At 55.7% G+C, this 120089-nt stretch overlaps 3 protein-coding genes and 1 long non-coding RNA gene across 11 annotated transcripts; 2 read left to right on the top strand and 2 right to left on the bottom strand.

The window, feature by feature from the left end:
* The first annotated feature begins 1252 nt into the window (after nucleotides 1-1252).
* Nucleotides 1253-14964, top strand: LOC109265244 (uncharacterized). Its single transcript, XM_053894754.1, has 4 exons — nucleotides 1253-1370; nucleotides 1530-1762; nucleotides 2161-2308; nucleotides 14391-14964. Exons 1-4 carry the CDS (start codon nucleotides 1253-1255, stop codon nucleotides 14708-14710), a joined length of 819 nt encoding a protein of 272 aa, XP_053750729.1. The 3' UTR covers nucleotides 14711-14964.
* Nucleotides 14965-16387: 1423 nt separating this feature from the next.
* MGAT3 (beta-1,4-mannosyl-glycoprotein 4-beta-N-acetylglucosaminyltransferase) lies at nucleotides 16388-72848 on the bottom strand. 5 transcript variants are annotated; one of them, XM_019446933.2, is made up of 3 exons: nucleotides 72730-72848; nucleotides 72229-72415; nucleotides 16388-21239 (listed from the first exon to the last, which is right to left on the bottom strand). In XM_019446933.2, exon 3 carries the CDS (start codon nucleotides 21236-21238, stop codon nucleotides 19637-19639), a length of 1602 nt encoding a protein of 533 aa, XP_019302478.1. In that variant the 5' UTR covers nucleotide 21239; nucleotides 72229-72415; nucleotides 72730-72848; the 3' UTR covers nucleotides 16388-19636. The 5 variants fall into 5 exon arrangements, with proteins under 5 accessions (XP_019302478.1, XP_053750707.1, XP_053750706.1 ...); XM_053894732.1 differs by lacking the exons at nucleotides 72229-72415; nucleotides 72730-72848 and adding an exon at nucleotides 49416-49582; XM_053894731.1 differs by lacking the exons at nucleotides 72229-72415; nucleotides 72730-72848 and adding an exon at nucleotides 39227-39423.
* A 7299-nt stretch (nucleotides 72849-80147) lies between these two features.
* On the bottom strand, nucleotides 80148-113172 carry TAB1 (TGF-beta activated kinase 1 (MAP3K7) binding protein 1). 4 transcript variants are annotated; one of them, XM_019446925.2, is made up of 11 exons: nucleotides 113050-113172; nucleotides 98396-98532; nucleotides 97896-98049; nucleotides 91605-91691; nucleotides 90936-91074; nucleotides 90017-90230; nucleotides 89311-89454; nucleotides 87020-87164; nucleotides 85232-85454; nucleotides 84034-84196; nucleotides 80148-81947 (listed from the first exon to the last, which is right to left on the bottom strand). In XM_019446925.2, the coding sequence occupies exons 1-11, from the start codon at nucleotides 113080-113082 to the stop codon at nucleotides 81740-81742; spliced, it is 1647 nt and encodes a 548-aa protein (XP_019302470.1). In that variant the 5' UTR covers nucleotides 113083-113172; the 3' UTR covers nucleotides 80148-81739. The 4 variants fall into 4 exon arrangements, with proteins under 4 accessions (XP_019302470.1, XP_019302471.1, XP_019302473.1 ...); XM_019446926.2 differs by having other exon boundaries at nucleotides 84034-84190; XM_019446928.2 differs by having other exon boundaries at nucleotides 89311-89422; nucleotides 90017-90130; nucleotides 113050-113171.
* Nucleotides 113159-116696, top strand: LOC109265589 (uncharacterized). Its single transcript, XR_002079266.2, has 3 exons — nucleotides 113159-113314; nucleotides 114887-115064; nucleotides 116002-116696. It is a non-coding gene; the product is annotated as an uncharacterized LOC109265589 (long non-coding RNA).
* The last annotated feature ends 3393 nt before the right edge of the window (nucleotides 116697-120089 follow it).

The following is a 120089-nucleotide window of genomic DNA, read 5'->3' as shown; positions in this document are numbered from 1 at the left end:
CTCTCAGCCACACTTGAATCCTGGCACCACCGCTTCTGCAGTGATTACCCTGGCAAGTTTCTTAACCTCTCTGCGCTAACCTCAGTTCTCCATTTGTACAATGAGGAGCAAGACTATATTCTGCCCATTCGGTTGGTACGAGGATTAAATGACTTAATGTATGTAAATGGGTCTAGAATAGTGCTTGGCACCTACAAAGAAGCACGCTATCACGGCCGGCTATGACTAGTGGCCCCCAGCCCAATAAATAGTAGATTTAGTTTTGCGTGAACCGCCACCATCTGCCTTCAGTAACAATGAACCTTTACACAAATACTGAGTGGCATAAAATGCTTTGTCATCCATTACATTTAAATGAAGAAACCTAGGAGGTGGTCAGGGGTCCTAACGTTGACAGTGAACACTTACGGAGGGTTTACTATGTATCAGGCATGTTTCAGGCACATTCCACAGAATAACGCGTCTCATTCTGTCAACAACCCCAGCGTCCTCATCCCCATTTTAAGTGGGGGAAACTGAAGCTCCCACAGGGAAGTAACTTGCCCACAGGCACATAGCTGGAAAGGGGGGCTGCATTCCTGCCCCCAACTCTGCCTGCCTCTGTAAGGACAATTACCATTCGCTGGGGCCTTACCACGTAGGACAGGGGTGCTCTACAAACTTTCCCAGCACAGCGCTTGGCACATATAAGGGCCTCAAAAAATAAGTTGGATGAAAGAAGCAAAGTCCTTATGTGGGAGAAATGATCACCCCTATTTCAAAAATAAAGAAATGAGATCGAATGGGGGAGGTACTTGGTAAAAAGATCTGAACTTTGGGCCCGAAGTCAGTTAGCCATCAGCGTCCGGCCTCACCAACTTTCTGCGCGAGCTCGAGCAAAGCCACTGTCCCTGTCCTTTTTTCAACTGTAGAAGAGCTCCCCTCGGCCCCAAGGGCCTCCCGGAATGGGAGAGATGAATCCAGAAAATCAACAGGAAAAGTGCTCTATGAGGTTGAAGGCGATTGTCACGCGAGGGCTGTTACTACAAGGTCGATCGGCGATTGGGCGACTGAGCCCTGGTCGGTCCCCAGTTCCTGCCTCGACCCTAGGGGCCGGGCCGAGGCGGGATGGGGAGGGCCCGGGCTGGGGCAGGCCGGCTCGGGGGGGGGGGGGGTCCCAGGGAGGCCTCCGGAGGCTAGGGCGCGGCCACCGAGCGGCCTCCCGGGAAGAAACTAGAGCGGTCTGGGCGAGACCCCCGCTGGCCGGGTTGGGATGGGGGGCGCCAGCGCGGCCCTGAGCAGAGGCTCGGCGAGCCCCGGGCCCCGGCTCCTCCCCGCACTCACCCGCGGACTGCGCGCGCTACCACTCCTCGCGATTCGCCTCTCGCCCGGTACCTTTCCCGGGGTCACCCACCAACATGGCCCCTTCACTTCCGGGACACGACCTTGCGCACGGAGCTGAGGGGAGGGACTGAAGGGAGCGTGGGGGCGGGCGGAGGCGGAAGGACTTCCGTTCTTCGCGGCCGAGGCCTCTCTCGGGGCGGGGCCAGGAGCCTCGTCGGGCCACGCCCCCTCAGGCGGTCTCGGTCCCGCCTCCGTGCGTGACGTCCCCCAGGGACCGGTCCGCCGAGGCCGTTCGGGCCCCGCCCACCCGGAGAGCGACCGCGCCGTGGGCGGGAGTGGGGCGGCGGACTGGCACCCGGGTGGCCTCGCCGTCCAGCGACCGGGCTGCGTCGGGCCGACCCCCACCCGCTGCCAGCCTCGTAACCTGTCAGGCGGTCAGGTCAGACCCCAGCACCGACTGCCGATCTCGGGCTGGGCCGTGGGGACACCTGGGGAAGTCTGACACTACTACTATTCTCTGTCATGGCTTTCAAAGCTCCTCAAGTCCCATTTTTCTCAGATCGCTTTCTTTTCACCCCTCGGGGCTCTTCCTGCTCCCCGGGCCCTTCGGCTCGCGGCAAACTCCTACCCTTGAAGGTCCACCTCACTTGTTCCCTCCGGACGTCTTTTCCAGCACCTTCCTCCTCGGGCGTCCAGCACAGGCGCCTCCTTTGGGCCGCACAGAAATGTCTGCACACTGCTGTTGGGGCTCCTAACAACAAATCGTATTTACTGGCACCAGTTATTTGCCGGGCACTGCTGTTTAATGTACCCGTTTGCTTCTCTGTCTCTCACCAGATCCGGGGGCGCGACCCACACCTTCTGGAATCCGTGAGGCCCCTGCCCGCAGCGTGTCCAGGTGCCAAGCGAAGCCAAGGAGCGTTGGGAGTCAGGCCCCTGGGGACCCCCAGTTCCAGTTGCACCACTGAAGGACTTCTGCCCTCTGGCAAGTTTCCTAACCTCCGCCTGGGGCTGTTGTGGGGACTAACGGGCATCCAGCAGGAGGGGGTGGGCGTTTAGGAGCAGGTACCATCCACTCGTTGATTCACGCATCCAGTCCTCCTCAGGGGTCTCTAACGTGCAGGGCACTGCCACCGGTGTTGCAGGGAACAGAAGGATCAAGTTGTGTCATCTAGTGGGGGCTGACGCAGGTGGTGAGGTGAGCTGGGAGCCCTCCTGCAGGTGCGAGGATGGAGGGAAGGGAGTGTGGTGGGAGGGAGGGCGTTGCTCTTTTACACGGGAGTGGGCGACATGCGGATCTTCTCCTTTTTTGGTGGCTGTGGACACCATTCCGTGCCACCTTCTCGCCTTCAACGCCTTTGCTTCGGCTTCGGCTTTGGGAGGAGCCGGGGTTTTCCTCTTCCCGTTCTGCTCCGTCTTCGTGAAAAGGGTCCCTCCCTGAATCCCATTGTCGCAGGGTCAGTCTGGCTTGAGCAGAACCGAATGCACCAAGCGCTAAAGCAGGGAGGTTGGTTGGGAAGCTGTGGCAGGACCCCAGGGGAGACAGGGGCTCAAACCAGGGGAGGCGGCAGTGGAGGGAGGAAGTGGTCAGATCCTGGAAGTCTGTGGAGCTAGAGCCACTGCTCACGTAGGGTGTGAGAGAGAAGGGCCACCGTGGCTTCCGGCTTCTGCCTGAGCAACTACCCTGCTGCCTCCCTGCTTCAGCTCAGTTAGGAGCATGTTCCGCGTGTTCCAGAAGAAGGCTGTTTTCCAGAGGCCTAAGGTCTCCACTCAGATGAGGGAAGACTTCCCTGTGACATGGGGAGCCCCGCAGCACTGAGGGACGGTGAGCCCTAGGGCTTCCGGGAAAGGGAGGGCCCAGTTGGGGGCCTCAAGGAGGGAGGCTTAAGACTTAGGACCAATGGTGGTGTGGAGCCTGGGCTCTTAGGCTGGGGCTGGATCCCCCAGGGCTGGAGGAAGAAACTCAGCAATTCTCTCCCTCACGCTCCAGTGCAGTGGCCCCAGCACTTACAGCCGCCTTTATGAAGCACCTCTGGTGTGCCAGCCATTTGGACTGACTACAAACCTTGTATTATGTCCAGGCCCAGCGGCCCTGCTTGGTAGGCATCGTTATCCCCATCTTACAGATGAGAAATCCAAGACTGAGAGAGGTTTGCTAATTTCTCTGATACTGAGCCAGGCAGCTGGGAAGCTCGCGGTGGAACTCGTCTGTCTTACACCAAAACGTGTGTTCTTTCCACTCTTCCAGGCTGCCCTACTTTGCTCGATAAAGAAATAATTTTGTGACCCAAATAAATCTAATTGGTGACATTTCCAGCTGGAAGACTAGGTGACCTTTCGTATCCCTCCTGACCCTCCTGCTCTATAGAATATTATTTTTAGGAGGGAAGGGGGGAGGCCCCGGGCGGCCTGCCTTTCAGATCAGCTTCCCCAGACTTCTTCTGGGTCTTTTCTTTACTTCCAGACTCAGAGCACTCATTCCTGTTCCCAGTGCTCCCGTGACAATGGCGGGGGGAGGGGGGGTTGGAGAAGCGAGGCAGGCACACATCCATGGTGCCTTTGTAGGTCTGAGACCCCCGGCAAGGAGCACTGACCCAAATGTCAGGGCTCTGCCGGGTGGATGGGACAAAGGGTCCTCTGGGATCTCTAAGATATTGCAGCTTTGACCTAACTCCCAGTCGCACATCTGGATGTTGGCAGATGGTGTGTTATGGGGTCACGGATGGAGGGCAAGAGGGAAGCCCTTGTTCATCAGAGCCGTGACTCACACCATTTCATTGCGGAGTGAATGGATGAAGGGATATTTTCCAGAAAGGTAGAGGGACTGGGAGAGAGAGACCATTTCCCCAAGTCAGGTCAGTCAAGTCTAGTTGCATTTGAAAGGGGCAGTGGGGCGGCGACGGGCATGGGGCAAGTGATTGAAGCTGTGCGTGTCTTGCTTTCCCCATCTGTGAGCTGGAGATAGAGATAAAGAGCTGCCTCCTTGGGCTGTTGAGGGTTAAATGTGAGAGGGCATGCAAGGTGTCATTGGGAACCTGACACCCCATGAGCATACACTCAGTGGTGGCTTGTATTATCATGAGGTGTCGGTGTCTCTCTCTCTCTCTCTCTCTCTCTCTCTCTCTCTCTCTCTCTCTCGTGAGCGGACAGGGACGTGGGAATATCACAAACAGGCTTTGGAAACCCAGGACACCAGTTCCAGGGCAGGAATTCCGGGAGTCTCAAGCTAGGGCCTTCCAGCCCTGGAAAGCCTCCGTGGCCAAGGGTCCGGGCCCCAGAGGGCTAAGGCAGGATACAGGAACAAAATGAACAAAACGTTTTTGCTGAGTGACCGTGAGAATCAACACTGTTGTTCCCAAGCAGTCTATTGTTCGGCGTTTAGTGAGCACCTAGTGTGAGCCAGGGTTAGAGGTGGGGATGCGGATGTGAAACACGCAGTTCCTGTCCTCAAGAAGGCTGGGGGGGGGGCGGGGGGTGGAGACAGACAGGTACGCAGGTGCTAGGAGAGAAGCCTTCACAGGTGCTCTGGGAACCAGAAGATGCTGTGACCCAGTGAAGAAGCAGGGTTGGGTGAGCACCCACTGGCTCCGGAAGCGAAGGGTTGAGACCCAAAGCTGGACCGTGAGCATGCTCAGGTTTCTCGGAAAGGAAGTGACAGCCGGTGAGGCGTGCTTCAGGCACTGGCACCGTTAGTCTGGAGTCGGTCACGGGTTCAAGTCCCAGCTCTGCTACCTGACCGCTGGGCGTCCTTCAGCAACGTGCTCAACCTCTCTGAGTCTTGGTTTCTACACTCAAAAATGGGGATTCATTAAAGTACCTAAGCAATCAGACCTTGAAACTGACTCATGCCAACTAAGATGGAAGAGAGAAGCAGTGGCTATCTGTGTATATATTAAGTGTGTATCTGCAATGAGAATTAAAACTATGGCTAAGGCCTTAGGGAGTCCAGGTGATGCTGGGGGGCAGGAGTGGTCCGGGCAGAGGATGGAGTCTCGGCCCATTGCAGAGTTCAAAGGACTAGAGCCAGAGAACTCAGGAGAGGCCCGAGATGAGGCTGGGGAGGAAGGCAGCAGGCCACAGCCAGGAGTTTGACCCTGAGCCAACAGCAGGGGAAAGTCCCAGCCACGATCAGACTTCCATCTTAGAAAGAGCTGCCTGGCCCTTTTACGGGGACTAGATTGACAGGCTGAGACCTGCAGGAGCTGGGCCCCAGGCCACTTCGGCGCCCCTTGAGAGAGCCATCAGCGGACGGTAGGAGTGAGCCCAACGCTTCCTGTGTGCCGACATCTCTTGCACACACAACCCCCTAACCCTCATCACAGCCGTGTGAGGATGAGAATGTCCCTGTGCCAGGGACATCCAAGGAGGCAGGACCTTAAAGAGCCATAAGCAGCAGGATTAGGATCTGAACTCCGCTCTGGGGCTTGAACCGTCCCGGGATAGATGAAGTGACTAGAGGCAAGGGTGGAGGAAGAAGACAAGGACAAGGAGCCCCTGGGGACACTGACAGCTAAGGCCCAGGAAGCAAAGGACACTGCAGAAGACAGGGGTGTCATGGAGGCCTGGGGAGAGGAGAGGGTGGCCACGGAGGCCAGGGCCCCAGGCAGTTTGCCCAGTTAGGTGCTGGTCTCAGACTGGTTCACTGAGAACCCAGGGGCTGTAGAGAGTAATTGGGGAGGTGGAAAGGGAGACCGTGACTTTGCTGGCAGGAGAAAGGGTGAGATGAGAGGACGGTTGAAGAAAAAGCGGTTGGGTTGGGCTGGGGGTGTGCTGGTACCGTTCCAGCCTGGGGAGGGGAAGAGAGGAGCCAGTTGAGGCAGAGGAGTTGGAAGTGCCAGAGGGAGTGAGCCCTCAAAGGAGTGAATTCCCCGATGCTGCTTACTGAGGGGGGTGGGGAGGGGAGGGGGCACGCAGGGCAGCTCCAGGCTCCCCTGCTGGAGGCAGAGAGGGTGAGTGCCTGCAGCCTGGGTCTTTCCAGCCTCCAGCCCTTTGCTTTGCCCAGCAATGTTGTAAGGCACACAACACTGAGACCCTCTTTAAATGCTGGGTGCTTTGAATGGGAGGGAAATGGCTGCTGAATGACAAGACGGAAAGCTCACCCCGGCCCACCCCCCCCTCCACCTCCCAACCTTGCCAGGGGAGGACCCAGGGTGGAGTAAGGGTGCAGACACTCCTTTTACCCGCCCTGCTGGAGTAATGGAGGAGTTGGCAGTAACCGTAACGGATCAGCGAAGCTCCGGATGTGAGCCTGCCAGGGACCTGGAAATCTCTCAGAGAGCGCCGCTTCCCTCCCAACGGAGTTTGCTGTCATCAGATGTCATCGATCCTGTATTCACCAGACCAAAACCTGATATCCCTGGCCAGGAGTGAGATTCCCCCATTAGCCTGTGAAATCTTTGCTGCCCACATAGTGCCAGGTGGTGTTGAGAAGGGCACAGAGACTGTAAGCTCATTCACGGAATCCCCTCCCCTTGGCAGGCAGCAGGAGTGGGGGCCAGGACTGGCAGATGGGCAGGCTTAGAGCCCAGCTCCCAGCTCCCCCACTTGCCACGTGTACCACCTCTGTGAGGTTCAGAACGTAGGAGAAGGGTGGGGAGGCTGAGTACAGTGTCCAGCCCAGGGCAGTCGCTCAGTGAATCTCAGCCAGTGTCCCTTTACATCCTTTCTACCCATTGACCCACTGGATACCAGTGACCCACTTTACAGATGAGGCAGCACCACTCAAGCTGATTACAGCCTCCGTCTCCTCCAGGGGCAAACAGGTGTACGTGCGGGACTGTTCTCGCCCCGCAAAGAGCTTTGTAAGACCCAGAAAATTATAAGAGCTTTCCGCGTTTGCTTAAATGCTTAAGACATCTGGCAGCGTTGGGCTCCCCAGCCCCCTCTTCTGCTAAGGAGCAGCTAATCCCTTTGGACAGTTTGCACAGCAGCCTGTGTGGGCTGGCAGTGCAGTGGCCCTGCCCGGAGGGTGGATTGGCGGGGGAGACTGGAAGAGGGAGAAGGGAGAGCAAGGTATGATTTCCAGGTCAGAGTCTGGGACGTACGGCAACACAGTAATTAAGACAAGATATACTCCAGAGGTTGTGCAGAGCTTGGGATGACCCTGCGTGTGGTTTGGAGGAGTCGTGACGTTCGCACATGCTCTGGGTCCTTTGAGTCTTCGAACTTGACCCACCGATGTCCTTGGGCTGGGCTGATTGGCAGAACAGCCTTTCCTCCCCCAGGTGTCTCGGCAATTCCACAGCTGGCACGGGCTGGAGAATGGGAGGACCCTCTCTAAATACGGCGCCATGATGGGAAAGCCATTCTCACATCCGAGGATGGTCAGAGGAGGAAACCGGCCAGGAGAGCAGGCAGAAACGGGCAGGCCTGAGGCCCCTCTTCTCAGATCAGTGAGGTGAAACCCAGGACCAGCCTGGTCTGCGTTCAGTTAACTTCTTTTTCTTTAACACTGTTTTTTAATGTCTATTTTTCAGAGAGAGAGAAAGAGTGCGAGCAGGGGAGGGGCAGAGAGAGACACAGGATCTGAAGCAGGCTCCAGGCTCCGAGCTGTCAGCACAAAGCGCAACACGAGGCTCGAACCCACGAACCGTGAGATCGTGACCAAAGCTGAAATTGGATGCTTAACTGACTGAGCCACCTCGGCACCCCCCCCCCTTTTTTTATGTTTTCTTATTATTTTGAGAGAGAGAGAGAGAGTGCATGGGGGAGTGGGGAAGGGGCAGAGAGAGGGAGACAGAGAATCCCAAGCAGGCTCCCTGCTGTCAGCGCAGAGCCCGACACGGGGCTCGATCCCACGAACCTGTGAGATCCTGACATGAGCTGAAACCAAGAACATGCTCAGGAACTTCCAAGAGTGTTGACGACGCCACCCGGCAAAGCCTCCCACTGACGCAAGCGGCGGGCCTCTGCCCTCAGTGACTCCGAGGGGGACGAATGGACCCTAAGGAAGGTGGTGGCCCTGGTCTGCCAGAGTGCGGGGGTCTCTGGGGCCTGACTGGGGACGTGCCGGTGGGTGGATATCACCGTCAGCCACCACTACTGACGCAAGTGGGGCTGGGAGCCCGCCGCCCGAGGAGGGATGAGCTGTTACGCGCCCACCGTGTCAGTACAGCTCAGCAGGATCCGGTGAGCGCCACGGGGCCCTGGCGGAAGTCACACCCAGCCCCGCCGGGTAGGGAACAGACGCTCCAGAGGTGTTCACCTTCCGGGCTCCGCCACGTCCTGTGCAGGTTCTGGAACCTTCCTTTCCTCGTCTGCCGAAGGGGGAGAAGAGCACGTCGCCCTTTGCGCCACATGCCTTCACCACACGGATGTCCCCCTCGCGTGGCCTTCATCATTCTGTGTATTTCCTGGTCTCGGTTTTCCTTTCTCTTCATGATGTTCTGTGATTCTGTTATATACACACACACATATATGTGTATATACATCCTTCCATTCTGCGGCGTCTGCTTTATACGCCCTGTCAAATCCCACCTGGCGTCCAGTTGGGGAAAAGAAAGGAAGGAAAGGAGGGAAGGCCGGCCCGCACCGCCGGTTGTGGACATGCCTGGCTCTCCCACTAGGAGGCAGCACAGCACCGTGCGAAGGGTGGTGGAGGCCCTGGTCCTCTAAGTCCCATGGGGAGCTGTGCTTTCAGCAATTTATACCCTTAATCTCCCCGGATCCTAGCCTCCCCACCCCTACAACCTTGCAGGCTGGTAAGGCATAACCCCCTCCCAGATACCACGTAGATTACATGAAGTAACGTATGGAAAGTGCCTGATTGCGCTTCCAGGGGACATTTAACGATGTCTGGAGACACCCGTGGTTGTCACACTCGGGGGAGCGGATTCATCCGGTAAGTAGGGGCCAGGGATGTTGCTAACACCCTGCAATGCATCGGGACAGGCCCCCCCAACACAGAATCATCTGGCCACGAGGTCACTAGCGCCGAGGCCGAGAAACCGTGGCCTTACTTGAAAGTCGATTTGGAGCTCCTAGAGGGCAGCAAGTGTGTCTTCTCCGTTTCTGTATCTTCCTTGGGGCCTGTCATACGGCGTGCAGTCAGTGAGCGAGTGCAGGGTTGAGCTGAAAGGTTAAGTACTGGCAGAAGAGGTGGCATGGGTACAGTGGGTGGGAAGAGGGGTGACCGACTAGAAAAACTCACTGTCATGGAGCGGGGTTGCACACCTAACTGCGTTAGCATGGCGGCTTCCTGAGAGATGAGTCCGATTTGCAAAAATCAGATTGGTTCTAAGCATCCTAATCAGATTGTTTTATTTATTTATTTAAAAAAAAATTTTTTTTTTTTAACGTTTATTTATTTTTGAGACAGAGAGAGACAGAGCATGAACGGGGGAGGGTCAGACAGAGAGGGAGACACAGAATCCGAAACAGGCTCCAGGCTCTGAGCTGTCAGCACAGAGCCCGACGCGGGGCTCGAACTCACGGACCGCGAGATCATGACCTGAGCCGAAGTCGGACGCTTAACCGACTGAGCCACCCAGGCGCCCCCTAATCAGATTGTTTTAAATGCTGGCGATCGAGGGGACCCTTCGAGAACTTTCTAATTTTTTTTTAATGTTTGTTTATTTTTGAGAGAGCGAGAGAGAAGGGGAGGGGTGGAGAGAGGGGGAGACACGGAATCTGAAACAGGCTCCAGGCTCTGAGCTGCCGGCACAGGGCTCGCACTCACGAACTGCGAGATCACAACGTGAGCCGAAGTTGGATGCTTAACCGACTGAGCCACCCAGGTGTCCCTCAAGAGCGTTCTAGAACTGAGCGACCCCCCTTGGAGCCTCTGCCCCAGGACCCTGTCACAATGGGCTGGAATGACAGAGTCAGGTTTTCTGCCTCCTACAAATCTCAAGAATGTTGTTTCTTTTTCCCACCACCAACCCGCACCCCAGACCCTGGCCAATATTTACAGAGCCAAATGGCAAAGAGTCTAAAAGTCTCATTACTGGACAGCGGTGGACTGGCTGGCAGAGCAGATCAGGGAGCGGAGACAGCTATTTTTGACTAGTTGATGGGCGGTCACGTGGATAAGGGCCTGGCCGTGTCCCATGTGAACTTCTAGAAGGCAGAGCAATCCAAACTGGGGCCTGGCATGAGGCATCCTGGGTCTTCGGAAAGGTCGCTGCGTGGGACATGCTGAATGTTCTCATTGTGGCATGGGGACTGATCCAGTGTGATATCAAAGGAAGTGGCAAATCTCGGCCAAGAGGCGTGGCCACGGCTAATCCTGTGGGCAAGGCCCTTCAGGGGAGGAAGCTTGGGCCATAGAACACCTACTGCCCTCAGATGGGCAGGCAGGTTGTATGTGACGGGACCCCAGTGCTTGGGCAGGCAGAGTGGGGTGTTCAGGGAGCAGGGCCTCTGGTGGGTGTTGGACCGCGTAGGAGACAGTCCTGGGTTCAAATCCCAGTGCCTCCACTTATCAGTGGCATTTGCCTGTGAGTTGCTCATTCCCCAAATAGATGTTGAGGCGTGCTAGGAACTGTTTGCTCCCAAGCGTGGGAGACCACACCCAAAAGCACGCAACCCTAAGACCACGTGGAAAGGGCAGCACTGGAGACGTCTGAGGCATAATGGGAGCCCAGAGGATCAGCACCTAATCTGGGTGTGGGGAGGTAGAGGTGGGGCCGTCCTAGCAAGGCCTCCTGGAGAACCTGACACCGGAGCCTGAAAGAGTGAGCAAGCGTTAGAAACAAAATGGCGGCAGAAGGTTCTGGGCTAAGAGAACAGTGTGCCCGAACTCAGAGAAGAAGGTTTTCTTGAGAGGAGTTAGAATGTTTTCCGCTGTAAATAGCAGAAAGCCCAGCTCAAAGTGTTTTTTGCAAAGGGAATGTATTGGCTCGTGTAATTGAAAAGTCCTAACAGTGTGGCTTTTAGGGAAGGTTCCACACACCCAGCCAGTGCTATCAGCTGTAAGCTCCTCCCTCTCCTTTTATTTCTGGTGGTGAGGGCTCTTTCCCCTTTCCTCATCAAATTTTTAAAAAAATATTTATTTATTTGGGGGAGAGCGCAAGCGGGGGACGGGCGGAGAGAGGGGGACAGGCAGAGGGACAGGGGGACAGAGGATCCGAAGCGGGCTCTGTGCCGACAGCGGCCAGCCCGATGCAGGGCTCGAACTCACGAACCATGAGAACATGACCTGAGCCGAAGTCGGACGCTTAACCGACGGAGCCACGCAGGCGCCCCTCCCCATCATTCTTGAAGAAAAGAACTTCTTTTCCGGAAGCTTCCAGCAGTTTTTTTTCTTCTGTATCACTAGTCTGGATTGGGCCACTCGTCCATCCCTAAAGTAATCGCCCTGACCAGGTAGTGGGTTGTACAAACTGGCGGAGCCTTTCAGGGCTACCTTAGGAGCTGGGTGTGTGCATGTGTGAGTGTGCACGTGTGTCCGTGTCAATCCCCACCAAAGCACACGATCAAGAAATTCTGGTAGGAAGAGATGCCGAGAAGAGGAACCGTAAATGTCCACTGCAGCCAGCATTTACTGAGTGCCTACTGTGTGCCCAGCTCTCTGGAGCTGCTTTTCGTTTGAGGTGACCTTGACACCTTGGGGACTCATCTAACGAGCAGTCGGATCCATGGGCTGGATGCTCACTGGGGAGGACTCTGGAGAGGCTGGGCCAGCCCTACCTCTGCAGGAGTCCAGAACAGTAGGCAGAGCAGTGGGCCCAGGAGGAGGCCCTGGGGAGCCCCCTTATTGAAGGGGCGCATGGGGTAAAAGGATGCCAGGAAGGCACCCGAGAAGGAACATCAAGAAGGAGGTAGAGGAAGTCACAGCGGCTGAGGAAGGGGGTGTGGAGAAGGGATGCGTGACCCGTGCGTCAGGTGCACCACGTGAGGAAATGGGGGGTGCGGCCAGAGTCATGATGATGACCGCTCCCACTTTTGAAGCTCTCCCGATTCTCCAGGCTCTGTTCCAAGTTCTGAGTGCCCTCACAACCGCTCTAGAGTCTGTCCCATGGAGGTCTTTATTTCACAGACGAGGATGCGGGAGACCGACTTGGCCAGGGGCCGGTGAAAGACCTGATGGAGGCAACTAAGGTTGTGCCAGTGGTGACCTTGATGCCCCCCATTTCTTCTGGGCATCCTCCTTCCTCTGGTCGAAGAAGGCTAATGAGCATAGTCCGCCCAGCCCCTCTCCAGTCTCGCCGATTGGCTCAGGGATGATCACGTGACTTTATCCAAGTCAATGGCCTGCAGGCCCGGGACTTTTAGGGGAGAGGAGCTCTATTTCTTCTGTGCTAAGTACCCAAGATGGGATGCCGCGAGGCCTGGAGCTGCTGCAGCCATCTTGCAGGCATGAGGGTTTTAAGGCTGTCGGAGAATAGGGACAACACAGGATAGGAAGTGGAGCTGAGCCGAGCCACAGAGAGAGCTGGACGACACTGTGGGAGTGAGCTCCACCTCCAGCTGTAGCTGAAGCCTTTCTTGTTACTAAACTAACATGTCAGCGAGCCAATAAACTCTGCTGCTTGCCTCGTTTGGGTCGAGCTTTCTGTCATTAACTGAAAGCCAACTGCGTCAGTCACCTATGGCCACAATCAGGCTGCGTAACAAACCACCCCCGGTGGCTAAAGCAATTGAGCTCACGAGACTGGATTTATGTTTAGGTTGAACTGGGCTGGGAAGCTCTTCTGGTCTTGGCTGGGCTCACACAACACGTTGGGCGGCCGGGATGACGGGAACAATGAGGCCACACGCCAAGGCCCCCGTGGAAGGACTTGTGCCACTGTTGATGGTTTGTCGCAGTAGCTTTCAGCAGTCTAGGATAGGTGTCTGAGAGGTGGTTTGTGGTACCGATGTAGGGTCGGACTTTTCCTACAAACGCAGGAAATGAGGAGCATACGAGAGGTCAGGTTTGCGGGCGGATTGTCCCTCCACTTGAATTTGTGTGACGCTTCCTTGAGGTGAGATTCAAACAATGTTTTTATGGCAGGAGGCAGGGGGCCTGTTTGTGTTAAGCCCTGTGTGTCTCCTGCATAAGCACTGACTGGCTGACAGGCTCATTCTTTTGTGAATTATCCCTTCCTCTGTCACCAATAATCCAGGTCAGGCCTGAGCAGGTGGGCACATCCTTGAAGCAGCTGCCCACGCGCTGCCAGGCAGAAGAACCGTTCAGTTGAGCCTAGATCGAATTGTGGAACCGTCAGCAAATCAATTGTTGTGTTAGATTTCAGGGTGGTTTGTGTTGAAGCAATAAATATTTGATGGAGTAAACTACAAAATGAAACTTAAAAAAATTATTGTAATTTAAAAGCATTAGTTTCCTGCTATAACTGAGTGTCTGGGAATTCACTAGAACAGCACAGGAGGGGTCGAGGATGCTGGCCAGAGAGCTGGCCCCAGGGGAAGGCTTTTCACTGCTTTGAATGGTAACCACAGATGCGTGGATGTTCCATGATGTGGGGTGCCCAGGTGGGGACTCCCAGTGGGCTCCAGGATGTCAGGCCTTCAGGGTTTGTTTTTGTTTTTTAATGTTTATTTATTTGAGAGAGAGAGAGAGAGAGAGGCAGATTGTGAGTAGGGGAGGGGCAGAGAGTGAGGGAGACACAGAACCCGAAGCAGGCTCCAGGCTCCGAGCTGTCAGCCCCGAGCCCGACGCGGGGCTCGAACTCACAAACCACAAGATCATGTCCGGAGCCAGAGTCAGACACTTAACCAACTGAGCCACCCAGGCGCCCCTGTTTTTGTTTTTGTTTTTTTTAAGTTTATTTACTTATTTTGATGGGGGGGGGGGGAGCGGGAAGGGAAGAGAGAAGGAGGGAGAGAGAATCCCAAGCAGGCTCCACACTGTCAGCACAGAGCCCCACGTAGGGCTCAAACCCACAAACCATGAGATCATGACCTGAGTCGAAGTCAAGTTGGACGCTCAACCGACTGAACCACCCAGGCGCCCCAGGGCTTGGGCGTTTCAACTGCCCACAGCTCAAGCCCCGAGCTGGAGGGCATCTCTAGAAGCACTTCAGTGGTTGCTGTTACCCAGTCACCGGGCTTGCCCTGGTCTCCCCCATCCTGATGGAGCTTTATGGGTTGTAAACCATTTCCCTGTCTTTTATGTCGTCCTCTAGATGCAGTAAAGCTCTCCATGGACCATTTTTATAGGCAGATTGCGTCTGGAGAGAATAGGCGTCCCCCCAAAGGCCGCGGAGCCCGCCAGTACGGTACATCCAGCTCCCTGGATGGCCAGTGGAGGAAGACAGTCGTAGCTGATGTTCACAGCCGCTCACAGCCGGCTTCCTCGGCTCGACTTCACGCCAGCCCTCACCTCACCGCACTGACGTGGCGCTTACCTGTCGGTGGGCTGGTGTTTCCCACTGTCGTTAATCCTCCTGACAGCAGGGACTGCCTTCACTCGGTGTCCCCTCAGCCGGCACCACGCCTGGCTTGATTGGGAGCTCAGATGGTGTTTGAACATCAGTGTGGAACATCATTACCATCCTCACGCCTCCTGTCTTCATCTTCCTCCCCCCCCCCGCCCCCCGCCACGGACGCTGACACAGGGAGGGGCGCGTGGCATTCACTGCCTCAATGTACCCAAGCCTCCCTCCCCACAGCTGTAAAATGGGAATGATGGGGAGGGAGATCTCTTAGCCCAGAGCCTGGCACAGAAGAGGCACTTAATAAATAACGTCTGTAAAAGTCTATGATGAGGACGATTCATTCCGGGACATGATTTAAGGGTTATACACTTGATCTCAAGTGGCGAGGGGTTACCGTCACCCCCTTTTGGCTAGGTGGGATGTCTGTATCTCCTCCACTCTCCCCCAAGCCTGTGGAATTACACTCCCTACCCCCCCCCCCAAACCCCCCAAGCACCTGCAGCAGGTGCCTTCCTGGGCATTGGCAGCACGGCCGGAGGCCACGTATCTGAGTTATGCGTGTGACACCCTGCGCACCTTGTGGCTGCTCAGGGGACATTAGCCCCTGCTGTGGCCACCGACACTTCTGTCTCTCCTCCCTGTCTTCAGCCTCCGTCTCCCCATCTAACAGGGAGGCCACACAGCCACCCCACGGGGGACTGAGGCAGAGTTCAAAGTGTGCCTGCTTTCACCATCTCTGAGACTCTCCTTGGAAAATACCCAGAGGGTTCCTTCCCGAGGACGATACCATCGTCCATGGGCTTGATGGAAGCCTCCAGGAAGGCCCCTGCATTCCCTGGCTCCAGGCACCATCTGAGCACAAGTCCGTGGGAGAGACAGTGCCGTCTTCATGTGCTCCAAAGGGCTGGAGACAGGGACACTGCCGGGAATCCAGGTGCGGTCCCTCTTCTGCCACCAAGTGGCTGTGTGACCTTAGAACCTGTGACAGGAGCACCTGGATGGCTTAGTGGGTGGAACTTGCGAATCTTGATCTTGGGGTGGTAGGTTCGAGCCCCACATTGGGTGTAGATTACTTTTTTAAAAATCCTGAAAGAAAAAGAAGAAAGAAAGAAAGAAAGAAAGAAAGAAAGAAAGAAAGAAAGAAAGAAAGAAAGAAAAGGAAAGGAAGGAAGAAAGAAAAGAAAGAGAAAAAGAAAAAGAAAGGAAGGAAGGAAGAAAAATGAAAGAAAGAAGAAAGAAAGAAAGAAAGAAAGAAAGAAAGAAAGAAAGAACCTGTGACAGGCAAAGAGGGGAAGAACACTGAAGCGGGAGGGTTTGTCCGGACGCCCTGAGGTCAGGACTGAGAACCGCTCTCCTTTGGGGGTAGGCACCAGAACCTTCATCTGGCGCACCGACGAGGTACAGGTCCACCCCGGAGAGGGAGGGGCCGTGGCCAGTCCTGGACCTACCTCGTCTTTCTGCGCCCCTCCTTCCAGCTGGTTCCACCAGGTGGGGTCGGGGAAGGGGAGGATGCGCCCCTGGTTGTGCGTGGGTGCGTGCACGTGTGCGTGCATTCCCCGGTGCGGGGCTCCGCATGCCCCCCTCCTGCCCAGCGTCCGTCCGTCCGTCCGTCCGTCCGTCTGTGGGGAGGCTCACACCCCGCGGGCCCGGCGCTGGCGGCGAGGAGGTTTTGAGGAAGACCTGAGCCACCCCCTAGCACCCCTCCCTGACCCAGAGCACCCCCAAACTGGCCCCGCACGCGCACCTTTCAGACTTTGTAGCTGTTTTTATTATTAATATTATCTTTTCCTTTAAGCATCCCTTTAAGGGTGAAATGAAATCCAACCATTTACAGAGAAAATGATTTCAGAATGTACATATTGATTTTCCCTTACAAAAAAAATAATACTATTATCATTGGTGTCCTTAAATTATACATTTCCCAGGGCCCTGCCTTCTGCTTGGGGAAGTCCTGTATCCCCTCCCCAACCGTCACCTTTGCCCCCAAAGCTCTCCCACACCTGCCCCTGGGAATGGACATGACCTGTGGGCCGGCTGAGCCTCCTGAGTCTAGAGGTCATAGGGCCAGTGGTTCCCAGGGAAAGACACCTGGTTATGGCGACAGGGCCGGCAGTGTGCCCGCCCTCACACATTCACAGTTTGGTTTCCTTTCATACTGGGGGCGTGGCCCGGGGCTCCCCTGCCCGCCTCCCCACCCCCCACCCCCCAGAATTCCCAGTGTATGAATGTGAGTATATGTGAAACTCTCCAACCCCACGCCTTGCCCCCCGCCCCCACCCCCACTCTTCTGATGGCTGCTGTCTCCACCCAATGGCCAGGTCTCCACTCGGCAGTGACCACGAACAGGGTTCTGGGTCTGAGAGGGAAGGTGGGTCCTAGCAGATCTGAGCTCCTCCCCTCTTCCTTCCCCTGCCCCGGAGCTGGTGAACTGGAGGCCAGGGACCCCTGCCAGCCTGGGGAGGGGGCATGCCCATAGCAGCCGAGGGTGCCAGGGGCACGAGGTGAGGAAGCCCTCAGGAGGGAGGCCCTGGGCTGGGACTCAGGCACGATTCAGGAGCCCCCAGAGACTGCCTGCCCCCAGAGACTGCCTGTCCAGGGGGTGAGAGAGGTGGCTGGGAAGGCAGGCCCCGGTCTGGGTTGGCCCAGAGCCACAGGGACATCCTGATTTCTTTTGCCACTTCTCAGATCCAAGAGGGACTAGCGGGACTGCTGTAACTCCAAGGGAGGGGTTCCCTCAGGGCACCCTAAAGACTTGCTTGGGGTGGGAGACTGGAGGCCATAGGGCCCTGCCACCTGATTCATGCCTGCCTGCCTGCCGGCCGGACGCTGCTCTGCGGCCAGCTCCCCAGACCACACCCACGCCAGACAGTTCTCTGGACAGAGCTGAGCCAGAGGAGACCCCCTCCCCTTCTGGTCCGTCAGGAAACCCCAACAAGACCCCCAGAGACAGTCCTGGCTGGAGGCTGGGTGGGATGGGATGGAAGGATATGGTGGGGACCAAAACAGGCTGGGGAGGTAGTGAGCTCTCAGCTGTTCAGCCCTCGGGCCCGGAGGATTCTCATTCCTTGGACTGAAAGACAGACAGACAGACAGACCCCGCATCCCCCTTTACCCTTGCTTGCTAGGCTCCCCGAGGGCTTTGCGCCTCCGTCACTTTGGGGGAGCTGTGAGGGGCTGTGGCCACAGGCTCCAGGTCCCGGGGAAGGGGAGGCCTGGGCCCTGCCCCCACATCCATACAGAAGCATCTATTTACAGGGACACCCCAATACAGACACACACAAGTACACACCAAACATGCACACATGCCCATAAATACACACACGCACACACAAACATGTCCCGCTCCACAGGCAGGCTCTGCATCCTGGCATGGCTGGGTGAACATCTGTGGGGGCCTCAGGAGGGCGGTGTCTCACCCCTCCTTCAACTGCAGGCTCTCACTGCCCCCCCCCCCCCCAGCTCTGGACTGGCAGTGAATGGGGGCAGGAGCAGGTGCGTCTAAGAGCTCTGAACTTGAGAGGAGGATCCTAGGACTGTGTTAGTCATTCTGACGCTCTCTCCCCATGCCCCTCCCTCTGTGCCAAAGATGCTCCTGGTCTCCGTGCTCTCCTCCTTCCTTTACTAAGAAGACTCTCAAAGCTGAGGCTGGGCATGTGGCTGAAGACTCCCTTTCCCAGCTTCCCTTGCAGCTGCTTGTGACCACGTGACTAAGACCCGGCCAGTGAGATGCGATCGGAAGCGACCATGCCATGCTGGCTCATGCCCTTAACGGGAAAGGACATGGGCTTCTCTTGCCCTTCTCTGCTTCTCCCAGGCTGGGATGCACATGTGATGGTGGGAGCTGAAGCCACCGCTCTGTCCAGAACTGGAAGGTGTGTATGTGGGAAAAAGCAGAGCTGCCCTACTGGATCTGGACCATCTCCCTCTGGACAGTTAAGCTAGAAACAAGCTTGTCTTGCTTAAACCATTGTGTTTGGGGGCCTCTTAATGGCAGCAGCTTAGAATCTAACCAATACATCCCCTGCCCCCATGAGATAAACGGAGGGGAATGAGATGACATAACTGACCTCAAAGTCCTTCCTGGTCCCAGGCAGCCTGTGGGCCCTTCCTGGCTCTAGCCAGCCCCGAGCAGGGGCACAAGGGTGACTCTATCAGAGACGGTGGAGGGCTGGGGCTGTGGGTCCCAGTGGGAAGGGGTGATGGGGAACCTCTGCCTCCCCTAGGCCCCCTCCCAGGCCGGCTTGACGGTCCAGCCTCCGGCTCCCATCCCACCCCGAGAACTGGAGTCTTGGCCTTGCGAGGGCTGAGCGGGCAGCCCACAAGACACAGTATAAAAAGAAAGACGGAATGTCAAGGCCAGGTTTGCAACCAAAAGCAAGACTCCCCGGGCTTCGGCAGACTCCAGGCCCTACCCCACGGGTGCTATCCAGCGCAGGGGTGTCCTGCGGGCAGAGCTCTCTGCTCCCTCCAGCTCAGCCCTTCCGAGGACACTGCGCTTCCTCCCAGCTGGATGCTCCTTTACATCCCTCCCACCTTGCTGTCCCCTCTTCCTCCTGCACCCGAATGCACCCATTTACAGAGCCCCGGGACCTCCCGGCCTGCCCACCTTCCCGCTGCAGGTCCAAAGCCCCAGGAGGCCCAACGGCAGGTTTCTCCCCGGCCGGGGCCGCAGCTCCCGCGTGGCTGGCCTGGGGAGCTTCTCCTGCGGGTCCCCTTCCCCGACCCTGCCCGCCCTCCCCGGCTACCCAGTAACCGTCATGCACTCTCCGTTGGCACCTCCTGGCCACAGCACTCTGGGTGGACGGAAGGGCTGGACTCCCCTCTCCTGACGAGGAAGGATGCTTTGTGAGCTCACCGGCCTGGCCCTGGGTTCCCAAGGGCTCGGTCCTCTCGGGAACCAGGCAGCCGGCAGAGGGAGGCAGGGAAACAGCAGGAGGGGCTGCCGCCACCCCCCTCCCCACCCCGCCCGCCGGCTCTTTGCAGATCTCGCAGCCTTAGCCTTCGACCACATCCGATCTGCCCCTGGCGGGCGGCCTTCCCTCGGGCCCCCTGTTCCGCCGCCCACCTTCCGCCGTGCTCTTGGGCTCCCGGTAGGGGTTATCCAGCAGGTAGCGGAACTGGGCGTAGTTGCTGAGCAGGTACTTAGGGGCGTACATGTGTTCGCTGGGGTCGGCCGGCGGGTACTCCTGCCGCGTGCCGTCGAACCAGCCGCCCGTGCGGATCAGGCTCCGGATGTAATTGAGGTCCCGCTTGTCCTCGTAGTCGCCCCAGCGGGGGAAGTCGCCGTTCTGGGCGGACACGAGCTTGAAGTAGATGCCCTCGGGCGTGAAGCACCAGGAGCAGTGCCAGCCGGCGAAGTGCAGGGGGCTGCCCAGCGACCACTGCACCAGGATGTGGCCGGTGCGGTTCTCGTACTGGCGGAAGTTGGGCATGGTGTAGTACTGGCGGCGGCGCAGGCGGATGCCGTCCAGCCCGTACACCGTCTGCAGCATGTCCACGGTGCAGCCCGACACCACCTCCAGGGTGCCCGGCTGCTTCCAGAAGAAGCCGTAGAGCGACTTGCGCATGTGGAAGGCGAAGGGCTCCGTCCAGCCGTCGTACAGCTTGAGGAAGAGCACGCCGTCGCGCGCGGGGATCTCGTCGGCGTCGTCGATGATGAAGACGTCGTCGGGCCGCAGGTTGCGCAGCCGCGACACGCCGTCCTGCGTCAGGAAGGTGCGCAGGTAGTCGTCGGCGATCCAGCCGTCCTGCCGCCCGCCCAGCGGGAAGTGGTCCAGGAAGACGTAGAGCACCTTGTGCCGGATGTACTCGAAGGTGCCGTTGGTCAGCATCTCGCGGAACTTGAGCGGCCGCGGCTCCCCGTACGCCGTGAAGTTGGACTCGCACACCACGAACGCGTCCACCACGTCGCCCAGCTCGTGGAAGCGCACGTCCAGCAGGTCGAACTCGTGGTTGACGTTGATGGCGTTGATGACCCGCCGCGGCACCTCCCGGGGCACCAGGCGCTCCTTGGTGGGCAGGTTGGAGTACTGCACCACGGTGGGCACGCCGCAGCTGGGCCCGTGCCAGCCCGGGAGGCACACGCACTCCACCCACTTGCGCCGCGCGCCGCGGGCCCCCGGGCGCTCGCGGGTGCTCAGCAGGTGCCGCGCGGGGCCCCGGGCCGAGGAGCCGTCGGCGCCCTCGGCCTTCTCGTCGGGCCGCCCCGACGGGGGCTTCTCCAGCATCTTGGTGCCCGGTTTGAAGCAGACGCCGCCGGCCTTGGTGCGGACGAAATACTCGGTGGTGTCCTCGGGCAGCACGAAGTCCACCCGGTGGAGCTCCTCGGTGGCCTTGCTCGGCGACAGGGGCTGGAGCAGGGGCGAGTGGGAATAGAGCGGCGTTCGCAGCAGGTCGGGGCTACCCGGCTCCGGGCTGGCCTGGGGCGTGACGGGGGCATTGTTCCAGAAGAAGCTGGACACGAGGTTCGGGCTGAGGGAGGCCAGTTCCCGGGGGAAGGTGACGTAGGACAGGGTCTTAAAGAAGTGCAGGAAGGAGATGAGGCACAGGCCGGCCATACAGAACATGAGAAAGAGCTTGTAGCGTCTCATCTTCATTCTGCAGTAAAGAGGGAGACAGCAGCCGGGTCAGGGGGTCTGCAGACCCGGGTGACCGGAGCCCGAGGCCCCTCTCCTAAGGAAGGGAGCCTGAGGGAGCCTCTGCCGCCACCGTGTCTGTGAACGTCCTGGCCAGTGCCTGGCGCCCTTGCATGAGGTCACTTCCTGTCCCCCAGAAGTCTAGCCTGGGAATCCCACTCGCTGTACCAAGTACCCCTGGAAGCCCCCCAGCCCCACCCCGTCAAGGAAATTCCCCTCCTGGCCCCGGACCTCCTCCCTGTTGGCTCAGCCCTGCCCCCCCAGACACTGCCAGGTCAAACACCCCCCCTCCTCCCCTGCAGTCTGATCTTCTACCCGGCCTGCCCACCCTGACCCGACCAGCTGCACCGCTAGGCTTTGCTCCAGCAGCAACAACACCCGGCAGGGCTGAACTTGCCCCCGGGGGGGGGGGGGGGGGCTCCCAGGCCCCAAGGGAGGGAGTGCGACCGCCGACTTGCCCCCCACCCCGCCCTGCCCCGGAACCGCCCAGGGTGCTGTTCTTTTTTTCCCCGTTGGTGTGGATATGTTGACACATCAGTTCCTTTTCACTAGAAAATATTCACAGGCCTCAAGGAAACACATTGAACTCTAACACACTTAAGAAGGGTAAGTACAGGTGCCCGTTTCACTCCCCCCTCTCCAGACCGGTCTCCCCACACAGCTTGACCTGTCTGACGTGTGTTGCTGGGTTTTACATGCAACATTTCTGTTCTTGCTTTCCTATTTTTCGTAAATAGCATCATACTGGACACTAAGCGCACTCGAGTTGTTTTCCCCAATCCATGACGGATGAAACAGACTTTCGTATCAGTAGTTAATAAATCTGCCATTTCCTTTTAAATCCCACATAATATTCCACGGTTATTTTGAATGAATCACTGTCTATTCATGAGTGAGTCATGACTACAACCATTCTCTATTCATTTATGCAGTGTGATTTATCGATTCGTTTGCTTTTATTTATTTATTTATTTAGGAGAGAGAGAGAGAGAGAGAGAGCACCAGCAGGGAAGAGGGGCAGAGGGGCAGCGGGGGGAGAAAGAGAGAAAGAGAATCTTAAGCAGGCTCCTCCTTCAGTCGGGGCTCGATCCCATGACCCTGGGATCATGACCTGGGCCTCAATCAAGAGTGGGACGGTCAACGGACTGGGCCACCCGGGTGCCCTAATTTTATCAATTAGTTGATGGCTGGGGAATGGACAGCCTTGTATATTGTCTTTGACAGTTTAAGTAAATGTTCCAGACACTCTTCACTCGGTCTCCCCTAGGGCTAATGTCTTATATATCACCATGGTACATTTGTCATAACTAAAAAATGGAAATGGCCACATTACTATTAACTAAAGTCCACACTTTGTTCAGATGTGCTACTTATCTCGTGAATGAGCCCGTGTAGCGAGACGGCACTTCTGACTGTAAGCGTCCAGCTCACTTTGTCCCGGGGCCCAGGGAGGCGGGCAGGCAGGCTGGAGGCTACACCCATTTGGCCGAGTAGGACCAACGACTTGGTTGGATGACCTACAGGGTCGCTGGAGGGGCTAGGACAGAAACCCGGGCTTTGGCATCTGGTGTTTTCATTTCCCCTTCCGTAGATCCCTATGAGTGAGACACTGCCCTTCCACCTAGAACATTCTTTCCCTTAAAATGTTCCTTTCTGTGGCTTCTCTTCCCTTCTCGGGGTCATTTGGGCGCCTTCCTGCCATACTCTGCCCTCCACTTCCTAACTCTGAAGGCAGCAGGGGAGAAAGAGGCACACTTGTCTTCAAACTTCTGTGACCTCAAGAACAGCTCACCATCCTAAACGTCAGTTTCTACACTTGTGAAATGGGTACAGTGTTCCTGGTGGGCAGCAGGTGCTCAATAAACTTCCATGCTTTCAATGCTGGAAGATTCCAACGTTAATTTTCTCTAAGCTGCGTGGTCATAACGCACAGAATCATGACATGTTTGACCTAGAAAACATTTTAAGAATCACCTCCTTCAATCCTTTAATTTTCTAGAGGAGGAAACCAGGACCTAGGGGGCTTCAGGGACCTGCCTGAGGTTACAAAGCAGGGGCAGGAACCCGGGTGGCTTGACTCCTGTGCTACATCCCCTTCCCGGCCTCACCTTGGTGAGGAGTCCTGAGCAAGCTAGTGAGAACAGTGGGGTCGCCAATCCCACTGGCCAGGGTACTTGTGCTGTCGGGTCCAAGGGGACCCACCTCCTCTAGTTTGAATGCCTGGGCGCTCCTGGAGCCTGCCCAAGGGTGACCTGCACAGCTGACTGCAGACAGGCAGGACAATCGGGGGTGGGGGCCTGACCTCTGCTAAATGTCAGCTTGCCCTAGGGCCAGGGTGGGAGGGGCCGGTCTCCACTGGCTTTTGGGAAGACAGGAGGGAGGGGCTGCCCCTTGGCAACCTTCTGAAGCAGGTCGTCTGGGCTCCTCTCTCTATCAGGGATTCCAGCCCTACTCTGGCAAAGTGAGACCAGATAGACCAGGTCAGCAGGGTGGGTGCAGGGGCAGAGGGGTGAGGCCCGATACAGGCGGGTAGATAGGAGTTCTTGCTGTGGCGGACACCAGGCAGAAGGCAACACTGAAGACTGATGTCAGCACAGCGGAAGCCTCCACGGTGACCCGCCAGAGGGCTTTGAGGACCTACTCAGGCAGCCCTGATCCTTCTGGCAGGCTGTTTCCACCCCCGCCTTGGAACCTGCCTCCGTGGAGCACACCCCGATCCTGGCCCCCGCTGGACTGAGCTGGCCCATGAGCCGTGGAGGGCAGGGTCAGGCTGCCACTCAGACTAATTCCTGTAGCCGAGGTCACACTGACCCAGCTGCCCCTCGGTTCCCGGGCCAGGCTGGCTTTCAGGATCTCGTTACGCCTGGCCAGATGTGCCCTGCGGAAGACAGACTCACCTGTGCCTGGGATCCCCCTTTCACGGGGGCTTTCAGCGGGCGGCCCCCTGATGAGGCCCGGGCCTGGCTTGCTGCTGGGAATGAAGGAGCCAAGTGGGGCTCCCGTGTTGCTCTGGCGGCTGAGGAGACTCAGGTGGTCGGCCTGGAGCAAGCCAGTGCCTCACAGACCAGACTTCCTGGGGCGCCTTCGCTTCTGGCTTCACTCTTACTCTTCTTGTCCTGATCCCTTCTTATCTTATCTTCATGTATTTTGAAAAGTGCTCCAAACACATTTTTTTTTTTTTTGACTGAGTGGCATATAAATAGGAAACTGAATAAATAAAGCATCGGCACCTGTGGTCTCCTGTCTCATCCACCCTGGGAGGCTACTGTAACCACCCATTTCACAGATGGGGAAACAGACTCGGAAAGGTGCCGAGACTTTTCCCAAAGGACGTTAAGCAGGTGGCGACGTCAGGACCCGAACCCACTTCCGCTCTCATGCCAGCACCTCTCTCCCTCCTTACGGCCAAGGCTAGATCCCTCCAGGTGGCCCAGCTGTGAGCGAAATCCATGGAACCAAACTAGGCCCCAGCTGACAGCATTTCTACCTCTGTCCGAACGCCTCTTCGAGAAACACCCAGCGGTAACAATAAAGCTGATGGCCACTGACGCTTACAAGCCAGCGATTGTCCCGAGCACATTACACACTTGACCTCACTGGATCCTCTCAACAGGAAGCAGGTGCTATGCTATTGCCATCCCCATTTTACAGATGAAGAGACTGGGGACAGAGAGATGGTATAATTTGCCCGCTGTCACACAATTAGGGAGGGTCAGGCTCTGTGGGATCAGCTATGGTAAACCTGTCCCGAGCCCCCTCCATCTGCCACACTCAACCCAAGTAGGTTGACACTCATGAAGAGTCTACTGGTGACCCAGTGGATGGAACAGGCACCGTCGCATCTGACCCACACGCTACCCCACAGGCTGCTCACCCAACCCATATCTTCCATTCACTCAGCGACTGCTTATCAAGAGCCCGCTATGTCCCAGGCACTGTGCAAGGCCCTGGGAACACAGGGGACAAGGCAGACGAGGACCCCCACCTCCATGCAGCACACATGGGGGTGAGTAAGGCAAGGGACTGCAATAAACTAGAAATCAACGAGTCAGGTAATAACTTGAGCAAGAGTAGTGCTCCGGAGAAAAAGCAGGGTAAAGGACTGGGAGGTCACATGGCTTCACTGACAAACGGGGGCCAGTGCAGGCCTCACTGAGAAGAGGAGACTTAAGGAAGAGAAAGACTTGAAGACGACAAGAGAGCAGGGGATGAAGGTTCTGGGCAGAAGGAACAGCCGGTGCTCAGGAGGGAGGGATGCGCCCAGATCACACATAGCCTGGGGCCACAGCAGGAAATGTCGCTTTCACGGAAGGATTCTGATCAGAGGAGGAACATGACCCGACTTGGGTCTGGGGAGGCTCACTCGGGCTGCTCTTTTGAGAACACACTGTTGCCTGAAGAATGGAGCGGGGAGAACAATGAAGAGGCCCCAGCACTGTCCAGGCAAGACAAGAGTGGCTTTCACCAGGGTGGGGGAGAGGGCTGCAGAAAGTGCTCCGATTCTGCTGGATTTGCCAAAGACCTGGATGTGAAGTGCGAGCAAGGGGTCAGGACCTAGAAGGATGCGGTAGTCTTTGACTGGGGTGGGGGCCACCCCTCAACAGCCTTCATGGAGATGGTAAACGGCAGAGCTGGGCTTTGAGACTGGCTGTCTCCGCAGGGTCCTCGCTCTAACCCTCACCTCGGCATCCTGCCCAGCAGATGCAAACATGGAGGCTGAGTGAGGGGCGTGGCCAGCCACACAGCTGGCTAATGGCAGAGTCTGGCTGTTGACCTTGGTTCTCTGGACCCAAATCTCATGTCCTTTCCATAGTATGCTTGGTCTAGAAGCTTCACAGTTTGGATGGGAGTGGAGGTGAGCAATACGTTGGATCTGGGAGTAGGAGCTGGGCTGGGGGGCACTGTCCAGCTCACCGCTCTCCAACCTCTACTCCTGCCTCCTGGCATGTTTGAGTCCCTCTAAGAACTCAGGACTCCAAGAGGGGTGTGGTGGTCAGGACCTGTCTGGAGAAACAAGTTTAACTGAGGAAGGACTTGGGGTCTCTAATGGGCTCGCCCATGGCCCTCCAAGGCCCTGGGCACGCAGCTCCCTGAGGACAAAACCCTTGTCTGAGTCCCTCCTCCTACAGAGAATGATCTTAGGCAACTCAGAGGCCACAACTTAGGCCCTTACTCATCTCAGTGAAATTCACCCCATACTTCTCAGGTGCTTGCTGTGTGTCAGGGCTGGCCTCCCTTGAGACCAAGTGCCTCCTGTCCCAGGTCACAACCTGGAGGAACCATCCCGAGCTCTCCCAACCCTCTTCCCGACTCCCTGCATCAGCCTCTGGGCTCATAAAGCCACTGTGAACCCGAGCCTCAACTCCCTGATCTACGAAATGGATATAAGCATTCCTGTCCTGCCCACTTTTCTGTTTGTTTGCGGCTTCAGCAACAGAAATTTATTTTCAGTTCTGGAGGCCAGAAGTCTGAGACCAAAGTGTCCGCAGACTTGATTCCTTCTGAAGAGGGAGAATCTGCTTCATGCCTCTCCTCTAGCGTCTGGTGGTTTTGCTGGCCATCTCTGGCATCCTCAGCTTGTAGAAGCAGCACCCCATCTCTGCCTTCACCGTCCCATGGTACCCTCCCTGTGTGCACGTCTATGTGCACAAATTTCTCCTATCAGGACACTAGTCATATTGGATTAGGGGCCCACTCCACTCTAACATGACCTCATCTTAATTTGACTAATTACAGCTGTACTGAACCCATTTCTGTCCTGCCCCCTTCAAATGAGACACCAAATCGGGGAGACCAATCCATAGCCCTGTCCTGTTCGCAACGCTCACCACGCTGGGCTCACCTCCCCTGACATCTGTCTCCCCAGCGGGACTACCAGCTCCCTGGGGCAGGGAGCTGTACAAAAAGCTCAAACAAAAAGCACCCTGCATTGAGGTCTCCTCAGTGCGTTCACCATCACTTCCGTGCACACAGACTCTGGAACCAGACTGCCTGGTCCAAATCTTGGCTCTGCCATCTCCTATCTGTGCGGCCTTGGGCAAGTTCACAACTTTCCTCCTTTTTCATCTATAAAGTGAGGGTTCAGTAATACCCCATGTAAAGCACTTGGCACATAGTGAGTGCTAAATAAACTTTAACTCTTCTTACTCCCATTGCTATGCCCCAGCCTGGCAGAGAGCAGAGAGAACCTTCGGGTAAGGGCATGGCTGGAGCAAAGGCTTGGAGGTGAGCCTCTGGCAAAGCCTGGGCCCTGGTGGGTGCTGTCCTGTCCCAGAGGGGAACGGAGCAGAGCAGGGGCTCAGTAAGTGAAGCCTAGGCTGAACCTGAGCCTGACAGTGGAGGGGCTGAGAAGCAGCTCCCCACTTCCCGGGATGCTGGGGAAAGGAGGAAGAAAGAACTGTCAGGCTCTCTAGGAGCTTCCCCAGGCCCCCCCCCACCCCCAACCCCATACACACATACTCCATGAGTTGTACCCAGCCCCAGGAGCCTGGGTCTCCTGCATGAAGTTGGCAGGGGATGGGCTGGATGCTTCCTGGTAGCCAGATAATCAGGGACAGGGGAGGCTAAGGCTGATCCTGACCCAGGACGGTGACAGGATCAGCCCAACCTGGGCCTCCTCTTCTTGTGCTGACTTGTGGCTGTAGCCATGCCCCAGAAGTTACCCCTGGGCAGGTTTTCTTCTTTCCCTCCCTCTTCCCACGTCTTCCTTCTCCTCCTTGTGCCCTCTTTCTTTGGGCTCTGCTTAGAAGGTTGATTGGGTGAGGGAGGGAATCAGATGAACTCAAACCCCACAAGCCAGCAACGACCTCAGGGTCAGGGCTCAGGCTGAGTCCAGTGGGGGCTCTTGGCCAGAGAGAAGACAGGTGCTCCCTGGAGACCACAAGCTACATCTGTGGGCCTTATCAGGCTGGCAGCAGCCTCCTGGGTGCAGACACACCCTGACAACTGTCATCGGGCGATGAGAGGTTCCCATGGAGCTCTCCATGGTCCTGAGCTTGCCTGCGCTGACCAGGGTCCTAGCTCAGCCCTGGGAATGCCCTCTGCCAGCCTCTCACTGGCCCCTGCCAGCCTCCTCTGTGGTTCAGTGGCTCATGTCCTAATGGCCACTTCCCTTGCCCACCACCCTCTGACCCCCTTCCCTGCCTGCCTCATGACACCTGATCCCTGGTGTCCTCAGTTCTGGAACAACCATGGGGCACTCAACTCCTACAACTGGAAGAAGGGACCAGCTGCACTCTATGTCCAGCAGCAGAGAGATCTGACACCTAGTAGGTGTTCAGGACGCTCTGAGAAATGTCCACTGGGGAAACCTTGGAGGTTGCACAGCCCACCTTGTCTCCACTCTTGGGCAAGAACTGGCCCATCTAAAACCCCCGGCCTGGGAGCACCTTTGAATGCAACCTCACGGCCTCTCCAGGAATTAGTCCATCTGCTTGAAAGGGCATCTTGATTTTGCGCTGAAGTCCGCCTCCCTGTGCTCACCTCTACCCTACATTCTAGTCCTACCCCATGTGACCCAAGGGCTCCGCCCATCTCCATGGGGGAGGCAGGAGGTGTATCTTTGCATCAAAGTGCCTAAGACACAGAGTAGGCACGACGGTTGTGATGTCAGATCTGAACACTGCCTATGATTTTGACAAGTTATCTTACCTCTCCCTGCCTCAGTTCCCCTTCTCTGTAAAACGGAGGTGTAATACTCCCTACCTCATAAGGTTGTTTTGAGAATCAAATGAGTTAATCCATGCAAAGGACTAGTAACTGTGCCGAAGCATACAGTTAGTGCTCAGTGAGCAGTGGCCTCCATTGTTACTGGAAGTCAGAAAGATTTCATTTGAACCCCAAAGCTGTAATTTCCTGTGTGCTCTTAAGCAAGTTACTTAGGTTCTCCGAGCCTCAGTCTTAGATGAAGAAGGAAGATATCCTCTCCCATGCAGTCCTGTGGGAGATCTGGATGAGCCATGGTGCCCAAGCATCCTGCAAGGAGCCTAGCAACTGGTAGATGCTCTAAAAATGCCTGTCTCTTTTCTTCAGTTTGGCTTTCCTGCCAGACACCCAAATGTAGATGATACAACTGAACATGCCAGGCCTTGCTCCTGGCCAGCTTTGTTAAAGGACTGGGCCAATTGGAAGGCTGCTTACTACTGACTGGCACCCAACACCCTACAAGGCATTCTCAGTGACTCATCTGGCTTTCAGCACCCAGGGAATGTGGAGCCCACAGAGGTCCAGACTCCTCTCCCAGGGTCGGAAGGGTCCTGGTGTAAGAATATTGGCCACACCCTCACCCGAGGCCCATGCCAAGTGCCCATCTGGCCTCTGCTTGTCCAATTCTTAGCACCACCCATTCCAAGCACGTTGGGCTGCTAGAAATCTTCCTTCTGTTGACCTAAATCAGCTTCCCTGGAGCTGCTGCTACTGCTTCCGGTCCTTCCTTGGGGTTAAGCAGAGCAAGTCAGCGCCGCAGGGATCAGAAGACTCCGGGACTAAATAAGGGTCCTTCCAATATGAGGTTCCATGATCCCACATAGGGAGACGGGCAGAGGAGGCAGCTATGGAGTACGACAACTTCCGGAGTCCTGGCAAGATGTGAGAATGGCTGACGCTGTATCTATTTCTTTACCCCTCATTTTATCCATTCTTCGGCTCGAGTCCATCAGGCAAAGCTCCATAAGGTCAAGCCAACACGCGAGGGTCACCCTACAGCCAGCACATCATCCAGGCCACTGGTGAGCATTTACCAAGAACTTGTAGTGTGCCGGGCACTGCCACCGCAATGGCTGGAGAAACTGGGGCCCGATTCCTGGGGCCAACCCTGGAGGAAGGTACGTGAGTCTCCACTTTATAAATGAGGAAATGGATGCTTCAGGAGGTTAAGCTACTCACTCAGGTACACAAGGCTGGTGGGAATGAAGCAGATGGAAACCAAGATTCCCCAAGCCTCCTGCACCTGCTGACAGGCAGACCTGGGAGCCAGTGGGGCTGCAGATTTGGGGATTCTGCCCCAGGCTAAACACAAGTGGCTTGGCTGAGGGAGGGTCTGGTTTATCATGACGCCCAGTCCCCAGGACTTCTACTCCCCGGTCTCTCCAGAGAGAAGTCAGCTTAAAGGGCCAGCCCTGGCCAAGGACCCCATCTGCCCAGCAACTAGAAAGTCCTGGCAAACCTTGTTCACCATGGGGCAGGTGGGAGAGCTGCTGCTCCTATCCTAGATAAGGAAACCAAGGCCCGAAGGAGATGCACAGCTACAATGGGAGCCAGTTCTTGACCAGCCAGATGGGGCACCCAGGCCACTCCCCTGGGCACAAAGATCCGGGCCCTACTCTTTCTGCTGGTACAGCTCCAGGGCAGGGGCCCGGCTGAAGGCTCAGCCAATGCCCATGCCCAGGAGCTCTTTCCGTGATGAACCCTCCCCCTCCCCATACTCCACAATGAGCCAGCATGCCCTGGGCCTCTCTCCTTCCTCCAAACCCCTCCCCTCCAGAACTCCGCCTGGTCCCAGCCCCCTGCCAGCTGCTGGAGAACTTTCCCACAGTGTGGTTAGCATGTGCCTGAGAAAGTTAGTTCCCAAGGCTGGGACCTGCCCTCAGCGACCTGGGGCCTCCTCTTTCCCCACTGGTCGTTGGCCCACCGAGGATATCAGTGTCTGCTCCCCAGAGGCCCATGGGTAGTGAAGATATAGAACATTTCCACCATCCCGGAATGTTCTATTGGATAGCACCGAGGCTAAACAGATCAGTCATCCTCAGGCATCAGTCAATGGGGTGGCTTTGCTCAGAAGCCTGCAGTGGTTCCCAGCCTCCAGCACTGAGGCTCATGGCTGTTGTGACCCCTGCCTCTTGAGATCTGCCCCTACCTTCCCTCATTCATGTTAACATGGCGGTCACCACTTATCACGTGCTTAAATGATGTGCCAGCTGTCAGCTGGGGGTTTTACACATACTTGACCCTCCCAGCCATCATGGGGGTAGGACTTATTATCCCCGCTTTACCCAGGAAGAAACTGGAGCTCAGAGGGCAAAGCCACCTGCAGAACATTCCTCTGCCCACCTATACACATCCACTGCTCTGTAGGGCCTGAGAGCCACACAGCCTTCCACTTACAGTGGGGGGGGGGGGGGGGTGGAGATGTTGGCCTCATCCCCAGGCCACTGAAGGCTCTGAGTGGGGCGACTCCCTAAGCCTGTGCCTGAGGGTGGCCTATGTCAGCTTCCAGAGCCATCCAAGAGCACACTCTGCGCTGTCCAACACACCCACCATTAGCCCCATGTGGCTGCCGAGCACTTGAAATTGACTGGGAGTCTGAGGAGCTAATTTACAACGTAACTTAATTTGAATTTTAGTTTAATAGCCGCGTGTGCTAACAGCTACTGCATTGGAGCCCACAGGTTTGGACCAGACTGGGGAGAACAGGGCAGGGAGATGGGATGACAGCACCAGCCCTGTGGGAATGGGGGGCTGGCCACGGGAGGGGGCGGCGTGATCGGAGGAGAGGATGCTCATCGGGACAGCTGCGGTGCAGGAGGCGAGGACGCAGCCTGTGGCCTCCGGCCTGGGACACAGGACCAGGGTGGGGAGGGGTAGCGAGCTGCCGTGACAAAGTGACAGAGGGAGTGAGCAGCAGGAGGGTCACGGCCTCACGGGCAAGAGGTGGGCTGGAGGTAGGACCTGGGGAAAGTCTGGGAAGGAGGAAAGGGAGGAAGAGAGCCCCAGTGCCTGGGGGTGGAGGGATGGGAGGGAGGGGGCTGGGCCTCATTCTGCCGAGGCGGCTGGAGGCACTGCGACGGAGCTGTGGTGTTCAGGTCACAAGGCTGTGGTGAAGATTTCACTTTATTTTTTAAAGCTTATTTATTTTGAGAGAGAGAGAGGGAGACAGAGAGACAGAGAGAGCCTGCATATGTGAGTGGGGGAGGGGCAGAGAGCGAGAATCCCGAGCAGGCTCCATGCTGTCCGTGCAGAGCCTGACGTGGGGCTCGAACACACGAACTGATCATGACCTGGGCCAAAATCAAGAGTGGGACGCTTAAATGACTGCACCACCCAGGCGCCCCAGGATTTTAAATACAAGTGCCTGCAGCCCTGCCTGGAAGAGAGACCACCAGGTAGGTGCTTGTGAAACATCTGGTGAGGGGCATGTGATGAACGTCACAGGAGGGAGACTGAGGCATCTGTCTCTGGGAAGCAGACTCTTGGTGGGTGGCTTTGGGGAGGAGAAGATGGGACTAGACACAGACATACACAAACATCGCACGTAAAGGGCGATGTGGGCACTGAGAACAGGTATTCCCAAATCAGGTTCCATGGAACCTCACGGGGTCCTCCTGGGACCAGAGAATGAGGTGGGGCGGGGGGGGGGGAGAGGAGAGAGGTAACAAAGCCAGGGACGACCCCCCCCCAAAAAAAAAACCATCAAAAAGATGCTCTCTCAACTTCTCAATTTCATACATTGGCGTTCCTCGTAAGATTTTGTTTGCGGAAAACTTTTCTACACCAAAAACCGGTCTGAAAACCCCAGCCAGGCAGAGAAGGAACCGTGTGAACCTCAAAGGGCAGAGCACTGATGAATGCCCGCCCATGGTGGTGGTGGGCGTGCATTTCAGAAGCCCCACCCACCCTGCCCCGGGGGTGGGGTGGGGGGGCTCTGATGGCCTCACACACACAGCCTGGAAAGGAAAGTCACCAATTGGGCCTGGAGGAACAGCCATCCCAGGAGTGGGGAGTGGTCTTGCCCGAGCCCCCTTAGAGGTCCAGGGAGGGAAGGTGGACGGGTCCCAGCAGGAGTGCAGGCACTGTCAGGCCGGGGTAGGAGGAGCAGGTGGCGGCCACCCAAGTATGACCGCCAGCCACTGAGCCAGGGGCCATGTCTCCGCCAACCCCTGCTTCTGCCCCGTCACAGCAAACCTCAGCAGTGATCGGTCTTGTCCCCTGCCCTGTTCATTCCATTCCCACACTGTGCGTGCTCCAAGTCAAGCTGACCCTGTGTTCCCGGCGCCCAGCACGGGGCCCAGCCCAGACATTCGGTGGATGTTTGGGACAAGCCAGAGGGGTGAGCACTAAGGTAGAACAGGGATCGGGCTGTGTCCCCGTCAGCAGGGCCACATCCAGTCACGGGCTTGCCCGGTGAAGAATCAAGGGGCATAGCTACCCTGGTGGGGGCTGGGCCGGGGTGGAGGGAAGGCGCCCAGGGGCTGGGAGGACCACAGTCAGTCACGGCGCTTCTGTCCTTCCCTAGGGTCGGTGGAGAGAGCAGATCGGTCCTCGCTTTTGGAGCTGGGGTTGCAGCGGGGCCCAGGACACACAGATGAAGTCCCGCCCCTAGAGCTCAGTCCGGTGGCGGGACAGAGGACGAATGACGAAAACGAACGACAGATGCCAGGTGTCAGGGGGGACCTCCCGAAGACAGGACGTTTCAGCTGAGACCCAAGAAGGAGCCACCTCACAGAGTGGGAACAGCATGTCAGGCAGAAGACTGACAAAGGCCTGTGGGTTGGAAACTCCCAGTGCAGTGACAGCAAAGGGGGGGGGGGTTGAGTCCTTGAAGAGCATGTGGAGCCCAAGGGGGTGACAAGGACCCCCCGCGCTTCGGGGACTGCTTGGACAGAAGCCTGGGCACCCCTTCTCACCCCTCTTGAGTCAGTAATCTGGATGCAGCTAAACCCTCTAACTGGGCAGGGCTGGACAGGTCTGGGGAGCAGTTGGCCCGGAACATTCCTTCCAGAAGATGGCGCCTCCATCATCATCACCTTCATGGCAGCTGGCACGTTCTGAGTGGCCTAGGTGCCTTCCTCCATTGGTCCTCACAGCCACCGGGTGGTGAGGAGACAGGCACAGGGGTTGAGGGACCTGCCTGAGACTCACAACCGGGACCAGCAGGACTCACGCCCACTCACCACCTCTGGGGGTCCTCACTCAGGAGGCAAGGTCTAGGCCGCTGCCTTCAGCCTTGCCCAGAGCAAGGAGCCCTCTCACCTCCACCTTAGCCCCCCGCGGGAGCCCGCAGGCCTGCCATTTGTGAGTCCCCAGCCTCCCTGGTTCCAGCAGGTGACTGGATCTGTTACGAGAGCGCTGGGCCCAGGAGAGCCGCATCGCCAAAATCCTTTCTGTCTGAGGCTCCCCTCCACCTGGGGCCCCCCCAGGGCAGCGCTCTGGCTGCAGAACAGTGACGTAAAACCACAAAGCCCAGGGGTTCACAAAGCCCAGAGTTTCCTGAAAGGCCGCAGGAGCCCCAGGGCCCCTTCCCTCTCCCCACCTGGTGACAGCAGAAACAGATCACCCTGGACAGGGTCCGGTGTAGGGATCTCCAGTACCCTTCTGGTGCTGTAAACAGTCAGGAGACCTCCTTGGTGAGGCGTGGACTTCAGAAGGTTCTAGGGGGCCTGAAGTCCCTCAGGGAACCCGGCTCATGCCTGTACAGCAGACCCCCCGCCCATGAGTACTGTCCTCCTAAGACTCACTATGTTTTCCCTAGTCCTGCTGGCCTGGAACTTCTGGAATTCTCAATCATCTTGGGAGGGTCCCATACCAGCCGCACCCATACTCCGGGGGGTTTCTGTCTACTTGCTGTTTGCCCGACCCCTCAGCGGCCTGTCACCACACAGGGGGAAAGAGAGGGCATGCCTGAGGCCCGTCCCCGCGCTGCTCTCTGGCAGAATGCTAACTGCTTCAGCTCCCTTCTCGAATTCCATCCCTATATCAGCCCCTTGGCTGTTACAGACAGGAAACAGGTTCAGAGGGTCTGAGTGACCAGCCTGGCTGGCCCTGTGAGTGGCAGCAGTGTGTCTGACCCAACCCTAGGGCCTCCTGCTCCCCACCATGCCACCCTGCCTCGGTACCCGCCTGGCCTCTCCCTGCCGGGGCCCATCTTGCCCTCCCCTGACCCGGTACCTGCCTCGGGTCCCCGAGGTGGCACACCACACGTGAGGCACAGTGTCCCGCTCCAGCTGCCACAACCCGTGCCGGGCCACTGTGGCTCGATGACAGCGGTTTCCTCGCTGGAGGCTGTCTCCTGCCCCCAGGCTGAGCACAAGCGGCATTTAGGTGGCCATGTCCCGGGGACAGCCAAACTTGGCCTGGCCTCAGCTCTGGCCTTCACCTGGGCAGGTTTCCCGGCCCCACCTCTCCCCAGCTGGGTCACCTCGCTCAGGGCTCCAGTCCCCTCATCTGTACCAGGTAGAAACAGGTGGCCCAGTGGCAGTGAGGGCAGCCCCACCCCGCTGGAGCTGCTCTAAAGTGCCGGGTGCCGGGGCACATGGGTGCCGGGACGTGGGCGCGCTCTCAGTTTCCACCTTACTTACAGGGTGAGGGGCCTGGTAAACCACGTGTCTGTCTCCTCTTGGAGCCTCGCCTGCTCCCTCTGGGTGGCAGGTCACCCTGAACGGTTCCCGTACTCCCAAGGCACTGCTGGGCATTTTTGGTAGGGCACTGACGGGCAGTGGAGGAGTGGGGTACAGGTGGAAAAGGCTGGAAGTGCTCTCTACCGGGGGGGATCCCGGTGTCTCAAACCCAGTGTGGGCGTCGGAGGCCCAGAAGCGGAGCCTGAATCCTGACTGTCCCCCAGAAACCCTGCACCGTTCACCTGCGAGTGGGCTCAGTACTCAACAGCCCGTGGCCCGGATGAGACACTGGGGGCCCAGAGGAGACCAACTGTCCAGCCTGGCCCCGGGCCCACGTCCAGCGTTGCAAGGCGTTCATTCCTGGCGGTGGGGATGACCCTCTCCGGGCTCCTTCTGAAGAGGGTGAAGACAGAAATCAGAGCCTGGCCGAGAAGAGCTCTGGGGGACTCCTCCTCCTTCACACCCAGCTTAGCCCTTGCCTCCCCTGGGGAGCTGCCCTCAAGCCCAGCAAACTCAGAAGCCCGCCATCAGCCTGCAGAGAAACATCCCGTCGGCCGGCCATGCGGGCTGAGAGGGCCTGAGTCCCGCTCTCGGTGCCTGACAGTGAACGTCAGCTGAGAGGGTGCCAGTGTGGGAGGACCGCCCTGTCATCTCCGTGGTGCGGGCCGGCTGGGTGGGGCAGGGGTGGGTCCTGGGTGCCAGGAGGGGGAAGGAATGAGAAAAAGAGAAGCGCAGGGTCCAGCCAGGGTGAGGCCAAGGAAGCGGGGCGCGGGGGAGGGGGCACGAGCCTGTAACGACTCATTGGGCAGATCATTAACACGCACGGAGCAGCCAATTAGAGGAAAGTCAAAAACCCAGCTTCTTCTAATCCATGAACAGAATATGGTGCCATCCTTCCACAAAGTTCACTGACCCAGACCCCACGCAGGCTCATTGCTCACACCCCTGTGGGGCCTGCTGAGGCTCCTATACTTCTGCCTTGCGGCTCCCTGCCCAGCCCCTGGCCTCTCAGCCCCCGAGACCCAAATAACCCACCCACTGGGGGAGAGCAGACAAGCCCGGGAGGCAGGGGCGGTGAGCGGCTCTGCCCGCCTCCTCCCCTGCCACGTCTGTGGATTGGCGATCACCATGAGAAAAGCGAGGCCCGCGAGGCTGGGGCTGAGCTGCCGGCCTCCCCGAGAAAGGAAACTCCTTCGAGGGCCCGGAGATGCTGTTCAAGAGTCCCCAGCCCCACCTCTCAGGGCACCACAATGGGCAGCAACTCCCTGGAATCTGGACTCAAATCCTGCCTGTGCCCCCGCCCCATGTGATCTTGGGCAGGTGGCTTAATATCCCTAGGCCTCCGAGTCCCCATCTGCACTGTGGGACCATCCCAGCCCCTCACCCGATGATGAATGACTTAACAGGGTCACATCCAAAGAGCCTCAGCACCGACCAGTCCTCTGAGCTCCTCCTGAGCTGAAAGGTTCACCCTGTGCCACCCAACCATGGCCTCACCATGTGCCTGGTGTCATGGGCAAGGCCCACTGGAGTGTCCTTCCAAAATGCACCCGGAACCCAGCCCCACTCCTCCTCCTCACTGGCCTCCCTCCTGCCCCCTTTTTTCTCCGTCTTGAAATTATTTTTGAACAAGGGGCCCTACATTTTCATTTCATTATTTTCTTTTATTTTTTTTAATGTTTATTTTTGAGAGAGAGACCGAGTGTGAGCAGGGGAGGGGCAGAGAGAGAGAGGGAAACGCGGAATCCGAAGCAGGCTCCAGGCTCTGAGCTGTCAGCACAGAGCCTGACGCGGGGCTCGAACTCATGAACTTGGAGATCATGACCTGAGCCGAAGTGGTCAACCAAGTGAGCCACCCAGTGCCCCTATTTGATTTTATTTGAGAGAGAGAGAGAGAGAGAGCATGCAAGAGTGGGGGAGGGGGCAGAGGGAGAGAGAGAAGAGAATCTTAAGCAAGCTTCGGGCTCGATGCGGAGCCAGACGCAAGGCTCAATCCCGTAACCTTGGACTCCCGACCTGAGCAGAAATCAAGAGTCGCAGGCTTAACTCACTGAGCCACCCAGGCGCCCCTCGGGGCCCCACATTTTCATTTGGCACTGGGCCCCACAAATTCTGTCACTGCAAAGTCCCCACCAGGCCATGTCCCCCCTCCCCGCACCCCACTCAACCTCCTCCCACAAGACCCTCCCCCCCGACCCCACCCGCACACCGGTCTCGCTCAGAATGAAATCCAAACTCCTCTCTGGGCCCACAGGCCCCGCCAATCTGGTCCCCGAATCTTTGCTGCCCTCGCCTCCCTCCCTCGTCCACTCGGCTCCAGTCAGTCCCCACCTTTCCGTCTCAGGGTCTTCCCACTGGCTGCTCCTCGGCCTGGAATGTGGCTGCCTGCTCAGAGGGGCCCTCCTGGCCCTCCAGCTAGAGCGGCTGTCCCCTGCCCAGGTCGTCTGCTCCCCGGCACTCACAGCGGAAGCTAGCTGTCTCCTTGTTTACGTGTTCGTGGCCTGTCTCCCCCACCCACACCCCGGGGCTCAGAATGTCAACAGGAGAGCAGGGTCATCGTAAGCCTGTAAGCCTCAGTCACCGGTCACGGCTGCTCCCCACCCCCTAGGACAAAGCCTGGCCCCGGAGCAGACGCTCCATAAACAACTGGTGCGCGACGACGGACCTTGCCTGGGAAGTGATGACAGACTCTGAGTGACAAGTACCGTCTAGTGTGGGGCTGCAGGCCCGGCCAGTGCGAGCCCATACCCGGCAGGGTGTTCTCCCCTGATCCCAGGCCCAGAGAACACCCCCCCCGCCCCCCCCCCCCCCCACCTGGATCCTCAGTGCCGCTGAGATCAGCACAGGGTGTCGGGCAGTGCCAGCCCCTCCCACCAGGCTCCCCCCTCCCCCAGGGGGACAATGTACAAAGGGCCACTTCAGCACGGAGCTGCGTCTCTAGCCCACAGGCCTGAGGTGGGGGAGGGGAGGGGAGGGCGTGCCCCAGCCCTCGGCTGTCCTCATGGAGCCTGCTCTAGCACAGGGCCAGGAGGGGGACAGATTCAAGCTGTAGCGCGGAGAGGCTTTGTTCCAAGAGCTGCGCCTTGAGGCGTGAGGGAGATGCCCTTGCACAGCGCGGGGATGAGACACATCAATGCACGGGGTCGGCGTGCCCGGGCAGAGGGCGGTCCCCGTGGACCCAGGCAGCAGGAGTGGAGTGGCGCTCCCCCCACGTGGACAGGGCACAGTTGCGAGGTGCAGCCGGGCACATCAAGAGGCTAAAGTGCCCGCGGGGTTAAGTGAGAGAGAGGAGCAGACCCGGCGGCGGCGTCTGGGCCAGGCTGGAGGGCAGAGGCCTGGGCCAGAGTCGGCTCCCATCCTGCCTGGGACCCTCCGCCGCAAAACCAGGCACAAAGAACTCGCTCAAATAGTGGTTCCGGAAACCTGAGCTGATAACCCGAGATGTGACCATCCACCCAGTCTCCCAGGCCAGGAGCCGGCAGTCATCCTGAATCTGGCTTCTCGCTGACCTCGCGCTTTCCATCGCCAGGCCCGTCTCTTCCACGCCCCCGGTACTTGTCGTCCCGCCCGGCCCCCTGTGCCACTGTCCCACGCTACCTGTGCCACCATCCACGCTCACCTGGACAACAGCAGCAGCCTTGCCAGGGAAGGGGCTCCTGGCTTGCGCCCCACGAGCCAAGCAAAAGCCCACATCCGATGCTTGGAACACCTGCCCCCGGGATAAAGTCCAAATCCTCTAGGAGGCTCCAAGTTTCTGTGTAATCTTTCACTCCCTGCCCAGGTAGGCTCAGCTGAACTGCACTTCCCCCCAGGCTGAGGAAGGACTGAGCTGCCTCACCCGTGGCCTGCCCCCCAGGGCTCCTCACTCGACCCTGGGTGGTGCTGCCCAACTCTCCTGGGGCCCCAGCACAGAGCCTGATGCAAAGGAGGTGCTGACCTTGGCCTGTTGAATGAATAAACGACAGCCGCCCCCCTCCGCCCCCAAATCACCACACCCGCACCTTCAGTCAGTGCTGCTGGGCTCTCAGAACTGGTCTGGGGTTTGGAAAAGTCTAGTCCTGCCTGGGCAAGGCACACCCCAACAAGGTGGCTTATGTACATGAACTCGACGGGTCCCCTGCAATGGGAGGGGAGCGGTGGAGAGCGGAGACACGGGGAAGGACTCCGGCCTTCCAAGCGCTCTGAGCAGGATGGCTGATGGTCCGGAGGAGACGCGGCAAGGAAGAAGGGGAAACAGGAAGTGATCTCGGTTCACCCCTGGGTGCTCAGTGCCTGGCACCATGCCCGGCTGCTGCTGGCTCAAAGGATGGGCTGGAACCCTGGCTCTGCCCCCCGCCCCCCAACTCTGGAATCCTACTCTCTCGGAGGCAGAAAAGCGGGGGCTGGTAACGCAGCCTCACAGGGATCTGGGGAAGCGACGAGGCTGCTCCTGGCCCAGAACCTACAGCTCCAGCTCTCTGGGAGCCCGAGCAAGGTCGTCCCACCTCCTTCAGGAGAGGTGCCCTGGAGCAGGTGCACCTGGGGAGCCTCCGTGGAGCTGGAACAATGAGCCCTTTTCTTTTTCCTTCCCAATCCACCTCTGCCCACCCCTGCCTTCAAGGGGCCGCAGCACCCTCGGCTCAGGACCCGACCGTCTCCACCGGGGGACACTCAAGAAGCCCTCACCAAATGGCACAGGGCACCATGCAGGGCTTTAGGCAGCGGGCCCCTGCTCCTTCATATGGAGCCGCCAGTCTGTTCTCGCTCCTCTGATTAGTCAGTCTTTTCCCCCTGCTAGATCCCGAGAGCATTCCGGAAAAGGGGCCTCAAGTGTCCAAACGTCTCTCTGAGGATGAGAAAGAAGAGAAAGCAACAGCAGTGACCAGACCATCACCACAAGGGGCCAGAGTCATTCAGGAGTCAGGTGGCCAGGGTCCAGGCCTTAGCCATGCCACTAGCTTCCCGGAGAGCCTGAGCACCAGGTGAAGCGCTCCATCTTGTCTGACCGTCACGTGGCCATTTCACAGATGGGGAAACTGAGGTTTGGAGAGGGGACAGGACGCGCCCGAGGTCAGGCAGCAGCGAGCTGTGGGGAGGGCCTGGCTCAGCAGAGACCACGTGCGTGCCACTGCAGCTCACCAATGCTCAAGACTTCCCCGTTCCTGCCGGACCTCAGTTTCCCCCACTGACCACCGGGGGCACAGACTGGATCTTCCAGCTTCCGGCTGACTTGAGTGTTTCAGGTTCTGGAAGGTCCACATTCTAGGTCTGCTGCTCCATCTTCCTCCTCTAAGTTCCATGATCCCGCTTCTCTGGTCTGGATCACGGGGTTCTACTTTCCAGGTGCCGTGTTCTCGTGCTGGTCCCCAAGTTCGCCTCTCAGAAAGGTCTGCAGCCCAGGCAGGTTCTCCAGCCCACATGCTTCATTTTCATTCCCTGTATTCTCTCCCAGCCCCCCGCAGTCGGGGTCCACAGGTCACCACCCAGAGCTCCAGTTCCCTCGCCCTCGGGGCTGCTTTAGGGCATTAAAATGGGGCGGGGAGGGCCGTCCCAGGCCCTGGGGTCGCTGGGCTGAAGGGGATGCTGGAGATCATCCTCACAGCTGGGCAGGAACACCCTTCTCCACTCTTCCCCGTGTCTCCAGGACCACGTTTCTGACCACCCCCAGCCCTGCCGGCCTCTGCCCCCACCAGTCCGCACTGCGACAGCCCCCGAGACGGCACTTCCCGAGGACAGAGACCTTGGGTCATTTTTCTTTGGGGTCAGAGCCTGGTACTTCCTTACTGGGTGTCTGTTAAACACTTGCAGAATGAATTAACCAGGTGTGCCCCGGGGTCCCGGCAGGATTACACATTGTCACAGCCTCAAAGACCAGAGTTCACATATGACGGAGACGCTCACGCTGTGTGTGCGTGCAGGTGATGTGCACAAAACATGTGCTCAAAAACACAGACACGTCCACACCCTAAAATCAGCAGATCTGTGCCCCTGGCACCTAGCCTGGGCCCTGGCACTTGCTGAGTAACAGCTGACCGAATGAATGGGTGCTCTGTACTAGGTACATGGGGGAGACGGAGATCGCATCCTCACCCAGGATCAAGGCTCAGCTGTGATTCCAAAGACCATTTCCACGAGGTCGAACTTGACTACATTGTAGGAGGACCCCCTGGAAGGGCACTTCGGGGCCGGAGTCAGTAAGGAAGGCAGTCAACGGTGCTACGCACCCAACTGGGCACCCGGATGGAGGTGAAGCAAACAGCCTAGGGTCACCTCTGGCTGGGAGGGGCGGAGGGCAGCCTGGGGTGGGGTGGGGTGGCTTTCCAGGTGGAGGTGGGAAGGCGAGGGCCCCGAGGCCTAACCCACACGACAGGAAGGACATCAGAGGCTTGAACGGAATTCTGGGTGTGCTGCATCCCGGTAGCCCCAGGTCTGGACTCTCGCTGACCCAATTTCCAAGAAAGAGAGACACACAGGCTGAGCTGTCTGCTACAGGCGCACCTGTTCTGGAGGATGTGCCTGGGGCCAGGGTCCCTCTGGAAGCCACTCACACATGGTGACCCCAGAGTCTCATGAATGGGGAGCTGGCTGTTCTCAGGGCACCTTTTCTTGGACTTCTCTCCTTTACATGGTAACTTCATTTTTCTGGTTATAAAGGTTTCACCTACAACCTAGGAAATGTGAAAATCCCAGCAAAAGAAGGGTAATATCACCCACCATCCCCGGGGCTAACATTTTTGGCCTAAGTTCTCACAGGCTTTTTTTCCTGCGTACCTTTTTGCAAGAATGAGCTATCGATGTGAATTTCCTGCCAGCTTTTAGACAGCAAGCGTTTTCTCTAAGGAGCTTTGTCCTCCACATGGGAAGACAGAGTGCAGACCTGAGCCCTGGGGACTTTGCTCTCCTGGGCTTCTTCCCATCCCCCGCCAGACCTGACCTGGATCCTGCAGAGAAATGCTCCAGCTGGGGACCGGAGTGGGGGAGGGGTACGGCGACATAGCCCTGGGCTCTCCTCCTACAAGCCACAAAGGGACGACCAACCACTCTCCAGGGTGCTCTAGGTCAGTCCCAAGCACCCTAGGGCCTCAACGTTCCCTCTGTGAAATGGGCATGTTTGGCTAGCTATCTGGCTCCAAGGCTCCCCAGCCTGGTCTCCTCTCTGGGCTGCGGGGACAGTCACCTGAACTGGGCTGCACCTTACAGCTGCTTTCCTGTCCACTCCACTGGCATCTCCGACCAGCCCTGGATTATAACCAGGCCCTCAAAGTTCTCAGCATCCTGTGGAGCAGCCAGATGGAAATCCTGGCAGGGCGGATCAGCCTGGCCCTTGGGGTGGGAGTCAGGCAGGGCTTCCTGGAGGGGTCTCAAAGGATGAGCCAGCACCTGCCAGGAGAGGAGGGGGAAGGCCACTGCAGACAGAGGGATAGCATCTGCAAAGGCCCTGGGGTGTGGGGGGGGAAGCCAGCACCTGGATTTCTAGTCTGGGTGGGGTGCTGGTGCATTTCGCCCTCCCCACATGCCAGTACCTGGAGGCAGCCCACAGAGTCTGTTACATCCCCCCCTGGTGGCTGCAGGACCACTGCCCGTACTCAGGTATGGCCCCGAACATCTGTGACAGCAGTAACACGCCAGGTCCCGCAGCAGTCCTGGACACCGCTGAGAGGCGGTTTGCCTGGGGGCCCTTTGGGGCCAGGCTCTGTAGTTTCATGGCTGTGATAGACGTCATCCCGCACAGACAGAATCCCCCTGCCCCATTCCCTGGACCTCTCGGCCGTGGTGGAGCCTCACACCCTCTGCTCTAGTCCTTATGGCAGGTATGACCTTGGACCCGTCACCCACACCCTGTGGGCCTTGGCTCAAAGACTGAAGACTGATCTGGGCTGTTCCAAGGTCCAGGTGGGACCAGAGCTGGCTCTGCCTGAACTGACCACAGGGGTTCCCAAACACCTACTATGTGCCAGAGCCCCCAACACTGCCTCTTTGTTTCTCTCTCCCGCCAGCCCGGAGGCGGGATCTCTTCCCACCACTGCCCCTCACAGACACAGAAGGCCCCTGGATGCAGGTTTTCTGACCCCCGGGATGTGGGCATAGGTGAAACGTAGAGCCAAACCTCCAAGCCACAGCTAGAACCAACTCAGATGATGTGTTACCGCTTCATAAACGGTAGAGTGCACACTCATTTATTTTTTTTCGCACAACGGGCAAGGCTCCGTCCTGCAGGACCCCCCTCCCAGCTGTGTGACCCCACCAAGTCACCTGTCTAGGGCTCAGTTTCCATTGAACGAAATAAGGATTACATCAGCACCCCCCTCCCAGGGCTCCTGAGATACTGAAATGAAATCGAGCAAGAAAAGCACCAGCCCCTCACTCCCATCCGAGCCATAAATGAGTTCGGACCATTAATATTCACGGGCCTCAGAGATGGCCGGGAAGGCGCCTTCTCAATCTTTCACCTAAACCGCCAATCTGCACTGCTTCCGGAATGGCCCTCACCCCGTCACACGACAGATCACCATTCAACAAGCAGTTAAGAAACAGTCATCAAATGCCTTTTCCATGTTAGGCAAGGTGCCAGCCCCAGAGAGTGCCTGTGCACCCAGCCTGGAAGCCTCACCTGTCATCGGCAGCCCTCCCTTGTTCCCCCCTTCCCCGGCCACCATCACTCACCCACCACGATTCGCCCAGGCTGTGTGCCAGGCCCGGGCTAGCAAGAGTGGGGCCACGAGCGACTGGTCAGAGTATTACACAAGCTCTGTGGGGTCTGTGGCCAGCTGGGACCTGTTTCCAGAAGGAAAACAGCAGCAGCAGGTGCCTGGATAAAGGCAAAATGGGGCGTGGGGGTCAGTGTGGTGTGTGTGCAGAGCTGGGTTAGGGTAGCAGGGGGCAGAGGCTGGGAACACAAGCGGGGGCAGGGTCATAGGGATCTGGGTTAAGGCCAAGGGAGTCTCTTAAAGCAGCCTGGACTCCACTGGGCCGGGCAGTGGTTCTGGGAGTCCGCAGGCCTCTCTATCCCCAGGACAACATTTTAAAAATTGGGTTTCCAGCCCCCTCTCCCGCAGTGGGATTCTGACTCAGCGGGGTGTGGTGGGGCCCGGGAAATCTGTATTTTCCCCAAGCCGCCCAGGTGAGGCTACACGAGGCTTCCAGAGACAGTGCCCCAGGACTATGGGAAAGAAGGAAGTGGCAATCAGGGCCACAAGGAGGGTGGCCTGGAGGCCAGGACACCAGTGACGTGGCTGTCTCGGGCGTCCAGGCTTCAGAGACCGTTCCCTTCTGAGTGACTGAGGGGCCTATCCGAGGGGCCCCATCGGGCTCTGGGGGTCCTACAGGCTGGATACAATCCCAGCCCTGCCACTTCCTGGCCCTGAGCCCCAGGCACCCTCAAACTGCCAAATGGGGATAATAATAGTACCTACTTCGAGGGAAGTTAGCAGGCGTCGCTGGGATAATGCAGACAAAGTGCTTGGCCCGGCGCCCGGCACATAGTAAGTGCTCGATAAATAGCAGCAAATTATTATGACTCAGAGGTCGAGGTGGGGTAGAACAGCCTGGGAAGTCATCCATTATGGGTCTCTGTCAACCAGAATCCTGGAGACTGCCTCTGGCCACCCTCCCTCGCTCAGACCCCCATCGGGGCTGCTGCTTCTGGGAAGTTCTCAGCCTGCCAGGAGAGGGCAACGGGAGGGCAGACCCGGAGGAGGCCCCAGTGTCAGCGCAGACTCTGGCCTCCTGCCTTGGCCCTCACCCTGCCCCTCCCAGGGGATTCCTACTTCGGTGGGAACCAAAGTCTAGAGCCAAACAGGCTCTAAATTCATAAAGCCACGGGAGTAATTAGTGTGTGTGAATGATTCTTATTTCCAACTTTATTTTTCTAGATAAAATGAAAATAAGTGGGCCAACAGGGGAATTTCCACTTGGGGCGGTGCGAGAAAAAGTATTTTGGGACCCCGTTAACTTCCTGGGTCACAGGCAGGGCTGTGGGCCCATGTCAGCCCTACTCTAGACCACAGGAGGGTGGTCCACTACCCTTCTACCATGCCTGCTTTCGGCCCCGCCCACAGCCTCACTTCCCCTTCTGGCAGGTGTGGCTAAGCAGGGTCCCTGTGACCATCCCTCCATGGTGTGAGGCTGCCCTCTGGAGGGTCAGTCTCCTCCCACAGGGATGGAAAGGGAGGAGGAAGGGGTAAAAGAACAGGGATGCTCCCTGGGGCTGAAAGTCATTCACTCACTCACTCATTCATTCATTCATTCATTCATTCGAGCTCCTATAAGACAGGGAACTCACGGCCTAGTGGAACACGCCACAGCAAACACGTTCAAGAAAGAGAAGTGGTGCTCTGCCCAGCCCACAGCAGGGAGCCTCCCTGCACAACGAACGGATGCTCAAGCCGAGAGGCAAAGGATGGGTCGTCGTTAACAAGACGGAGCCTCCATTTCCCCGTCTGCGAAAGGGATTATCACGGTACCTCTATCACGGGTTGCTGTACAGATGCAATGTTAGCTACTAATATTTTTATGGGCAGGCAGGGTGCACACGAGAGGGGCTGTGAGGCCAGAGGAAGAGCAGAAGGGGAGAAAGGTCTGTGGGATTTGGGGTGGAGGAGGCTTTTGAAGGGTGACAGAGTTTCAGGGGACATAGGAAGAGGTGGGTGGAACAGACATTCAGGCAGAGGGAACAGCACAAGCAAGGGAATAGAATCTGACGTTTGAGACCCGTCTGGACCATTTCTCAGAGCTCTGTCAGGTTAATGCTTGGGATCCAGCTAGGTCATTCTGTGCAGACAGCCCGAACCAGGCCAAGGTCAAGAGGATCCAGAGCAGAAGTGACGCAGGGTCAGAGGTGCAGAGGTTCCCAGGAAGGGAGGACACCAGTCCTCCTTCCCCTCTGCCCGCCATCTCACCACGGTGTTACTTATTCAGAGTGGTCTCTTGTCCTGGCCTCAGCCTGTCTGATGCCTCCCCTCTCTCAGCTACAGTATGGCCTGGCAGCTCCCCCAAGTCTCTGGAGCCTTCTCTCCTTATTCAACCATCACTTATTAAGCACCTACTGAATGCCTGGGTGCTGATGCTGGCATGGACCAGCTCCCACTGCGAGATGGTGACGGTGTTGGTAGCCTCAAATGGGCCTTGCTGGAAGATTTACACCATGGAAACCTGCCAACGCTGTTTATCAGGTATCTTTTTCTCCCAGAGGGCCTGTTGCCAGCACACCATTGCCCCCTGCCCGAGCAACGGACACAGAAAGGCAGGCCCCCGCCTATAGGGACTCACGGACAAAAGGAAGACGATAGCCTACTGGAGCAGGCTGTATAGTCTTACAGGAGGCAGGGGTGACCTGGGAGACCCATTCTGGAAGAGGGGGCGTAAATGCCCACTAGAAGCTGAACCAAGCCGCTCAAATAGCACTAGTGTGCCTCGTTCCCATTTTAGAGGCAAGGAAACAGAGGGCACAGAGAGGCAGAGCCACCAGTCCACAGTCACACAGTAAGAAGTGGCAGAGGTTGAGATTTGAACGTGGGACACTGGATCTGGAATCTTTGCTTTTAACTTCTGCCCTTGACTGTCCCATGCTGCAATTATTGCAACTCTCCTCCCCTCCCCCCGCCCCCCACACACACCCCTAAGCAGCCAGCACAGGGCTACGCAAGACCATGGGTGCCCGACTGGTTTTGCTGCCCAACTAGATTCCATTCTCCTGGGGGTAAGGTCTGTGTCCTCTCCACCCGGCTGCCCATGACGGTGCCCCTCACAGGAGAATATTGTGTTTGTTGGTCTCAGTGTCCTGAAGAACCTTCTAGAAGGGAGCCCTGGTCCCCCATGTGCTGGGCTAGAGCTGACTAGGAGGAAGGGGTGCATCGTGCAGCATGGAGAACAAAGAGGCTTTGGCCTTGGGGAACACAGCAGGGTCCGTTGAATGCCATGGCTAAGGTGTCCGTAGGGGCACAAGGAGGACCACCCCGCCCCAGCCACTGCCCACTGCTTCTCCCTTCTTCCAGAATAGCGTTAAGCACGCGGACTTGCAGTTCCCCCAGCCCCTGGCTTCCCCGGGTCACATCCAGCCCTCACAGGATCCTCATCGCCACCGGGTAAAGTGAGCCTGGCCCACCAGCTGACATCAAACCACACCCCCCCCCCCCCCCCCCCCCCCCCCCCCCCGTTTTCCAGGTAAACATACTGGCGGCGGCCAAGGATCTCCCGAGGCCTTCTCAGGTGCTGGGCTCCCTGCGCTCATCACCTCACGCAGACCTCCCCACAACCCTGTGGAGGAGTCTCCCCATTTGACAGAGGCGAACACTGAGACTCGGAAAGCGGACTTGGCTTGGGGCGGTCCAGCCACCAGCAGATGTGGGCCAAGCAGCCCTGACCACAGCAGAGGCCCTGGGCAGACTCCGGAGGGGCTGCTGAGCCAGATGGCAGCACTCCCGGCCCCATCCGCTCCTCGCTGTCCTCGGGAGCTCGCTTGTGCCAGCTCCCTGGGATGGCCTGACACCTCACCTCCACCTGGCCCTCCTTCGCTTCGTTCGCGTGGGTCACTCCCGTGCCTGACCAGCCTCCACTTCCACAACTCTCCACCCCGACCAGGCACTCACACCTCAGAGCCTCTGCTCGCGCCATTCCCTCTACCTAGGGTGCCCTTCCCTTCAGTACCGAGCAAGCGAACTGTTCCAGCAAGTTCTCTCTCCTCCCTGGGCTGGCAGAACCTCTTCCAAACTTTCCAAAGACCCTGTGCCTAACTCCTCAGCACCCGGAGGCCTGGATCTTCAGGACCTGCCCGGGGGGGGGGGGGGGGGGGGGGGGGGGGGGGGCTGACCCGCCAGTATCCACAGCTCCCCATCGAGGCAGGTCTGGACTGGTGTCCCAGGAGTGGCAAGGAGTGTTAGGGGGATGGGGGCAGGGCCAATGCTGGGGGGCCATGGAGGGGTCTCTCTGGGGTAGTATTCCCGCCCACACGCCTTCTCGGGAGTCCAGAGCCGGGAGAGTCACCTGACCTCCCGCTACCAGGGCTGGCTGAGACCCACCTCTGCTTCTCGTGGCACCCCAGCTCAGGCTCCACCGTTCCCACTTACGCCCAAGCTCCCCTCCCCACCCCCGCTTCCAGAACTCACTATTTGCAGATATTTATAGCGCCCTCCCCCAGCCAGGTTCCCTCCCCCGCCCCGGGCAGTGCAGTGAAAAGAGCGGGAGCCTCGCCACCCCCCCCCCCCGCCCCAACCCCGCCGAAAGGACTAGGGGTGCTCTCCCCACGCCCCTCCGCCTGGTCCCCACAAGCAGCCACAGTCCCAGCCTCCGCACCCGCCCTGCTCCGGGACCGCGCCTGGGCCTCCGCCGCCGCAGCCCGGGGTCGGGGTGGGAGGGGGGGGGGGTGGGGAAGGCGGGCGCTGAGGCCTCCCACCCCCAGGCCCGCGCCGCGCCGGAGGCTTGGGGGGGGGGTGGGGGTACAGCGCACAAAGCGCCGCTCGAGCCCCGCGCCTCGGGGACGCCCCCCGCCCAGGCCGAGGGAGGGGATCGAAGGGATGAGGCTTTGCCCTCCGGGGCCGGGGAAAGCTCCGCGGAGCAGCCGGGTTGGGGGAGGGGGCGTCGGGGCCGAGTAGCCTCCCCGGCATCCCGCCCCCCCCCCCCACCCCGTCTCGACGCCCCCAACCCCCGGGCCCGGCGCTCCCGCCCCCGCCCCTAGGGTCACGCTCAGGGAGGGAGGGGGCTGTGGGAGCCGTGACGGGGTGGGGGGCGCCGCGAGCGCGGAGGAGGCGGCGCGGAGATGGAGGCGGAGGGCCCGGAGTGCGGGGATGGAGGGGCTGCGGCGCGGGCCCCCCGGGACGCCAGGGTCAACTCACCCATCGCCCGCCGGGTCTCAGCAGCGGCGGCAGCAGCGGCGGCGGCGGCTCCGCGGCCCCCGGGGCCCCCGGCGGGGAGATGCTGGCGTCCGCCGCAGCCTCTCGCCCCATCCCGGGCTCCGGCGGCGGCTGCGGCGGGCGCCCGGCATCGCGGGCGGCGCGGCCCCGGCCCGGCCCCGATCCCCGCCCCCCGCCCCCACCTCCACCCCGTCCCGCGGGCCAGGCGCGGCCGCCTGGCTGCACCCCGGGGCCGCGGCGGGGGGCCGGCGAGCGGACGGGCGCGGGGGAGGGGCCCCCCCGGGAGGCGAGCGTGGGGGGGGGGAGGGGTGCGGAGGCGAGGCCCGAGCGCGGCGCGCAGAGGTGCCCGCTCCCGCCGGGCTCGGCGGCTCCGGCCCCCGCCCCACCCCCACTGGAGCCCCCTCCCCTCCGCTCGCCGCGCCGCGCAGGGCCGGGGGGCGCCTCGGGCTGCAGTCTCCGGCCGCCGCCGCCGCCGCTCCGCGCCTCCCGCGTGTGCGATCGAATGTGTGTGTGTGTGTGCGCGCCCCTGCCTGTGACCGTGCGTGCGCCGGCCCACGGCCCGGTGCGTCCTGGGCGGCTGTGTGTGCGATGGGGGGCGGGGCGGGTCAGAGAGAGAGTGTGTGTGTGTGTGTGTGTGTGTGTGTGTGTGTGTCTGTGTCTGTGTCTGTGTCTGGCGTGCGCAAGGGTCCGCGTGTCCGGTTCTGGTGTGTGTGTGGATGTGTGCACCCGTGTTCTGCTGTGTGCATGGGACTGTGTGACCTACAGCTCCCGGGAGTGCATGGGCGTGTACATCTGTGTTATGGTGTGTGCCCGGATCCGGCGGCCCTTCCTGCGTGTACCTGAGCGGTGATTGTGTGCACACATCCGTGACCGCGCGGAGAGGCCACTGGGGCCTGTGTGCGTGCGTGGCTCTGGGCAGCTGTGCTTATGTGTACACCCATCTATGGTCGTGTGCAGAGGCCTGGTCTTCTGTTGTGGTGCGTGCACGGCGCTAGGCCTTTTACCGAGTCCACACAGGTCTGTGTCTGTGCAGATGGCCAGAGTATACCGCCGGGGTCCACGGGCTTTGTCCGCCTGTATCCTTCCGACTCCCTCCATCGCTGTATATGCCCAGAGTCATCGTGGCCCCGTGACTCCTCGCCCTGGAACTCCAGGGAGCAAACCTCCCCCTCCCTCGCTCCCCTCAGCGGGCACTAAAAGTCCCATGGTCCGTCGCCTGCCCACCTCTTGGGTCTCCTCTCCTGCCATCTGAACACCATCGGTTCTCCAAGCGCCCACCCCTTCACACTCTGGCTCCTCCTGATCTTGCTCCGGGCTCCCAGGCGGCCTCCACGCGCTTCCCGCCCTTCTGGAAGTTCCTTCCGCCCAGGGACTCCGGCCTGAAGCAGTCACTTCCGGCCCCCGTGCGGGGCACCCTGGGTATACAGCCAACACGCCTCTGAACCGTAGGCGAAGGTGCACGGGGAAGGCAGGGAGACGCCTCAAAGCTAGGTCCCGGCAAATGTCCTCAAGGGTGGTCCCACTGGTCTTTGCTAGGCTTTTGGAGCTGCCTCTGGCTGGGCTTCCTGCTCCGCGTGCCCCCTGCCCACCGTCTATCCTTGGCAAGCAGTCGGTATGACTCCTCTCCAGCGTTCATCTGAGCAGGTCGCATTCCCCCTGACCCCTCAAATGGTTCCCACGTGCCCTCAGCTTAAGCTCAGTGCCTGGGCAGGGCAGAAGGAGGCCCTGGTGACCTGGTTCTGTCCCTTCACCAGCTTCATCCCCACCCCTCCTCTCCCTGGAGATTCCCTCTAAACCAAGAGTAGGCAAACTATTTTCTATAAGGACCAGCTAGTCAATATTTTAGGCTTTTCTGCCGGCAGAGTTTCTATCTCAACTACTCAACTCAGCCACTGTAATAGAAAATCAACCATAGACCGTAGCTGAAGGAATGAGCATGGTGGTGTCCCGATAAAACTTTATTTTAACGACACTAAAATGTGAATTTCATGTAATTTCCCTGTGTTCTGAATTATTCTTCTTTTGGTTTTCTTTCCCCCCCTAATCATTTGAAAATGTGAAAATCACTCCTAGCTGGCACTGCTCTAAGTACATCCCTTACCCTTTGTACCGTCCGTATGACTCACTTGTTTCAGGTGTCGTGTCACTGCCTGCAAATGCCATCTATTCTGCCCCCAAATGTCAGCATCTTCTTCCCTACCTGCTCCTCCAGCCAGCTCTCTGCCCTTTTCTTTCCATCTCCAACGGAGCCCTCACTACCGCTCACACAGGCTTACCTCCACCTCTCCATGCCTCTCCCCGTGCCTCTGCCTGGGGAATCTTGTCATCTGGAAGGGACCATCTCAAAGACGCTTTCCTTGCCCTTGACTTCCCCGGGAGAATCTGCTCTTCCTCCTGCAGCAACCTGGGCATCCTTCCTGGCCCACGAGAGAAGCACGGTTTCAGGTCTGGCTTGCTCTGGGCGTCTCAGAAACCTCGACGCTGGCCCATGAGCACCAAGCTGGGAAAAAAAACACCGTAGCCCTCAATTTTCACAGCTGCCAACCGAGGACGCCCAGGGTAACGAGACTGGGAGGCCCTGGAGCCTGGAATCACACCCAGATTGGCCAGGGTACGCACAGCGAGCAGTCGGTAGCATTCATTTCTCACCTAGTATGTGTTCTTTCTCCCCGTGATGAGCAGGGGCTCCCCCCAGCCCTATGAGCAGGAAAGATCCTGATCAAGACCTGAGCCACAAATATGCCTTTTTGTCCCTTGACATTTTGTCATTGATTTGGGTGAATAGGTAATAGCTGTACACGGTGCAAATTTGAAAATTATTGAAGGATGTCCAGTGGAAAGTAAGATTCCAGCCTCGGCCCCGGCCTCTCATTTTCCCTCATGACTTTTTTTTTTTTTTTTTTTTGATGCAGTTCGTTTGATGTGAAGTCATTTTGTTGTGACCTAAAAACGAATCCATTACATGTATAGCTTGTCTCCCTTTTGGTTTTTTAAAATCAGGTGTGAACCAGATGTTTCCTCCTGTCCTTGAACCTCCAGGCCCTGCCTGTGGTATGGCGTGAGAAGTAAATCTGTGGGGAGGGTCCCACGGCTCAGGTGTAACCGGGTTCAGGGACCAGAGAGGTCTGGCTTGGGTCTGGGTCTTCTTGTGCAAGCGGTTTAGCTCTCAGTTTCCTCATCTGTGAAATGGGGATAAGGAAGCCTCCCTTCTAAAGCTGCTTAGAGGGTGAGATGGGCCTCTGTACACAAGGCGCCCTCCTCAGGGCCCGCCAGCCAGACTGTCTTAGGCTGGTACCATGACCGCCGGGCCACCGTCTCCAGAGCACCCAGTGTCAGGCTGGGTCCACGGGAGGCACTCAATAAACATTTGCCAGAAAAAAAAAAAGAAAAATGAATGAATTAAGGTCATCTGTGTGCATATCAGCTGTGCTTAAAAAAAAACAGTCGCTGTTCATTTGGACCTGTCCGAAATGGCTACTTTAGGAAAGCTACGTCCCCCAGGCCCTGCTTCAGTGGGCTATACCCTGTATCCTTCACGAGGGCACCCCCATCCACACGTGGGTGCTCTCAAGCCTGTGCAGGGGTAGGTGACCCCCCCCCCCGAACACTTGTGTGGAACAAGTGTGGGATTGCCCTGCGCGGCCTGGAGCTGGCCAGGTCAACTCTGGGGGCCCGCTCCCTGGGTTCCATCCTCCCCCCAGCTCTGTCTTTGTTCTCCTGACCTTTCTAGATTCCAAGCTTCTTGTGAGGCCGCAAGGGAGTCGGCCTTGGCGGGGCCATACCAAAGTCAGCCCCCATCTGCCCAATGCACTCCGGCAGTCTCACCGTGCTGGGGATTATGGTGGCCAGCCGGCCCTCCCAGCCCAACAGAAATGACATCTGACCGGCTCAGCCACACACAACTGGCCAAAAGGCAAGGCCAGCCAACCAGGCCCCACCTCTTCACCCTCCCTGTACCAGGAGCCCATCGCTGAGAGAGCTGACTAGGAAGGGAGACACCCCTCTGTTTCTTCAGCATTGAGAGAGGACTGGCACACAGGAGGTGCTTAGCAAGTGGAGAGGCAGAATGCTGGCGTGATTAATCCAGCTCTGCTGTGTGTCCCAGTCATTTCAATGCCCTCAACCTCACTTTCCTTATCTGTAAAATGGGAATAATCACCACCCACCATCACACTGATGTCAGTGGAATCTGGACCCCGCCCTCCTCTCCCTCCTGGCTCACTTCTGGTCTATCTGTAAAGCCACAGAAGGGGCCGTAGGGGAGGCGGGGGGCGGGGGGGGGGCTTGCTAGGTGGTCCTCCTTCCCCACCCCCTCCCCCAGAGTAGACAGGGAAGCTGTGGGCCCCTGGAGCTAAAGAAGCTCAGATACAAGATTAGCCAGTCTGAGGCGGTGTCACCTTACAGCTCCGCAGTCCCTTCACCTGGGGCCGATTTGGCTCTGTGAACAATCGCTAGGTCTGTTATCCCTTTCGGCAGCTGCTGCCTGGCCCACGGGAGCCACATTCTTCCCTCCCCGGGTCATCTCACTCCTGGCCCCGGGTGCCCGAGGTGAGGAGTCCCTGACCCCTGCCAAGGGCCAAGCACCGGCCCTCGCCAAGGCTCCTGGCTGGCAGAGTGAGCTGGCTCAAAGCCTTTGGCTTCTTCATCTGCAGAATGGGCTGGAGGGTGGCCGCCCAATTACATGCGGGTCATCAGCAGAGGTATTCAATGCATGCTCGGTTCCCTCCCCTCTCTATCACCTGCTGTCCAAAGTGCAGAGCCCTCCTGTCCCGCCCTCACCTACCCCTACCCATCCCCCGCCCCCCATAAATGAGCCCTTCCCAAAAGCACCCTCAGGCAGCTCTCCCAAATGCTTGTAAGTTTCTCTGACCTTTCTCAGCCCTGCACCTTAGCGTGTATCAGTCTTCCTGCCCAGAAAGCCTTTCTGGCAAATCTACTCATCCTTCAGGACCCAACCCAGGCGTGTCCTCCCCTCAGAGGCCACTCCGACTTCTGGTTCCCACAGGGCTCGCTCAAGCCTCATTTGGAGAGTTCCCACCTCAAGGTCTTTGCTGCTCCCGGACTTTGCCCGCAGGGACCTTCCCAGCCCATCTCTAAGTATACATTCCACCCATCTCAGACTCCAGGGCTAACCTCCTCTCCTCCCTTGCCAAAGTGCTTACGGAAAGCCCTGCAGGGAGGCCAGGATACCAGACAGGAAGTGCTCAGGATCCCAGCCTCCCTGCCTGGCCCCTTTGGCCCAAGGATGAGATGGGGTTTGCTCTGGCGCCTAGCTCAGTGCTGGGAGACGGAGGGCTGTAAGGCCGGGGTCTCCTGATGCTCCAGGCTTGTCTGGGCCAGGTCCTGCGGGTCAAGCCCTCTCTGCCTCCGGGACCTTGGATAAGTCTCCTTCTCTCTGCAAGCCTCAGTTAAGTAGAGGGGATGGACTAGACAGGGGGCCAGGAATCTCCGAAAATTCCCAGGCGTGTGGCGTGTGTGTTTGTGAGCACGTGGGAGTGCACGTGCACACATAAAACATCAGTGTCAGTATACGCATGCGTGGATGTGATTGTGTGCTTGCTTGTGGGAATGTGTGTGTGTTCACACACGCCCGTTTTTCTGGGAGAGGGTCTACGGTTACTGGATTCTCAAAGGGTTCAGGACCTGGGTGAGGGACTCCCGGGCTCTCCCCCACAATTCCTTGGTGCTCCTCCCTCCGAAGGGGCTCCTGTGGGCTCCGGAATTGGCCTCGGTCCTCCAGGGCCCTGGCCTGCGTCCTTGCCATAGCTTCCCCATGCCTGTTCCTCTCCCCGCGGAACGGTCAGCATGACTCCGCAAAGCAGACCACCTCCCTCTGCTGCGCAAATCATGCTGTGGCTCCCATCTCTCCCAAAGTGAGGCCAGGGTGCTTTTCGGGGGTCACGAGCCCCCACCTGGTCTAGGCTGGAGCCTCCCTGGCCCCCTCCCTCCACACTCCCCGAGCTCATCAACCTACTGTGCTGCCTGTTGCCTCCGTCTGGACCTCTTTTCCCCCAGGGACCCATGGGGCTCCTCCTTTTCCAGTCTCCACCCAAATGCGGGCGCTCCCCAAGCACCCCAGTTAGGTGCAGCTCCCCCGTCCCTTCGCCTGACCCCCTTCCATCCCCATAGCACTTTTCTCCATCTAGCATACTAGGTAAATTCCTACGCTTCTTCTTTTGCTGGCCTCCCCCACTGAACATAACCCCTACCAGGGCAGGGCTTCCTCTGTCCTGCCCCCGCTGCTGTTGGCCCAGCACCTGGCACAGCCCACCCCGGTACGTAGTAGGTGCTCAGTAAATACTATTGCATAGGAAAGAAGCATCAGAGACGTGAGGGCTGGTGGGAACCCAGAGAAAGAAGCACCAGCCTTCCAGCAGGGGAGGCCTTGAGACCGAAACAGCCCTTTTATCCGGGCCAGGGCCGCTGTGTGGTTGCAAACGGGTGTAACCCAAGACGCCCATCACCTTTGGTACCATGAGCCGCACACTTAGCTGGGCCCTGGCAACCACTCCTAGAAACTCAGGAACCTGCTCTGTCTCCAAGCCCTCTGCCTCCCCACCCCGTCCCCCCCTCCCCTAACTCCAGAAGCCCCTGCGGGCCTCACGTGCTGGCTCCCCATGTGAGGAAACTGACAGAGCCCACTCGATGGCCGAGAGGCAGAGCCGAGACCCGGACTCCAGAGCCACGGCTTTGGCCACCAGGCGCCGGGTCTTCTCCCTCGCGGTGGCCAACCCCACAGAGAGAGCGGAAGGCGAGCATATGGTGTGGGGAGGTTATATCCACTCATTGATTGAGAGCCTACTGTATGCCGGGCTCTGGGCTCCAGGCTGCAGCAGAGGCAGAGGGGACTCAGACCCACCCCTGCCCCCAGGAGAACCCAGGCCAGTGGATGAGACAGAAATTCGGCAGAGAGGCGGCCACATGGTCCACCTGGGGGACTGGGAGAGTAGAGGAGGCATCGGCCAGACCTCGAAGGTTGGGGCAGATTTAGAAACCCAGCAAAAGAGGGGAAAGGGCATCCAGGCTGCGCACGGATGGGGAAGGGACTAGTCGTAGCTGGAAAGTGTGCGGTGGGGGGGGGCGGGGGTTGGAGCGAGCGATTCAGCCTAAGGACCCCCACAAGCTCCAAGGACACCACGGGTGCTGAGGGATGGATTGAGTCAGCAGGTGGGAGCCGAGCAGGCGACACCCACTGAAGCGCACGGCCAACCCGGGAGGGTGGCCCGCTGGCGTGAGCCTCGGGGGGCTGGGTCCCACGAGGTGGGGCCCCCACAGAGGTGAGGCCCCAGCACAGCGACGCTGACTCACGGCCTGTCTGTCCGACGGCAGCTCTGGCTCCTGGGCCCCATCGGTGGGGTCCCGTCCTCACGGCCGCCGGGCCGAGTCCCTGCCCGCGGCCCCGCGGCCACATCTCCCAGGCCCAGATGGTGAGTGACCCTGGGAACAGCCGGTCTGAAGTCACTTGTCAGAGCCTGAAAGCCCCAGGCCCAGAGGTGATCCATGAGGCCGGTAGGTCTTGTCCTTTTGACGACCACGAATGGTAATAGCCCCTTGGTCAGGGTCCAGGCCGTCTGGCTGGAGCCAGGCTGATGGGTGGGGCTGGAAGAGGAGAGAAGTTCACCCACGAAATGTAGGTGCCCTCAACTTCTGAGGCCGCTAGAACTGCCCAGATATGGCGGATTGAGCCTCACACCTGTGACCTGGCGGGGCCCCAAGGGCACCTCCTCCGGCGCCCTGGCCCCGCGGAGTGACACGAGACACTCACTCTCCGTCACCGCAGCTCTTTATTGTGGGACAGCTTTGGCTCTGAGGAATCCCAGATGCCACCGCCTGGGGCCGGTCGGAGCAAAGCCAGTCCTTCAAAAATTCAGCCGAGAGTCGCTGGTCGAGAGTCACTTCTGCCCTCAGGTTCTTTAGCGACGCCTCCTGTGACAGGGTTTCCAGACCTTTCCGGGCCAGCCACTCTCGCTTCTGCCCCCGCCCTCCCCCAGACAGGGTCTGACTGGCACAGACACACAGAGGGCCTCTCACGTCCCCTGACCGGCCCGTCCTCCGGTTTACACAACCTGCTTTTGTGGTAGGGTTTCTGGCCACTTCTGTGCCCTTTCTGCGAGGTGGAAGACTTGGGTGTAGGTGCCCACAAAATTCGGGTTTAAAGAGACCTCAGCCACATTGTGGTGTAGGACTGCGGATTAGAACAAGGAGGAAGAAGGCAGGGCTCGAGTTCGGCTACGGTTGCAGCTTTAGGCCATTTTCGTCTCTCTGTGCCTCAGTTTCCTCTTTTGTAACATGGGAATAAGAACCATATCTACTGAGGAGGGCTGTTGTCGAGAATAGGTTAGTTTAGGCATGTCCAGTGCTTAGGCCACAGCGAGGGCCACCACTGCTACTGCTCCTGGGTGGTCCATGCTCAGAATCTTCCCTCAGTGAATTCTCTCCTTCTGGAATCTTCTAGTTGGGAAGGCCATTGAGTTCCAGCCTGCTCCATTGCACCAGTGAGGAAACAGGGATCGGAGAGAGGCTGGGGCCTGCCCAGGGCCAAAAGAATCTAGCTGCTAAGATAAGACCCCATCACCATGGCCTTCGATCCATGGCAGTGCACGGGGCCCAAGGTCCTGAGGCCCAGACCACGTGCCTAGGCTCTGCACTGATGCTCGTCAGAAGGTCTGGGCCCTGCCCCCAGCCAGGACCGGAGCTGCAGAGGTTGGGGCCCCCACAACCTAAAGAGACCCTGCCAGGGCTGGAGCTTATGCAGAAGAGACATCCTACTTCTGGTACCTTCTCTGGAGAGCAAAGCACCCACCCTCAGCCCGGGACCAGGAACTTCAATGAATCCAGACTTTCTGCGGCCTACTGGCCCTACGCCTTCTGGCGGGGAAGCTGGTGGCATGGGCGAGCTATGGAGAAAGCTGGGGAAGGAGTCAGGAGCCAGAGTTCTAGAAGAGTCCACACCCCTTGACTCATTAAGAGTCACTGGCACAATGAGGGGCTCGGCCCTGGGAATTCCTCAAAGGAGACTGGCACCTCCCAGGTCACAAAGCCAGTATCTAGAATTTGTCCCCCACAAGGCATGTCACCTGGGGAGAGGAGGAAGTAACTGAGGCTGGGGAAGGTGGAGGATAGGGGAGGCCATGCAGCAGGTCAAGGTGAGGCCTGGCCGAGCAGGGAGCCTCCTGCCCAAGGGTCTAACCATGCTATCTATGGCCGTAAGCCTGCAGGTGCAGACGTGTGCCCCACCCTGGCCCCCTCATCCCTTCTGCCCCAGGGTGGCCTGTCCTGGCAGAGTGGGGTTGGGGAAGGTCAGAGCCCAGGGACTGAGTCCAAGGCTCAGTGTCCATGGGAGGGAACACCGCAGGCCAAGCTGTCTGGGTGCCCGCCAGGATTCCCGGCACGCCCCTCGGGAGCCACTGGACCACCTCTGCCAGCTCTTTACCGGGCCCTCCAGGCGCCCACCCGGGCTGCCAGCATTCACCCAGGGCTTGCGGTCACACCAGAGTCAAGAACCCTTGTGCACTGCCGGTGGGAAGGCAAAATATTGCAGCCAGTGTGGAAAACAGTAAGGCAGCTCCTCAAAACTTTAAACGTGGAATTTCCACATGGTTCAGCAATCCCACTTCTGGGTACAATACACCCCCAAATTGAAAGCTGGGTCTTTTTTTTTTTTTTTAAGGTTTATTCATTTATTTTGAGAGACAGCGCACATGAGCCCGGGAAGGGCAGAGAGAGAGAGGGGGAGAGAGAGAGAGAGAGAGAGAGAGAGAGAGAGAGAGAATCCCAAGCAGGCTCCTTGCGGCCAGCGCTGAGCCCGATGCGGGGCTTCGATCCCACGAACTGTGACATCACGACCTGAGCCGAAACCAAGAGTCCGTCACTTAACCGACGGGGCCACCCAGGTGCCCCTGAAAGCAGGGTTTTGGAACAAATATTTATGCCCCCGTGTTCATAGCGTCAGTATCCACAATACCCAAAAGGCAGAAGCAGCCCAAGGGTCCACTGATGGATGAACGGTCCGTACATACTTCGGAATACCATTCAGCCTTAAAAAGAAAGGAAATACTGACATGTGCTCCTACATGGGTGAACCTTGAAGACGTTATACAGAGTGAAATAAGCCAGTCACGAAAGGACCAAATGCGGTATGATTCATCCCACTTACACGAGGTCTCTGGCAGAGTCAAGTTCATAGAGACACAAAGAGTGGTGATTGCCGGGAGATGGGAGATGATTGTTGAATGGGCGTGGTTCCAGTTGGGGAAGACGAACGGTCCTGGAGAGGGATGGCGGTGAAAGTCGCACCGTACACGGTCAAGTTTCTGGTAGGCATATTTTACCGTAATGATTAAAAAAAAAAAAAAAAGGAATTAGGAGGTGGGGAGCAGGCGCCGGGGGGTTGGATAGAGCATGGGCTCTGGAGTGATGATGAACTGTGTGACCTCAGGCAAGTTACTTGACCTTTCTGTGCCTTCATGTCCTTAGCTGTAAAAGTGAAATGAACAACAGACACATGCACACACGCGCGCACGCACGCACACACACACACACCCTGGCCCTTGTTGTTGGCAGGATTATAGGAGCTGCTAGCTGCAAAGTGCTTAGAACGCGCCTGCACAGAGTGTTCACAGTTGCCCTTCTCTTTTCTCCTTTTTTTCAGATGAGGAAACTGAGGCACAGAGAGGTAAGTAAACCTTTCCAAGATCACACAGCTGAAGAGTGGCAGGACAAGGGTTGAACTCCAGAGCCTGGGCTGGGTGGCCACTGGGAAGTTCCTGAGGTCTTCGGAGGGCGGAGGGTGGGGAAGGATTTGCATGGTCTCCTCCCCACCAACATTTTTTCAGAACTTGTGAGGCTGGGGTGGGAGGACCAGGGCAGGGCAGGGCAGGGCAGGGCAGGTGGAGGGCAAGGGCCACAGCATTTGTTCCCTGCAAAGCAGAGGCAGGGTCCTTAGAGGATTGTCACCAACAGGATGAGCAGGCCGGGCCTCATTCCTCACCAGGGCTCAGCCTCCTTACCCCTTGGGGGCTGGGAGCAGGGCAGTTGGGCCCAGGGAGGGAAAGACCCAGAAGTCTGAGGAGAGAGGCCTTCCTGTCCCACTGCGGAACGTCCTGGGCCCTCCCTCCTCCACATTCCCATGGGTCACCATCAACACTCTCCCGCTCTTGTGACACAGGAGTCTGTCGGCAGGCAGGCAGTGGCCCGCTCTGAGGGCAGGATCCTTGGGTGGAAAAATGGCTGCCCGAACGACTGCCAACAACTCCTCCCGTCTCTGTGGCTCGGCCGCACAGTCCACAATCTCGCCTCCCCAGGGTCTGGGTGGCCTGTGCGCGACTCTGATCACTAGGATACTTGGAAGTGACTGAGAGGTTTCAGGCCTAGGCCTTAAGAGGCTTTACAGCATCCATTTTCTCCAACTTTGAAGCCAGAGGCCGTGTAAGGAAATAGGGTGACCTAGAGAAAGGCTTGCATGGAGGGAGGGGTCCTAGAAACCATGAAGGGAGGAGAGAGGCCCAGCCCGTCCCTGGTCGCTGAGCCACCCCCACTGCAGCCCCAGACACGTGAGGGAGGCTGGTCGGGCACCCCATATGACGACGCACGCAGTAGGGATGAGGGGTCCCTGCCGAGCCCCGCCCAGACTGCAGAATCACGAGCAAACCCATACTGCTGGTTCCTCGGGGCCACGATGCCTGGGGTGTGTTTGTTACACGGCATTAGATAACTGATACACTTCCAGTCATGAAGTCTTGTTTCTCAAGTCTTAGGATCACAGCAACATGACAGACTGTTGCATCCACCCGACTCCTGAAACAATGCTGCGGGCAGTGTGACAGTCACAACAAAGTTTATTGCCATGAGAGGCAAGGCCAACCGATCGGGACCGACACTCTTGACCAGAGCGCTGTCTCGAACAGCCGAGTTTTCAGAGCTGACCACATCGTCTTATCATCACCTGGGAACAGAACAGAGAAATAGTTCCCAGATGGGGGTGAACAGTTCTGACTTGCCCTTGCCCCAATCCAATCAAACACTAATCCAGTTGATTTTCCTTGAACTTTTGTTCCCTTGATTGATAGGACAAGGCTGTTATCTCTTAATCTACAGTGTTAAAACAAAGCTGTTATTTCTCAAGCCTATAGGTTAGCCCTACACTACAATTTAACCCTTACAAGACCAAGTTCAAGTCTCACTTCCACTGCCGATCTGGGCAAGTCACATCACCTCTCTGGGGCTTGGTTACCCCCCAAACAGCGATACCGACAGGCACCGCCTGGCTTGGGGTGAGGGCGCAGAGCGAGTACATGTGGCGAAGGGAGCGCCGACCGGCCCGGAGGTTGTGCTTGAGAAGCGAGAGCCCGGTATGGAGGCCCGGCCTCTCTGGCTCCCTGGGCCAGCAGCCCTGCCCCACAGAATGATGGCCTCTTCCTGACTGGAACCGTGGCTGGTCCGACTGCTTTCTACGCCACCTGCTGAGGTGGATGGAGCGGGGGCGGGGGGGGGGGGGGACGGCAAAGTGGGTCATTTTTCTCCCCCATCTCAGGGAAGTCATCAGACTCCCGGAGTTTGGGTTTTTTGAGTTGAAAAGCGCTCCAGGACCGAATCAAGCAGACCCCTCCCCAACTGGCCCAAATTTCGAGGGAATGGAGACACCAGGATTCTTTCAAGGGCTCTTGCTGCAAGAACTTCACGAGCACTGTGTCTACACGTGAACGATATCACTGCTGAACTTCCAGCCGTTTGGTGAGGCAGATGCTTGTGGCCCCAAATGACAGAAGAGAAAGTTGAGGCCCAGAGACAAAGTGACTTCCCCACGATCACGGAGCTTGTGACTCACCCTGGACCTGGTGGCTGCACATATGTCCTCCTCCCCACCCCCCCTCCACCTCGGTCCTTTCCTGCTCTGGGACAGCCACCGATGAGCGAGTGGCCACCAGCCAAGGCTAAGAGGCCAACTGCAGGGGTCACACAGGCCATCCACTGTCATACCTCTGCCAGTGCCACCAGACCCCCGCTGCCCACCTGTCCCCCACTGGGCTCACTGGGTCAGGTGTGGACAGGCTCAGGAAGTCCATAGAACCCAGGGGCTGTGGGAGCCCACCAGCCCAGAGCAGAGTGGCATCCAGCCCCCAGCTCTCCCCTTCTCACGGGGCACCTCCCCCTTCCCCCATGGCCCATTTTTGGCTCTCCTGTTGGAGAAACTGCCAGAAAGTGGGGGGGGGGGGCAGTGCGCAGCTACTCCCAAGGGACCGTGGGGCCAAATTTCTACACAGGAAGGGCTTGTGCAGGGTGGGGTGATCTTAAGGAAGGGATGTTTTGTTTGGTTTTGAAGTAAGCTCTATGCCCAGCATGGGGCTCGAACTCATGACCCCGTGATCAAGAGCCACATGCTCTCCTGACTAAGCCAGCCAGGCGCCCCAGGAAGAAATGCATCTTAAGCTGCCCTCATAGCAAGCAAGTCTCTTGGGGCAGATGGAGACGGGGGTTACCCAGACCCCCTGAAGACCACCCTGGTGCCATTAAGACTGCTGTCCACAGATGCCTGTCCACAGTGGGGGGTCCCCATCAACCTGGCCTCGGCTTTGCCCTCCGTCTCCCCCACCCCTCCCTCCTTCCTGTTGGCCTGGACACACGCATTGCTCACTGCTTGACGTCTCCTGGAAGCCTTGTCCCCAAATGCTGGCCGTGCCTTTATCTTGTTGGTCATCTCTGCACAGGAAGGAGCCTGGGTGGGTGCCAGGGCTGCCTAAGTAGATTATGTCACTCACCCCAGGGCGGTGGGTGGTTCAAAACAACTGGGTCCTCAGGCTAGCCCCCGGGGGGGCCCGGTCCCCAAGCTATCTTTGCAACCAGACCCCAAAGAGGAAGCAGAGACCCAGAGACGGGAGTGACGGGTTCATGCCACACAGTGAGGGGGATGGAGCTGAGCCCAGAATCCCGTCCAGCTGCACCCCGCCCCCCAAAGCTGCTTCCGGACCACATTCTCAGCAACTCACAGCAAATGTCTCCTCTGGAGCTTAACGAGGCATGTGAGGTGACCCCCACCACCCACCCCCTGTTTCCAGTGGCCACGGCTCCTCGGCCTCCAAGACTATCACCAACTGGAAAATACTCGTGCCCAGTAGAGGACGGTTTATCCACCGTGATCTGCTCTTCCTACCCCCTTCGGAGGGACCACCTCTACTGTAGTGTGGAAACTGAGGCACAGAGAGGTTTGGAACACCCAGAGCTGGCAAATATGGAGCCAGCCCTGAACTTCAGGTCTCCTGCTTTCCTGCCGTTTCCTCTGGCACCCAACTCAGAGCAGGGAGTGTCTGCGAGCCACGAGCCACGAAGCCAGCCTCGTCTGTCACCTCCGCCTCCAGCCGGAAGGTCACATTGATGAGGAGTGTGAGGAAAGCTGAGGGCAAAGTAGAGCTAACACCAGTGACACCCCCCCCACCCCCCCCCCCCAGGGTGGGATCTGTGTGATATTCCTCGGACACTCCCGGCTACCCAAGAACAAAAGAAAGGGGTTAAACTGCTTGCCCTGGTGATGTGGGAAACTGAGGCAAGTGAAAAATGAAATTCCCTTACTTTCCCACAGCCCATTGCCAAGCCCTTAAACTGGCAGTGACCTCCCTCTAGGGGCTCAGCTGCCTCCGTGATGACACTTTGCTAGGGGGCAAAAGAGAACCTTGACTTAACATTGTCCCAACCTCCAGGATCCTGTAAATCTACTTCCTTTAAGTCAACTGCCCCAGGACCTATGCTGGCAATCCTACTCCAAGCCTATGGCCCCTGATATGCATCTGAAGGCTCTCACGACTGAGGTTTTATTAAAAAGTTAACAGCTAACCCCTCAAGGTCCTGGAAACCTTGCTTCCAAAATACCTTAGAGACACTCTATCCCTGAGTCCCTCCCAACCCGAGGGTGTGTAATGAGTTCCCATCACGACCCCAGGGCCGCTCTTCCAGCCCACGGGTCCTGTCCTCGTGCTTTAATAAAATGACCTTTGTGCACCAAAGGCGTCTTCAAGAATTCTTTCTTGGCCAGCGGCTCCGGACCACCCCACCATCACTCCAAACCTTCATCATATGCCGCCCAGTTTGTGGGACTAGAGTCTTTTCATCTGGACTCTGAGCTTCGGTGCACATTTGGTGAGTATACCTTCTCTTTTCTTCCTTTCCTCTCATTTCAGGGGCCTTTTGAGGCGGGTGGTCCTATTGGGTCACTTTCATGTCGATTGCTCAGGCTGCAATCCTCTAGCCCGTGGCAACTCTTCTGGGAGGAGAAATCCTGCCTTTTGGCTGCAAGTTAGTACCCTGGCCGGGATGGTAATAAGACCCAGAAACCTGATGCCCTCTCTTTATTCCTGTCCGTCTTCAAAGTGGTCTGTCTTGGGCACGGGACAGCCACCTAAGCCACCAGGACGTCTGCCAATCTTAAGACTCCCGCGTGAGGTTTCCTCCTCACTGATCTAACGTGATCCCCTCATCTCTGGTCTAGCCGCTTCTGGCAGGGAGACCTCCACTGAGAGCTGGTGGAAACCAGCATCCGATTGAATTAAGACCCAACCGGGGATCATTTCCTAGGGAAGTTGTCTATAAAGCGTCATCATGGGGGCGCCTGGGTGGCTTGGCCGGTTAAGCGTCCGACTTCGGCTCAGGTCACGATCTCGCGGTATGTGAGTTCGAGCCCCGCGTCCAGCTCTGTGCTGACGGCTCAGAGCCTGGAGCCTGTTTCAGATTCTGTGTCTCCCTCTCTCTCTGCCCCTCCCCTGTTCATGCTCTGTCTCTGTCTCAAAAATAAATAAACGTTATAAAAAAAAAAAATTAAAGCGTCATCATGGAGGCAGCTGAGCTCCTAGAAGGAGGTCACTCTCTGCTGGTTTCAAGGACTTGGCAATGGGCTGGAGGCAGCAAGGGAATTTAATTTTTCATTTGCCTGAGTTTCCCATAACACCATGGCAAGCACTTAAACCCTTTTCCTTTATTCTTGGGTAGCCGGGAGAGTCCGAGGAATATCACACATATCCCACATATCCATATGTGTTGGAATGTCACTTAGATTATGATGGATTTCTGTCTTTACCGTTTTCTGTCAATGTCCTCTGCTCACTACTACTTAAAATTGGGTAATTCCCCCTTGTAAAACTTTTCTAGTGTTTTCCATGGGTTAAAAATGACAGGTTATTCAAGAAACTAAGGCATGGCCTCTGCGGCATGCTCTTCGAAGACTAGGTAATCAGGGCATGACCATCAGGGAATGTTCTTCAAGGCACAGCCTTTTAGGGCACGGCTTTCAAGGTATTTTGGTCCATACGCCAGGCACCCATCTGTAGTCCAGAATGCAATGGGGAAGTCGGGGGACACTAACATCCCTCATTCAGGAGCCCTTAGTCGGCTGGTTGGTGGTCATAGCAATTTCTTTCGAGGGACACCTGGGTCGCTTTGACACCAGGAGCCTCTGACATATCCTGTTCATAGGACACCACCCACGTCGGAGGGGATTCTTGGGGGTAATGGACTTTCTCTCTCTCTCTCTCTCCTTTTCTCTCTAGGAGCATGGGAGCTTCTCTTCAGTCCCCGAGAGATGCCTTTTTAACCCACTGGAAACAATCTGGCTTGCGATATGTAGAAAGGATTGATTTCCTGCAACCCTGAGTGGCCTTAGTAAACGGAAAATGTATGGAGGTACCCTAGGGCCAGGCCTTCATGGCTACCTGGCTCCAATGGCCTCTTGCAGAACGTGTTTGGTCAGTAACCAGGCCAGTAAACTCCCTCCTGATATATTGGATGGTAATTGTCTAAACAGGCCTCCTCTTAATAGAACCCAGGTCACTGGAGGAAACACCAACCATCCCTGACAAAGGGGACGCTGACTCTCTCTCTCTGTTCCTCTGCCTAATAGATGTGAGGGCTTCTCCCTCATTCAGTTCCCGGGTTACCGGCTATAATTGGAGCCAACTGTGGTTAGTCCACCTTGGGATGGGGACTTTAAGGAGTATTCCCAAGCAGCTGCTGAAGCTCCATTTGTTTTGGGGAAATTCCTGGTCTTTTCTGGCCTGATGTGGTCTCCATATTTCCACTTTGGTGGAATAAACATGGCGTCTGCTCCTCTGTCGGAGCTCAGGTTTTGAATCGGGGTTTTCCTTCTCTGCTTCTGCTGGCACCTTGCCTTTTCTGCCCTCCTGTCCCCCTCCAGTTTCTGCACCAACTTGGGTGTGGTCTACATAACTGGTTCCGATCTATACCATCCTCAATGCCTCAGGCACCATTGGCTCCCCCTCCCACCCTTGAGGTCAAGGAGCAAAGAGCACCCCCTTGGACCACCCACTTCAGATACCCCCACTGGTGTCCCAGGTGAAAACTGACAATGGGGATAAATTGATTGACTTTTAAGTGGACGCAGGGGAAACATATTCAGTGTTTAAACTAACTTCAGTTTGGGGCACCTGGGTGGCTCAGTCGGTTAAGCGTCCGACTTTGGCTTAGGTCACGATCTCGCGGTCCATGAGTTCGAGCCCTGCGTCGGGCTCTGTGCTGACAGCTCAGCCTGGAGCCTGTTTCGGATTCTGTGTCTCCCTCTCTCTCTGCCCCTCCCCTATTCACACTCTGTCTCTGTCTCAAAAATAAATAAACATTAAAAAAAAAATTTAAACTAATTTCAGTTGGAACTGGTCTTTAAGGTTATCAGCATTAACTATGAAACTTTCATTCTACCAAGGTTGACTAAAGGTCAGATAAGCTCATGCTATCTCTGTTGCAATTTGTTAGCAAAAAGATGACTTAAAATGATAGTTAATTTTGTCTGTCTCAAAGTTTTCATGGGTAATTGTTAAGATAGCTTTCAAAGGCTTTGGTAACCTTGAAACTTTAAAGTTTTGGTTGCATGACAAGTCAGATTAAATTCATTGGACATCTAGGTCTTTTCCAGATAGGATGGAGTGCTAAAGCTTTGATTACTGAACGTAGGTTTGTGCTTATTGCAGAGAAACTAAGGCTATTTGGGTCTATTGGAAAACATGCTTTGTGCTTAATTGGCTCATGAATTTACCATCTAAAAAATTCTGGCGTAAACACCTCTCAATTGGTTACTGAGTCCTCAATTGCAGACTAAGGTTTCCTAAGAGTTAAAATTCTGCTAAGCGTACTTAAGACTGATGGAAATAAGGAAAGCAACCCTGTATGTAGGAAAGTGGGAGATATGTAAGAAAGATATAAGGAATGGAAATACATTTTTTGTTGAGGGTAAAAGAAAGTAATTCTGTCCTAAACGAGACTGGTTGTGGGAGAGAAATGGCTTTGGGACAAAGTTTGAAGGCAAAGGAAAGTTGTAGAAGGTTCGTGAAGGGAAATCTTTGGAAAGGAATTGTGCTCAGGATAGACTAAGGTTGAGATGAATGGAATTTTAAAAGTACACTGGTATAAGGTTGAAATTCTGCTTTTCTCTCTGTTCAGAAGACAAAGTTTTCTTGGACTGTTGATCTGCTCTTGATAAGAAAATGTAAATAAAGGCTTTTTTTTCCTCTTTGGTCGGCCGGAGATACCAAAGCTTTAGGTTTCTTCTTTATCAGGTCTTTGATTACTTAGTTAAAACTTCTCAATGTTAAAGGAGCTAGGTTTTGCGAACAACGATATAATGCTATCCATTCGCCTTCAGGATCCACTTTGGTTGAATAAACAAAGTTTTAAGATTTGTAATGATCCTTAATCCTATTTTGGACGTGCTTTATGGGTTTTTTAAGTTTTAACAAACTTCCCAGGATTTAAACGGTAAATTAAGTCTTTTGACCAATTAGGCTCTTTTATTTGGGATGCCAAGTTACTTGGAAGCCACTGTCATACAATGGTAAACCTTAGGTTGTATTGCACAAGTAAATGTTGTAACTGCCCAAATATATATGCAATTCCTAAAGTTTTAATGTTTCGGTATAAGGTCATCACTTCATATTCTGATTACTTGAAGTGTTATGTGTCACAAATAATTGAATTTCTTTTGTCAATTGCATCATAATGAACTCTCATCAGATCTTTAACAATGTCCGTTTCTGAGATTTGGTCATTTATAATTGTTCTTATTCTCTCACAAAACGTGTTTCTCCTTCAAGGAGATTTATAAAAAGAACTTTTGGGACAAATACAGGTATTTGACATCTTTAAGATTAATACCAAAATGGGTAAGAATTTCCAGAACTAAAAAGCTGCATTCACACCAAACAAGAATTCGGAACATGGGACTGAATGAACTGAGGAAGATTATAGTCTTGTGACTCTTGTTGGAAATATGGCTGGTTCTCTGTTTCCTCTTCCAGATTAAGGAAACTTTCTCTTACGATATCTGTGATATACAGAAATGTCATCAAATACTCAGTTGTAAACTGAAGCATTTATCGTTTCTCTCTCCCCAAACCCTCTGAAATGCAAAAGCTCTCCAGTGAATATCCTTTCCTTCACGGCAATTACAATTGTTTGCATAAGTTCAATAATAATCTGTTCATCTTGTCACAGGTCACCGTTGTAAATACTGGTTATTTTACCAAGGCTTTGACTGGAATGTCCTATTTGAGATTAACATGCATAGACTCAGATATGACCAGACAGCTTTAAGGAACTAAGGTTGGCTTCATGAAACACAGAGCCATAAAGTCCCTTGGAAATGTTGGCCGGGTACCTTGCTTACGGAGTTCCCAGCACCCTCCCCAGGTGAGCAAAGAAGGTCACTTCCTGGCAGGTGCAGGAACCTCAGGGTATCTTGGAGACCTCGTGAAGAGGAATTCGTCCAATTCCACGGGTACTGCAGGCCTTGTCTGATGGCAAGTGCTTGGCTTGGCTTCTGGCCTGGAGAGGCTACAAAAGTTCAGTCTGGAGATTCCTTATAAAGGGTTCCAGCAAAGCAAACTTTAAAAGATCCTCATGAGCAATCGTTATTCTTGCTGAATTTATGTAAATACTTAGGCCAGGTTTGTTAAGACTGGACTTGTTCTACAAATGCATGGGTGTCGACTCGGCTATCTCTGGGAAGGGGGGTTTTTAGAGAGAAAAACTACGTTTCACCAACGCACCGTTATGGATGTTAAATTCTAGTTCTGATCATCTTGAAATGTTTGTTGTTTGCCTAAACTAGACAGCTTGAGGTAAACTTCAGAAAAATTGTCACAATAGGTCACGTATAGACCATCTTCTGTGCTTATTGTTCTGTGGGGATAATAATATGACCCCATGGGCATATGATTATTTAAACAACCGGAAAATGGGACGGATTCCCCCAATACTTGTATCCAAAGACTTTTCTCACTGTAGACCTTTCAATAGATAAAGACTATCGTCTTTATTACTCACTTGAGGCCTGGTTAATTCATAAATCTCTAACCATGCAAACCGTACCCTCCCTAAACCTGATCTGACAGTTACTAGAAACCCACCCCATATAAACCCAGGAGATCTGGTTTATTCAAAAGATGGAAAGTCTAAGACAACAGGGGACTTAACTCCAAAATAAAAGGGCCCCTACTGGGCCGAATTAGGCAGTAAAGTGAGAGGGGCATTCTTCGTGGGCTCTTGTATCTAAAATAAAACCTGCAGCCCCTTTCCAGGAAATCAGTTAGCAACCTTACGTGCCTTCTTTTTCCCGGGAATCTGTGCAAGCCCTCAAACTTCTCTTAGGATGATTGTACCTTTCTTTTTCATTCTCCTTTCCCAATTTCTACTGATAATTCCTTCCTACGATGGGCCATCCCACAGGGTCACAGCAGACCTTTGAGTTACAGGCCAGAAAGACCAATCTGATTCCTGCTGCCTGTTCCCACTCTCATCCGAGGATGCTTCAAGCCTGACATCTAAAAATCTCACTGGCAGCCCTGGGAGACACGGGGTTTGTAGTTTGCTGTAACCATTAACCCATATGTTTCTTGTTTCTGTAAAAGTACCTCTTATTCATTACCTGATTGCTGAACAAAACAGACTCTATAGGATGGCTAAACACCACTTGTCATATGGTTAAGGCCTCAAACGACTCTCAAAATAGCATTATGTTATCAAATACGAGAAGTAACTCGAATGAGGGAAACAGTTCTACAAAATAGAATGGCATTATACATTTTAGCTGCTGCACGAGGCGGAACTTATATTCTCCTAAAAACAAAATGCTGGGGCGCCGGGGTGGCTCAGTCAGTTAAGTATCCGACTCTCGGTTTCGGCTCAGGTCATGACCATGACCTCAGGGTTTCGTGAGTTCCAGTACTACATCCAGCTCTGTGCTGACGGTGCAGAACCCGCTTGGGATTCTCTCTCTCTCTCTCTGCCCCTCCCCTACTCATGCTGTCCCTGTCCCTCTCAAAATGAATAAATAAACTTAAAAAATTTAAAAACAAAACAAACAACCCCCCCCCCAAACGCTGTATATACATTCCAGACTACCGCAAAAATATTTCTGGGTTTCTAATTGACATAAATACTCAAATTGGCGCATTAAACAATCCCTCTTTCTCCTTGAATGATTGGTTAAACATCTATATTGGAGGACTTTTGTCAGCTACCGAAGGACTTTCCTTTGGGCTAATCTTTCTAGTTATTCTAATTCTGTTTTGCTGTTTTCTCCCGTGTCTCTCTGCCTGGTCCCAAGACCCCATCTCTGCAATGACTTCAAGCCGACAGATGATCCTTTCTACTCAAGGAGGTGCATACACGTTGCCCATGTTGGATTCAGCTGCCTCTATGTTTTTGTCACTCCTCGGTATGTTCCCCGACTGACCAATATTGACTTATAGGTAGGGACGTCTCTGAGGCCCTCCACCTTCAGCCACCTTAAAGATTTAAGGGTCACAACTGTTCAGGGGGGATATGATGAGGGACCATGGGGCAAGCTGAGCGCAAAGTGCAGCTGACAGCACCCCCCCCCCCCCAGGTGGGATGTGTGTGAAATTCCTCGGACACTCAAGAACAAAGGAAAGGGGTTAAAGTGCTTGCCATGGTGATGTGGGAAACTGAGGCAAATAAAATGAAATTCCCTTACTGCCTCCAGCCCATTGCCAAATCCTTGAAACCGGCAGAGTGACCACCCTCTAGGGGCTCAGCTGCCTCCGTGATGACACTTTGCTAGGGGGCAAAAGAGAACCTTGACTTAACATTGTCCCAACCTCCAGGATCCTGTAAATCTACTTCCTTTAAGTCAACTGCCCCAGGACCTATGCTGGCAATCCTACTCCAAGCCTATGGCCCCTGATATGCATCTGAAGGCTCTCACGACTGAGGTTTTATTAAAAAGTTAACAGGGGCGCCTGGGTGGCTCGGTCGGTTAAGCGTCCGACTTCGGCTCAGGTCATGATCTCGCGGTCTGTGAGTTCTAGCCCCGCATCAGGCTCTGTGCTGACCGCTCAGAGCCTGGAGCCTGTTTCAGATTCTGTGTCTCCCTCTCTCTGTGCCCCTCCCCTGCTCATGCTCTGTCTCTCTCTGTCTCAAAAATAAATAAATGTTAAAAAAAAATTAAAAAAAAAAAAAAAAGTTAACAGCTAACCCCTCAAGGTCCTGGAAACCTTGCTTCCAAAATACCTTAGAGACACTCTATCTCTGAGCCCCTCCCAACCCGAGGGTGTGTAATGAGTTCCCATCACGACCCCAGGGCTGCTCTTCCAGCCCACGGGTCCTGTCCTCGTGCTTTAATAAAATGACCTTTGTGCACCAAAGGCGTCTTCAAGAATTCTTTCTTGGCCGGCGGCTCCGGACCACCCCGCCATCACCCCAAAACTTCGTCAACATAGCAGACCCCAAAGGGGTCTGTCACCTGGTCTCCTGGCCAGAGCAGGGCACAGGCCAGGCCTCTTACCTTTGTGTTTGTAAACAACTATGAGATTCTGGGTCTCCCGCTCTGGAACCAGCATAAGGGCTGCTTCTAAATGGGGCCAGGATGACATTGACTTCTCCCGCCCTGGGCTGCCCCGTTCCAGCCGCCCAGAGGGATTCTGGGCCTCGCCGATCTCTGCAGTGTTCTCTCCCATCACTTTGAGCCCGTCCTACAGGAAGAGAAGCGGAAGCTCAGAACTGGACCATGTCCTGCCTGAGATCTCACAGCCACACCTTGTTGTGTGATGGCCAAGTAGGGACAGAGGCCTGGGCACGTGCCTCAGGAGCACATCCCCAAGCTTTGTGGCCTTGGGCAAGCTGCCGGGCCTTGGGCAAGCTGCCCGACCTGGCGCTCCCTTTTCCTGAGGCCACACTGAACATGGCTTTCCTTTCACTGGGGCTGCGAGGTGGCCAGGGTACGAAGCTCACAGCAGGCCTGACCAGCCAGGCAGCCTTCCCCAGAGGGCCTGGATCCTGGACTTACCTGAGGGCCCAGAGGTGTCATAAGGACCCCTCCTGGCGATTTCTTTTGTTTTCCTCCTGGCCCTTGCTGCTTGCCATCATATGATACACTCACCATTTCCTTGTTTATTGTCTTTCTCCCCACTGGGCAGGGCCAAAGCTTTGTTCCTCATCTGTGGGATCCTAATCAGGCACGCAATGCTATTTACTAAGTGAATAAGTGGCTGTGGGGGAGGGCAGCCTGAGGCCAGTCAGAGGTGTGGTGATGCCGGGAGAGGTGATGGTGGCCCGGCCAGGGGAGGTGGGGCTGGAGGAGGAACTGATACGGCCCCCGGTGGGTGGGTGGCCCCGGGTGGGTGGGTGGGTGTCGGGGAGGAGGAGGGTGACGGGGCAGACTGCTCAGTGGGGTGTTTGATGGGGAAGGCTGGCCCCTTGACAGACCACCCCCGGCAGCTGGGGTCAGGCTGGGTCCCAGGCGTGACATCACCGCTGGGCAGAGCTGGCGCCTTGTCTCATCCCCCTCAACATCCTCTGGGCGAGGGTTTGGTGCTTAGCCCTGAGGTACGCCCGTCCGCACCCCATCTTCCACTCTTCAAACTCCATACCCTCGACCCCCTCCTCCTGGAAGCCTTCCCTGATTCTCCTGCTCCTCACCTCCTCCTGCCCACGAATTCCTTCTTCCTCTACGCCTGCACTACTCACTCACTCAGGAAACTGTTCTGAGACTGGCCCTGGGTGCTGGCGCCATGGGGGTGCAGAGATGACCGTGGCTCAAGGGACACAAACCTAGAAAGCAAATCACAGCCTGACTTCAAACCCAGGCAATGCATGAATGCTCTTTTAAAGAAAGTATTTCTCGTGGATCCTGGAGTGGTCCTCCATCACTTTTATTACAGTGTTTCTTTTTGTTTTTTAATGTTTTTATTTATTTTTGAGACCGAGAAAGACAGCATGGGTGGGGGAGGGGCAGAGAGAGAGCCCTCATCCGACTTTCCGTCGCTATGAACTTGGCTACTCCCGCTCCAGGTGCTGCCTATGAGTGAACCCTACCGCATTTGTCCTTTGGTGATGGGCTTATATCACTTGCTATAATGTCCTCAAGGTTCGTGCGCGTTGTAGCAGGAGTCAGAATTTCCTTGCTTTTTTTTTTTTTTATCCCCCAAGTAAACTCTACCCCCAACATGGGGCTCAAACCCACGACTCTGACTCCAAGATCAAGAGTCGCACGCTCCCCTGACTGAGACAGTCAGGCGCCCCAGAATTTCCTTCCTTTTTAAGGCTGAATAGTACCCTATTGTACGTACACACCACATTTTGCTTTTCCATTCATTCATTCATCCACGGGCCTCAGAGGCTGTTTTCACCTTTTTGCTATTGTGAATAACGCTGCTTCGTGCACGAGTATCTGTTCCAGTTCTCGTTCTCGCTTGTGTTGGGTGTGTACCCAGGTACGGAATTGCTGTAATTGTATGTTTAACTTGGGGCTTATTTCTAAGGCGATTGTTCAGATGCATCCTAAATAAGATTAGAGCCGATTTATTTTTTAATTCATAGATTCAACACCCACTAAATTTGAACCGCTCATACTTTGCAAGATTATGTCCTGAGACTCCAGTGACACACCCAACAGCTGCACCATCCAGTGGGGCTGAGCTTGAGCCACGAGTGGCTATGGAGTTCTGGAACGTGGCTGACTGCACTTAGATGTTCTGTGTGCTGAAATACACCTGTATTTCTTTCTTCTTTCTTTTCTTTTCTTTTCTTTCCTTTTCTTTCTTTCTTTTTCTTTCTTTTCTTTCTTTCTTTCTTTCTTTCTTTCTGGAACGTGGCTGACTGCATTTAGATGTTCTGTGTGCTGAAATACACCTGTATTTCTTTCTTCTTTCTTTCCTTTCTCTTTCTTTCTTTCTTTCTTTTTCTTTTCTTTCTTTCTTCCTGGAACGTGGCTGACTGCATTTAGATGTTCTGTGTGGTGAAATACACCTGTATTTCTTTCTTCTTTCTCTTTTTCTTTCTTTTTTTAAATTTATTTTGTGAGAGAAAAAGCGCATGTGAGCAGGGGAGGAGAGAGAGAATCCAAGCAGACTCCGCACTGACAGTGTGGAGTCCAATGTGGGGCTCAAACTCACGAACCGAGATCATGACCTGAGCCAAGATCGGGAGTCGGACGCTTAACCGACTGAGTCACCCAGGCGCCACAAAATACACCTGTATTTCAAAGACTTAATACGGAGGAGAGATCTTATTAGTAACATTTATGTTGAATACACGTCAAAATGATAATGTTTGGGCTGTCCTGGGTTCAAGAAACTATAGCATTAAAACAACATTTGTTTTGTTTCACTTTTTATTTTTTATTTTTAAAAAAATTTTTTTAATGTTTATTTATTTTTGAGACAGAGAGAGACAGAGCATGAATGGGGGAGGGGCAGAGAGAGAGGGAGACACAGGATCGGAAGCAGGCTCCAGGCTCTGAGCCGTCAGCCCAGAGCCCGACGCAGGGCTCGAACTCACGAACCGTGAGATCGTGACCTGAGCCGAAGTCAGCCGCTCAACCGACTGAGCCACCCAGGCGCCCCTCGTTTTACTTTTTAAAATGTGAGCCCCTGGAGAATCCAACATGGCATGTCTGACTTGCATTGTCTTCCTGCTGGATGCTTAACCTACCAGATTAATCCAGGTGCTTTCCCAGCCTAGAGGAGCCGCCTAGAGCTCAGAAGACTTGGCTGGTCCTCTTATTTATTTTTAATTGAGGTGAAGTTCACATAATATACAATTAACCATTTTATTTTATTTTATTTTATTTATTTTTTAATGTTTATTTTTGGGAGAGAGAGAGAGACAGAGTGTGAGCGGGGAAGGAGCAGAGAGAGAGGGAGACCCAGAATCTGAAGCAAGCTCCAGGCTGTGAGCTGTCAGCACAGAGCCCGACGTGGGGCTCGAACCCACGAACCGTGAGATCATGACCTGAGCCGAAGTCAGTTGCTTAACTGCCTGAGCCATCCAGGCGCCCCAAGCCATTTTAAAGTATACGGTTGCAAGTGGCACTTAGCACAGTCACGGTGTTGGACCACCCCCACCTCTGTCCAGATTTCGACTTTCTCATCCCCTAGAAAAACACGCCCGTTAAATCATCACTCACCATTCTCCCCTCCCTCAGCCCCTGACAACCACTAACCTGCTTCCTGTCTCTGGATTTGCCTACTCTAGACACCTCATTTAAAAGGAATAATACGGGGGCACCTGGGTGGCTCAGTCGGTTGAGCGTCCGACTTTGGCTCAGGTCATGATCTCGCGGTCTGTGAGTTCGAGCCCCGCGTCGGGCTCTGTGCTGGCAGCTCAGAGCCTGGAGCCTGCTTTCGATTCTGTGTCTCCCTCTCTCTCTGCCCCTCCCCTGCTCATGCTCTGTCTCTCTCTCTGTCAAAAATGAATAAACATTAAAAAAAATTAAAAAAAATAAAAAATAAAAAATAAAAGGAATAATACAGTAGGTGACCTTTTAGGATCGCCTTCCCTCACTGTCTTCCGGGCTCATCCATGTCGGAGCAGGGGTCAGAACCTCAGTCCTTTTTATGGTTGACTACCACCCTGTCGTGTGGGTATGCCACCACGTGGGTGCCTTCAGCTGCTGACGGATGACTGGGTTGTTTCTGCCGTAGCTACTCGAGCAACGCTGCAGCGGACGTTTGTGTATCCTTTCTGCGTGGTTGTATTGTTTTCATTTCCTGGGATTGCTGAGTCACATGCTAACGGCTGCTGCTTCTTGTCTTTTTATTTATTTTTATTAGTATTACTTTTTTAAATGGGAGATCAAGAAGATCCCTTTCCAATTTTTTTTTTAAATGTGTATTTATGTATTGTTGAGAGAGACAGAGCACGAGCGGGGGAGGAGCAGAGAGAGACGGAGACAGAATCCGAAGCAGGCTCCGGGCCCCGAGCTGTCAGCACAGAGCCCGATGCAGAGCTCGAACTCACAAACAGCGAGCTCATGACCTGAGCTGAAGTCGGATGCTCAACCGACGGAGCCACCCAGGCGCTCCAATAAATAATTTTAAATGCTATTTTTGAAAAGAAAAAAAAAAGTTGCTTTTGTAGTAAAAAAAATTTTTTGATATTATGAATTTGGCTGCAGAATTCACCTATTCAAAATAAATCGAGACATCTAATTTGTTAGAAACCCCCAAGCTTGGGGGGTACTGGGGTGGGAGCAGTTTTCTATAAGGTAACGGTGTTTCCTGTAGAAAAATTCCAGAAGCTCTTCCCTAGGCAATTCATCTATGCTTCCACGTTCATCTGACACTTCTTAGACACTGCCCGTGAGGTGACTGAGGGAGAGTCTAGGGTGGAGGGGGCCGAGGGGGGTCTCAGGGCTGGGGGAGAGAGAGGAAGGAACGAAGCCTACGCTCCACACACTCCCGGCAGGTGCCGGGAGGCAGAAGGCGGGAGCTATGGAAGGTTCTTGAGCTCAGCCCTGTCTGGACCACAGGATGGCTTTGCTGAGGTGACAAGCATGGGAGCTTGATCACGGAAGGTGTGGAAACAGTCTGGGGCTCTGAGGCCCACCCTGTCCGTGTCCTGGCCCACTATGTGACCTGGGAGGAACAAAGGCAAGGTGCCAGACTGCACAACTGACCCACACGGCCTGGTGTCTGTCCTCTGACCTCCCTGAGGGTCTCAAAGGCAGGAATGGAGTCTGTGAACTCGTGTCACTATTCTTCAAAGCCGGCTGCCAGACACTGTGTCTGTCCTGGAGGAGGCCGCCCAGGCTCATGGAAATGTCAAGTGCCTGTCTTTGCTCTGGGCTGACATCACCTCTGCGTGGGAACAAAGCGCGTGCTCATGCCGAGCCTGTCTGGTTTGGCAGTGATCTGTGTTCTTGTTTGGTTTCAAAATAGGGGGCCCAGAAGGCAAAACCATGAAAGATGCCCTTGTTGGAAGAAATGTTCAGGAGCCCAGCTGATGGCCTCCCTCTGGGCTTTGGCTGAGAAGAGGCAAGAGTCACACACCCAGTCCCCAACGTCTGGGTTCCTAGGGGAGGCTGGAGGCCCCCCTGCTACCTGGGAAGCCCCAGGTAGAGCCCTCATTATACGACTTTATCGTGGGGGGCGGGGAGTGGGGGGGAAAGGGGCAGCAATCTCGGCTAACGCTCTTGTAACACAGCGCAGTCCATTTCCACATTTGCCGGGAAGGGCCATTCTCACTTCTCATAGCTTTGGCGACTCAGCATGTCAGGCGATCTTATGAAGAAGTCGGTTGGATCCTCATATTACAGACGAGGAAACAGAGGCTCAGCATGAGCAAGCAACTTGTCCAAGGTCACGCAGGTCATCCCAAACTCATTTAACATACATGTGAGGGGCTCCTATGTGGCTGGCACTGACCTTGGGGCTCGGACCCAACGGAATAAGGTAGACAAAGCTCCCCCTCTCACAGCGTGGACATCTTCGTGGGTGAGAGAGACAACACAGGTAAACAAGCCAGAACGTCAAGAGTTTCTGTGAAGCGGATTAAACAGGGAGATGTGGCAGGATGTGGCTGGCGTGGGACCAGGGCAGGCCTCTGTCAGGAGGCAGCATTTGAGCTGAGGTCTGAATGACAGGAAGGAGCCAGCCGTGTAAAGAGCCCGATCAGGTGCGTTTCCCTAGGACGTTCCGGCAGCCCGAGTGGCCCCCGACGGGTCTTGCTACCAGCGTCAGCAGCGGTGGGATCCCCCGCCAACAGGTGCATCGTGGAGTCGGCTCTGCGGTCCAGCTGCAGGGCCAGTCGGTGAGAACTCGAGGGACCAGATGAAGGCTGGAAACAGAACAAATCCTAGTGAGGATGGCCTGAGACAGTCCACGGAGCTCCTGGTGTTGCCGGGTGTCCCCACTGCCTGCTCACCTGCCTCGGGTCCCGGGATGAACAGCAGCTCGCGAAGTCCTAGCTCTTCTGGTCTGATCCAGGCCAGAGCCCCAAACAAGCCTGTCTGTCCTGTGAGGGGACCAGATGTCTTCAAGGGACAGGTGGACACAGGCGGTGGCTGGGCTTTCTCTGGTTCTATTTGATCCAGGCCCCAGGGAAACAGTGCTCTCCCCAGTGAGGTGGTGGGGGGATGGTTAAAGGTCAAGGCTGGAGGGAGGGGGGGGTCCTGCTGGCTTGGCCCAGCGCCGGCCCTGGCCGTCTGTCTGCCTTGTGCGTCAGCGCGGGCCTGCGGCCTCGCAGCTTTGCCTGGCTGCCCTGGTTCTCCTCCTGGAACTGACCCTTGCCGTTTCTGAAATCCTAAGATTCCTCAACTACCCCTCTCTGCTTCACGGCTTAATCCACCAAAGGGAACCAGGAGGCTGACCCGGTGCCCCTTTCGGCCCCAGGAGGCAGGTTCAAGTGGACTGAATGACACCGAGGGTGGGGAACAGGGAACACAAAGCCGGCAGAGGGCAGTGCCTTGCCCCCACTTCTGGGACAGAGCAGGTGCTATGAGAGACCCAGGGGCCTAGGGCTTGGCTAGGGCCACTTGTGGCAGGGATTAGGCCCACCTGTCTGTGCCTCAGTCGCTCTGAGAGAAGGTACACACACCACCTCCCTCTCAGGGTGCTGGGCTGACACCGGCCTCCAGAAGGACTCGGGGGCCAGCAGTGCTATGGGCCTCCCGAGGGACAGCTGGAGAAGCTGAGGAGGGGGAGAGAGCCTGGAAGACGGTTCTGCAGGCTCTCGGCCCAGAGCCCCTTCCCGGCAGAGGGGCGGGGGCATCGGGAGCCTCAGACGCCACCATCTAAACCCTGACCTTTTGCTTTTGTTTCTAAGCAGACGCTCTTGTTAGAGGGGGAAGTTCTTAATTCCTATAAAGCAGGAAGAGGCCAGTATTTATGGAAAGTCCTCCACCCAAACAAAACCAAAACAAAGCAGAGCAACTCCCTGGATGTCCACGAACTGCTGACAGGGGGAGGGCAGTGTCCTAGTGACCTGCAGCTCTGTCGGCCACACCACTGCCCACAGGGCCTAGAGAACGGTCACCCTCTCCGGATGTGCGGGGACAGGGACGCCGGACAACCTAGCGCTCTCCCCTTGGGCGGTGAGGCTGGCAGGCCGGGTCCCACCAGAAGGCTGGGCCTTGCATCCGTGCTCTGCCACCGCCCGGCAAGCGAGCTGGGGCCGCCGGCTGCCGACGGGGACGGGGAGGCTCCACTTCCCGAGGCCGCGGCGACGGGAGTCCTCAGTAACTGCACTCTTTTTTTTAATTTTTATTTTTAGAGAAAGAGAGGGAGGGAGCAGGGGAGAGAGAATCTCAAGCGGGCTCCACGCTCACCACGAGGCCTGACGCAGGGCTTGATCCCACGGCCCTGGGATCAGGACCTGAGCCGAAATCAAGAGTCAGATGCCCTACGGATGGCGCCAGCCCGGCGTCCCCGAAGCACTGTAAACGCACGTTGTGCAAAACCACCAGGAATAAAGGCATATCCTTCCTTTATTGCAGTAAAAAAGTGATTCTATTTCTAGAACCAAACAGCATCACAGAGACATTCCGAGGAGCCTGACGAGAAAAGAACGCTCTTTGTTCGCAAGCCCTTGTGTCACCTGCGCAAGAGACACAGCTCCGTGGTCAGGGTCCCCGCCAAGAGGCGCCGGTCCTCCTCGGGCACGGCCCCCTCGGAAATTGCCCCCTGCCCCCCCCAGCGCAGCACCCTGGGCCCCGCTCGGCCGCGGGGAGCACCGCAGAACGAGCAGGGCCTCGGCACTGGCCTCCGATCATCCGGAGTCCGGGCACCCTGGAGACCGCACGCGGCGGCGGTCCCTGGTGATCTGGGTCTGGGGCGTCGTGGGCCAGGGGCCTGGGAGCCAGGGCAGGGCAGAGGGGTCCGGGGAGGCCTCAGACCCCGGAGAAAAGGTCTGAGTGCGGCTCCATCACCCACTGTGGGAGTCAGGAGGGCTGTGGGCCTCCTGCCTCCTCTTCCCCAAGCGGGGGGTGGCACTCCCGGCCCACAGCCCTGGCGGTGGCCTCTGCCCACCGACAGCAGAGAGCATGTGTGATACGGTCTCAGGGCCTGGGCCGGTCTGCTCCTGTCCCTAAGTGTCTGTCAAAGCGGTGCGTGTCTCTGAAGCCCTCGGTCACCCGCGGCAGCTGGTATCCAAAACCTCTTCCCTTCTGGAAGTGTTCCCCACTGTTCTTTCAAACGAGCCCCCAGGCCTGACTCGTGACCTGTTTTTTCCTTACAGCCGATAGAACTTGTCGTTGGCAGTAAAGCCGGCTAATTTTAGCAGCTCCCCGGTCCAGGGCCTTCCTCGGCCCGGGAAGGGAGACAGCAGAGCCAGCTCACCCCGACCCAGGGCCTCCCCGTTCCTGGAGGGGCCTGACGAGAGCGGCCACCGTCCCCGCTCGGTCTGCGCGCATCCTGCCCCCTCTGGGGGGCTCCTGTTGGATCAGTTCCCTCTCGTTCCTTTCCACCGGACCTGCCCCTGTGCAGGCCACCCCAGGCTCCCGGCGCTTCCCCTGGTCTCCCCAAACATTTGCCGCTGAAAACCACCCGGGCAGGCCCAGGGACGGGGGCAGGCTTTGAAGGTGCAGATGCCAACCAGGGTTCCACGCCGGAGGCTGAAGAAGAAAGGGAGGGGGGGACACCGCCCACTGGTGAGGGGGCAGTCGCAGTGGCCACGGGCTCTTCCAGGGGAAGGTGGTGGCCTCGAGAAAGCCGTGGCTGCCGGGCTCGTGGCACGCAGGGTCGCAGGAGAACTCCCCACGCTCCGTCCCAAGTGGCGGGCTTGTGGGCCAGCGCGGCTCCTGCACTGAGCCAGTGTTCTGAGACCGCAGTGGTCCTGAGTCTGCCTGAGGAAGTGGCCTCCAGCCCTCTGTGCGGTGACAAGTCTGCACTGGTGCTCTCTCAGAGAATGTTCTCTGCAGCACCAAGCACTGTGGGCTGAGAGTATGGTGCAGGCTCAGGACCGGGCACACCGGCCCCCACGGGCACAGGCAAGTGGTAGGAAAAGGACCATCCCGCCCCAGAGCTGGGCCCCCTTGCCCCCATGCAAGGTCCTGCGTGGGCCACATTCCCCGGTCAGGGCTATGGCGCCGTCATCACACTCTGCTCGCCATGGTCCACGCTCCAGAGACGGTAAAACTCGGCAAAGTCCACATAGGGCTCGACCCGGCCATCCTCCCCGGGCGGGAGCGAGTGGGCAGGCCGGGAGCGGAAGAGGCCCCCGTCTGAGCTGGAGCTGCTGCTCTGGGTGTGCGTGTTGGTGGACTGCAGGGTCAGGGTCGGGCTCTGGCTGTGGGGACAGGGGAGACTCAGTCAGGGACCCTGGCTTCTACCCTACGACAGAGAGGCCCCTGCCTCAGCCGGCCCCTCAGGCCACAAGAGCCAGACCAGCCAGAGGTTCTTAGGAGCTACTGACGACAAAAAAAAAAAAAAAAAAAAAAAAAAAAAAAATCAAATGTCTTTTCTAAGCTCTAGCTATAGGCGGCTACTTAAGTTAACTAGAATTTGGGGCACCTGGGTGGCTCAGTCGGTTGCAGGTCTGACTTCGGCTCAGGCCTGATCTCACGGTTCGTGAGTTCAAGCCCCAAGTCAGGCTCTGTGCTGACCGCTCAGAGCCTGGAACCTGCTTTGGATTCTGTGTCTTCCTCTCTCCCTCGCTCTGCTCTTCCCCCACTCGTGTTCTGTCTCTCTCTCTCAAAAGTAAACATTAAAGGGGCGCCTGGGTGGCTCAGTCGGTTAAGCATCAATTTCAGCTCAGGTCATTATCTCATGGTTCCTGAGCTCGAGCCCCGCGTCAGGCTCTGTGCTGACATCTCGGAGCCTGGAACCTGCTTCAGATTCTGTGTCTCCTTCTCTCTCTGCCCCTCCCCCACTCACACTGTGCCTCTCTCTCTCTCTCTGTGTCTCTCTTTCAAAAATAAACATTAAAAAAAAAAAGTTAACTAGAACTTAATAGAATGGATCACCCGGTTCAAGGGCTTGATGGCCACACACCCTAGTGGCTCCCGTACAGGACACGGGACGTTCCCACCCTCAGAGCCGCACTGAGCTAGAGGGGATCCATTCCAGCTTCTCCAGATCCCACTGATCACAGCCAGGAAGGATTCTTCTCCCAAAAAACTCACTCACTCCTTCTCTCCCTCACACTGGCTGGGTGGGGATGGGCCCCTGTCGTCAGAGCTCCCTGGGCGGCGCCCCCCCCACCCCCCGTCACAGAACGCCTAACAGCCGGTATCACCTGCCCTCCCGCCCTCCTGCACACTCCCAGCACTGCCCAGCCCCCAGCACCAGCCCGCCCACAGTGGGCCCTGACTAGTGCTCAGATGCAGGGCCCCGAGGAGTCAGAGGTGCGGAAGGACGGCTGGCTCTCCCGCCTGCTCTGTGACCACTGCTATCACACTCTGCCTCTGTGGGCACCGCTCACCCTGCAGGGGTGGGGGGGGCCCGCTCCAACACACTCGCGATGCCTGCCGCGATGCCTGCCGCTCAGCAGCCCGGCAGGACCCCTGGGCGCACAGGGGTGGGAGCAGGGGCACGCGGGGGCGGGGAGATGGGAAGGCCCCCTGGGAGGCAGTGGCCACTCCCTCCCAAAGGGCCTTTCCGATTGGCCGCATCCTCCGAGTGGGCTGGCTGTGGCATCCCTGTTATTCTGTGCCGGGCTGGAATGTGGAAACCGGAGCCCTGGGTCCCCTGGCGGGGTGGGGGGTGGGGGGGTGGACATTCCACGGAAGTAGGGGGGGGGGGAGGGACACCAGACCTGTGAGGCAGGTCTGTGGTGAGGAGGGGCCAGCCCACTCACCCCTGGGCTCCCGGCCTCCCGCTGCCTCCACCGCTCCCCCTGCTTTCAACTAGACAACTCCCTTTAAAGCTAAAATGAGACACTTCAGTCAGAGCACCGGCTCTGGCAAGCAGCAAGCCGGGACAGGCCAGACAATGTCCCTCAAGCACGACGCCACCGGGGAGGAAGACCTGCATCGCGTGCTCCAAGACGGGCAAAGATGAGAAAAGAGAAAAGAACAGAACCTTCCCATAAGTGAAAACTAATCTGTGGGACCCACAGGAAAACACGACCAGCGGGCTGCCTGCATCGGCGACCCATCTCCTCCCAGCCCCCCTCATCTGCTCTGCCCCTGAACCTCCACCCCTCCCAGGCCCGGCTTCAGTGAGCTGTGGGAACCCGCAGGGCTGCGTCCTCCGGCCTCTACATCTGGGGGAAGCCCGGGGAAGGGGCCGGGGAATTTGAGAGGTACGGGACACTAGCGCACCCCACCCAACGTGGCTCGGCCGGGACTCGGCCCCACGGCCGTTCGTGTCCAGGTCCGAGGGCCCTCCCGGGAGGCGGGCCCGAGGGCGCCCGGGGTGAGGTGAGGGCTTACTTGGTGAGGGTGGGGGTGGCCTCATCCAGGGTGGAGGCGCTGTGGGCCCCATTGACCAGCTGGCCCTGGGAGGGCATGACGAGGGAGAGGGTCACGCTGGTCTTGCTGGTGCTCTGGGCGCTGGAGTACGGCACGGACACGGGATACACGCGGCCTCCTGTAGCTCAGAGAGAGAGAGAGCAGTGGGCTGCAGGCAGCAGCTGGGGGGGGGGGATCCCTGGGGTGGTGGGAACAGGGCTACTGCAGGGCCTAATAGGAACAACGTCTGAGGGGCCGAAGAGGGAGGCTTGGCTCTCTGCCCCTTGGGACAGCGAAGGGACGTCTGTCTCACGGCAGACTCTTCCAGGCGGGCAGGGGGATCCTCTCGGCAACAAAGCGCGGCCGCTGCTCAAAGCGGGAAGAGTGAGTGCCGAGCAGGCTCAAGGAAAGGGTTACTGCCCGGCTTCCCACGACGCTTTCAGCCAAGGGGTAGGCTGAGGTCGGCCCAATGAAAATATGGTTGCAATAACAACAAGCTAGAGAAAACTCCAGTAACCCCAGTGTCCGTGGGAGAACAAATCCATCTGTGCTGCCTGCGCGCTAAGGCTGGCTCGTTTCAAAAAAGAAAAGGAAGCGCAGCCCCTAGGAACCGATGGTCGGGACACTGAGCAGCGCTGGGAGAGACACAAAAAAGAACCACCGCCTCTCTTCCCGAGCGAGCCCACTGCAGAATTACAAAGGCAGAAAAGAAAGCATCTCGCCCCACCCCCGACACTGTCCAGGGTCAGAGCCAGGTTTCGGGGTACCCTCTGACCACAGGCCTGACCTCGCCTCTGTCTCTTCCTTCCAGAACCTCAGTTCTTCAGTAGAAGGGACGCCATCTGTCTCTAGGGTTTTAGGGACTAAAGGAACTACATGGGTAGAGTGCCAGGCACACACCAGTGGCAGCCGTCACCCCTGTTATGTGGCTTCGAGGCTTGGCAAAGTGCTTGTCCACACACTCAGGTCTTTAAGAGGTAGGCGGGCAGGTGCTATAATCCACATTCACAGGCAAAAGGGAAAAAAAAAAAGCTGAACTCAGCTCGGAGAGGCTTAAAGTCAGAGAGCCCGGATTGTAGCCAGGCCAGGCCTCTGGCTCCGTGTCCACTGCCGGCAGCAAAGCCCCCCACAGCCCCAGCCGGCTTCCTCCCACGGCCTCCTGTCCATGCTGTGCGCATACCTGGGGCCGGGGACGCTGCGGGCTGGCTCATCTCGCCTAGTGGGTAGCCGAAGTTCCTCACCAGCAAGGTCATGTCCTCATGCCTGGGGCAGAACTTGGCACGCTCCCCGCCACTGGCAAAGGTGTCGCCGTGGATGCGCTTCACCCGGTCCACCACGGCCTGGGCCACCGCATCCAGGGAAGTCTGCTTGGCGAACTCAGTGTCGATCATGGCGGCGATCTCCTGGAGGAGGGGGGTGAACCTGGTGAGGAGTGGGGTGGGGCCCCTGGACTGTGGGCCACAACTCCAGAGCCTAATCAGGATGCTTACGGGGCATCAGCCAAACAGGTGAAGGAAGTCACCACCAGTCAAGCCTGTAAGCCGAGCTTTTCAAGGTATTCAGGATAATTCTTCTGGAACTTTCTCATTAGTAAAGGTGTGACCTTGTGATTTCTCCGAGTATTGGCCTCCACACCAAAACAATGGGGGCTAATGTCCACCTCGCTACGTTTTTAAGGGAATTAAAAAACACGATGGATGGGAGGACATTCTGGAGACCACTAAAAAGTGCCGTATGAATTGTCGTTATTACTAAGCTTCCTTTCCTGGAACTTACTGTAGGCTACGATATGCCGTTTATACTAGAAAGTGAGAATACAGAGTGAAGGTGGGCCCTGTCCTCAGAGAAATCCACTATCCAGTTTTTTCTAGAACCCAGCAAAAGCCACTAGATAATTCTATGGCAAAAACCAAAACTAAAAAATCACACTGACAATAAGATCACAAACACAAACTCCTCTACGGGATGGCTGGCCAGAGTCTCTTAGAAGTAAAGTAGGGGGGCTGGGGCAGGTCACAGAAAATGACTGAGCCCCAGCCGGTGTGGGCTCGGCTCTGTCGCTGTCACTTCAGGCAAGACCCTGAACTCTGTGAGCCCCAAGTTCCTTGCCTCAATGTGTCAGTGAGCCCCTGCCTCCTGTGTTACAAGGCTACTGGCAGGGACGATAAGACAAAACAGGTGAAAAATCTTGAACACGGGTTATCAGGAGACAGGCATAAGTTTTCCGCGTGATTTTTAATTAGAAAGGACAAAGTAGAAAAGATTACTTTCCTATAGGAATTACAAATGGAAGGAGAAACACAGCCTGAATTTACTATCCAAGGTCAGGTAAAGGCAGCCTCCCTGCAAAACCATCCTGAAGTGACTGTCTCAAAGCCATGCTTTAGTGACAACGATCTGACACGTGTGTTCCAAGTGCAGCGAAAATAAGCAGCTCCCACTGGCTGGAGAACCTATCACACCTGGCCCTCAACACAATCCCCAAGAGCTAGGTGTTATCACCCCATCTCGGAGATGAGAAGCAAACTATAATCCGGGGGCACAGCTCAGAGGGGAGGGAAGGGGAGGGAGGGGAGGGGGCCGAGGGAGGCTGAGGCACAGGCCACAGCCCTCTGGGCTCTCGTCTTCCGTCCAGGGCCCTTCCCAGACAGACTTCAGAACAATTTGCCCATGGACATTCACTTCCTTCTCTCCCTCTTCCCTTCCGGCTGTGCTCAGCGCCGTGGGGACCGACCCTGCTTCAAGCCCAGAACAAGCACAGCTTTGGGTGGGACGGGTGTTCTTGGAGCTCTGAGCCTTTTCTCCCCCCCGGCTTTGAATGCAGAGAAGGTGTCCAGGGCTGGCATTCGAGAGCTAGAGCTCTGGGTCCCGAAGCACTTTGGAGCCAAGCAGAAGGGCTGGCTGGGCCCCCGGGGGAGCTTGCCACCCTGCGGGCCGGCTGGCAGGGCTCTGCCCGGGCCCGGCTCACCTGGTTGGCCTGCCCAGGCCCGTGGGCTGCCTCCAGGGCCTTGTACAGCCCCTCCGACATCAGCACCAGGAAGCCGGTCACCCCCTCCAGGGGCTGTGCACCGTGGATCTCGGGTTCTGCAATGATAGGCTTGGACTTGGCGGCACTGTAGGAAGAGAGTTGGGGGAGAGCTGTGCTCAGAAGGGCCCCCAGAGGACATTTTTCTGCTAAGGGCAAGAATCTACCCACAATGTAAACTAAAACGCACATCTGACAAGAGGAAAAGAAACAGGAAAGAGAAAACCAGGAAAAAAGACCTGTCTTCTGAGGGTGTCTTAAAGGAAAAGCTCTGAGGGCCACGAAAGCGAGTGGGGCAGCTGGGTCAGGACAGAGAAGGTCGGGCACCCACTCCCGACCCTGGTCGACATCTCCTGTCCACAGAGCCTGTGCAGTGGCAGTGAGGACGGCGAGAGGGGGTGGATCGCTTTCAGAAGCCCACTCCTCCTGGGCTCCTCCAGAACAAGTATCCCAGCCGACTCAGATGCCACGTACACGTCCCTCCCGCACTGGGACCCTTAACGGAGGCGCTGGCAGAGTCAGCGAATGTCACAGAACTCTAACACGTGCGTGTGCGCACGGAGCCAAGCAGAAGGGTTCCCGGCAACAGCACTCAGAGGAGCAAAGTCTGGAAACGTCCTGGGAGCCCATGAGTAGGGGCCGGTGAGGTGAGCGCTGATGCAGCCACACTCTGGGACTCCGCAGCCCACACCCCGCCCTCAGGGACAGAGCAGCGGCCCCCGTCAGGGAATAAGTGAGGTGCAGCGCTCTGGAAAGCAGATGCCAGCACTTGGGGGTGCTTTAAAAAGGATGCTTTCGGGGCGCCTGGGTGGCTCAGTCGGTTAAGCGTCCGACTTCGGCTCAGGTCATGATCTCTCAGTCTGTGAGTTCGAGCCCCGTGTCAGGCTCTGTGCTGACAGCTCAGCGCCTGGAGCCTGCTTCGGGTGCTGTGTCTCCCTGTCTCTCTGCTCCTGCCCTGCTCATGCGCTCTCTCTCTCTCTCAAAAATAAACATTAAAAAGGATGCTTGCCCCGTCCATGCGCACGCACACACGCACGCACACACACACACACACGCACATGTGCACGTGGACACGATACGCAAGAAACCAGCAGCTTCTGGGGAAGGAGTCCGGCCTTGCGGCGGGAGGAAAACTTACTTTTCATTGTATACCCTTGGCGCTATTTGAATTGGTTCTAAACTACAGGTGTACCTTCCAATTAAGCAAACAGAACCCCACAAATCAGAGACAAAAGTTTCCAAACTCAATTGCCTAAATTTGGTGAGAGTAAGGAGTTTTAATCCCTGCCTTCTGGGCCACGACGAGCCTGGCTCTGACGCCAGGGTGTTTGGTATGATTCCCCCATGGCTCCCCCATCAAATACTGCGATGGCAACACACACACGCACACACAAGCCTATTTTCCCAGTCAATGTTGAGGACGTTGCTCTGGATTCAGGAGGCCTGGGTTCGAGTCCTGCCTCGGCCCCCTGCTAGCCCTGTGACCAGGCAGGCTACCATTTCCTCACAAGAACACAGCTTTGGGACAACAAGCTCACGAGACCTGAGTAGGGACTGAGTAAGAACGCACGTAAAGAGCTGGGCACAGGCTTGGTACAATGAAGGCCCACGATCATCATCGCGGCCCATCTGCTGCTACGAGCACTGGGTGGCACCCACAAGGGCAGTGTCCTCCGAGGGCTGTGTCCAATTTGTCTCACACCTCTGCCCCGGCCCCAGCCACGGACAGCACTGACCAGCAGGTCTTTGGTCCGTCCCTATCCACACCAGGCAGCTCGTGCCAACACTGGCCTCTTGTGTCAGGCCCTGTGGCATTGGTCGCCACGCTTGGCTTTGACCCAGCTCCCCAACACGACCCAGTGTGATAACCCTGCTTGTAACCAGAGTCTGGACACCAAGATAAGGGCCTGAGCTTAGGATCCCCACCGTAAGTTCCTGCTTTGCTGCTCCTGGCAGCACCTTTTAAAATACCCACTTAGAATTAAGGCTTCCAAAAGCAGTGACCTCCACCCCAACCACCTTGAAAGTAACAGGTGCTTGCTACCCTACGCTAGAACCCCAACTCCTGGTTCGTTGGGTTTAGGGCCACACGCCAACATCTCTGGGAGGAAGAAAGGTCTTCTTGGGCTCTGAATTACCTCAAACTACGTTTTGTCCCTAGAGCCTAAAGTCTGCTTTTGCCCAGGCCCTCTGGCCTTACAAACAAACGGGGGGCAGCTGGATGGGCCACCTACCTCAGTAGGTCGATGTCAGTGTAGCCGTACTTGACCTTGTAATCCCCGATGCGCCTGGTGCTCTCCTGCCCACAGATGACCCCCACTTGCTTGATCTTTCCTGCATCCAAACCTGCCAGAGGGAGGACAACAGGATCCCAGATCCTGTCCGTCATGAAAAACTCAAAGGAGGGGATCCAGACACAGCCACAAAAACAAGGCAACGAAGACCCAGCGAACAGAGAATGAAGTCACACCAGGACGCCCTGGAGAGCGGCTACCCCGAAGCGCCCCGGGGTCCCCGGAGCCCAGCCCCATCAGAACGCTCCCTCACTCAGCGGCCTGGGCTGCAGAGCTCCCTGGGAATTTGGGGGGAGGGGGCAGCTAGGCCGAGGTGGCTGCAATCCTGGGCCTCCTTTGGCCTTTCAGTCTCCGCCGATCACAGTACCTACCGCACGCTCACTACTCTCGCGAACATTTGACACATACGGACTCCCGACCCTCACAACGCCCCAAGATAGGTGTTACTATGATTCTCATTACACAGATGGGGAAACTGAGGCACAGAAAACTTAGGAAATTCTGCGTATCACCAGCTAGTAAGGGGCAGAGCTGGGATCCACCCCCAAGGTCACGGCCCAAGCAAGCCCTTCACGCCTCTCTCTACGTGGACACGGGAAGAGGACGCAGGGGGAGCCGCGGAGGGGTCGGCCCTACCCTCGCTCACCCAGCTGAGAGAGGCGGAAGAGCTCGTCCTCGTTCTCCGTGGTGTGGTCCACGTTCAGCTGGGTCACCTGCAGCCCGTCCACCGTGGATTTGCATAAAAGGGCACGGTTCGTACCTGTAGCAGAATTTGAGCGGCTGAGCAAAGTCTGGGTGCAGGGAGGGGCAGGACACGTTGAGCAGAGAGAGAAAAGTCAGGCATCTCACCCAAGGAAATCCTTGAAACGAGCAAAGAAAATAGGCTTAGACCACTGGGGTGAGTCACCAGTCAGGGCGTGCTGATGATATTAAGGAATTAGGTTAAACTTTTCCAGTGTCATCCTAGGATGATTAGGATTTTAGTAAGAGACCTTTTCTCTAGGGAGACATACTGAAATATCTACAAAGAGAAAACGACATGATGTCTGGGGTTTGTGGGGACAAAGGGCTGCAGAGGAAATGAGACTGGCCCCAAGGAGGTGATCGCTGTGGCCGGGGTATGGGCACACGGGGGTTCGCTACATGCTTATCTTTTTACATTTTTTAATTCTGTCCACAATGAAATCCAAATATCCCTGTGGCCCCTCACCCAGCCCGTCTCGCCGTCCTTTGTGGGATGCCGAGTGGGTGTTCTGGAGCCAGGCAACCTCTTCCTGAAGAGGAAGCCACTGAGGCGACCCAGAGAGGCGGCGCAACTCGCCCAGAGTCAGTTGGGGCAGGGCGGGGACTAAAGCCGGGATGCCTGCCTCCTAGCTGGTACCTCCGGCTCCCCGGGCTGGGACTGGGACGCTCCTGCGGAGAAACAGGGAGACATATCCAACAGTCTCAGGAGACGCGGGCTGGAGAGCTTACGTGTCTGGGAAGCGGACAGTCCAAAGAACACACAGACCTTGAGGCTACCTCTTGCCCAGCACTCCCCGCCCGGGGACGGGTAGGTGGCTCACCGACATTGGCGACATAGAGCCTGTTGTTGAGAAGGACCGCCACAACAGCCATGGCTCCTCCCGAAATCTCCCTCTCCAGTGCCTTGAGTCTTTCGAGGATCTTCTGGTACTGAGGAAGCAGCTGGTGCTGAGGGACACCCTACAGGCCGTCATCAGGGGGTCAGAGCAGGCCGGGTCCTCGGAGACCATCTCACCAGCCACCCCCTCCCTTCGAAGGCAAGGATCTGAGGTCCGGGCCAGGATGAAGCCGCACTGTAGCCCCAGACAGGCTTCTTGCAGGAAAGCCAGACATGACCCGACTTGTGCCGTCAGTTCTGAAAGTGCCGGTGGGTGATGTGAGCGGGTGGGTGACGAGGCTACGCACAGGGTGAGGTCGGGGACTGGACCGGAAGGGCCTTTCCTCATATTCTTCACTGCCCGCCCCATGCTGGGCCGGAGTGAAGCTGCCTGCATGGGCCAGGGAGGCCTCTTGCAAGGGCCCCTGCGAACGCATCGTCCCCCAGTCCCTCAGGCAGGAACGAGTCTGTCACCCAGTCCCCTGAATCCTGCTGCCCTGGCCCAGTCGTGTCAGTGGCCTGACAGTGACATGGAAGGCAAGTCCTTGCTCCTAGCAAAGCCAGGCCTTGGCGTGCTCCCCTCCCCCCGCCGGGGAGCAGGCCGGGGGATTACCTCTGGCAGCTGGGACTGGAGGCTGGCCTTCTCAGCCAATGCGTCATCGATGGACTCCAGGAAGCTCCTCTCTACCACATCAAAGGCCTGGAGGCAGAGGACAGGGAGGGGTGTCAGGGCACAGGCCAGTTCAAAATACCACCGTCACCAGATACTGAAATGCGTCCTATTAATAGTGACAAACTCTGTATTAACTGCAGGTGGTCACGTGATGCGGGCTTCACAGGGGGCTCTGCAAGGCTACGTCTCCTAGAGAGCAACCTCCGGCAGAGACATCAGCTCCACGGGGCTGGTCGCTGCTAAGGTGGCACCGTGGAGACCAGAGAGGCAGGAGGCGGCGCAGGAGTTACCAGCAAGGATGGGAATCCGGTCACCGGGGGTGAAGCCCACGTCCCCCACCCGCCTGCTGGGCAGTCTCCACCTCCTCATCCACGTGGGAGGCAAGCGCTACTCTGAAGGTGACGGAGACAATCCACCCTGTGCCCCCAAACCCCGGCTCAGAGTAAGTCTAGATCAGTGCCACCTAGTATCGCTACTGCGTCCTGCCAGTCCCTCGACGCCGGTCACACGGCTGCCTTTGAGGGGGGGAGGGTGCAGCCAGAGTCACTGGCGCGGGGCCCTGAGGCCACGGAGGCCTCTGGCCCAGGTGCTGATGCTGGAAAACGGCCGAGAACAGTTTTCGAGGAACAGGAATCCATCCTTCTCATCTTAAAGTAAGTGCCTCTGGACGAGCTTCCAACAAGAGGTGCCAGGAACAAGAGCTCCAGAACGGCCCACAGAAACCAGAACCGGCCAATGAGCACCCGCGAGGAGCAGGGCCCAGCGGTGCCGGCAGCCACCAGAGACTGAGCACCCGAGCCTCACCTGGAGGAACGGCATCGCCCTCGGTTACCCTGTTTCCGCCCGAGCTCAGCCCCCGCCCACTGCACCCGTGGGTCTGAGGCTGCATCCCTAACGCCCCTCCCCCAGAAGCATCTCCTCCACAGCCCACCCTGCAGGTCAAGGGGAAGGACCGCAGCTGGCTGGCTGCCCGCTCCTGCGCTCTGGGAAGGTGGGGAGCCCCTGTTCTCATAAAACAACTTTGTCTTTCTGAGTTGCTGCCTAGGCGTCTGACAGTGTGATAACCCTGCTCGTAACCAGAGTCTGGACACCAAGATAAGGGTCTGAGCTTAGGATCCCCACCGTAAGTTCCCGCGTCGCTGCTCCTGGCAGCACCTTTTAAAACAACCACTTAGAATTAAGGCTACAAAAAGTAGTGAGCTCCACCGCGACCAACCTGGAAGTTATAGGTGCTTGCTACCCTGCTCTTTTTTTTAAATTTTTTTTTTTAACATTTACTTATTTTTGAGACAGAGACAGAACATGAACGGGGGAGGGTCACAGAGAGAGGGAGACACAGAATCTGAAACAGGCTCCAGGCTCTGAGCTGTCAGCTCAGAGCCCGACGCGGGGCTCGAACCCACGCACCGTGAGATCATGACCTGAGCCGAAGTCGGACGCTTAACCGACCGAGCCACCCAGGCGCCCCGCTACCCTGCTCTTTATCTCCCACTGGCTCTGGACTCAGGAGGGAGGACTGTCCTCCTCCCCAGGCCAGGGGCGCCCCCTTGCTTCAGGATCTGTAAGTAATAATAAATCTGTGACACTACCTTTCTGGGGCGGTACTGAGGCTGTGCCTTCAATCAAAACAGCCCCCACGGGTCTCACATCCCCAGAGGGGACATGTGCTTGGATGCTGAGGGAGCTACCTGCTGACCCCGTGTCATCAGGTTATAATCTACGTAATCTTAATTCAATATCCCAGCTCTGGCTTCTCAATACCATTGGTGACAAGGATAGGATCTCCTTTTTTTTTTTTTTTTTTTTTTTTTTTAATTTAATTTGAGAGAGAGAGAATGAATCTTAAGCAGGCTCCATGCTCAGCACAGAGCCCAACGCTGGGCTCCATCCCACAACCCTGGGATCGTGGCCTGAGCTGAAATCAAGAGCCGGCCGCTCACCCAACTGAGCCTCCCAGGTGCCCTGCAGTCTGTACCCTGTACGATGCCTCGGGGCTGTGAATGGCTCACAAACTTCCTCTCCCGGACGGACAGGGCTCTCTGGGAAGGAAGCACTGCTTGCTGGCAGTCCGTGGCGTTGCTTGGCACTGCCTCTGGGTGTTGCCACAAATCCCCACCCTAAGTTGTTACGCTGTAAAAGATCGGACTCCCCTGCAGCGGCCGACCGGCAGGCCCCAATCTGAGGTGGCTGTGTTTCCCATCAGTCTCTAAATGAGACCCCACTGGGTGTCTGGTCTGGAGGTGACTGGTTACGATCGCACGCGAAAGCTGAGCCACAGTGAGCTAACTAGGACGGAAGGACTCTGCCTCTTTCCCAGCAGGGCCGCAGGCCGTATGGCCCTGGAAGCCAAAGAGAGTTCCCCTAGGTTAGTGCTGGAAAGGGAGGCTGGCAGCTAGGGCCACTGTGCTGGTGGTTGGGGCTGGGTGTTAAGCTTGGGCAGCCGGCCCCAACCCGTGACAGAGGCAACTCCACCAGGGGCATCCCGGCACCCCGGGCCAGCGCCTCCGGTGTTGCTGCCTTCCCTGCCGCTGTCGCAGATCGTCCCCTAACCCCACGAGATACTGGCAGTCCCACCCCTGGCGTGGTAGAGCAAAACGCACCCTCGCTAAAAGCAGGGCCCCCGAGCACACGGTACCAGCTCCCCCCAAGTCCCCAAAGGAGGTTGAAAATCGACTAGACTCTTGTAAGAACCCCGCTCACGTGGCTTGGGCCTTACTGGGCACAGTGGCATATTGCACCCAACTGCTCTTGCTACATTCCCGGGGCCGGGGGACTCTCCCAAAGGCACTGGTGAGCGCTGCGCTGGTTGAGGTGGACCTAACTCGCGGGAGATATACCGGGGCACCCTAGGGCAGGACGCAGCAGCCCCCATCCCAGGCGTTCCCTGCTACCGTCCGTCGAACTGAGATGTCCAACAACGACCAGTGTGAACCAGAAATGGAGACAGGGGACTATGCCACGCTAGCAGTGCAAGGTTTTCTAGAAAAATGTGCCCGAAGTGGGGAGGAGAAGGGTGCTGATTGGCTCTTCTGGGACTTTGGAACAGGCTCCCACCTGCTGTTTGCGGCGGCTGAGATGCGCCAGTTGGCTGGGTGGCCCAAGACTCTACAATTCATACTTCGTTAAAAACACAAAAACAAAATCAAAAAACCCAGGGTATTGAGGACCCATTTTATCAGGGACACCCTAGAGGACCCCTGGACTTGTCACCACAGCAAGGGGGCCAAATGTGTCAGGCCACAAGGGCAGGAGACAGACAAAATAAAAAAGGGGGTGGGCTCTGAGGAAGAGATCCCCGCAAGCTTGCAGAGCCCTTGGAGATAAGGAGAAAGAAGGTCCCGTGTCCTGACTCAGATTTTGACACTGGGCCCATCCCTCCGTTGACATCAGAGTTCAGGCTCACCGTAAGCAGACAACCCTGGATGAGTCACCTCCTCTCAGCCAGAAACCGGGATGGGTCAGAGGGTCCGTCATTTTGCTAAGTGGTACGTTTCCACACTCCCTGACCGTGTCCAACCCAGAGGAGGCACCCCGGGGGCCAGAATCTCAAGAGTTTTACTTAAAGGGTAAGCCCCCCCCCCAAAAGGCCATGCTGTTACAACTTATAGAAACGTCAGATACAGTACCACAGGCATTAGGTGGTACCAATGCCGTAGCTAGACACGAAAAAGAATTTTTCTGAAGCCCAAATCTCGTTTGCCGGTAAAGGTGAACAGGCCCCACTCCTCCCACAGCCAGGAACCCAACGGAGGGGCCCCAGGGGATACAGGGACTTCTGGGCCCCTTTTAGGTCCCCACTGAGGGGTGGCCTGCAACGCGGCTCCCTCCCGTACAAGATGACCCACGTACCTCTCCATATTGGCAGCTCTGGAGATCAGGGACCCTGATGACTTCCTCTCGGGACAGCCAGGACCCAAGTTAGAGGCCTCTGCTCAGGTGCCACAGACGCCGTCACCTCTTGGCATGGCCCAGCCCCGGCAGCAGGATCTGGGTCCTGTACCCTGACTTCTGAGAGAGGCGGCTACAAGGCCCCTGCCCAGGAACCCAGCAGTCTCCTGGAGCCCGTCCCTCCTCCAGGGGACAATTACCCGTATACTTCTCTGATTACCCACTGGGACACGTAAAAGAGAAATTTTACTGCTCTTGTCGACGCCTTCTGGGAACCCCTCTAAACATCAGCGAGGGGCACCCTTTACATTACAAGGCGTATCAGGCAGGCTACGGAAAGCGTTCGACCTCCATTGGATGTGACCCACCTGCAGCACAGAGGTTGGGCTATCGCCCCACATAAGATTCAAGGGCCGCTCACAAGTGTTAAATTTCTGGGCCTCAATTGGTCCTCTGAAGGCCGGGAAACTCCACTTGAGGTTAAACACTAACTGTCAACGCTTCAGCCCCCGCCATGCTGCGGCAAGCCCGCCACGGCCTTCGCACTGCGGACGCATACCTCGCTTGCCACTACCCTCTCCGCAGCCACACACGGAGCCCCCACGCTTCGGTGGGGAGGAGCCCGACAGCAAGCTCTGTAGCTGGCACAGAGGTCAACTCATCAGGCCCGCCAGCTCCTTCCTCCAGGTGGAAGCGCTGGCCGCCACGGACCACGCGTCCCAGGACTGCGGCCTAACCGCGGCTCCCCCTGGCTGCCCACGGGCTTCCAGACCGGAAGGCTGCACTCCACAGCCACCCGCTTCAGCCCCCAGAACATCGCAGTCTGGCTCCTTAACGGGCTTTGCTAGAAACAGGGGCCCTCGCCGACCGGAGCTGCCACCCTCACGCTTCTGATCAGATCGCGGGTAAGGGACGGCTCCCCACGTGGCTCCGCGCAGCCACAGAGGCCCATTCCCGAAAGCGGACAGGGCACCCCCAGGAAGGGGCCGACTCTGCGGAGGCGGGTCTTTCCAGAGGGCAGGAGGACATGGCTTCCGAGGTCCTCGGCCCCCGGCCCACGGGCCGTAAGGAAGTGGTGACGGAGGCGCCCCCAGCCCCGCCTGGGCCTCTAGCAGGCCGAGCTAGCCGCCGCCAAGAGCTGGCTGCTCCGTGCACGGCAGCGCCGCCACCGTCCGTGGCAGGGCAGGGCCAGCTCAGCTCGCTGGGCTCGCGGCAGCACAGTTGGCTGTGTAGAGCACTGCTGCCCGTGGCCGGCCTCTTGTCCGTGTCTCTGCTGACTCCCGGGCAGCTGCTGACAGGCTCGCGGTCCGGTCAGGCCGACGGCGGGGGGATGATTTTCACATCCTGTCTGGGGTGCTCCGTGTGGAGGGTACCGGGGCAATCAAAGCCTTTCGCACTTCAACACGAATGCTACCTCGAGGTGTTTTCCCTCGCCCGAATCCCAGTCACCATACACTTGGGGCTCTCGACCGGCTCCACCCACCCCTCAGCCCCCCGCAATCAGTCCTCAGCTCCACCGCGCCAGCCTTTCTTAGTTACCGCTTCTTCACTCTTTACTCCTCGGCCTAATGGTCCCCAAAGGTCCTCTGTCTCCTTGGATCACGGGGTAGCTACCGCCACAATGGCCTGGGTGCGCTGGGCGCAGGGCTGTCCTGCTCTGGGGGCGCCTCTCACAAAACGCACCGCTTTGAATCGCAGATGACGTCCCCAAACCAAACGCTGGAAACTGCCGTTCTTTGGTGCCGGGAGGGGACGAGCCTCTTAGCTGCCGGCAGGTTGAATTCACTGGGCGGCTCCCTCCCTCCGTCCCCACTACCCACTTCACTACGACTTGTGTGATACTCGCACTGGTTTACTGCCTGCTACACCCACCCCGAACGCCTCTGCGGGGAGGAGCCTCCCTGTCTTGCTTTTCTGAGTACACCCCGCTCCCATTCAGGTCTCCCAACACCACGGACTCGGATCCTCAGAGCAAGGATCTCATTTTACTGCCCAACAGGGCATCCGGTGAATTTTCATTTCGGCCACAGGCCTCTGGCATTACTGGATGCCACGGTGGACTTTGAGAATCCTCGCTCCTTAACTTCCCGGGCAGTAAACGGCTCCTACGTGGACTTCCTCGCTGCCTGGGGCACCTGCCACTTGAAATGCTAAGCCCCGTGGCCACCGCTCTCCTCACACCCGGCCGCCGGGAGAGGCTCCCACCGCTGCTCTGCGGGAGAGAAGGTGCCGGCAGCGTCTTCAGACCAACCCCGGCTGACCCCGCACTTTGCGGTCGCAGGGCTGAGCTCCCGGGGGAGCCGACCGGCCGGGGTCACGGTCGGCCAGCCTGACCCCCGCTACCTGCAGCAGCACACGCCGCACGTCCGCCTCGGTGTGCTCCGCGCTGAGCTGGCCCAGCAGGAGCTCTGCAGACAGCCGCTGGGCCACGAAGCTGGTCACCCGGTTGCCGTCATAGCCGTTGAAGACCCCGTACAGGAAGCAGTTGTTCTCACTCCTGACAGAGAAGGGGAGCGGCTTGAGACGGGGGGCTCGCAGAAGAGGGACGCCGGTTCCCAAGTGGAGGGGAGGAGGGAAAGGACTGGGGGAGACCAGAGATACAGCGGCGGTGGCTTCGGATGCCCACCGGGGTTCCCCCACTCTGACCATCATTCCACCCCGGCATGGCCTTCCAGGACACTCCCTGACACCACTGTAGCAGGCCCTCGGTCGGCCTGAGGTCCAGAAGTGCAAGGGACAGCAGGAGATGCCCCCCCGTGGGTCACAGCTCAGTGGCAAGCCCCACTCGGGACGGGTGCAAACTTGCCTCCGAGGCTCAGGAGGGCACTGCCGGCAAGGCTCACCTGAACTTGAGCCAGCTGTCCTCCGGTGGGTGGCTCTCGGTGCCCTTGCCATCAGCAGAGTAGCTGCGGTTGGAGGCTGAACCAACCCCAGAGAGGTGGCAGAGAGGCAGGTCGTCTGTCCAGCTTGGCTGCTGCTCCTGAGGACACCAGGAAACCAGAAAGTGTCACCTCCTTCATGAGGACGGACCCCCACCTCACCTTCTTTCTCTTCCCCGACAGGAACATAGCAGCCCCAGAGCCCCACAGACGGTTCTGCTTCCTTCCGGAAAACAGCGCTTGGATGAACAAACACCTGCAGAAGGGTTTGCGTGTTTTTATGGGTAGTCCACAATGCCGTTCCCCAGGAAACCTGGAAAAAACTAGAGTTCCCAAATTCTAGGCTCAGCAGTGGTTTCTAAGCACGAGCTGTGTTACGAAACACGAGCGAGACACACAAAAGAAGCAGTCTCTTGGGAGAAAGCTCTTTGGTGGCTCCCCACCGCTCCCTGCCGTGGCTCTGACTCCAACCCCTTGGGCACCAGTTAAAACTGGAGATTTCCAGGCCCAACCCCCAGAATGTCTGGTCCTGGTGGGGTCCGGGATACCTGCGTCGCAGGCAGCTCCTCCCAGGTGGCCGATTCGGGAGGCCCGACGGCGCTTGAGAAACTGCCTTTACGAGCCAGCTTCAGTCATACGCCATGCCCTTGGCATCTCTCCCCTCGGTCCCTGCTCTGCTCTGGCACCCTCTCGCATCTGCTCCGTGCCACATCCCTCTCTCCCGGTACAAGTGCCTGCAGCACCTCACTCTTTTCCCTCTGCAAGAATATACTCCTTATCCTTGTCTAGCAATTCTCCATGTCCTTCAGAACTCTGGCTCAGGAGTCACCACCTCCAGGAAGTCTTCCTTCAGGAAGACCCCCTCCCGCTGCCACTGCTCTGGCTCGGCTGACAGCCCTTCTCATGCACTCCTCCTACACCTGGCTCCCCTACTCCTGCCTGCCAGCATCTGACTGCCTTTCTACCCCTTGGATCTCAAAACAGGCAGTCCGGCTTTAAACCTCACATACACGCGTGTGCACTTATGCAGAGCTGTCCAGGCCCAGCCCAAACACAGATTCTGAATTTCCGAAATCTCCTAGGAGTGCACTCCGAAGTCCCAGAAACGGCTCTGACACAAGGCCCAGGTATGTGCCATTCTTCTCACTGAAAGCCTCCCCATACCAGGCCCCTATCTGAGAGCTGTGCCTGGTTCCCAAGAGCCTTCCCAGGACCACCCGGCCTGGAAATGATGGGGAGCGCCGAAGGTCAACTGCAAAGAGGGTAACACTTGGATCGAACGGAACGCTGTACTGAAATATTCAACAGGCACGTATCCTGTGCACAATTTCTTGTAAGGTCGTAGTAAGTCTTCAAAAAAGGATGTGAAAACCACTTCAGCAGGCTCTTGCAATCAGATATGCAAATGGCCTGTGGTTAGCTTTTGTGGCAAATTTTATCTTCTGTTTATTTACATACTGACAGTGAGTGCCTTTATGGCTTTTTAAAATTGCTTCGATGCTGCATTTATTCTAGCGGGTTCGTTCTGTCTTGCACCCTGGAGCAGCTTCTGCAGGGTGCAGGAGTTTATTTTTATTTTTAAATTAACATATAGTAAAATGGACTTTTTTTTGGCATGCCGGTCTATGAGTTTTCACACGTGTTTGGTGTGAGTGCCGCCACAAGATCTGGGAAGAGCCCCATCATCCCAAAACGTACCCGTGTGTTGCCCCTTCGTAGCCACCCCTCCCCTAACGCCCAACAAGTGACTTGTGCTCAATCACTACGTTCGCTGTCTTTTCAAGAATCTCCTAGGTGAAATTATGCAGTACGCGGCTTTTTTTCTTTTTATTGTGATGAAACACACATAATAAAATTCACCATCTTAACCGTTTTTGAACGTACAGTCCGGTGGTACTAAATACATTCGGTGTTGGGCGGCCAGCCCTGCCATCCGTCCCCATAGCTCTTTCCCTCCTTTTGTAAATCTGAAACCCTGTCCCCACTAAACACAAACTCCCCTCACTTCCCCAGCCCCCGATGCCCACCACCACCACACTCTAGGTCTTGTAAGGCATAACCTTTTAAGACCGGTTCCCCTCACTCCGCATGATGCCTTGGAGACCAACCCCCATCCCACCCCCCCCCCCCCACCAAGTCACTGCGGGCGGCAAGTCTGTCCCTTCATCGCAGAGAGCCTCCCGTCAGATGGATGCAGAAGCCTGTCCACTCATCCCCTGAAGGGCATCTGGGCTATTTCCAGTTTTCGGCAATTATGAAGAGAGCTGGCATAAACGTTCACGGGCAGGTTTTGGTGTGAACATAACATTTCACGTCTCTGGAGTAGGGATGAGACTGCGGTTTAATTTTGTAAGAAGCTGCCAATCTGTTTCCCAAAGCGGTGTACCATCTGCATTCCCACCGGTAACGGGCGAGAGTTCCAGGGGCTCCACACCCTCGCCCCGCCGTGGTCCTATTAAATGCAGACATTCTGAGAAGTGTGCAGCCGATCCCATCGCGCCTTTGATTTGCATTTCCCTAACGGCTAATGACGGTGTTGAGCATTTTTTTCATGTGCTAATTTGCCATCCACACAACTCTGGAGAAGAGTCTGTTGTAAGTCTTTTTTTGTTTGGTTTTTAGAGAGAGCAAGTGCTAGTGGGGGAGGGGCAGAGAGAGAGAGGGAGAGAGAATCTCGAGCAGGCTCCGTGCCCAGCGCAGGGCCTGCCGTGGGGCTCAGTCCACCATGAGATCATGACTTGAGCCAAAATCAAGGGAGATGCTGAACCGGATGAGCCACCCAGGTGCCCATTATGCCAATCTTTTAATCGGGTTATTTGTTGAGTTCTGAGAGCCCTTTGTGTTTTTTGGACCAAGTCCTTTGTTGGACATGTGATTTGCAAGTATGTCTTCCCAGTCTGTGGTTTGTCATTTCATTCACTTCCTGGTACCTTTTGCAAAGCAAGAGGTTTTAGTTTTTATGAAGCCCGTTTTATCCGCTTTCTCTCTCACGGCGCACACTTCTGGTGTCTTAAGAATTCTGCCCAGCCCCAGAGACCTTCTAGGTTTTTCTTCAGATAGTTTCACGGTTTTACATTTAGACTTGTGATCCATTTAGGGTCAATCTCTGCATAAACCAGGAAGTTTCGGTCTAAGTGGTTTTGGGTTTTGTTTTGCACATACAGATTGCCAATTGTTGTAACACTGTTTCTTGAAAAGACTGCCCTGTCTCCATTAAAGTACCTCTGCACTTCTTTCAAAAATTAACTGGCCATACTTGGGTGGGTCTGTCTCTGGACTCTAGTCTGTTCCATGGATCCATGTGTCTATCCCTCCACCGATTCCATGCTCTGGATTACCATACCTTTATAAATCTAGAGTTTAAATCTGTATATAAGTCTATATTATAAAATCTACATTTTCTTTATGATCTATATTATAAAATCGGGTAGTGGGTTGCCTCTAATTTTATTCTTTGTCAAAACTGTTTCGGCGATCCTGGCTCCTTTGCCTCCCACGTCAATTTTAGAAGTGGCCTGTCTATATCTACACGGAAGACTTGCTGGGATTTTGACTGGAATTGTTTATAGATCAATTTAGGACATCTGACATCCTCACCGTGCTGAATTCTGCAGCCCACCAACATGGTATGTCTTTAAATTTACTTACGTCTTCTTTATAGGACATCTACACAATTTCACCGCAAGGGCTGAAAAGCCACTTGAAAACAAAAAATGTGACCAAAACCTAGCCAAAGAAAAGAAACAGCAAGAGCTGAAATTCTGTTCAGCTCCCGACGACACCAGGCACTCAGCACTTTTAGGTCAAGTGACACACGGGAAGAAAAATTGTCACAGTAACACAAATTGTTTCTAGCTGCAATCTCCACCTGTCTCATTTGAGAGTGACACAAATGTCTCTCTTCACATAAATGTGAAATTAATTAGGTCTTTGGACTCCACATAGGACATTATGCAATCATAGTGTATTCAATTAATACCAACATGTATTCAATAAACATCTACTGGGCATTTATACAAGGCTGACATCATTCTAGGCACTGGGGCCACAGTGCAGGACATAATTGAGGGTCCTTGTTTGAAGCCTCCTTTCTAGGGACAGAGAAACTTCCAACATGCTAATATAACAAATATTATATATATTACAATACAATGTTACAATACGATACATATTATAAAATATTTTAGACAGAGATACGAGCCACGGAAAAAATAATTAGGGTAAGGGGACAGAGAGTGATGGTGAGGGCTTTTAGATGAAATGGTCAGAAGAGGCCTCTCCAGGGGCCCCTGGGTGGCTCAGTCAGTTGGGCATCTGACTCTCGATTTCGGTTAAGGTCATGATCTCACCGTTCATGAGATCGAGCCCCACATTGGCTCTGCTCTGATAGGGTGGAGCCTGCTTGGGTTTCTCTCTCTCTCTCTGCCCCTCCCCTGCTCACTCTCTCTCAAAATAAATAAATAAACATTAAAAAAAAAAGAAGAGGCCTCCCTGAAGAGGTGACCTCTGAGCCAGACCCAAATGATCACGGAGCAGTGGCCCTTTCAGAAAGTGGGAAAGGGGCCTTCCAAACAGAGGAAATGGCATGTGCAAAGACCCTGAGGTAGCAAAACAAGTGTGTGAGGTTTAAGTAAATGCAAGAAGGCCAGCATAGCCTCTGCAGTGACCAGAGGGGAAAATGGCTTCTACCGTGTTCATATATATGCGTGTGCCTATGTGCCTAGGTGGGGACAGGGTAGGGCCTTCCTTCCATGCCACTGAAAAGAGTTCATTGCCAAGGAATTAATTATTTTTCAACGAACTGCTTTGTTGCCAATTATCGCTTAGGTCTTAGGTCTGGTTAGCATGCCTCCACTGTCAGAGACCTCACAGAGGTTGGGCAACTTGGCAAATAAATTTCCCAAAGAATCTTTTTCTAGGGTCTGTCCCCTGCCTGCAACTCAAATGAAACTAAGCAAAAGATTAAGCACAAAAGCATCTCCCCAGTCTGGAGGGTCTCAGGTCCTCCTCCTGAAAAGATGGGTCGAGACCACTATTCAGCACCCCGAAGCGCCACAGCTGTTTCAAAGCATGCAGGAGGAGATGTTCATTCATACTTTCTAGAATCCTATCTGTGATTAAAGATGAGATGAAGACGGGGTGCCTGGGTGGCTCAGTTGGTTGAGCATCAGACTCTGGGTTTCGGTTCAGGTCACGATCTCACGGCTTCCTGGGTTTGAGCCCCGTGTCTGCTTGGGATTCTCTCTCTCACCCTCTCTCTCTGCCCCTCCCCTACTTGCGCTGTCTCTGTCACTCTCAAAATAAATAAATGAACTTAAAAAAAGATAAGATTAAGAGGGATTGAACTTGACCTCTAGTAGGAAACGAACAACACAAATGCGTCGCCCATGATGCAAAACCTGTCATCGATGCCGCAATCACGAGACTCCCTCTGCCATTCCCTAACTCCCATGAGGGTCAGACACAGGCTTCCAGGGACTCGAATCTTTACAACAAATTCATACTTTCCAGCAAAAAGTAACTATTACCCGAGCAACGTATGGGCCCCACTTGACACTGTGAGATACACTCTGACAAACACTAATGAGAGGCTCTTTCGAGGAAGGAAGGAAATGAACTAGAGTAGATGACTGAGGAACTCGCCACCTGGGTGTTTCAAGGCACAAAAACAACTCACTCGCCCAATGGGCGCCCGTGACACTGCTCTCAGGGGCGGGCTGGTACCGCGCGGGCCACCGCAGCCACGCTCAGCTCGCACGGAGTAACAAGCTGTCCCAAATCAGAAAGACTCCAGGACGGTGGTCCACCTCCTGACAAGCACCCGGTTCTTCAGACAGGATTGATGACTGGTGCCTGGACACCTCTATGATGTTAAGTCCTCTTCTTTGAAAAAATGATTTTCATGTTTTTAAATTTTATTTTTGAGAGAGAGAGACAGAGCACGAGCGGGGGAGGCACAGAGAGAGAGGGAGACACAGACTCCGAAGCAGGCTCAGGCTCTGAGCTGTCAGCACAGTGCACACACGGGACTAAACTCATAAACCGTGAGATCGTGACCTGAGCCGAAGTCGGACTCTCGACCGACTGAGTCTCCCAGGTGCCCCCAAGAGCTCTTTTTGAAATGTGATTTTCATAATGATGAACTAGTAATATTTTGGAAATATAGTTGACTCTTGAACAACGCGGGGGCTGGGGCACCAACCTCCCGCGCAGTCAAAAGTCTGTAACTTTTGAGTCCCTCAAAACTTAACTATTAATAGAGGCTACCTTCCACTGGAAACCTTACCAACGACATAAACAATCAACACATGTTTTGTATGTTACATGTATCGTGTACTGACTTCTTACAATCAAGTAAGCTGGAAAAAAGAAAACACTAAGAAAATCATAAGGAGGGGAGCCTGGGTGGCTCAGCTGGTTAAGCGTCTGACTCTTGGTTTCGGCTCAGGTCACAATCTCACGGTTCGTGAGTTTGAGCCCCGTATCCGGATCTGCACTGAAAGCAGAGAGCCTGCTTGGGATTTCTCTCTCCCTCTCTCTCTGCCCCTCCCCTGCTTGTGTACTCTCTCTCTCTCTCTTAAATAAATAAATAAATAAATAAACAAACAAACAAACAAACAAAAACATGTAAAAAATTTAAAAATAAATAAAAAAAGAAAATCATAAGGAAAAGAACATACATTTATAGTACTATGTTTACCGAAGAAAAAATCCGCACATAGGTAAATCACTGTAGTCCAAACTCACGTTGTTCAAGGACCAACCACATATTATTTCATTAGCTGGCAACTGGTGTTCAGGTCAATGGCTGTGGATTCCAGTGCTATTGTTTATTTAAGGAGAGTCTTTGTCTGTTGATAATAACACTCAAGAAAACAGTACTCAATGGACACTTTCTTAACCTGCCAGTCGGTACTAAAGCCAGAATCTACTGAGTGGGGGAGACACAAGAGGCATTCTCGTTAAGATTAGAAACACGGCGAGGATGCCCACCTCCTCCGGTACCTAACACTGACCTGGAGGCGTGAGCTCACCCAATTAGATAAAAGAGGCAGAGCTTAAGAACCGGAGAAGTACAATTCCCTCCATTTGCAATTGATAGTATTTGGAAAACCTAAAGAATTAATTTGAAAACTCAAAAGAAGTCAGAAGGGTGGCAGGATAGAAAAATCAAGACATAAAACCCAAGAACCTTCATACACGTAAAGAAGAGATTGGCATCAAGCCTCCGCGTGAAAATTCCCACTGGCTGTTGACGAAAATAACGGTCTCCCCCAACCGCACGCACTCCTATAGAGGATTCTTTTCAACCTAAACTGACTTTAGTGGGATTATATCCTACTGCTTTCATCTCAGCCTTCCAGCTTGTGGACATAATTTTGAATCTCACCCTTTCACAGATTAACAATCTCACTCAGCTGTCTATCCTGTGCAGCCAAGGCCTTCTACACAGCGTTCTGCGTGATCTCGAAAAACCTGCGACCAGAACAAAAGGAGTGGGAAGCCAACCTACTTCTTGCAGGAGGGTGTCTGCACCAACACAGGACGGAAGTAACACTTCCCCCAGAGGTCTGCTCTACTTGAAGGGCCAGATGTATTCTGGGGACCCCAAATGAAGAGGCTACTGACCCCAGAGGTACAGTCGCACAAACAAGCACACACTTTAGAACAAATCGACTGTTTATAAACGCGAAACTTGCTGAGCAAAGTCCTCCTTATTTCACACAGGCACTCTTTAAACATAAAGTTCCTAGCCACCTGAGTTTGGGTCGCTATTAAAAGATTACCCAAAAGTATCTTAAAATGTATCCACAGTGAGTGAGGCAAGGCCTCCCCTTTTCTGTCTTTCCCAGCCCCATCCACCTCCAAAGGCCCTGCTCAAATCCAACGGGAGCCATAGGCCCGTGTTTCCCAAACCTCCACCATCCGCTCACTATCTTCAAGAAATAATCTGCTTCGTAATTTTTCTTTAACCTGCCACATTTTCTTGGGGCGCCTGGGTGGCTCAGTTGGCTAAACGTCTGACTTTGGCTCAGGTCATGATCTCATGGTTGGTGGGTTTGAGCCCCATGTAGGTCTCTGTGCTGATAGCTCCGAGCCTGGAGCCGGCTTCGGATTCTGTCTCCCTCTCGGTGTGCCCCTCCCCTGCTTGTACGCGCGCCTCTCTCACTCTCAAAAATAAATAAATAAGCTTAAAAAATAAAATGAAATAAAATAAACTGTCACATTTTCTTTTACTCAAGTGACTTCATTTTGAACACAAACTTTTTCACTATTATAAGCAGAAAATGAGTATCACTTGCTGTATCTTGCAGATAATAAAAAATGAAAACAAAACAAGGTTATTAGATTCCAGCTGAACCTACTGCCTGCTGTAGACTCTGAGCTGGAGCCCTGTTCTCTCTGCTTAAAAAAAATTTTTTTAACGTTTATTTATTTTTGAGACAGAGACAGAGCATGAACAGGGGAGGGTCAGAGAGAGGGAGACACAGAATCCCAAGCAAGCTACAGGCTCCGAGCTGTCAGCACAGAGCCCGACGCCGGGCTTGAACTCACGGACTGTGAGATCATGACCTGAGCCGAAGTCGGACGCTTAACCAACTGAGCCACCCAGGCGCCCCCTCTCTGTTTAAAAAAAAAAAAAAAAAAAGCAGGGTAGGATGCCTGACTAGCTCAGTTGGTGGAACATGTGATTCTTGATCTAGGGGTTAGGAGTTTGAGCCCCATGTTGCATGTAGAGATTACTTAAAAAAAAAAAAAAAAAAAAAAAAAAAAAAAGCAGGGGGGGCACCTGGGCGGCTCAGTTGCTTAAGTGTCCAACTCTTGATTTCGGCTCATGTCGTGATCTCCCAGTTCATGAGTTCGAGCCCTGCGTCGGGCTCTGAACTGGCACGTCATTAGGATTCTTCCTCTCCCTCTCTCTGCCACTCCCCCCCTCGCGGTCTCTTTCAAAATAAACAAACTTTTTTTTTTAAGTTGGGGAGAAGACTTGCAAGAATCAGAAAGGTGCTGGGGCACCTGGGTGGCTCAGTCAGTTAACTGTCCAACTTCGGCTCAGATCATGATCTCACCATTTGTGAGTTCAAGCCCCGCATCAGGCTCTGTGCTGACAGCTCAGAGCCTGGAGCCTGCTTCAGATTCTATGTCTTCCTCTCTCTCCACCCCGTTGCTCGTGCTGTTTCTCTCTCTCTCTCAAAAATAAACACACATTAAAAAAAAAAAAAAAAAAAAGAATCAGAAAGATATTAAGGATATATCAGGACCAAACCAAGTCTTTCTCCTGACATCATCAGAGTGTGAAAGAGAACAGAAAAGCACATAACTTGTGTGCTATATAACAATGACTTTCATGCCAGCACATACCAAACCTCCTCATTGTATGTGTCCCAGACTCAGGGACAATGCAGCCCAAGGTGCCACGGTCCCTTCCCTGAGAAATCTATCCTGGTGGCTCACTACACATACCAGTTATTAACCATTTGGCCTTCTGGCAACTCTCATGCTATAGCTTGGTACTGTTGTGTTGGTTTTTTTTTTAAGTGTATTTATTTAAGTAATCTCTACACCCAACGTGGGGCTTGAATTCACGGCCCTGAGATCAAGAGTCATGTGCTCCACCAACTGAGCCAGGCAGGTGCCCCTGTTTTATTGTGGTTTTTGTTTGTTTGTTTTTGTAACCTGGTATTGTTAATTAGCCACTGATTCCAAGACATATATTTTCTATCTTTTAATCCCTGAAGTTGGTGTGTTTCAAGTTAATTGGCAGTGGGTTTTCTTTCTTAGTGGTATATAAAATAGTGATGGGTCCTTATCATTTTTTTTTTTTTTTTTAATTTATTTTTGGGACAGAGAGAGACAGAGCATGAACGGGGGAGGGGCAGAGAGAGGAAGACACAGAATCGGAAACAGGCTCCAGGCTCTGAGCCATCAGCCCAGAGCCTGACGCGGGGCTCGAACTCACGGACCGCGAGATCGTGACCTGGCTGAAGTCGGACGCTTAACCGACTGCGCCACCCAGGCGCCCCTGGGTCCTTATCATTAATGGTGTCTTAGATCCAATGATCTACGGACCATTTCTCATATACTTGTGAGCATTCCTTGAGAGGAAGGACCTGCTTGGAATGCAGTCCCCATAGGAACTCACACATTCCATGACAGGTGGCCAGAGAATTCCAGGAGGTTGTACCCACATAGGAGTATGAGAGTACCTGGTCTTCCCCGATTTCAGCAGTGGCCCCGAAGTCCCTCTGACACTGCTGTGGCTGGGTGAGTTGCCATCCTGTTGTCCCAGCTCTGCCCCCTCCACCGGGGATTAGCCATGCCAAGCATCCAATGCTGACTCCACCCCACTGCCAAGTCTCTTGCTTCCTTCCTCCACACGCCTGAACAATTTTTGGAAAGGCCGCATATTTGCTATTCACACAAACCGCCCCCTTCCCCACCCCTGCACACACTGACGCATACCTTCTCCACACCCACAAATGCCAGGCCAGCCAGCACCAGCGGCAAGGGGCGCCTGGGGAGCCAAGAGGGGGGCCCCCCACGCTCACACAGCCTCATCACAGAGCCGCGTAAATACGCACCTCGGAGAGCGTGCACCCCTGTAACTCTTTGGTGGGTTACAAGTTAATTTCTCGGAAGAAATTTAACACAAAAGGCAGTAAGAAAGAAGTCTGTTTCAAAAAGCCTAATTTTGACTTGATCGTGTGAGGGAATTCCCCAAATTCGTATTCTGACATGAAAACCTTCCACGGTGATCCAGTTGTACGGACCCGGTGAAGGGTGTCACAAACACCTTGTGCACACGTATGGAAGCCGCTTCATATACATATGTTACCGCGTCACATAATAGGCCAGAAAAGTCCCCACAGAGATTCATCTCAAACTCCTGGGCAGCAGAAGTGGATAAAGCACGGTTCCAACTTCAGGCCACAGCTTGAATATCAAATTATGGTATGAAAAGGCTGAGTGTTTTTGTGGTGAAAGCACCCAGATTCCTTGGAGGCAAAAAGGAAGCTCAGAATGAGAGAATAATGCCCCCAGGAAGATGGCTGGTGGGGGGGGGCAGCTGTTCTTTCTCTCCCAAAAGCTGAAAATACCCGGTGCCTCCTGCCATCTCTCTTTCTGAATGACCCCCTTTTCCTTCCCCACTTCTCTGGGACCAGCTCGACCCCTGCCCACCCCCCCCCCCTTTCAGCAGGCTTTTCATCAAAGGCCCTCTATGTTTTCATCACAAATATAGTCCTAATACATGCTTAAAGGGGCTGCTAATAATTGTGGGGCAGTTACTGTGTGCAGCAGCAGCTGGGCCACATTCTGACGGCGGAGGGGACGGCTGTGGGTGATGGCCTAACGGGTGTTTTTATTTGAACGGGTGCGTATTTATTATGGATGTTAGAAAAAATACTTAGCCAGCACCTGTGACCTCATGGACGTGGTCGCTCGAGTGATGTTTCTAAGTGAAAAAAAAAATTAATTTCAAGTCGATTTTCACTTTATGACTAAGTACAGCAAAGCACAGGCAGAAACCACACTCCTGATTCTCCCAGCCCCAAATGCGCTCCAGGGTCCCCCATCTCGGTGAAGGGCACCGCTGTTGTGCCAAGTGAAACCCCGTAGTCCTTCCTCCCTCTTCTCCCTCTGTCACGCCCCCCACATCGGGTCCGGCAGCAAATCACACCCGCTCTTCCTCCAAAATACCAGAACCTGCTACTTCTCCCCACTCCTCTGCCGTCACTGCTGCCTGGACGCCCGGGAGCGCCTCCACTCTCTCTCCACTCAAACCCGTTTTGACACAGGGCTCTTTCTCCAACCGCAAACCAGATCGCGTGCTCCTCCTAAACACCGCCAAGTTTCGGGGCGCCTGGGTGGCTCAGTGGGTTAGGCGTCCGACTCTTGATTTCGGCTCAGGTCACGAGCTCCTGGTTCGCTCGTGCGAGCCCCGCGTCCGGCTCTGTGCTGACAGTGCGGAGCCTGCTTGGAATTCTCTCTGCCCCTCCCCTACCTGCTCTCTCTCCCTCTCTCAAAATAAAGAAACAAACATCAAAACCAAAAAAACACCAGCAAGTTTCATAGTACACTTAGAATAGAGCCTAAAGAAGTCCACACCAGGGTCCACAAGGCCCCTTGGACCTTGGTTACTACCACTCCCCCAACACGCTCTACTCCAGCCACGCTGGCCTCCGTGGTGCTCCCCAAACACACAAGCCTCTGCATCCCTCTTCCCTCAGGCAGGAATACCCCTCCCAAATCCCCTACTGCATCCCATCAAATGGTGGGAGGTCTCATCCAAACAGTCTGTCTAAAATGGCCCCTCTGCCCTTCTATGAAGCACCACCTGACGCTATAGATATTATTATATCATAATCTGCACTTATTCGTTGTTACGGTCTCCCTTATCAGAACACAGGCTTCACGAGGGAAGTGTCCCCCATACCCACACAGTGCGTGCCACAGAGTTAAGAGCTCAGTGACACTTGAGTGTTCAGAACTTAAGGTGGCACTTCATGGCTGGACTGTGACTACGCTAGGCTAGGGACTGTAACGTGTGAGTTCATTTAATTCTAACAACACTCCTCGGAGTCCCTTCGGCTGGGAACCAAGGTTCGGGGATGTTAAGTGACTTGTCCGAGTCCATTCGAAACCTGTGCTTTTTGTTAGGCCGTGAAGGACCCAAGTTCCTCTGAACGCACCAAGCTACCTTCCAAAGCTCTTCTTCTGTTCAAAAGACCTTTTAAGGGACCACGCTGCCTGGGGACCTCTGCCATCTGGATACCCGTGAGGGTATCCTTGGGTGACAGCTACCCGACCTTGTGTGGTAGGCCTCACAGCCATCTGCTCAATGACGGTATCTGAGCTGATCTTACCACAGGACAGCGGAGAGCAGGTCAGCGAGCCACACACGCTGCCCGGACACTCAGACGCCCTGTGAACAGGGATGTCTTGATCACCATTAGGATGGGAGGGCTCTCGTGTGGACATCACTGCCACCCCCTGGCCTTTCATCACGAGGCTATGTGCTTAAAGCCGATTATCCATCTTCCAAAGATTCCGCTACCACCCAGGAACACGTTCCGGAGCTGGCAAAGCCTGGCTTCTGTCTAACCTGAGTCCCCTGGGCTCCATCACACCTAGAAGAGAGGGAAGCTGGAAGGCACTCTCCTCAGCAAGCCGAGTCCCTCCACAGCAGTTACCACTTCCAACATTCGCCACAGTCCAGCCCAGATGTCTGGAATTTTTACAACAGGGAAATTTATACAGGGGCCCTGCCCTCTGGGAGCTTCCAGAGCAGAGGGCCAGGCCTACTTAACTCAATGACAAGGCTCACCTGCAGAGCGCCGGTAAAAGGCTCAGCCAAAGTATGGAGGGGGAGAGAGCAATCCCCACAGGGGAGCCCTGGGAATTGCTGTCCCAGAAGAGCAGTTTCAAAGCCCATCTACACAAAGCCTGTCCTTAGTATACAGCACTGAAGGTCACCCTTCCTCCAATTCTTATGCTTTAAGTCCCTCAAGGGCAGGGCCAACGGCTGCTGTAAGGCCAAGGCCAGGCACTGGACAGGGCTACAAATGCTTTACTATTTTACAAATATTTACTGAATGCCTGGCACCTAGTGGTGGAAAGTGCTGATGATACTATTCACTGTGGATCACAAGTACAGGAGGCAGGCAAATCCACAGGGCAAGTACGACAGCTTGCCACATCTGGGGGGGGACCCAGGGGACCAGCACCCTACGGTGGCAGGTCCGATTGGGCTCATGATGCCACGATGTGTATGCATCCATGTGCACGTGTCAGGAGGGCGCAGGGGCTGTAAGACACCAGCGACAAATCCATGAAGGTCCAGACTGGGGGTAAGGGTGAGTCTCGGGACCATCCTTCCACTGCCTGCTTTCACCTTACAATTAAGGAAACCGAGGCATGACCAACGAGAGCCAGGACCAGGACCCAGGCTGCCACTCGAGTCATTCCTCCGGTATCACCTGGAGGTTAACCCCGTTTCTGGAATCAGGCAGTCTGATGTTAACCCTGACTCTGCCACTTACTGGCTGTGTGGCCTTGGACAAACGACCACCGTTTGTCCTCATCTGTGCCTCCGTTTCCTCATCTGTCAAACGGGAATAAGAGTACCCACCTCCCAGGGCTGTGATGAAAATTCAGCTTATAACGTAAAGCAACTGGCGGAAAACCTGGAGGGTGATGAGCGGTACACCACGGGCTGCTGCTGCTGCTGCTGTAACTGTTATTACCGCACGGCTGCTCAGCGCCCGGGGTGGGCTCACCGCCCAGACTATCTCCGCCACCGCGCGCCACGTTCCCTTCCGGCCCCGGGACGCTCCCCACCCTCGACGCGTCCCTGACGCTCGGGGTCGCTGCGATCGCGAATCCCAGCCCCTGACCGCCCGGAGGCAGCGCGCACGCGCGGGCTACGCGGGGCCGCACGCGCCGCCGGCCTCGGGAATGGGGGGGGGGGGCGGCCCCGAGTCGGGGGGGGAGGGCAGCGGCTACACCTCGTCAGGGAGAGAGAGGCTGCCCAGCGGCGGAGAGGGAGCCGCGCCTGCACCCGACAGGCCGCCCCCTGGGGTCCCAACCCCCAGCCCGGAGAGCGAGTCGTTCCTCACACTCTGCAGCAGGCTCCTCCTCTGCGCCGCCATCTTGGAGGGACCCCCGCGGGTGAGCCCGCCTCCCAGCAGAGCAGGCGAGAAGGGCGGCTAGAGCGGCCTGAAGGGGGCACGCTCACAGCGCCACCCCACGGCCAAAGCGAGATGGGGCCGTGCGCTGTCTTCCCCTTTTTCTGTCCTGGGAGGAAAAAAGGGAAGGCCTCCTTCCCTACGTGATTGCGTCTTGCCAATTTTATTTGCGCATTTTCTCCAGGATGCTTTTCAGGTGGGGCTCCTAAGACACCGGATTTGGGTTCTTCAGGGACTCATTGGGCGTGGGGTCCGGTGAATTATTCATTCACTCGATAAATATTCGTTGGGTGACCATGCCTGGCCCAATAGGGATAAAGCAGCAAGCAAGACACCCTCAGAAAGCTCACCTTTCAGTTGGGGAGGACATCGTTTGCGTACATAAATCATTTCGAGCCGGGCTAAATGCTAGGAAGAGAAGTTTATGGATGTGGCATAGGAGCGTAGGGCGGGTCAGGCAGAGGGGACAGCTAGCGCACAAGGCAGGAGAAAAGGGAGCATGTGAGTGTGGGTTCAAGGAAGCATGTGTGTCACACAAGGTCTCTCTGTGGCTGGAACAGAGATGGAGGGGGAGTGAGATGAAGGGCCCTGGGGTAGGTTCTGACCTTGCCCAGCCCTGGGCAGGAGTTGGCCTATTCATGTGGAGGACAAAGGAAAGTTGTTGACTTCTGAGCAAGCCACAGACATGATCCCATTGGTAGAAAGATCCCTTTGACTACTGTGTACAAAACAGATGTTATGGGTGTATTGGAGTGAAGACCAATTAAGGGAATGTTGTGCTAGCTGGAGGCAAGAGATGATGGTGGTTTGAGTCAGCTGCCCCTGCCAAGTGGATGGATTTTATTTAGGAGACGAAATTGTCAGGGCTTGATTTGTGGATTGGTTGTGGTTGATGATGGAAAGAGATTTGTCAAAGATTCACCCAGATTTCTGGAAAGAACAGCTAGAAAATCTTGGGGTGGGGGGAGAAGGATTGAATGACCTTGAGTTCAGTTTGGGCATGTTGAGTTTAGGTGCTTTTAAGACCTGCAAGAAAAGAAGTCAAATCAGTCCTGAGATCAAGAGGACTAGAGAAGACTGACGAGGTTTTGGGGTGTTGGGTTCAGAGCTGACAGGCAAGAAAGAATTCTGGAAGATGTCTTTACTGCAAAAAGATGATTTTATTCAAGCACAGGGACAGGACCCATGGGCAGGAAGAGCTGCATGGGGTCGTGCAAAGTGACTGCTTATATACTGTGGAGGTGGGGAAGGTAAAGGCAAAACAAGTTTCTTAAAGGGATTTCCATTTGCCAAAGAGAATTTACAGATTACTGGAGGCCCAGCTCTTGTCAAGCTAAAGTTGGTTTTCCCTCTAGCAAAGCGTTATCATTAATAGTAGGGAGCTCCTGAAGATTAGGCTATTAATGGCATATTTGTAAACTGATGCAGACTCTTTGCAAACAAATTTAGCCATTTGTTTTCTGTCCTCTCCTTTGTCTTAGGCATCCAGGAATGCCTGAGGAATATCACATATCCCACTTTGGGGGGGGCTGGCTTCCTGGCGTAAATTGCCTTATGCTCCCTCATCAAAGACAACAGCAGAGGAGCCCCTAGAGACGTTGGGAAGCAGAGGCCAGGCCTGGAACCCAGGATGAGGAGTGCATGGGTAACAATGTAACATGCTTTTGAGAGATCTAGTTAGAAGATTACGGAAGAAAGTCCCTTAGGTTGTGCTCCCCAGAGGCCCTTGAAGAGAAACGGAACCCAGATTGAATGTGTTTTCTTTTAGGTTGGGAGAAACCGGGACCTATTTAAATGCTGAAGAAAAGGCTTACCAGAGGAGAGCTGACGATTCAGAAGAAGGGACGGGAGGCAGTCTAGGACTGGGATGGTGACATACCATCGTCTACCAACATAGCTCCACGTGGCCCAAGATGACCGTTTGAGCTACAGCGATTTTGTCTGAGGTCAGCCAGCAGGAAGGAAAGAGGAAGGGAGGAAGATAGCATTTCTCTTTCTCTCTCTTTCTCCTTCTTTAAAAAAAATTTTTTTAAATGTTTATTTACTTTTGAAGGAGAGAGAGAGAGTATGAGTTGGGGGAGGGAAAGAGAGAGAAGGAGACACAGAATCCAAAGCAGGCTCCAGGCTCTGAGCTGTCAGCACAGAGCCTGACACGGGCCTCAAACCCACCAACCGTGAGATCACGACCCGAGGCAGAGTCGGACGGGCGACTGAGGCCACCCAGGCGCCCCTCTTTCTTCTTTTTAAAAATTGAACATTTACTTACAAGCAGCCTTCCCTTTTAGGCGACTTCCAGAAGTTCCCCGCGACGCTTCTTACATCTCAGTGGCTATACCTACCCCCATGGCCACATCGGCTGAAAGGGAGGTGAGGAAATGCAGGCTTTGGACAGAGCTACAGTTTCTGTTACTAAAGGAGTAAGACATAGATACCAGGACGTTAGGAACAGTCTGTGCCATAAAGGGAAGCGGGAGGGACCAGGTGGTTTGTCTGTTGAGGTAGAGTCTGGAAAGATTCAGACATCGGAGCCCAAACCACTGCATTCTAATCCCTACCCATATCCTGTCACCTGTGTGACCTTGAACAAGCCCACGGGAGCCTTTACGGTATCCTCTGTAAAATGGGAGTGACAGTCTACCTGGCTGAATGACTGCAAGGATCGAATGAGATGCGGTGGAAGGACCTGACCTGTGGCAGCCCGTTTGTTACATGTTTGTTACATGTTTGTTACATTTAAATTACAATTTCTTTCTTTTTTTTTTTTTTCACGATGAGAAACACACCCTGAGGACCTGCTGTGTGCCAGACATGCCGGATGCTTTTTCATAGTATTTCTTTCTGACTCCAGCCAGCTATTACAATCATCCTTACTTTGTCAAACAGGAAACTCCAGTTCAGCAAGTCACCCAACAAATAGATGCTAGGATCTGAATCCAGGTCCTGTGACTCTATGATGTTGCGATACCATGAGAAATATACATTCGGTCTTCATCCCTGGTTCTTGGCTTCCAAATCCTTGGGTGATAGGGGTTCCAGCAGCATCTTTTGTTATGATACTTGGTCTCCCTCCTAGCTTCCACAAGGGTTTTGGAACTTTCTGAGTGATAGAAGTGATGGGAGTATCTTCAGTTATTCACGAAAAGCCCCTTCGGCCACCCTGGAGTTTATGACGTGGCTGGTGGCTAGAAGTCCCTAGATAACTTCAGGCAGGGACAGGTTGCCTGAGGGTCCAATCATGGGATTAGAGGGTTGAAACTTGCAGCCACTCTCGCCCCCACTTCTGCTGGGGTGGGGAGTGGGGAGGAGGCTGGGGATTGAGTTAATCACCAACGGCCAACGGGTTCATCAATCATGCCTGTGTAATGGAATCTCCACAAAACCCTAAATAAAGGGGTTTGGAGAGCTTCTGGTGAACGCATCTGCATGCCGGGAGGTTGGCTCACCCCAGCCTCTGTGGGCCCAAGCACTCTCTGGACCCTTCCATATCTCCTCCTATGCACCTATTCATCTGACTGTTCATTTATATTTTTTATAATATCCTTTTTAAAAAACATTTAATGTTTATTTTTGAGAGGGAGAGAGAGAAAATGGGGGTGGGGCAGAGAGAGAGAGAGACAGAGACAGATCCGAAGCAGGCTCCAGGCTCTGAGCTGTCAGCACAGAGCCCGATGCGGGGCTCGAACTCATGGACCACACAAGATCATGACCCAAGCCGAAGTCAGACGCTTAACCAACTGAGCCACCCGGGCGCCCCTTTCATAATATCCTTTTTGATAAATCAGCAAAGTAACGAGTACTTTCCTGAATTCTGTGAGCTGTTAGAGCAAATCATGGAACCTGAGGAGGGGGGTCACAAGGACCCCCTGATATGTAGTCAGATTGGACAGAAGTGTGGGTAGCCTGGGGACCCACCACTTAGGACAGGATTCCGAAGTAGGGAGCAGTCTCATGGGACTCAGCCAGTAACCTGTGGGGTCTGGTAATACTTCTGGTAGTACACGCAGACGTTTGTCGTCAGAAGGATTCCGCTGTTGTAGATAAAAGCACCCCGGTGGTAGACTCCAAGGCCTTTGCTGGCAACCCTCCCAACCCTTCACAGCTCAGCCTCTGCCAAGTGCTTGGAGGCCCCCGGAACGGCCACGTGGTCCCTGCGTCCATCTGGCGGCTGCTGTTTCCACATTTGACCACGTGGTGACCTTCTACTCATCATCAAGGCCCCTAGCCAATGAAAGCCCTTCCGAGAAACTGTTTTGTTGTTGATTTTTACAGAGTTTGTTAATGTTGACTTGTTCCTGAGAGAGACAGAGAGAGCAGAAGTGCAGAGAGAAGGAGACACAGAATCCGAAGCGGGCTCCAGGCTCCGAGCCGTCAGCACGGAGCCCGACGCGGGGCTCGAACCCACGAACCGTGAGATCGTGACCTGAGCCGAAGTTGGACGCCCAACTGACTGAGCCACCCAGGCACCCCTGTTTTTGTTTTTTTAATTCACATCTCAAGAATTACTCTTTCGGTCCATTTCAATCACTTAAAATCATAGTTCTTGTTTGCGGAGACCCCCCTCCCTCCCCCCCCACCCCGGGACACAGGGACTATGGCAGTTCAGCTCTGGGTCTCCTCACAGGCTCCAGAGAAGTTGCTCAGCAAATGTGTGTGACAGCAAATTGGTCGAAGAGTCAGAGATTAATAGATACCTTGGTGCATGAGGCAGCTGGGGGACAGGCCATCTGTGCCAAGGTCCCCAAGTGATTTAGAGGGGGGAGCCGGGACTATGACTTGGGGCTTCCCTCCCCCCCCCCCACCGCCTCTTTCCACACCTGACCTCCTCAGTAATGCACAACGGTGAATCCTCCTTCCCAAATTCCTCCTGCCTGGTTTTCCAGGCAGCAAGAAGGCACTGAGTTCATCATGGCGTCGGGAGTAACAGGCACAGTCAATGCTTCCTGTTTGCAGGACCCCGGGCTCCCCAGGGGAGGGCGTGGAGACAGATCTGTGGACAGGCCCCCTTCTCCTCTGGGGACAGCGTGCCTGGGAACCCCGTTGCGGTGTAGATCCTGTTTGCCCCAGCACAGCCCTATGGTTCACACTGGGGTTTGCACTCAATCCGAGATGTGCCAGAGGAACAAACATACCACAACTACAGCCCTTGATAACCATTCAGACGGCCAGAGAGAGCTCCAGGCCCTATCACCGAAGCCCAGATGGAAGGGCTGTCTGGCAGGGACCCGGGTCCCAACGCACATGAAGCGCGCACGTGGCCCAGAATATCAGATAACCCCGTGCCACTGCATTGTGACCTTTCCAAACCCCAGCCAGCAGAAGAGAAAACGGCCATGAAGCACACTGGCCCCCTTCTGGGAGCCGAGAGGGCTGGGCACGGAAGGTCAGAGAGGCCCCTTGTCATAAGGTTTGCTTTCTAGGCCTCCAGCCATCTCCCAGAGGGGCCTGCGGCTTCCATGGAGCCTTTGTGCGGTTCCACAGACAGCCGCTGCGGCAAACGCTGGTTGGCAGACAGCAGCTTGGAAAGGTGGCTTTAAGGACAGACACCGAAGAATGACACTCGTGCTCACCTTCGTCTGCACCTTCTCCCTTCTGCCCGGGAACCCAGGCAGGTGAACCCCGGCTGCCAAAGGAGAGCACCGGGACCACCTTGCACCGAGCTGTTGGCCTCTCTGGAGTTGTCTTGGCACAAGCATTCTGCCATGTGGCGGTGTGGCCTTTGTACGGATCATCTTAATGGATGCGTCACAGCCCTTGGACTGGATACACTCTCATTTTCGAATGTTCGCTAACAAGCCTGTTTCCAGTTGGGGGCTGTTTACAAATAGCTCTGCAACAAACAGTCATTTATGAGTTGAAAAGCCGTTTATTGAATTTCTTGGAGAAGCACAATGACGTATATGGGGGGGGGGGAATGATTTGCTTTATTTTAGCAAAGAGAAAAAGGAGAGCTGGGACCAGGGGGACAGAATCTGTGTGACCTGGGCTGGTGGGCACACGGAGATTCACGGTGCCGTTCTCCCCCTCCCCCCCCCCTTTTTTTTGGTATATGTTTGAGATCTTTCATAATAAAAAAAATTAAAAATAAAAATGCAGACATGGTCCCTGTTCTCAGCTCACAGTCCCATGGGGAAGTAGACAAGAAGCCCAGGCAGAGCAGTGATGAATCCCAGGATGAGGCCAGGGGACCCAGAGGAGGGCCGCTTACTTCTGACTTAGGGAATCAGGAAGGGCTTCAGGGAAGAGGGGACAGTGGAGGAGGTGGTCACGTGACACTGAAGGGAAGGGGGCGCTAGGCAGAGGTCCCTTCGGGAGCAAAGAGCAGGTAGAGAAAGAAAGTGCTGCAGATAAAGCCTGGTGTGACGGACCATCTGGCCCGAGTGGAGGTGAGGGGGAGCCAGAGCCGGAGCAGAGGACGCGAGGGGCGGGGGTGGGGGGCAGTTCAGTGGCATTGCGTGAACCTTAGTGGCGTCCAGGTGGCGTCCAGGTGCCGGGCAGCTGGGGGACCAGGCCATCTGACCTGAGGACCGTCACTCCACTCAGATCACCACGACTCCCGAAAGCAGGACAGATTGCAGGTGGAGGAAGGGGGAATTTGCCGCTTTTTGCTTCTCCTGAATTACTCCTCTGAGATCGTTTCCAGAATGCTCATCCCCCACACGGTGCCCTCGATTTCTTTGCTATTTTTAGCCTACCTCTTCCAAGAGGCCATGACCTTTTTGAAGGCAGGGGCTAGGTTCTAGTTGTCTCTGCAGCCCCAGCGTTTAGCCCACAGCAGGTGCTGAATAAACGCTTGTGAACGAGTGAACCTCCATCGCGCGTTTACTCAGAGCAAGACACAACTGTCCACGCTTTACATGCATTGCTTCGTATGCCAGGGCTTCCTGACCACCCTCATGGAGGGTGTTACTGTCACCCCCTGGGTTAGTTCAGGTCCTCCAAGACAGGATTTGGGGGAGGTACCTGGAGGGGAA

Source organism: Panthera pardus, unplaced genomic scaffold (genome assembly GCF_024362965.1).
Source record: "Panthera pardus isolate Hobbes unplaced genomic scaffold, ASM2436296v1 HiC_scaffold_6, whole genome shotgun sequence".
Lineage (NCBI taxonomy): Eukaryota > Metazoa > Chordata > Mammalia > Carnivora > Felidae > Panthera > Panthera pardus.
The sequence above is the reverse complement of the archived record's forward strand: the minus strand, read 5'-3'. Positions and strand labels throughout refer to the sequence as shown.

Excerpts from the sequence above, each read along its gene's own strand:
- LOC109265244 (XM_053894754.1), top strand. The coding sequence starts at position 1,253 with ATGGGGGGCGCCAGCGCGGCCCTGAGCAGAGGCTCGGCGAGCCCCGGG. Across the intron at positions 1,371-1,529 it reads CGCGATTCGCCTCTCGCCCG|GAGCCTCGTCGGGCCACGCC; the intron begins GTACCTTTCCCG and ends GGGCGGGGCCAG. Across the intron at positions 1,763-2,160 it reads GTAACCTGTCAGGCGGTCAG|ATCCGGGGGCGCGACCCACA; the intron begins GTCAGACCCCAG and ends GTCTCTCACCAG.
- MGAT3 (XM_053894731.1), bottom strand. The coding sequence starts at position 39,300 with ATGTGGGCTTTTGCTTGGCTCGTGGGGCGCAAGCCAGGAGCCCCTTCC. Across the intron at positions 21,240-39,226 it reads AGGCTGCTGCTGTTGTCCAG|AATGAAGATGAGACGCTACA; the intron begins GTGAGCGTGGAT and ends TCTTTACTGCAG.
- TAB1 (XM_019446925.2), bottom strand. The coding sequence starts at position 113,082 with ATGGCGGCGCAGAGGAGGAGCCTGCTGCAGAGT. Across the intron at positions 91,075-91,604 it reads TCCAGTCCCAGCTGCCAGAG|GGTGTCCCTCAGCACCAGCT; the intron begins GTAATCCCCCGG and ends GACGGCCTGTAG. Across the intron at positions 85,455-87,019 it reads GGCCTGGGCAGGCCAACCAG|GAGATCGCCGCCATGATCGA; the intron begins GTGAGCCGGGCC and ends CCCCTCCTCCAG.